The sequence below is a fragment of the Anopheles stephensi genome, chromosome 2, assembly GCF_013141755.1.
Source record: "Anopheles stephensi strain Indian chromosome 2, UCI_ANSTEP_V1.0, whole genome shotgun sequence".
NCBI classification, from domain to species: Eukaryota; Metazoa; Arthropoda; class Insecta; order Diptera; family Culicidae; genus Anopheles; species Anopheles stephensi.
This window is the reverse complement of record NC_050202.1, coordinates 89,834,926-89,968,809: the sequence shown is the minus strand read 5'-3', so window position 1 is coordinate 89,968,809 and position 133,884 is coordinate 89,834,926. Positions and strand designations below refer to the sequence as shown.

The 133,884-nt window shown below is 46.9% G+C and overlaps 18 protein-coding genes, 2 long non-coding RNA genes and 2 other non-coding genes across 57 annotated transcripts in view; 11 read left to right on the top strand and 11 right to left on the bottom strand.

Moving 5' to 3' along the window:
* Nucleotides 1-4,530: 4,530 nt before the first annotated feature.
* Nucleotides 4,531-12,309, bottom strand: LOC118505193 (cell death abnormality protein 1). Of its 2 annotated transcripts, none has more exons than XM_036040666.1 (7): nt 12,162-12,309; nt 6,852-7,262; nt 6,009-6,311; nt 5,712-5,951; nt 5,066-5,644; nt 4,838-4,984; nt 4,531-4,750 (listed from the first exon to the last, which is right to left on the bottom strand). In XM_036040666.1, the coding sequence occupies exons 1-7, from the start codon at nt 12,184-12,186 to the stop codon at nt 4,647-4,649; spliced, it is 1,809 nt and encodes a 602-aa protein (XP_035896559.1). In that variant the 5' UTR covers nt 12,187-12,309; the 3' UTR covers nt 4,531-4,646. The 2 variants fall into 2 exon arrangements, with proteins under 2 accessions (XP_035896559.1, XP_035896558.1); XM_036040665.1 differs by lacking the exon at nt 12,162-12,309 and adding an exon at nt 8,343-8,487.
* Nucleotides 12,310-16,324: 4,015 nt separating this feature from the next.
* Nucleotides 16,325-19,938, top strand: LOC118505252. Of its 3 annotated transcripts, none has more exons than XM_036040807.1 (3): nt 16,325-16,397; nt 17,400-17,868; nt 17,947-19,934. In XM_036040807.1, exons 2-3 carry the CDS (start codon nt 17,456-17,458, stop codon nt 18,116-18,118), a joined length of 585 nt encoding a protein of 194 aa, XP_035896700.1. In that variant the 5' UTR covers nt 16,325-16,397; nt 17,400-17,455; the 3' UTR covers nt 18,119-19,934. The 3 variants fall into 3 exon arrangements, with proteins under 3 accessions (XP_035896700.1, XP_035896698.1, XP_035896699.1); XM_036040805.1 differs by lacking the exon at nt 16,325-16,397 and adding an exon at nt 16,420-16,801 and having other exon boundaries at nt 17,947-19,938; XM_036040806.1 differs by lacking the exon at nt 16,325-16,397 and adding an exon at nt 16,800-17,216.
* A 399-nt stretch (nt 19,939-20,337) lies between these two features.
* LOC118505162 lies at nt 20,338-24,622 on the bottom strand. Of its 2 annotated transcripts, XM_036040558.1 has the most exons (7): nt 24,470-24,622; nt 24,093-24,389; nt 23,716-24,006; nt 23,364-23,642; nt 21,245-23,290; nt 20,946-21,142; nt 20,338-20,863 (listed from the first exon to the last, which is right to left on the bottom strand). In XM_036040558.1, exons 1-6 carry the CDS (start codon nt 24,474-24,476, stop codon nt 20,946-20,948), a joined length of 3,117 nt encoding a protein of 1,038 aa, XP_035896451.1. In that variant the 5' UTR covers nt 24,477-24,622; the 3' UTR covers nt 20,338-20,863. The 2 variants fall into 2 exon arrangements, with proteins under 2 accessions (XP_035896451.1, XP_035896452.1); XM_036040559.1 differs by having other exon boundaries at nt 20,338-21,142.
* Nucleotides 24,623-24,678: 56 nt separating this feature from the next.
* On the top strand, nt 24,679-30,690 carry LOC118505148. Its single transcript, XM_036040526.1, has 8 exons — nt 24,679-25,038; nt 25,115-25,657; nt 25,734-26,021; nt 26,110-26,490; nt 26,564-26,833; nt 27,037-27,207; nt 27,356-29,152; nt 29,311-30,690. The coding sequence occupies exons 1-8, from the start codon at nt 24,741-24,743 to the stop codon at nt 29,511-29,513; spliced, it is 3,951 nt and encodes a 1,316-aa protein (XP_035896419.1). The 5' UTR covers nt 24,679-24,740; the 3' UTR covers nt 29,514-30,690.
* Nucleotides 29,948-34,051, bottom strand: LOC118505238 (N(G),N(G)-dimethylarginine dimethylaminohydrolase 1). 10 transcript variants are annotated; one of them, XM_036040778.1, is made up of 7 exons: nt 33,806-34,009; nt 33,624-33,735; nt 33,134-33,353; nt 32,861-33,061; nt 32,104-32,166; nt 31,108-31,332; nt 29,948-31,015 (listed from the first exon to the last, which is right to left on the bottom strand). In XM_036040778.1, the coding sequence occupies exons 2-7, from the start codon at nt 33,662-33,664 to the stop codon at nt 30,890-30,892; spliced, it is 876 nt and encodes a 291-aa protein (XP_035896671.1). In that variant the 5' UTR covers nt 33,665-33,735; nt 33,806-34,009; the 3' UTR covers nt 29,948-30,889. The 10 variants fall into 10 exon arrangements, with proteins under 10 accessions (XP_035896671.1, XP_035896672.1, XP_035896673.1 ...); XM_036040779.1 differs by having other exon boundaries at nt 33,624-33,670; XM_036040780.1 differs by having other exon boundaries at nt 33,624-33,670; nt 33,961-33,978.
* A 260-nt stretch (nt 34,052-34,311) lies between these two features.
* LOC118505220 (RNA-binding protein cabeza) lies at nt 34,312-39,395 on the top strand. 7 transcript variants are annotated; one of them, XM_036040738.1, is made up of 7 exons: nt 34,315-34,493; nt 34,749-34,928; nt 35,208-35,313; nt 36,255-36,286; nt 37,673-37,782; nt 37,850-38,628; nt 38,695-39,395. In XM_036040738.1, exons 1-7 carry the CDS (start codon nt 34,484-34,486, stop codon nt 38,735-38,737), a joined length of 1,260 nt encoding a protein of 419 aa, XP_035896631.1. In that variant the 5' UTR covers nt 34,315-34,483; the 3' UTR covers nt 38,738-39,395. The 7 variants fall into 7 exon arrangements, with proteins under 7 accessions (XP_035896633.1, XP_035896635.1, XP_035896637.1 ...); XM_036040737.1 differs by having other exon boundaries at nt 34,316-34,493; nt 36,252-36,286; XM_036040739.1 differs by lacking the exon at nt 34,315-34,493 and adding an exon at nt 34,551-34,680 and having other exon boundaries at nt 36,252-36,286.
* Nucleotides 39,396-39,517: 122 nt separating this feature from the next.
* On the bottom strand, nt 39,518-43,468 carry LOC118505209 (transcription factor GAGA-like). Of its 2 annotated transcripts, none has more exons than XM_036040717.1 (5): nt 42,677-43,468; nt 42,422-42,595; nt 42,162-42,351; nt 41,951-42,097; nt 39,518-41,879 (listed from the first exon to the last, which is right to left on the bottom strand). In XM_036040717.1, exons 1-5 carry the CDS (start codon nt 42,893-42,895, stop codon nt 41,131-41,133), a joined length of 1,479 nt encoding a protein of 492 aa, XP_035896610.1. In that variant the 5' UTR covers nt 42,896-43,468; the 3' UTR covers nt 39,518-41,130. The 2 variants fall into 2 exon arrangements, with proteins under 2 accessions (XP_035896610.1, XP_035896609.1); XM_036040716.1 differs by having other exon boundaries at nt 39,518-41,882; nt 42,677-43,466.
* A 312-nt stretch (nt 43,469-43,780) lies between these two features.
* LOC118505212 (serine protease grass-like) lies at nt 43,781-47,314 on the top strand. Of its 3 annotated transcripts, XM_036040723.1 has the most exons (5): nt 43,811-44,299; nt 44,373-44,518; nt 45,108-45,633; nt 45,704-46,047; nt 46,122-47,314. In XM_036040723.1, the coding sequence occupies exons 3-5, from the start codon at nt 45,585-45,587 to the stop codon at nt 47,121-47,123; spliced, it is 1,395 nt and encodes a 464-aa protein (XP_035896616.1). In that variant the 5' UTR covers nt 43,811-44,299; nt 44,373-44,518; nt 45,108-45,584; the 3' UTR covers nt 47,124-47,314. The 3 variants fall into 3 exon arrangements, with proteins under 3 accessions (XP_035896617.1, XP_035896615.1, XP_035896616.1); XM_036040724.1 differs by having other exon boundaries at nt 43,781-44,299; nt 44,373-45,633; nt 45,707-46,047; XM_036040722.1 differs by having other exon boundaries at nt 43,781-44,299; nt 44,373-45,633.
* A 639-nt stretch (nt 47,315-47,953) lies between these two features.
* Nucleotides 47,954-51,124, top strand: LOC118505195 (lysosomal acid glucosylceramidase-like). Its single transcript, XM_036040667.1, has 3 exons — nt 47,954-48,420; nt 48,507-49,926; nt 50,003-51,124. The coding sequence occupies exons 1-3, from the start codon at nt 48,111-48,113 to the stop codon at nt 50,100-50,102; spliced, it is 1,830 nt and encodes a 609-aa protein (XP_035896560.1). The 5' UTR covers nt 47,954-48,110; the 3' UTR covers nt 50,103-51,124.
* LOC118505214 (myogenic-determination protein-like) lies at nt 50,296-65,908 on the bottom strand. 2 transcript variants are annotated; one of them, XM_036040729.1, is made up of 6 exons: nt 64,249-64,394; nt 63,887-64,081; nt 62,629-62,751; nt 62,467-62,547; nt 51,323-51,401; nt 50,296-50,998 (listed from the first exon to the last, which is right to left on the bottom strand). In XM_036040729.1, exons 1-6 carry the CDS (start codon nt 64,261-64,263, stop codon nt 50,535-50,537), a joined length of 957 nt encoding a protein of 318 aa, XP_035896622.1. In that variant the 5' UTR covers nt 64,264-64,394; the 3' UTR covers nt 50,296-50,534. The 2 variants fall into 2 exon arrangements, with proteins under 2 accessions (XP_035896622.1, XP_035896620.1); XM_036040727.1 differs by having other exon boundaries at nt 63,887-65,908.
* LOC118508603 lies at nt 65,687-65,852 on the bottom strand. Its single transcript, XR_004905820.1, has one exon. It is a non-coding gene; the product is annotated as a U1 spliceosomal RNA (small nuclear RNA).
* Nucleotides 65,909-66,773: 865 nt separating the features above from the next.
* Nucleotides 66,774-73,273, top strand: LOC118505243 (glutathione-specific gamma-glutamylcyclotransferase 1-like). Of its 3 annotated transcripts, none has more exons than XM_036040793.1 (4): nt 66,774-67,200; nt 68,478-69,538; nt 71,601-71,636; nt 72,494-73,273. In XM_036040793.1, the coding sequence occupies exons 2-4, from the start codon at nt 69,380-69,382 to the stop codon at nt 73,013-73,015; spliced, it is 717 nt and encodes a 238-aa protein (XP_035896686.1). In that variant the 5' UTR covers nt 66,774-67,200; nt 68,478-69,379; the 3' UTR covers nt 73,016-73,273. The 3 variants fall into 3 exon arrangements, with proteins under 3 accessions (XP_035896686.1, XP_035896687.1, XP_035896688.1); XM_036040794.1 differs by lacking the exon at nt 66,774-67,200 and adding an exon at nt 68,080-68,391 and having other exon boundaries at nt 72,494-73,253; XM_036040795.1 differs by lacking the exons at nt 66,774-67,200; nt 68,478-69,538 and adding an exon at nt 70,015-70,662 and having other exon boundaries at nt 72,494-73,253.
* On the top strand, nt 70,764-70,929 carry LOC118508602. Its single transcript, XR_004905819.1, has one exon. It is a non-coding gene; the product is annotated as a U1 spliceosomal RNA (small nuclear RNA).
* LOC118505223 (26S proteasome non-ATPase regulatory subunit 13-like) lies at nt 73,249-74,979 on the bottom strand. The gene is made up of 5 exons (XM_036040750.1): nt 74,762-74,979; nt 74,531-74,644; nt 74,175-74,459; nt 73,935-74,088; nt 73,249-73,853 (listed from the first exon to the last, which is right to left on the bottom strand). Exons 1-5 carry the CDS (start codon nt 74,863-74,865, stop codon nt 73,368-73,370), a joined length of 1,143 nt encoding a protein of 380 aa, XP_035896643.1. The 5' UTR covers nt 74,866-74,979; the 3' UTR covers nt 73,249-73,367.
* A 283-nt stretch (nt 74,980-75,262) lies between these two features.
* On the bottom strand, nt 75,263-76,869 carry LOC118505265. The gene is made up of 2 exons (XR_004905392.1): nt 76,034-76,869; nt 75,263-75,973 (listed from the first exon to the last, which is right to left on the bottom strand). It is a non-coding gene; the product is annotated as an uncharacterized LOC118505265 (long non-coding RNA).
* LOC118505264 lies at nt 75,332-75,710 on the top strand. The gene is made up of 2 exons (XR_004905391.1): nt 75,332-75,474; nt 75,581-75,710. It is a non-coding gene; the product is annotated as an uncharacterized LOC118505264 (long non-coding RNA).
* A 232-nt stretch (nt 76,870-77,101) lies between the features above and the next one.
* Nucleotides 77,102-84,904, bottom strand: LOC118505204 (lipase 3-like). 5 transcript variants are annotated; one of them, XM_036040686.1, is made up of 5 exons: nt 84,558-84,904; nt 83,291-83,881; nt 78,954-79,341; nt 78,670-78,869; nt 77,102-77,829 (listed from the first exon to the last, which is right to left on the bottom strand). In XM_036040686.1, exons 2-5 carry the CDS (start codon nt 83,750-83,752, stop codon nt 77,284-77,286), a joined length of 1,596 nt encoding a protein of 531 aa, XP_035896579.1. In that variant the 5' UTR covers nt 83,753-83,881; nt 84,558-84,904; the 3' UTR covers nt 77,102-77,283. The 5 variants fall into 5 exon arrangements, with proteins under 5 accessions (XP_035896579.1, XP_035896580.1, XP_035896581.1 ...); XM_036040687.1 differs by having other exon boundaries at nt 83,291-83,855; XM_036040688.1 differs by having other exon boundaries at nt 84,822-84,895.
* Nucleotides 84,905-85,156: 252 nt separating this feature from the next.
* LOC118505181 (NADH-ubiquinone oxidoreductase 75 kDa subunit, mitochondrial-like) lies at nt 85,157-88,903 on the top strand. 3 transcript variants are annotated; one of them, XR_004905389.1, is made up of 6 exons: nt 85,165-85,316; nt 85,483-85,651; nt 85,741-86,928; nt 87,000-87,182; nt 87,254-87,983; nt 88,298-88,571. XR_004905389.1 is itself a non-coding variant. In XM_036040635.1 (5 exons), the coding sequence occupies exons 2-5, from the start codon at nt 85,487-85,489 to the stop codon at nt 87,896-87,898; spliced, it is 2,181 nt and encodes a 726-aa protein (XP_035896528.1). In that variant the 5' UTR covers nt 85,157-85,316; nt 85,483-85,486; the 3' UTR covers nt 87,899-88,903. The 3 variants fall into 3 exon arrangements, 2 of the variants coding, with proteins under 2 accessions (XP_035896528.1, XP_035896529.1); XM_036040635.1 differs by having other exon boundaries at nt 85,157-85,316; nt 87,254-88,903; XM_036040636.1 differs by having other exon boundaries at nt 85,170-85,407; nt 87,254-88,903.
* Nucleotides 88,821-90,360, bottom strand: LOC118505254 (histone deacetylase complex subunit SAP30 homolog). The gene is made up of 3 exons (XM_036040810.1): nt 89,871-90,360; nt 89,556-89,771; nt 88,821-89,472 (listed from the first exon to the last, which is right to left on the bottom strand). Exons 1-3 carry the CDS (start codon nt 90,048-90,050, stop codon nt 89,344-89,346), a joined length of 525 nt encoding a protein of 174 aa, XP_035896703.1. The 5' UTR covers nt 90,051-90,360; the 3' UTR covers nt 88,821-89,343.
* A 50-nt stretch (nt 90,361-90,410) lies between these two features.
* LOC118505228 (uncharacterized protein C7orf26 homolog) lies at nt 90,411-91,812 on the top strand. Its single transcript, XM_036040756.1, has 2 exons — nt 90,411-90,628; nt 90,694-91,812. The coding sequence occupies exons 1-2, from the start codon at nt 90,553-90,555 to the stop codon at nt 91,728-91,730; spliced, it is 1,113 nt and encodes a 370-aa protein (XP_035896649.1). The 5' UTR covers nt 90,411-90,552; the 3' UTR covers nt 91,731-91,812.
* Nucleotides 91,745-92,735, bottom strand: LOC118505240 (ribosomal RNA-processing protein 7 homolog A). Its single transcript, XM_036040790.1, has 2 exons — nt 92,614-92,735; nt 91,745-92,551 (listed from the first exon to the last, which is right to left on the bottom strand). Exons 1-2 carry the CDS (start codon nt 92,636-92,638, stop codon nt 91,806-91,808), a joined length of 771 nt encoding a protein of 256 aa, XP_035896683.1. The 5' UTR covers nt 92,639-92,735; the 3' UTR covers nt 91,745-91,805.
* Nucleotides 92,736-127,670: 34,935 nt separating this feature from the next.
* The window catches only part of LOC118505235, a 184,599-nt gene continuing 178,385 nt past the window's right edge, over nt 127,671-133,884 (top strand). Inside the window, exons 1-2 of one of the 5 annotated variants that reach the window (XM_036040773.1) lie at nt 127,671-127,841; nt 129,096-129,634. The gene's annotated coding sequence lies outside the window, so the exon portion shown is untranslated. Of the gene's footprint in view, nt 127,889-129,095; nt 129,635-133,884 lie in introns of all 5 variants that reach the window. The other 4 variants (XM_036040771.1, XM_036040770.1, XM_036040769.1 and 1 more) reach the window with 4 other exon arrangements.

The following is a 133,884-nucleotide window of genomic DNA, read 5'->3' as shown; positions in this document are numbered from 1 at the left end:
AATTTACCGAGCTATAGCAGGTGATGTATATCCGAATTTTAAATGATCAAAACTTTAATCCTTTGTAGGATCACTGTTCTGGGAATTGCATACTTTTAGGCGCAAATCAAAAATTTTAGCGTTACGTTTAGTTGAAATGTGTTCAAGCTGGATTATATTAAAGGCGCAATTTTTGGTGGTGTTTGAGGAAAAAGAAAACAAAACGATGATAAAACAATGTTTATGTTGGTTGCTATGAACATAGCCAAAAAAAGGGCTCGGCGGGAAAACGAAGCCCTAGAACATTTTTGGCCACCGATCAACAGTAAACTGCAACAATCGATGAACCGAAACCCATTCCGTACGGCCATAAAATCGTCAATCGTGGTAAAGAAACATTGACACGGAAACGGTACGGAAAATCGCCACGTGCTTTGCCCCGAGTATCGGCAGTTGGGATGCACCGGGAATCAAACAAATAGCGTAGCACCTAGCGCCAAACTTTGCGCCACAGTATAAATATCAACAAAATCGACAAAACAGCACACCCCTTCCATACGGATTGTTATGGAACTGTTGAAATAGTCCGGGAGGGTGATAGCAATACCAAATAAACGTAGCATTCCGCCCATCATGTCGTCGTAGATTGACAGCAGTTATAACTTATACGGAACTGGTGTGACTGGTTCCGAGAGCCGCAAATCGATTGTTTATAGAACCATCCAACTCTGATCGTGCCACTGCTTGACCTTCGCTGTGTAAGAAAGCTGTACAAACGAAGATACAGCGTTGCTGACTGCATGTTAACCATAAGCCGCAAGAGCGCACCCCGAGTCATCATCGTGCAATTACTGCACCATTTTTCTAACCCACCAAACATTCTAAGTAACCCGACCACCTTTTACTCGCCCACTTTGTTGTGCCTTTGTTTACATTCCTTTCGGGTGCCGTTTTATCTAATTACACCATTTATCATAACGTGGTGGCACGCTGGTGATGGTGTTCTTAAAACAAATTCACATTCTTTCTTTGGGCTGTCTCGCGGCAAACCAGTACACCAAATAATAGTAAGCCAGAATGAAAATTCACCAGATAACGCACGTATCTGCAGCACACTTACCTTCGCCCGGGTGGTTTTAATTGCCTTCGTTGACCGTGATTGGTGGACTGCTCACACGGAATCAAACACGCCAGGACATGGAAAGCATCGGTGGAAGGCGAGAGAGAGAGAGAGAGAGAGAGAAGGAGAGCGAGCACAAAAGAGCAAGAGCGATGGAAAGGTCACGCTACATTCAAATTAAAATGGCTTCTTCTAACGATACTGCCGGACAAACTGGTGATAATGATTACCGGTGAAGGCGAACTGCGGCACGAAGAGGCGAACTGCACGGTTAATGGAGACGCCTGGTTACCCACGGCTGCAGCACCTAATGCCACAATCAACAGTGTTGACGTTAAGATGCTCCTATCGTGATGCTAGAAATGCAACGAAGACAGTGTCCTTTCCCCGGGTAACATTTTCCATGTGTTAAGAGCAAATTTAAAACCGAAATTCCATCCACAAGGCAACATTGGGCAAACAATACCTGTTGGTGCAATGATTGGTGTCGTCAATATTTAATGCTTCTTTGCTACTTTCTACCGATCCTTCTCGCGAGTCTGTAGCATTTTGCTTGACATTCAATCAATTCCATTCGGTATCTGCATTGATTGGATTTCTGTTCTTGCTTTGCACACGCCACACGATAAATTATTAATCATTAATCCGACTGAACGATCCCCAGACCTGCATCGGTGGATGGATCAACTCGCTCCCAGGTCATACGAATCCTTTGTTCAACAAGCGACAACCTTGCCCTTTCGCGCCATGACATTTTGCGGAAAGCGATCGCCGTAAACCAGCTCGTAACTGTCTTTTTTAATTACATTCCACCCGTTCGCTTTCCCCGTTTTTCTTTTCGTCGAAAACTTATCTCGTCCTGTCGTCGAGGATTAACAAATTGCACTTTCACCGACTCCATCGTAGTTGACCTAATTTCGCTTCCTAAAGTCCTACCTTTAGTCGTGATACCACCTTGTTTGTGGCTGACCGTGCAAATGCTTCCGTGATTTCCGACCCCGTTTGACCTATTTTTCCCCCGTCCGATGCGATTGCGCGATCAGAAACGCAAAATTGTGCCATTCGTGCAATAAGTATAATGCTTGCAAATTGTGCTTCCTCCACACGGGGCACAAGGCTAACCAGTGCTAGAAAAGAATAACAATTACGCCTTTGCATCGCATGGCTTAAAAGGCCTCATAAATGCAACCATTTTTTAATCCCTTTCTGATAAAAGCGTTTGTTGTTGTCCTGACTAAAAGCATTATAAATCACATTACACGCGCTCAACCAGATTCCACGGTGATTGATTTTTAGCTCCAGCCCAAGTGAACCAGAATGAAATCCTCACCAGCCCTTGTTGCTGCCTTGTAGCGCAACTGCCTCTAATGACATCATAAGCACTATATGATTGCCTTCGCTAACGGTCCGAAGCCCCACAGGTCACGCACCGCTGAACGCGGAACCGAAATAAAGGTTGTCCCGAAAATCGCCTATCTACCTCATGGGGCGTGAGAAAAAACAAACGGCCCAAGGGTCGTAAGGGGAAATTCGTTCCGCGTTCCTTCACCTTGAACAGGCGGAAGTTGCTGGCGGAACTACCGACGCATTCCCCCGTACGTTCTTAATAACGTTAGCCTCCGCTACTGTTAGCCACCGAGCACACATTAGTCTAGCGTGGCCACGAAAACGGTGACGTCAAACGGGGCACACTCATACCGGAAGTGTCTTGCTGTTGCGTTGCGTTTTGGCGGTGATACCCGACGACCAACAAGGCAGCAGGGGACGCTCGTCCCAGTGTTGCTGTGGCACTTGAAACCATGGGCCGCTAATGGGTAAGGAAAGCTAAAAAGCTACAAGAAAATAAAATATGAACGTACAAATGAGGTACGCTGGTGATATCTTGATGGGAAGTTAGCGTAATTTACAAATGCAAGCTTCGGTTATTTTGAGAGCTTGTCCTAGTTTTTTGTTGCTTTCGGTTAACTATGGAAAGGGTTTACGAGCTATTTCCTTCGACAGTTTATCTTTATTGTGACTGTTGACATTTGAATTTTATGATGTACCACTTGAAGGCTGCAGAATGGTGTGTTGAGCTTTTGAAAGCTTGTGTTCGGCGAAAAGCTCACAGGAAGCTATAAAAGAGAGCCAACGGAGGAGCTACAAACCAATTTTATAGCATGTGTGGTTTCTTGTAATAACTTTGGTTTAAAATAGAGAGGATTGTGGGACTAGAACGTGTGATGATCGCTCATTCCAATAAAAAGTACAGAAAAATCGAATGAAAATTATATTTTTCAAAAATATCAAACTGCAGCACGAACTATGCACACAGTACAGTAGAATTAGTAGCTAAGGGCAAGGCGATTCCTGACCATTTCCTGATATTCCTTTTTTTCTTCATTAACGCTTCTAATTATTCATAGTATATATCCTTTTTAACGAATATTACAAACTATTTAGCAAGGAAAATATAGACATTTTAAGTCATGTATTTCATTCGGCGAACCTTTCGTCCTAACAGCCCACCCAATATTATGATGTATTTGGTCTGGATTTGGTTTGGTGTATTTTGACTTTGATCAAAACAGTCGTCGACAAATCCAAAATTGCTACACATAATTGAGCATTTGTTCTTTCTATGAGTTTTGTACCTGTATGACAAAGATTGAGGTGGTGAGGCACAGAGATGACTCTTCAATTCAGTGTTGTGTGACCGCCAAAAAAATTAGAGCTTGTATACTGGATTTTATTTTATAAAGGCATCGTTCGTGTCTGAGTCGAAAGCTTCCACGTGACAATAACACAATGATCTGACGCCGCTTGAGAAAAACCTCTTAGTGACAGAGGTCAACGAGGTGATGTTAAAGACTTAAGATTTTCCTCAGCAGTATAAAATAAATTTGTTTTCGCCAAACATCTATCGGGTCCTTGTCCTTAATCGAGTCCTTGTCCTCAGGACCCTAATGTTATGATTCCAAAGCTCGTCCATGACGCTTTCTTTCAATGCATTCATCAAACATCAAACTTACACGATCCACTCAAAAAACAACGGCAACAGTCCGCTACAGAGGCCGCACATATTGCTTTATTATCAGTTTAGTTATGTACTATGTTGCATGCCGCCTACATGCCATGCCTTCATCATCCGGTCCGGTTTGCCGCCTATGGAACGCTTTCCTTCGTTTCATCGCAACCGCGCGTATGTGACAAAGGGTTTAACGATTTTTACTGAAGCGTTTATAGTAATAAAAAAACACACACACGTGCTAGTCGGTAACTCGGATCTTCGCTTTGTCGCACGCGCATCGTATTGCAGTGGTGTGCAGTTTTGGTGTATGTGGTATTGCTCGTTACTTCGGATTGAATGTCAAATGTGTGGTTGCTTTTCGAGTAAATCATAATCCCCAATCACCCCACTCCAAGCAGATAAGAAAGTATGCACGGGACAGTCAAGTAAACAAATGATTCTAACAACTTTAATCTCCAATTTTTGTTGGTGCTTTATCGAATGTCGTCGGTTGCACCCTCTCTGTCTGTCAAAGCTCGTGTTTGTTGTCCGCCCCGGTTAACCGTAGTACGCATCCCGTAAAGCAGAACCCGTAATCAGCACGGCAGCACTGGTAAGCATGAGTGTTATCACCTTCAGGGCACTGGGGCGATCGGAAGAATCTGTAAGAAGAAGGACCGTTCGTCAGCAATTGTGTCGCACATTTTCGCCCAAGCAATGCGAGCAAGCAATTTGGAAATCGATCCTACTTTTGCCACTAGGTCTAACGCACTTCTGCCGCTCCACGTCCGGGGAGTAGTCAAACTTACACTGACAAGCCGAATTGCGACATTCGACATTGTCCTGTTCGTCGTCCACGAAGCACTCGCTCGTTTTGGAGCAGCGCGAATCGAGGGCTGCAAATACACAAAGCAGTGAGTCCATTAGAGCGTCCCTATGTCTGTGTGAAGGTCGCTTTCCTCGTTAACCTCCCATACCTATCTTCACGTTGCATTTGCCATCTTTGAAGTGATGCTCGTTTTCGTTGCACTGACATTTGCCCTCAATGCATTGGCCCAACTCGCCCAACAACGGTTGACACTGCTCGTCCACGCTACACTCCTCGCCGTACTCTTCCGCCTCCTTCAGACACCGGTTGTTCGATGGCTGGTAAAAGTGGCCCTTCCTGCAGTTGCACTGCTTCGGTTCGCTTGGATCAACACTCTCGCCCTCGGACTCGTTGGTCGATTCGCAGACGGCCTCCTCGAAAGCACAGTCCGTCGCCGTCTCACACTCGGCACCCTTTGCCGCCTTACAGCGCTCGTCGATGAAGTAGTAGTTGGTCTTGCAGACACACGTCTTCTCATTCGAGCAGCGGGTGTTTGCTAGCGTACAATCCGTGTCCTGCTCGCAGTAACTTTCGTGGCCCTCCTTTTCGATGCAGAGCTCCGTCGCTTCGTCGTACCGGGCGTACGGATAGCAGGTGCATCGTTTCGGCGACACCGTCGGACAGTACGCCGCACCGTACGGTGAACACTGGCTCTGCTGCGTACAGGATGTGTTGATGCCCAGGGCGGCTGAAAGCGAATTTCAATGATCGTTTCATCTTTCTGAAGGACGACAAAGAATAGCTGCTCAACTTACCCTTTAGGCACGTGCGCATGTTGTTGTCGTAGAACTGATCGTTCCGGCAGGTGCAACGATTGTTGCGGAACTCCGTCGCACCTTCGCAGTACTGCTTGTCGTGTACGGATTCGCCAAGCTCGGCCATACACCGACCCTCCTTGTTGTAATACCCATCCTGGCAGTGGCACTGCCCCATCCGGCACACCGAGTAAGGCACTTCCGGACATTCGACGCCCTCGTCGACGCATGGATCGCCAACTGCAAGTGAATACCTTTAGCACAATTGCTGCTGGATGTCCCCTACGAGATACATACATTTGCGACATTTTTCGCAATCCTTTGCCGACCGTTTGGTGTTGATCTGTACCCGCTTTCCGCTGCCCGCCGTGTCCGTATTCGTTTCGGCATCGCGTGTCTTCGGTGTGTCCGGCTCGTTTGCGGTCCCTTTCGCCGGTGACCCTTGCGCGTTGGCCGGCTCTGGCTCCACAGCTTCCACCGACGTTTGTATGGAGACATCGCGGAAGGATTTGGTTTGTGCTGCCGCATCGGTGCAGTGCAGGTTCACGCACCGCAAGTTCTCTCCGTCACAGTCTTGATGCACGATACATTCTTCACCATCTGCAAGCATAATTGTTTAGTTGATTGAACTCCTAAATAGGTCTCCAGAATCTAGGACCCCCGATGTATGCAATTTATTGATTTGAAGTGCCGCTTACATGGTAATAACGGTTTAAAAAACAGTAATTGCATAATTTTAGGCGTTTAACGGATTTTTTCTTTTGTTCAAACCCTAGTTCTGTTTCAAATTCTTTTATCGGTAAAGAAGTATCAAGCTTTTCCCTCTATTGCACTGCACTTTTCAACTAGACGCTCGACAATCACTGGACCGATTTGACCGAGTTCCATGGCTTTCCACGGCAATTGATTTCCAATTAAACCCCTAACCTACTTGCAGCTACAATTTTCTCCGTAAACGGCACACAAACCGTGTCCCCCCTTTAGAATTCCAATAAATCGATGAGCATGTCGCTGTTATTTTGTCGCTCGATCGAAATTGGATCTGAGCGTTTGAATGGTGGGTTTGGTGGTCAACAAAATGATTCTGTGTCTAAAGCCGGCCGCAACCAATCAACCCCCGGGAAAGGCAATCAAACTTACTTGTCACACGCCGCCGGCAGACGTTGCTGCTGCGCCGATAGAACCCGTCGGCACACTCGCACGAGCCCCGATGACACACGACCGCCTCTCGGTTGTGGCTGAAGAAGCAATCGATATCGTCGCTGCACGGTTGGCCAAGATCCACCAGCTTCCGGCAGCGGCCGCGTACGTACGTGTAGTCGCTGTCACAGGTGCAAACGCCGGCCTCGCACTTGGCACCGGTGAGCATATGAGAGCACTGGACCGCCTCCTGACACGCTACGCCATACGCGGACTCGGGCAGGCAGCGCGTGACATCGGTCGAGAAGACATAACCGGCCGGGCACTGGCAGTACCCAAATATCGAGCAGTGTGCGTTCTCTGCCTTACAGTCACTGTTGTCCTCGCATGGCCATATGATGCTACGTGAGCCTGTGAGGTGGAGAGAGGGAGAGAGAGAGGAAGAGAAGGGAAACAAGTTTACAAACATGGTCGGTCAATGTCTAGCGCTACCAAACGATATGAAGCAATGTGTCGTAGCAGAAATAGGCGGATGATCACCATCGGAACACCCTTGTCGCTGGGCAAACGAATCTCCATCGATGCCATGGTACTAGACTAGCTGTCCAGTCCAGGTTGCGGTTCCTCGCATTGAAACAATCATGCTAAACATTTCACAATTTCTAAAGAACCTTGTTAACCTTTGCTTCGTTGCGGGACCCACTATGCCTGCAATATTTCCTACAAGAACTCACAATACACACACACACACACGAGCGCGCGCGCTCCGGTGGACAATCGCGCTCCGTTTGTGGAGAGTAGGGGAAGATTTCAAGGCTACCAAGAACGACGTTACTTTTTATGAGCTCTCGTCACGAAAGCATAACACCACACCGGTAACCCCCGAATGTATGCTATAGACATTTTTCTGCCGCCCTTTAAGCGCCTAACCTATCACATTAGCGCAAAGTGATGTTACGCTGGTCCTACCTTCGGGCGCCTCGCCATAGCTTCTTTCGGGCTTTTTATTCTCGCGCTTCCGTTCTTAAAAAGTTCTTCAAAGGATGTAATATAATTCTGCTCTCGAAGTAAGGTCACAATTGCAATTTGGCGCAGCACCGTAAACCAAAACCAAAAGGAAGGAAAATGATGGAAAATTGTTTCGCAAATTGCGCTATCCGCTCACGGTAACTAGCTGTGTCATTAAATCACCCATTCATACGACCGAACCAGTGTGCTGCAACGACCCATTCACGAGCTCAATCGAAACACAAGTCACAAGTCAATGGTTCATCGATGGTCATTTGCGCATATGGTGCACTGATAAGATATCCGTTTGGTCCGGTCGGAACAATTCGTAATCACTAGATAGACACTCGAGAGAGCTTATCACGGCCACTGTTTATGGAGTCGTTTTGAGGAATCTCCATCCTGTAGGAGGATACTACCGGTATTAAAGTGCTCGTTTCTGCGTTGACCACCGCTTCCGAATTCATCTTATGTCACCATTACCTTGCACTGTTAGCAAAACCAGTAACGCCACTCCTAAGCGCGTCATTTTCGATCACAACTTTTTGCTACGACTTGGGAAAAATCGCTCGAGAAAGAACCATTCCCGCTCAACGGCTAATCGTACACTGATCGCATCTGATTGTTCCAGCCATGACAACATCTAAGCTACCCCAAATTCCACTTATCAGTCATCCACGGCCAGCAGTAACACCTGCTCTTCGCCATAATCTTCGCACATTGTTCCCGATCACCTTATCACAGTGTTATCTGTGGTGCATTAATCACTTTTACCAATCGCTTGTTAGGTGTTCGTTATTGCGGACGCAGCCCTTACACACACACACACACACACTGAATGATGCTGCCTACCGACTCAACCACTGATACGCACGCTCCCAAACACTTACGCACGGTAACATCTTCGTAGCTTTGCTCCTGGAAGCAGATCACCAACGGATGGGCGACACACCGGTGCCAGCAGATCAGCAAAACCACCGTCACGGACTTTCGCCACATCGTGCCGATCGTGGTGCAGCGCACGAATGCACCTTCACAATTCCGGCGAATTCCCAATTATTACTAAGCACCAGATCGGGACTCGCCAGTGGGGTCCGTAGTGTCCGTTCGCTTGGTTCGATGTGCGGTCATGTTGGAGACGCTACTCACCCAAGAAACCACCTGGACCAACGGTCCAAGGCTGAATCGTCGTGGGTTTTTCCCGCAAACTCGTCAAATGGCTCGTTTGACAAGGCCGCCGCCGCCTTCGCCACGCCACAAAGGGAGATGGTTGGTACCGCCATGATCGGTGGCTCGTTTTGATGTCGGTAATAATTATTCCAAGCAGTGCCAGGGCCCTTTGGGAACGTTGGGGAGCAGAAAGAGGGCGAAAAAAAAGCAGTGCCGCAACAAACGACCGAACTGTGGACGAAAATTGTGGAAATGCTAGAGCAATAAAATTCCAATTGACCTCAGCCATCTGCTTTGCTTGCTTGCAGACTGTATCGGGTGCATGGCCATTTTGCGAAAAAGAAAACCCGCAAACCACAGGGTCACACACAGTGCGATATCCAACGGTTTGTGGTTGGACGGTGTGGCATACCTTCAGGTGTTCAAGGGTTTGTTTTGAAGTTAGCGGACAAAGAAAAAACAACCGAGCTTTCTAATAGGGCGCAAACAAAACACATCAATTTCCGCGCTCTAGTGTACGTGTGTGTATGTGTGTGTGTGTGTGTGTGTGTGTGTGTGTATGTACCGTGTGGTTCCGATTCTCGATGCATTCAGGACGTGACCCGGCGCCTGTACTGCCAGTCGCTGGACATGCGAACGTTGCAAACAATAATTTACCATCAAGAATCTCATAAATCTTTTGTAAAATCGCATCCATCTAACAGGGGCACGTGAACGGCACCGTTCGGTCAGTGGGTCGGCCGGTAGCGCGCGATGGTGCCCTAAATACTGACCACATACACACACTCGCGTAAGAAGGAGCTTGGAACTTGAGCAAGGGCTTTAGAACGACAACTCGCGATACAATTAGGCTTGCAAACGTGATTCTGCTATTTTCGCTGTATGGTTTTAAGTTTGCTACATGCTTCTTTTATGCGTTCGTAATTTATTTATTAAATTTAAATGTACTTAACATTTGAACGATTTTCCTTGGCTCGTTATCGTATCACCTCCGGTTGCGCTATCGATTGATCTGCAATCTGCACTACTGACAGACACCAGCCCACTAATGCACAAATGTGGTGCATACAGCGCTGGACGCGTTCCTAGCCCAACATTAGTCGCAGTTATGTTACGCCATGTAATTACCATCAAGGAAAATCGGCCAGGACCGGGTCCGTCCGACACGGTCCCGGGCCAGAGCAGGATCGATACACCACCAGGTACGGTGACGATGGTTTTTCGCTCTCCCTTCACGATAAACCCACACACGGACAGACAGATAATTGAAGAGTAGTGCTGATTGACGGGGCTAAATTATTCACCAACTACCGTCTGTGCGGAACGGTCGGGTCGGGTGGAAAACGCGGGTGACACGGTCCAACAACTCGCGGTGGCAACTCGTTGATTATTGCTAAAACTCTTTTCCCTAACGTGAGCCACTGGGGACATATGTGAGGAGCTCGGGAGGAAAGGGGTGAAACGAATACCGCCAAACAACCCAGACCATTATGGCGTGTGCAAAGGCCAAAATACTAAGCACGCGAAGGAACTCTCTTTCAATGTTGCGCTTTCAAGAGCCGTTACCTGAATGTCCATTCACCACTATCAATGACGTCAGCAGTTTGACCAGAGTCTATCGATCGAGCTGGTCAAAATCGCGGCCCACCAACCACCTCTCAAGCGGTTCCTCTTCCCTCCATCATGCTCGAGAGTGCACCACTTTCATGAGCTTTTATGGTTTGGTTTTTTGCTCTCGGAGGCTCACTTTTTTATTATTACTTCCACTCAACATCACCAGCGAACGGTGGCGTCATATACGGACCGCATGGTCGCACCGTTCCGAATCGTGACGTCGGTAGAACATCTACACGAACACGATGCCCCGGTGACAAGTTGACAAGACTGTCGAAAAAATGTAATGTAATTATTCCGCACAACCAAACTCGTTATTATTCCATTTGTCGACTTTGCCCGTCAAGCGTGTCCCGACCATTTTCCGGCTTCCCGGTATTCGGTCGTCCTGCTGTATCTCGCTCCTTCGCTTGGCACAGCGGTTCGGTTCTCCATCTCAATCCTTTCGAATCGATTGCGTCCATCAGCAACATTGGAAGAACAAGCAGCAGCAGCAGGAGCAGCAACAAAAAAGGAAACATTCACTCGGTTCGTCCATTACCGATCCGATGCAAACAAAACCGCCGCCACCCCGCAGGCTTGCTGCTCGTGCTCTTACTCGAGCACAAATTATGCGAAGTACCCATCCATTTAATCTCTAAACCCATTTGGATGAGCAAGATAACTATAAAGGACCGTAAATCGCCCTTTTCACCTCCTTTCATCCTCCATCCTCGAGTACGATCATTAATGGTGTCCTTTTGTGTGGCTAAAATAAACTTTTCGCAGTGGCATGCTGCTCACCGCTGGCTGGCAAGATGCTTATCATCCCGTCCCGTTCTTCGAGGTACTTGACGGATCGAATTTGAATGGGATCGACAGTTCGACTCGTACCGTACCACACACACACCACGCTCCAATGTAGCAAGAAATCATAACGCACTCGAGCACGACACAAATCCCTACCCCCGCACAACGGAAAGGCGGTTCATCAGCGATTCTGGAGCGAAAAAAAGCTATATCAAACATGATTGCTGAGCTACCAAAACAAACAGAATTTCCTCTTGATGTCACTAAATCGATTCGAACGGCTCGAAAATTGCTGTCGAATGAGCTCAACGAATTTGATATACTTTTATGTGAGCGCCTAGTCCCTGATCAAGTTAAAATCACGTATGAATGCCGAATTGTGTATTTTAAAAATACACTGGCAAACAACTGGGTCCCTCTCGGAGTTATGTTCACGTATCACGCCTGGGTGACTATTCTCGTGTGACATTGAAATCGAAATATTACTAAAAATGGAAACCGTCCGCATCGGTATCATTACATTCGTTCTAATTATAAACCACTCCATAAATACACTTCCCGGTGCGGTTCTTCTATTGTTCGTCTGCCCGATACGTATCGCCGCGTTTGATGATGATTTCGATCGTCAGTTGCATGTATGCAAAGCGAAAGCCATGTTCGCCTCTTCTACTAAAGCTCGTGCCGGTGTTGGTTAGTTACAGTGAGGTGCCGTCTGGCAACGCTGCTTACCAGCATGGGCAGGTCCTAGCACCATTTAAACCGTTGCACCACGCCGCTTCATTACTCTTACGGGCGCTAATGACACGATCAGTTGCAGCAATTTAGGCGCAATTTTCACAACACACTTCCCGCACAAGCACGTGATGAGCACGGTTGGAAGAGAATTTCGTTCGTTCATTCACTATTTTTAACCTTTTCCCCTTATCACTTCACTCGGTTCGTGTTGGTCACTTTAGCAGCTGCGTGTTTAATTAGTTAATTAATACCCGTAAGCGGCAGGGACCTAACACTGCTTCCTGTCTTCCTGTTTCCTGACCAAATGTTCGCACTTTTTTCACTGCGATCGATAACTTTCGGTTTGCCGTTTTGTAATGGTGCTGTCCTGGTTTGGCCTGGTTAATTAGTTCCGCAGAACAAGAATTGCGCCAAAACGAAACGTTCTTTCTATGCAAACACACGCGTTTCATTCATTACTAGCGAGCCAGGCGGTTGGCAAAATGCTTCTAATATATTCCTGCATAATCAGAATGATAACTTCACCACTCCCGTTCAACGCAGCGCGTTTAATTATGCTGCAGAATACGCCTTTAGGGTAAATATCTGCACGACATAGCACACCGAATCCAGCCAGCCACTCGAAATGATTATCTTAGTAAGAATTTTCGAGCTTTAACACTAACGGCTCGGCTCTCTCCGCTCCTTCGCTCCTTGCAATGCGTACCGGGCAGGTACCAGTTAAACTGTTCCGTATCCTTGTCCACGGTCAATCACGCGGGAACCCCCTTGTCCCCTGCACCGACCAGTACAACCCTGTTGCTGGTAACCTTTCGAAAGCGATCGATTATGATTACAAATGCGTCGACCCGAACACTGACCAAATCGCGTACCAAACCAACCAACCAACCACCAACTAACCGAATGACCGACGGTGACGGTGCGAAGGCCAAACAAGGCCGTACCGTAATTTCGATAGCAGGCGTGGAGCGAAAAGAAAAACCCGGTCACAGGGCACAGGGCACAAACACGCCGCGACAAAGCGCAAACCGAACCGATCTGGTGAACAGCAGCTTAGGACAAAGTCGACATACCGCGCGATACAGTTCTCGGGCACACACACACACGTACGCACGTACACACACGCAGACACTCGACCAAAGCACATTTCCACACAACCACCTGCCGGCGATACGCGAACACACACACGACAAAAAAAACAGCCCGATACCAGCGTGTGCACGTGCTAGCTGTTTGGGGTTCGGTTTCATTTGTTTCCTACTTTGGGTCTCCTACCTCCCTGCTATCTCTGCCCTATCCCTTCACCACCAACCGGTTCGCTTATTTAGCCTATTATTGTTTTAATTTCCATTTCAACCATGGCTCGCGGCCATCGTATTCCTGTAGTAATAAACCTGCAAAACACTACCCTTTCCTTCTTGACACGGTGGAGTAGCGTGTGGGGAAAAGCCTGTGGAAATGGAGCTTTCTCTCTCTCTCCCTCTCTATCACTCTACTCCCCCTTAGACCTACCGCCAAGAAGCGGGAAAACGTTAGCATAAAAAAGCAAGGCAAACCTTTACGGTTGCTTTGGTTCATTTGCGACATAAACGAGAGTGGTCAAGTTTTTTGGAATGGTAGTTTTGTTGGGCTTTTTTTCATTTTTACACCTGCACACTCTTCGCAATTAATACCCATAATGAGCGGTGGTTTGAGCTGGCTGCCTGGTGTCTGGTGTGGGAACAGTATGTGTAATAGCGTCGTAAACCGGAGCATGGCTAAACAACTGAAAGATTAGTTTTTTTCTTCCCCTCCAGAAGGACATATGTGATTGGTTGCGAATGGTCGCTTTTGCAATTTGCAACCAAAATTAGAGTTTTTCTTTTCACATAGTTAAAGATTTTTGTAGGAAAGCTTTTTGTAAAGCTGGATTTGAAAATGATCACAAACGAACAAACCACCAGGCGCCTCCATCGAACGAAAAGCTCGATACAGTTTCAATAAATCCTTCCAAAACAATAGGTAATAAAAAGAACATTTCTTGCTCGAAACAATACAGCTTCACAATAAAACACTTTTTGTATACACAAACATACCGCTCACTTATCTGCACACTACAACAGATTGGCTTCGAATAGATAAACGCTTTGTTAACGCTCTAATTATTGCACCGTGCCGCAGAAGCGCCCAAGAACACACACGTGGGTTGTGATTGTGAAATAATGCTTAAAACTACGTTGACACCACTAGCTGAAATCGTAATTTAAATCAAACGGTTTACTGTCACACGTCCAGACTCGCTCGCTCTCTCTGCTCCAAAGCACGCACGCAACTGTATCGAACAGCGTTTGGTTTATTGCATCGCGCGTTGTTGAACTGCGTGAATGCTGTCCCGTTACTGACGAGTGCCATAGGACGGTGGTAATATATTTTCCCCGTCAGACCCACAGATCATCGCTTCGGAGTGGTTACAACTTTCGTTTTCCTTTACTAGGCTCTCTCTCTCTCGCTCTCGCTCTCTCTTGCTCTCTTTTGTCCGTTGGAAAATGCTTTACAGAGCGACCAAATACCACTTGGCGTATTTGCTTACCCTCTTTTGCATTGTTGCACTCTCCTTCTCTTGCTATCGCTCTTTCTCTCTCTTTTGTTCTCGCTTTCTTTGGAAATTTTATCTTCATGTGATTTATTTTCCTCCCTCTGTATTGTTCTTTAAAATTATACATCAGTTGATTATTGTCTGGTTGAGTTCTGTTTCAAATATTCTTTTAGAAAAAGAAACAGGGAAAATTGTCTCAAAAAATAACATTCTCATAGTAACTCATAACAGTTCGACAAGGCACGGCCTCCATTGTACGGCTGTTACAAATTTTAAATATTTAACCCGACTGCATTGTTTACTTGTTAATTGTCCTTTTTATTAGAACGATACGGAACTCATTTACGCACAAATCAACCAATTCATCTTCATCATAAAAAAACGAAAGCGAATCGGCTCTCCATTATCCGTGACATTCCGTCCCCTTGGTAGTCTGACTCGACCGACCAGTGAAAGGGGAAGTGATTGAATGAAATGATGATGACATTCGTAAATTATGTACAGTGATCAGCTAAAAGTATGATGTTGTTCACTGATACATGCTTATTAAGGCACACGACTGTTTACATAGAGCGGTAACAATCTGAAGGACTTTATCTGATTGAACAGCACAAGCAGCCGGTAAAGCGACACGGCGGTTCGCGCGCACGTAACGCAACCTTCCCCCCTTACAGGCTGCGGCCCTGACGGGAATAAAAGGGATTGAATTAGCTGGCAGGCGAAACAAAACAAAACTTTATTAATCATTGAATTTCCAATTTAGATATTGCGTTAACATTTCATTCGTAATCTAATTTCACCTGATCGATAGTCTATAAATAGGTGTGTCCATAGTTTTGTAGGCCATCGATAGCGCACTGTCCCGGAGGGGGTTGTGTACGGGATGCATTTTAAATTAAACGGGCATGCTTAGCTTACGCGAAACTTTTCCACAGCTACACGGTGAATAATGCACATTCCCCCTCAAACGAAAAGTTTCTGTGTTCCACCTCGATCAGGACGAAACAAGAATAGTAAATCAATTGTTTAACTTCCATCAGCTGCAAGCTCTTGGTCTCGACGATCCAGAAATGGCATGTTCTTGGCTGCTGCTCTAGCTTTAGCAGATAGCTGAAGACAGTTATAATAAAAGTTTTTTTTTAACACAACTGAACAATTCGATCGTTTTTACTGTAACTGACGTAACTGTGCTCATTTCAACATTGCTGAGCATTTATTTTAACTTTATTTACTTGTTTTTCTAGGAAAACCGTTATTGGTAGCCGCAGGATAAAACAAAATCTACTATTGTAAAAATTCTTTATTCATATGCATGCAGCATATCAATTAATTTAAATTACTGAACTAATCTACCAATCGTAGATCTTGGAAAAACTTCCATTTTTTACAGATTTGCTCGCTGCATAAATTACATTTCTCAATAGCTTCCCTTTGCTTCGGATACTCCAAACGGTCGCTATTCAAAATCTTCCGACAAAACAACAACTCCATTCGAGCACAAACAAAAAAGTTGACTTTGTCCCACTGCTCGACAAGCTGCTCGAATCGGTATGTCAGGTCCAGGTTGTTTAGGGCAGCCAGAATCGGCTGGTCATTGTAGAATAAATATATAGAAATAAGCTTATATTTTGCCCTTTCTACAGCGGATTATTCGTGTAAGAGTGTAAAAATCCTCAATTTTTGCATATTATTTAATAAAAGCATCAATTTTCCGCTTGCTATCGCTCCGCGACCCAACCAAAAAGTCTGGTCACCCTAAACGCTTGGCCCAATCGTGTACGTTCGCCATTCACAAGGGGAAAAAATAACAAAGCAATCCAGCCAGCCAGATCACAAAAAGAACGAACTGTAAACGCTCTCGGCAAAGGTGTACCAAATTTTCACAAGTGAACTCTATTTTCTGGCAGTTGTTGAAATTCTAGTGCAAAATTATTGCTGCTATACAAATTGTGCGTCACTTTTGCGTTCGGACCAACCTTTCTGGCTGCCTGAAATTCGAAGTAAAACAAAATTGCGACGTTGTGTGAGCTGTGCATTTGTAAAGCGTTTTCTCCTTGAGGTAATGAACTGCAAAAGATGGAGGTGCTACCGGGTTGTACGTTACCTTCGCTGGTCCGACAGAATAGTGCCATACATTTAGCTAAAACCGACGTACCATCGCTTGTTTTTCCTAGTTAAAAAGAGTTTTCATGTAGGGCTGCTTTGCAATTGTTTCTGTGTTCGTTTGGTTGGCGGACGAAAAGAAGACACTTTTTTTCCACAGAGAGCATCGTCCTTCAGGCAAAGTGTAGTTAAGGCTGCTTCAATTCACCTTGAGACTAGTGTAAAAGCTGCAAAGTAAAGCCGTTGGAAGCGATAGTGACACGCAAACGAGTGGAATACAAAATATCAAGTGCTTCGTTGCTCCTTGCCAGAAGGGGAATTGTGGTTGTTTTTTTACACAACACAAGCCCATTCCACACTAGCGCACACAGGTTTAGCCAATTGTTTATAATTAGCCCTACGCAAACAAACAACAAATATATCAGCAAGTTTACAAACAACCTTAGAAAGATGCACTCAGAACGCCAGCCCTTTCTCTCTTTCTCTCTCTCTTTCTCTCAAATCCCTGATTACATAGTGTTACATAAAATATTGTTTTTTGCTTTTGGTTGCAGTGGCCACATACGCACACACCATTCATTGCCTATCCATCTCGAAAGCGACGGAGCAAATGAAAATGAAGATGCCCGACAACAACATCGGTGGAAGTAGCTCAAACACCTATACGCACATCACGATAACCGCTGGTGCACTGTTTAATCGGGGCGGAGGAGGAGGAGGTGGAGGAGACGCGGATACAACGGTGCGACACACGGCCGGGGGAGTCCAGTATCCGAACGATCCTTACGATTCTGATGCGGACAGTTTGAGTACACCACCGAACGAGGAAAACACTGGCCCTGCGGACGATTTCGCCGAGTACATGTGGATGGAGAACGAGGACGAGTTTGATATGCAAGAACTGCAGCGACTAGAGGAGGAAGAGCTGATGGACCAGTGCATCGAGGCGATGATGATGGACGAGATGGCATCGGCCGACATAAGGGCCTCGGCCGCACTGGTCGGAAATGTGCCGAGGGAAAGGTAAGTGTTTGGCCACCGACCGCGCCACCAATTCCGTACGATTTACCATCTCGCTTTCCCTTGCTGCGCCCTTCCCAGCGGGCTGGTGAACATTTTGTCCAGCTTACAGCTCGACAAGGAGCAGCAACAGCAGCAGCTGATCCGCCAGCCCAAGGATCTGAACGTTGAGAAATCGACGCTAAACCCACTGGCCGCCGAATTTGTGCCATCGTTCGTGCAGCGAACTCTCGTCGCACCGACGTCTTACTGAGCAAACAGCGTTTCGGATGTAAAACATCGAAAAGGTATGCAAATACTCAAAGCGAGCAGGAAAAAAAAGTGGAAACGGGGCGATTTACTATTTTTCATTATAATTGCCTTAAATTCTTTGTACGGGGCGAACGCGCGTATCTGGAGGGGGGTGTGCGTGTAAAGTAATGCGATCATATAGAGCTAATAGCGTTTAAATAGTCCTCTTCTGCCGTAGCTGCAATGGAAACTGGTGATACAATTTACGCATACTTTTCAATGAAAAGTAACAACGCGATTCAGGCACACGATGTCGCTGTGGCTGGTGGGCTAGGACATTGCTGTCTTGCTGCTGCCTTTGTACTTACGAAGGACGATCTCTATTTTGTGTTTAGTTGAGATATGGTGGTACGAAGCACCACACGCACGCACTACGCACGCATATACACGGAACGATTTTTAACACACTCGCTAGCATCACATACAATCGCGCGAATGGGTGATGGGAGCCCATGTCGAGTAGCAAGCAAGAAGATTTACAACAAGCTCTTCCATTTGTGGCAACGAATTTCAATTACTTATTATTTACCTAGCTTTACTTACCCGTTCTCGCGGCGTTGGTGTAGCCTTTTTAATGCTCTACCCATGCCCGAGATAGCAACCCAATGGTGCAATGCGATACATTACAACGCCCTTTTCCCTATACATCATCATTCACGTACGCGCGAAGCAAGTGTCCAACGGTTGAGCTATTCGCGCTTCGGATAGTGCAAGTTCCTTTCTGTATGATTCAACCATTTTTTAAGTTTTTCGTTTCACGCTTTTCTTAATTTTTTTTTTTTAAACTTCCTTTTACTTTCGCGCTCACGTTTCCCTCAAAAACACACAAAAAAAGGCGATAAGCAAATTTTCTCCGTTCCCCTTTGTGGTGACCGTGTATCATCTTTTATTAGTATCGTTGTTAGTGATTAGCCGTAAGAAGGAGGCCAGCGGTTTCAGTCCACGTTACTGAAAAACAAACCGCAACTCACACACAAAAAAAGTATAAAAAGTCAACAAGAAAAGTCTGCTGTATGTATGTTAGTATTGTAATTGTTCGTGGCAAAAAAAGAAGCAAACATCAAACCCCCTGTGAAGAGCGGTGCAAAGAGGCGTAATTAGCGGTAAAGCGATCGAATTTGCCACACAGGAAATAGTAGAGAACCTTTCTTTCGTTACATGAAAGGATGATGTTTCAACTGTGATACACGATTATCGTTGATTCATATGTCCAGCCGTCGGGATTAAGTAAAAGCATTAGTTGTGTAATTTTTCTTCCCACCCGTTCGGCGGCGGTTCGGGGTGATCCTCTCTTACTTTGCCAGCTTTATATTGTCCTAATTTTAACAAAACTGCAACAATCCGCTTGCATTTACCAATCTCGCCGGTCACTGATATGATGGATCCGTTGTCCATACACACACACACACACTCTCGGTCTCGTTGATGGACAGAGTGGTAAGGTGAGGTACAAAAGCAAAGCTCCCATTATTTTTTTGCATTATTTTAATGGTCGGGGGAAGAAACCACCCGTCCGGCGTAGTCTGATTTTTAAGCCTGAATACGCAACAATAAGAAAGCAACATGACACACGACAATTAGGTTCTAGTGCTGCAACAGCAAAACGAAAAAAAAATAATATAAATTAAGCGCAAACAATTGATTTAGAGCGAATCGAGCGAGTTTTAAGTGTAACGGAATCCTAATTGTGTGATAGTTTAGAAACAAATAATGGTCAAAACCGTTCAGGTGCAAAAAACACGAAATAAAATAGAAGACTGCATTAGAGTCGTCAAAAATGAATAGAACGTGATGGTTTTATTGCTGTATTTAAATGTTTCATGCTCCTACTGGCATACAAAAAGAAAAGCAAAAACATACTCCACTTTATTAGTTTACCGATGCTGCTTGGGAACATAAATGACCCTGCTCTAATAGATCTATGCCCTTATAAGCTTACATACTCCGTCTACTGCTAAAGATACAGCCGCTGCATGATAAGTCGATTCTCTCTCCCCGGGGGGCGCGCGTTCTTCGCTCCATAAGTCCTCGATTGTTCCAGTTGAATCCGGCCATTGAGTGAGGCGAAGTGTATTTGGTAGTGTTGCTTTAAAACACTTGCACTAATTTTCACTTCCGTTTCCGTATACTTACCAAACGATTCGTCACGTCGTCGTTGCTTCAAGTCGGCGCAAATCATGATTTGGTTGGTAAATTAGTAACTCATTTCAACCATTTGGGAGTGATATTTTGATAATCCTTACAAATAATGTTTTCATGTTTTTCTATGCTACATTGCTTAACCATAACATCACTTCAGCCAGTTCGCTACACTTTCGTGAGTGTTTCACTTGGGCTTACAAAACTTCTTTTGATTAATTGAGCTTGGTTTAACAAGCTCAAACAATCGAATGTCATCTCACTTTTGTGCTGCGTGCTGTGGCTCTTACACCGGCGCAACAAGCACTTCTGTATGATATAGTTGTTAAACAATTCTCATGTTTCGTCCATCATCACCCCGTCTCGGTATTTTAACTTCATACCGTTTAGAGTAATTTTTTGTTCCTAACGAAATAAAAAGAAAACAGTTTTGTTCTTAACTCTTAAGGGTACCTATTCTATAGCTAGCTGCTGTACAAGTGGGGCGCACAGGGTAGTGTGAACCTTTTCCCTTTTTCCTATTCTGTTGATTTATTCTAAACTCTTATTGCTATCCTCCGTTGAATGGCTGTGTCGGTGAACGAGTCAACAGGAGAAAGAGTTTTAAATCCGTTCCGCTTTGCTGCTACCTTTTTTTGTTACATACTTACCTAAGCGTTAAATGCATGATGCTGCGCTTTACAGCGATTTCCGTTGTGCAGGTAGGTTATCTTGAGAGCGGCCTGCGCCGAATGTTTGTCGTCAAACTCGATCAGGCACACCTCACTGCCGGGCTGGCCAGTCGTCTTCATGTACAGTATTTTGCCACAGGACTTGAACGTCTCGTAGATGGCGAGTTCCGAGTACGCTGTGACGCAAAGATAAGGTTTAAAGTAGCAGTACATACAAATTAATATAGTTTCCTGACGATTTGAGTCGCGGGATAAGCTTGTGTGTGTGTGTCACTTACGACCATTGCTAACAACGCTAACGCCACAATCCGAACTGGGTGTGTAGGTGGTCCCAAGGATACTGACGCGTATCAGCCGTCCCTTCAGTATCGTCAAGTTCTGTTCCAATGCGGTATACGCTTGGTACATCGTGTCGTACATAACGATCATGGAGTGCGAATGCGGATAATTGGACCTTGCGTGCGAGACTAGTTTCACCTTGCCATGCTGACTAAACAGTAGCTCAATTTGTGCCTTGCTAACGTCCTCCGGAAGGTTATCTACGTGTACCATTGGTTTCTCTAAACCATTAACCTGTTTCTTGGCGCGTCGTTTTTTAGCCGATTCGATCATCTGCTTCTGGATTGAGCCGTTTAGCGAAGCACCGCTAGAAGGAATCCACATACCATTCTCATCATCCACTGGGGACGGCGATCGCGAACGAAACGATAACGGTGGCGGTGATGGTGCCGGCGGTATGAAATCGTCGTCATCCATAACATCGCTATCGTTCGATGTAGCGGCCGGGTCCGTTGGTGCAACCGTCTCCTTGGTGGTGTCGCGCGGCAGCACTCCAACGGTATTCAGTGGTTGTTTTCCAACGGATTCCTTCACTGCTGAACTGTTGCTGGCCGGTGGTGGAAGCGTTCCCGGTTCACTTGTGCTACGATAGTAATCCTCAATGATGGCTAGCATCTGCAGCTGCTCCGGGTACGTGAAGAGCGTGAACGTGTTCAATTGCTGAAAGCCCTTCGGTTCGTTTATAAGATAACGGATTTTCTCCTCCCCGGTCATGGACAGAAACAGTGGATAGCTCATGCACTGATTGACGATGTCACGGACCAAGTTAAACTGATCCATCATTGGCAGTGTGGTGAAGTTTTTACATTTAATCATTTGCGCTTCCACGGTTTGCATGAGGCCTCGCATTCGCGGGCTTACCTCCTGACTGCCTACGCTAATTGATCCCACGGGCGTTGGCACTGCTGCCGGCCGTACCATCCTGACCGATCCAATCGCCATGGGCACATTGGACGGCACCGGAGCCACCGGTATCCAGCTACCGAGACTCGGACCCATCGGTCTTGCCACCATTGGTACGGGTGGGAAGCTTTGGGCCACCACTCCGTACCATTGACTACTGGAAGCTGGTGGTAGTACGGGAGCCGGCACCATACTAGGGTTAGCGATAGGATACTGTACCATGCCCACTGCTGGCACTGCACCCTGCTGTGCCTGGTTCGAACCCCGCAGAGAAGTCACAACGACGGGGAACCGACCAACGCACATCACTTTCATCGCTTTTGCCTGCCATTTCTCCTTGGTCATGCACACGATTGCTTCCACTAGCTTGGGACGAAACACGTACCTCACATCGCCTATCATGCAGAACCTATCGTACACATCTTCATCAGCAATTTCCTCCGTCAGACTGCTAACCCTAACACACAACCCCGGATCATGTTCAATGCGCTGGTCGGCCATCAAAATCAAAAGCCGCCTCGAGCACATGAACGAATGATTTAGCTTGCAAACGCGCTTCGCTTCCAGCTTCGTATCGAAGCTCAGGTATGCGACACCGATCGGGGACGTGTTGTGCTCCTTCTGTTCCCGCATATTGATTACGGTGCCATATTTTGCAAAATATTCTCTAAACTCTACCAAACCCTGGTTCGGTGCATAATTCCACACCTGCACCTCGTTTCGGTAGTAGAGTGGATTTGGATTAAAGTACTGCGGATGGAAAGCAGTGGGCAGTAGTGACATGTTCTTACGGTCCTCTATGTCGGCAATGTGCAGTAACACTGATTCCTTGCGGGACCTTTTCGGAGGCACGCGTGCCTCTAGGTAGCGAGGCGCATACGTGGGCGAAATGTACTGGTTTGCGGTGTACATTCGAATCACCACCTCTTCGCCAGCGATATGCCGCGTGTCTAAAACACTCTTGGCCGCCGGTGCCGTGTCCATGCGGACGATTGTATTGTAATTAGTGGAATCTATGCGCTGAATATACTCTACCCGTCCATGCTCGGAACATGCTTCAAATATCTCGTCGTTGGTTAAATCTAAAATGAACCAATAAATACGGGTATCAGGACCCGGAAAGCTTTTATCCCCCCACCCCATCGCTATACTCACACACACTCGTGCGCCTAATGATAACGGTTTTGTCCGAATCGTTCGATGTGTATCCCAACATTCGGTTGTAAACCTCCATTCCAAAGCCCTGAAAATTAAGTGGCTCGTGTAGGAATGCTGCCCGAGCCATCTTCGGGTACCGGTAGGTCACGTAGGCAATGTTGGACATTACGCAGGTGGCCGACTTTTGCATTATCCAGTCCTCAATCTTCCCGAACTTGCTCAAAAACCCGATCAAATCATCCTCCTCGGTGTCCCTGGGGATGTTGGTCACAAGCACTGTAAATGAAAATGAGCCAAACGGGCGTTGGTAGATTGGCGCCTTTCACCCATTCCACACACACACACATACAGGTAGTTTCATTTTCAGCTGCCGGATCGTACACCAGATCTAGCTTGTCGCACTTTTCCTTGATTTGTGTGTAGGCTACTGGCTTTTTTTGTTCCAGAAACATGCTGATCTTTCGCTTCACCTCCACGATGTATGGTTCGATGCCTTTGAGCGACTTCTTCAGCTCCAGCGCACGCTTGATAGCGGCATTGTCCGTAAAGGATATGTACGCATAGTTATGCGAAGGCTTCTGAACGCATTCAATCGTACCGACGCTATGGAAATGGTTGTACAGATCTTCCTCGGTGATTTCTGCAGTGCAAATGCCAATGACGAATGTAGTGTAAATAAGCGGACGGTGGACGGAGCAGTCACCGAAGTTGGGGAACAGAACTTACGCTCGTTAAGATATCGAACCACAACGGACTGTAGTGGCGTGAAGAACCTTTCCGCTTGCGTACTAACGACAAATAGCCGCTTTTGCTGAAACGTTGACTTGTTCAACTCTTCAAGCTGCTTCTCGTCCAGCTCTTGGGCGAACTTGATGTAAGCAATCTTCGTTGGACAGTAGGTGCATTTGTGCAATCGATACTCGAAATTGCTTATCTTTCCATAATCGTTCAGAAAGGATCGCAGATCTTCTACGGTGGCGTTTTTCGGCACGTTTCCGACATAGTATTCGTGTGGTTTATTTTCTGCAAACATTGCACAGCACATAGCATAGTTAGAGTACAATTGTATGGGCTCATCATGCATATGTTTGTATCGTACTTACCATCCATGCTTAATGCAACAATAAAACTAAATGCAAAAGAACGTAAGCAGCAAATTCACGATTATCTTGGATTCGCTTTCAGTACTGCGAAAGCAACACGGGCGCTATTAACATTCGTTGCTGTGTTTTGTTGTGCGGCTTTTACCATTTACTTGACAACCAGCCAGAAAAGCATTCATTTGACGTTTGACGTTTGACAGCTAGCCAGATTGTCATTTCCGTAGAAAATAGCAGCAGGCCACAAGTCGCAAAGGTAGCTCCTGCCGTCGTGATGAATCCGAACGAAGTGGTTTATATTTCTAATATTCCCAAGCAAACCTCGTTAGCGGAGTTGCACAGTTTGCTGAAATCGTCCGGGAATGTGGTCGGTTCCACGTTCATGCGCGAAAATCGCAATGATTGCCGGACGAAAATTGCGTTTGTTTTGTTCGAGAACGAAGCGCAAGCCGCGGAAGCTTGCGGCCTGGATCAGACGCTCTTCCAGTCGCATCGATTGAGCGTGATGCTGTCGAACGATGATCGAAAGTTTTTGGCCGGCTATACCATAGTAATACATAACACATCATCCGGTAAGTGATGGGTAGTTGTTACGATTGTCTTCTAGATGCGTTGTCGCTCACCACTGTGCAACACTTCTGCTCACAGATACGAGCGAGGAGGATCTGTTCGAAGCGTGCTGTAGATACGGGAATGTCGAGACGGTACAGATTCCCACCAATCACTATGCGTTCGTTAGCTTTTCGGAACGATCCGCAGCCCACGCAGCGCATCGGAAGCTGAACAATTCGATGCTAAACCAGCACCAGGTGTCGGTGAAAGTTCTCGACGAGGATGTGCGAGTGCGGCTGGAAGATTTGGATAGTTACAAAACGCCTCGCGTTTACAATGAGCTGCTGCGCGCGAAGCAGCAGTACTTTGATAACCAGGAACCGATGCGACACGACCCGCAGCAGAACCTGATGGACGATCGGGACGATGATTTCCAGGACCACCACCAACAACAACACCAGTACAACGACAATCTGGACGATGATTCTATGGGCCAGTATAATCGAAACGAGAACTGCGATGATTTTTCGCCAGCGCCGGGCTTGCAGGACTACGAGGAGGACTACAGTCCATTGCTCGTCTATCGTCGCGATGTACGATTTGGAAAGCTACGCTTCCAAACGGAAAACAATACGGCAGGTAGGTGGACGGACTGGACGGGGTACGCAACGAGGCCAAGTACGTTCCATGTTATAACACTCTTCTTCTCCCTCAGTCAAGGTGGAGAATATTCCGCGCGAAGTTTACGACGAAGATGTGGTCATTTACTTTCAAAAGTTCGGCCCCATCTTAAGCATCGAGCGAGGCATCTGTCTGAACGCGCTGTTTTCGAAAATTTACACGATAACCTACCAGAACGAGGAATCGCAGCAACGCGCACTGAATTGCTTTTGCCGACAGGTGGTACTGTCCGATATAACCTGCACCATATTCACTATGATTCCCGGAGAGGCACTTCATCCGGTAAAGAATCAATCTGTGCTGATTAACTTTGTACCAAACTGTAAGATATCGCACCAATTGCTTGGGGATTCGTGTGCTTTGGTTGTCTTATTTATTCCTCTCTTCTTTTTCTCTTTGCGCCCCTTCAGATGTAATGTACGACGAAATCGTACAAGCATTTTCCGACATTGGAAATGTGTTGTACGTCGAGAAAAAAGTTCGCAACAATGGTCCGACGATCGTACACTTTACGCACCCGATCAACATGAACGACGCTTGCCAAATCGATAGCATTACGGATATTAACGTTACCATCGTACCAGTGAGTCAGAAAGATTTCATGATTTTCACTACCAACATGCCTGTGTACTTTCGAGCCGCCAAGGGCAGGATGAACGGCACACCGAAGGGTAATTACTTGCAGGAAATAGAAGCCAAAGAGGAGCAGGAAAAGAAGGATAACATCATTTTCAAAACGGGGTTCGACCCGCACTATTGCAATCCCAACCCGAAGAAGTACAATTTTGAAGGTATCCCATTCCCCATAGCCGAACGAACGGGAGTGTAAAATGTGCGACGCTTACAATAAGTTTACATTTTCAGTGGTGGTTTACAACTGTCCCAAAGCTGCGAAGCTATCAACGCTAAAAGGTTACTTCAACCGCGCCGGTGCCGTACGGGCGCTGCGCAAGGAGCCGAGCAAATTTGATTCGAACACGTGGAAGGTGTTTGTCAGCTTTGCCAACTATCTAGAGGCTTACCGAGCCGTGCGGTTAAAGGGTAAGTTCAATGGAGATTTCATCTTCAAACATATCGCCGCGGAAAGCCCCAGATTGGATTGCATGGAAGCGATAATGGTGACGGTGGTACCAGGTATGTTGAAATTGATAAACATCTTTTACTTTTCAAGAATGATTTTACAAACAACACCTATATATTTTAATAGTAAATGATATTTGCATAATAACGCGGGAAGCGCAAAAAACCGTGGTTGGCGTCGCATTGGTCGCAAACGTTAAAAAACGTTTGAATAACACTTATTAACCATACAAATTGTTTCTAATGCATCTGTTCAGAGGAAAACCTTTCGGTGGCACAAGTTGTACGCGAGTTTGTGAAATGTGGAGTTTTATATTTTGCCGAAAAAACATCGACAAACGAGTTCGTCCTCATCTATCGAGACGTAAAGGGGGCACAACGAGCCTGTGAGATGCATGCCATTGAACGTCATCCGATTGAGGTGTTCTGTAAGTTGACAAACTAAGGCAATCAAAGGAAACAAAAATATTTCTTGCTGCCTGCTGGAAGATGCAGTGCCTTTCGATTGTTGAAAGTTTATCTCCCCACATGAGTACTCATGATATCGAGCGTTTGCTACGTGCCGCACAATTACAGGGCTGAAGGATGTATTGAAACAGAAAGGGAAACAGAAAATATTCAGATTTAATTTGAGTTCTGGCGCGAACACGGGCGCTGATGACGATACGAAGGATTATCGGGGACGAGTGCTGCTATCGGACATGTTTGGGCAGAAGGAACCAAAGGACATGGACAGCAAAGCAGTGCTGCCGATTCCTCCACCGAAAGCCCCGAAGCCCCCGGGCGTACCGAGGACGGAACCTTTGACGGTGGAAATCATCAACAAGCCTTGTGACACACCCAAGCCATCGACAAGCAGCGTCCCTCCACCGGTGGACATAAAGGAAGAGGATCTTCGGAATGTAATTGTCGAAAAGCGCAGCATCAAATCGGAATGCCTGGATCAGCTGAACAGTCTGGAAGAGATGGAACGTTACATCAAGCAGAAAGAGCAGGACATTCAACGTCGGCTACAGCAGCTGGAAAAGGACGAGGCAAACGTTACGGCCTTGCTGCCATCCACCAGCACGAAGCGGGCCAAATCTTCGGAAGAGAAAGCTAAGGAACCGACCAGCGCCAGGACCGAGCCGCCTAGTGGTAGCAGAGCTAATGCAAGCAGCAGCCGGCGCACGTCATCGCCTACCCTACCCCTAATCGAACCGAGCTCCTCGTCCTCCAGCCACCAACGGATCAGCAACCACACAACGACCGTAGGAGTCAGCATTCCCACGTACTCGTCGTCAGACAGCTTGAGGCTCTCGGATCAGATGCGGTCCGTTTCGCCTTCGGATCGTTTAGCACACGAGCGGTACATGCAAATTCGTGTGGAAAAAATTGCCATCACGCAGGAGCTAGACTCGTTGCGACAACGGTTCGATTACCGCAAGGGATCTCGCGTGGACGCATTACGGGATCTGCTTGCCGGACTGAATCGAGAGCAGCGTGAAATCCAGATACAGCTAGAAGCGAAGAGACGCTTCCGTATGCCAGATGATGCAAACTACGCCGGCAGTTCGTTTGATCCTTCGCCATCGCCACCAGCGAAACGCCACAACAGACGATCCTCATCGCGCTCGTCCCGATCGATAGGGCGGCGATCTCAATCTCGTTCGCCGTACCGCCGCAATGCACGGTTTTCTCGATCACGCTCAAGATCACGGACTTCCGGAAGGTTGCCACGCTCACGATCACGGACCTCTGGAAGATTGGTACGCTCCCGATCAAGGAACTCGGGAAGATTGGTACGCTCTCGATCAAGAAACTCGGGAAGATTGGTACGCTCTCGATCAAGGAACTCGGGAAGGTTGGCACGTTCCCGATCAAGGAACTCGGGAAGGTTGGCCCGTTCTCGCTCACGACGCACAAGGTCGCGAACTCAATCACCACCGTCACGATTTTCGCGCAAATCCCGTTCCCCATCTCCGCCATCATACGAGCATCAAAAGCGACGCCGATCGAGGACTCCATCGAAGGAAGTGAGATCACCGCCGGTCGCAAGGCAAGCCTATCAGTTGGAACGGGTAATGTACAACATTGGACGCTACAACCATAAGCACGTCAAGCACAGCGTGTACGTGGGCAACGTTAGCAGCCAGGTGAGCCAACGGGAAATCGAAGAAATATTTGCCCGCTTCGGCCGGCTGGCGGATGTGGACTTTGACCGGTTCAAATGGTACGGCGAGGTATACTTCGATTACACCAATCGGGAGCATGCGTTTAAAGCGCTGGAAATGAACAACGTTAAAATAGCGGGCCGCCGGCTGCGGGTGGCGTTCAATTCGGATAAACCATCGATCAGAGAGGGATACTCGCTTTACCTCTCGCTGAGACAACGTAAGTATCATCCTAATCAAGGTAGCATTTACTCAATCGCGCCCCGTGCGCCGTGTTGCGAGATTTGCAGACGGTTGTGGATGTGTGTGGATGCAGAAACAATATATGTACTCCTCCCCTTCTTCTGCGGTCCTCTGTGCCGTCTTCTTCTCTTGCAGCGACCGACGAGCAAACCATTTATCGCACGTACGAATCGTACGGTGAAATTGATTTCATTTGGTACCCGGAGAACCAACTGATCGGTACCATCTCCTTCCGGCGGACGGAAGATGCGAACGATGCACTAGCGGTGTACAAGCTAATCGATGGAACGCCGATCAAATCAAGACCTTTCAAAGATAGGGTGAACAACGTTGCTTGAACGAACGAGCACGCACGATCGGTGAAGGTACCGAGCGTTACTTAACTTGCCGCCGAGCTAAACTTGAGTGCGTGAAATCTACAACAGGCTGGTTCACAATACCGTACATTGAAGTACACCACTAAAGTTGTACTAAAGTTGTCGCGTAACAGCATTTAACACTCAAACTTTGGTGAAACAACACAGCGCAAACCAACGGAAGCCACATAAAGGGCAGACAATTTAATTAAAAGCGCCAAATGAAGTTTGAACAATTGCTTAAATATGAATTTAAATATTGATCATTCTTCTTGTGGAGGAAAGATTACGTGAGTGTTTTAGTGTAGCCGTAAAATGAAGACGAAGTACGTTTGGTTATTGCTTTTCCCAAGCAACGTGGTTTTGTTTTTCGAAGAGTTTCTTTCCGACACCAGAAAACAAGCAACACCGTGACGTGGTTATGGAGAAGCTACAATCATCTTTTATTCATTTGCCAAAAGTTTTTAGTTGGTGTAACGTAACGTATAGGCTATATTGCTAGAGAAGAATTACACTGTTGCGTTACAGATTTCGTGTGAGTATACACACTCCAAAGTTATGCAGAACTAGGTAGTATCGTTGTAAATATTGTTGTTTCTTTTTTTCTTCTCTCCTTTGCTTATATTTGTTGGGGTACCGCGAAAATACAGTTTGAATTTTTCACAATTCAACCTTTCTCAAGAGAGGAGCATACACAAGCGATAAAAATATCAATTATAGCAGCGTAGAGTAAAAGGTGTTCAGTTTTCACGTTTCATTTAAATAGAGATTACTTTCGATAGGGTTAATATCAGTGGAACAAATGTATTTTTCTGCTTACAGACCATTTAAAAAAAAAACAAGCTAGAAAAAAGAAGAAATACTTTAATGATTTGAACTCTGTAATGCCCATTGTTCAGGTGACTAGTATCGACAGACGGTTTGGTGAAGGAAAACAGATCTGTTCAAGTAAATGTGCGCGTTAGTTCAGTATGATGCTACGCAAATGTCGTCAAAAAATGGAAATTGAGGCTTTTGGAGTTGTGAAACGAAAACAATCCGGTGGCGGTGCAAATTCCCTTGTCACTTGAAACATAAAATTAATACTTTTATAAGTTGGTGCAGTACGCACTACTTAGAAGAAAAAGTTATATAGAAAATAAATAATTAGAGCTACAAATTTGGAGGAAACCCAACCCCACCACTTCCCACACTGATAAAAACGGTTTGTCGTTGGTCATGGGAATAGCTGCGGAAAAGAGGCTTTTTTGTTGTACTACAACACACAGGACAAACTAAGTTAGATAACAAACAAGGAAACGTGTAATGTGCTGCTGCATCCCTTAACTGGATTCTGTCGATGTGTTCTCGATGCTCACTCACAGGCTTTTGATGTGCTTGGAACGTTTGACCAGAATGGAACAGGCGGTAAGACCGTTGGAAAACTTGCCCAGCTCGGACATGTACAGCATCTGGCGCGGATTGTCGAGCTTCTGCGATAAAATCTGGGAAAAAATGCAGTCCGCACAACATGCGCACGTGTGTCATTAGGGTGAGCTCATTGCCATGCTAGGAACAAGGGCACGCGGCCAGTTACCTGCGTTGAGATTGGAATTTCATCGACGGATCGTGTAACGAGCGTACCGTTGATGTACAGCACGTTCGCTGCGGTCTCTTCCTGCAGTGTCAGCGTGTGGTACGTGAAGGTAGCTTCGCGCTCGATTCGCTTCAAGATCTCTTGCGATTCCTTGCTGCGGCTAACACAGAGAACGTCCGGTCCACCCATGGAAACGTAATACTTGAGATGATGATGCTCTGATACCTGGGCGGGAGATGAGATTGAAGGGCATTGTTTTAGCGTCTGGCACACGCGACCACACCACCGGGGGCACAGCTTAGCGCGAGACAAGCAAATATGGAATCATCTTTAAACAGCAGACCACAGGAAGCGACGGTGCTCAATATGCTTCTAATTTGAAAGAAATAAATACGCTCTAGCTAAGCATACTGGTTACTGGCTGACTATGGTTTCACAATGCCAATAGATTACCAGCATGCAACAACCACGGAACATGACAATCCAAACATGCTACATTACGAACAAACAAACACACTAACAAATCATGCATAGTCATGTAATCAATTCAAATATATGAAACACGCGTGTCATAGCACTATGATAGGCAAAAGACAAAGAACGAAATATTTAAACAAAATGTTCGGTGCAGAATTTACGAATTGTACAGCGTTCAAGTGTACGGAACGCTTATTCCGGATACGTCGGTAAGCTCTCACGACCGGTTCCAAGCTAACCGGCCAGCTACTAAGCGACTAAAGCGAACAAGTTACACCGAAACTATCGATTATTGAGGTAAAGCAAATAAATCTATGGTGCGTTTAAACGTACTAACAGTACAACATTGCGTACATGTACAAAGCAAATGGTATGGCTGTATAGCGCTGCTTTCAAATAAATATTCGTAACAAAGTTTGAACAAATAAAAAAATGGCTTTTTTGTTTGGCTTTGGTGTTGTTACAAAACACACGAGTTAGCATAGTGCGCACGCGTGTGTGTGTGAATATCTTATCAACCTGAATCACTCCACTGACTAAATCCAACGTTATAGGATTCACCACATCGTCTACGTCTTCTACCTATGATACAGCGCGCGCGCGTGTGGTGTGCACACGGTGCATTCGATTCCGTCGATTGCATCAACAACCACGACGGATATCAGGTTGGGAAGCAAGGAAGGAAAGTGTTAAAATGTAAGGGTATCAGAAGAATGGGCGGATGTGGAAGTTGGCAAAGAGAGAAAAAGAGAAAGAAAGAAGTGAGACAGTGAGAGAAGGAAAGTATAGTAAAAGGTGAGTAAAGGTAAGAAATTTACAAAAGCGTTCTCCACACCACACCACACCACCATCATCTCATGACCATGATCGCTTACATATGGACATTCATTTTTGTAGCTTCTGTAGTGTAGAACATTCAATGTGACTAGATCTAATCCTAAACCGACTGGTTACGTGTTTAGACAATCAGATGAAATTGTTCTAATGGCACTTTCGAGCGTATGCAGTTTTAGTAGCTATCTACACAATGACAAAAATGAAGACGGAAGCACTGGTGCCAACAACGGCGATGGTACTGACATATTTACACTAATGATTACACGATCATTGGACATATTTGGCTTAGCTAGTAGTAAGAGTAGTAGGAGTAGTAGTAGCTCGGTTACGAATTAGACGAAAAACACAAGGGTGAGTTTCAGAAACACATACAGCACCGATCATGGAAAATCGGAATCATCCCCTACAACCGTGCGTGCGGGAGTGCTGCGAACAGTACCTTTATCGGAACGCAGGGATATTCGGGAAAGGCGGCCGCCACCGCACGAGCACCCGCTTCATTGGTCCACTTACTGAGACCAACGAAAAACTCGCGCCCGGTAAAGAGCACGTCGCCGCCATCCAGTCTAGCGTTGGGATCGGCTATTTCGGCTAAGGGAAGATCCAGTTCCTTCTTCAGCACAGCCCGCACGGCTTCGACCTGCAATGATGGTGTGGGGTAGGCAAGTGAGTGTCATTTGCTGTTAAGTTGCTGGCAGCGAGGTATACTAACTTCCTGCACCCGATGCGGATCACCGGGTCGGCAAATTAACGCTATTCCATTACATACTACGGCGCAGTCTTCAACGAACGGACATTCAGGTAAATTTTCATCCGGTGGCAGTTCTATCACATCCAGTCCTAGATCGCGCAGCATTTTCACATAACTTTCATGCTGCAGTTTGGCCTCTTCCAGATCGATTTCTCCGCGCGTTCTTAAAGATAATGGAATTCTGTTGAGCAAGCAAGAAGCGTTAGTCGTTAGTCAATGTAGCCTTACATGTGAGAAGTGCTTGAGTTAATTTAATGTAAACAATTTCATTTATTTTTACTCAACACAGTCAGGTGGAACGTGGACGGTGGATGGGCGTTGTACCATCGTTCATTTTCGATCCATTCGCCCCACCAGTTGGCCTTAATTATTGTGCCGTACGGCTTTGGCCAAAAGGTCAAGCATGGAGCTTTTGGACCTGCTTTAGTTTTGTCCAAGCTCCAATACATACCTGGCAGTGATTGCGTGCGTATAGCGGAAGGGTGACGCCATGCCTAACTAAATGTGTGCTCACGTTGACCAAATTAGTATGGGGGACACCGGACAAAATGATACAGAGTTAGCTAGCGAAAGGGGTTCTACTATGAGCACATTTAATAACACAAAACGACACTTTACGCTGCACAATCTTACGGGAAGCGTGTGGTTTTGGAAGGGACAGAAGACACACCAAACGACGAAATACACATTCAAACGACAAACATCGACATCGGACGCACCCTACGCTATGCACCAAATCCAATCGATTAGCTAGATTGCCCGTGTGTCCAAGGAGCTGGAAATTGTACCTATCCTAAATTGCCTCGCCAAAAAGTTGTTAATTTGTTGACAGCAGAACGCAGCAGTGTTTATGCTGCAATTGACAATGTAAACATACAGGGTGTGTCACCGAACGCGCGTCAGCATGTGGTGTAGCATGAATCTGTGGTGTTGGGCATTTGATGAATGAAAAACTTGCGCCTTTGCTGGTATTTTAGCTTCAAATGAAAAAGTGAAAATTTTAGGCTTCAATGTTTCCTTTCCGCCTGAATTTCCTGAATGTATAGGCTGAAAAGGTTCTGTTTTCGAAAACCGCTCAATTCATTACACCACACTGTCAGCTGTCAAATTTCCGCTACAGAGCGCGCGAGCGTCAGTGTGTGCGTGTGTGTGGTGTGTTGGTGAGTTCAATAGACATCATCACGGTCTTGATCGGTGAAAAATTAAAGCGCTCAAATAAAAAAGCCAACCCGAGAAGATAACAACAACGCGGTGCGGGTTTTCGGTGTGAAAGACGGTGCACTTGGCTGAGCTTCGGAAACAAATAGAGCAATGGCTGACCGTAAGTACAAAACACGGCAAACAGTAGGTTGCAACGGCGCGGATGCTCTGTTACAATTCGAGAAACTGCTCTCCATCGTCCCGTGCGGCGAGGAAGAGATGGCGTCGTCCATCTTGAAAATCGAAGCAGCCACTTCCTCCCGAATGGTGTATCGTTTTTTCGTACTTTGGCCCGTAGCGTGTTGCTTGTATGGAATTTAGCTTTGCTTGCCGTGCGCAGAATTGACCACTCTTATTCTTTCACCCGTTGCGACAGAATACGGTGGATACGCCAGTAAGGATTTTGGCGGTGCCGCTCCGTATAGCGTGCCACCACCATCGATTAATCAGAGCTACAGTCAGCCTCCCCCGATGAGCAAGTTTGGTGGTGGGGGTGCCGGCAGCTACGGACAGCCGAGTTCCGGTTCTGTCGGCGGTGGATACGGTGGCCAAAGTGGTAAGTCCCGCTTCGTTTTCTGTGGGCGGTGCGTGACGCGAAAACGTGGGACGGTAGGGTACCAGATAGTCAGTGAGCAAGGGTGATGGAAGTTGGGCGGTTCAAGGACACAGCAGCGTGTTGACGTTTGTTGATGTTGAAACAGCTAGGAGACGGGAAGTGGAGACTCGGTAGTAACAAGTGAGGCAATTATCATAGAGGGGGGTGTAGGCAAAAATTTCGACAAACGGACGAAATTCTCAAGATAATGTGTTCTATATTTATCTCTTCACATTACAGATTACAATGGTGGCGGAAACCGCAGTGATGGAGGAGGCTACGGTGGTGGCAATCGTGGCGGAAACAGCTACGACAGAAGAGGTGGTAACCAAGCCGGCGGATACAGGTGAGCATCGACAGTAGAGTCTGTAGGATTGTAAACGAGCTCTGTCCCAAAACTATATCCCTTCGTGTACCTCCACGTAAGATCCTCTCTCCCTTTTTACCTGACTCGCGTTATCAACTGAACAACAACTGTACAAAAGGCAAACCGTTTCCGTCCCTTGTTCAATGCCAGCGTCCATGACATGTATGTAATGGAAATTGTTGTAGAACGAACGGTCGCTTGATTTAATATCCAACGTCTTCATTTGCTGTACATTAGCGATGTCTTGTTTTTAAGTGGTTTATTACGACGTATGGATCAATGTCATTTATGGTATTTAAATTTACGAATTTCTCGACTCCGTACCGCCGCAGCACTCTTCAGTGCTCTCCTGGCTGGGCAACCCGGTAAACTTGCTATCGTTCATTTATTAACTATCTCAGCATATTGTTTTCTATTTGATCTGCCAGCTGGCGTAAGTTGATCTTACGGCTTCCACAAGCCCTATGCATTCCAATCTCAATTTTGTACAGAACATTTGGACAACAGTAGCTCTTTTTTATCATTTGCTGATACGTCTGAACACAATTGTTTTTAACACGTCTACGTTTTCGCCTAAACCGAAAACATCCATAACTTTAGTATAAACATCGTTTTGCTACATAGTCTTTTCCCCTGTTTTGCGGTACAAAAAATTCCATTGCCATTATTTTGCTGTTCGGTTGCTTCAAATCGAACCAGCATCATTTGTTTCTGAACTGATGAACCCATTTAAAAATGTGTGCAACCTATTTCTACATCTACTTCTACCTCAACCATTACTTCTCTACTACCACTACCACTACTACTACTACTACTACTACTACTGGTACTACTTCTACTCTACTGTGTATGTGCGTGTCCGTGCGATCCAACAACAAATATGTAACGAAAATGGTGTTTGGTTTCATGTGTTATAGCAGTGGCGGCGGCAACAAGGGTGGTTATAACAAAGGTAAACACCGAGCGACTGTTCGGTGAAAATATTATTTTTTCACTGTTCTATTATTTTATTTAGTAAATACTTCTTCAGCTGCTACTAGTTGTATCCGTAAACCGTGTATGAAAGAGTACAAGCCAAGCGTTAGCAGGAAAATGAGAACAAAACAGAACAAAAGTAGCGTCAAATGGGATAGGGATGCCTTGTGTGATGTGATCTTCCTAGCTACAATCTAGTTTATTCTGCAAATCCTTATTTTTTCTCCTTTTTCCGGTTTAACGAGACCTCGTCTGATCGGCGAGAGGGATTCCGAGTTACGTTTTCTTTGTTCCAAAATTTCATCTTTCACTATGTGCAGCGTAAGAATCGTTTTATTTACTCTTGACATGAAGCCTCCTTTACGAGTAGTCATCGTGCACACCTAGCGCACACATTGAATGAACTTTCAATTATATCTGCTATTTATTGTTTCTCTCTTCGATAAGAAATTTCGTTGTTTTATGAAAACATTGCATGTGAACGTCATTATCGTTTGTAGACATAAAAATTGAAATCAAACAGCACCTTCCAAAGCAGAGCCATAGTGCAGACGAGAAAACAAAGCCTTGTACTCGCTATCTTCTTTCCACAATATCGATCAATTTATTTATCTTACTTAATAGTTCGTAAAAGTATCCCAACGCTCTGGTGTAAACGATTGGTAGACACGTGAATAAGTTGATTAACTTTCTTCAAATTGAACAGCTTCAATGCTTATCTGTATCACTCTATTATCAAGCGTATAAAATGTTAAACGGTCTGGCACGGAGAAGACACGATCGTGTTAGCAAAGTGTATTACGAGTCAATGCATCATACAAATGAATAGTTTTTCATCGATCTATCATCAGCTGCCGAGTAAAGGAGGACATTTGCTAAATCATTTTCACGAATGCAATACAACAATTCCTCTGCGTGTGGTATGGTGGTTTATGTCGCCGACAAATATGTACCTTGCAATATTGAGCTGTTCGTTTTTTTTCCCCCATAAGACGGAGAAGAAAAGGTCTCTATACCGATTCGGAACCAGCACAAGCTGGCCATATACCACGAGCTTGAAAGATCGCCATTAAAGGGTCATATTAAGAAAGCGCAAAGAAGCACAAACCCCGTGTAAAGAGGCGTACTATTTTAATTTTAATTTATCATACGTATTCGATACTACCTACCGTTTACTAGTGCCGTAGCGGTTACGACGATCGCTCATGCCTGTTTCCATCTTTTCTTCTCTATTTTTCTTACGACCACACAATCACACACACACAAACACACACACACAACACTCACGACCGAATCGGAATACTTTCCGACCGTGCTTTCGCCCCATTGACGCCTCCCGAACGAATGTTCGATATTTGGCTAGGCGAGGGTGAAATGATCACCCAGGAGGATACAATCTTTATTCAGGGCATGACTCCGGAAACGACGGAAGAGGAGATTGCCGAACGGTTCGGATCGATCGGTGTTATTAAGGTATGTACGGTGCCGAGAGCTAACGGACTGTTGCAACTGCACCTATTACACCATGGTTTCGTTACAGCGTGACAAGCGCACGCAGAAGCCCAAAATCTGGATGTACAAGGATAAGGAGACGGGCAACATGAAGGGTGAGGCTACCGTCACGTACGACGACGCTAGCGCCGCACAGTCCGCCATCGGGTGGTTCGACAACAAGGAGTTTAACGGGGCGGTGGTGAAGGTGACGCTCGCTCAGCGCTTCAGCAACTGGCAGAACAAGGGTGGCAACCGTGGTGGCTTCAACAAGGGAGGTGCCGGTGGCGGTGGCGGTGGTGGATATGGTGGTGGTGGTGGCGGCCGTATGGGTGGCGGTGATCGCGGCGGATCGGTTGGAGGTGGTGGTGGCGATCGTGGCGGCTACAACCGTGGCGGCGACCGAGACGACAGTCGGTCGCGGCCCCCGCCGGGCGGTGCAATGGGTGGTGGCGCACGCGGTGGATACGGCGGTGGTGGGGGTGGAGGTGGCGGAAGCGGCGGACAGGATCGCGAGGGTGACTGGAACTGTGGCGAGTGTAACAACAAAAACTTTGCCTGGCGCAACGAATGCAACCGCTGCAAGGCGCCGAAAGGGGATGGGGCGGGCAGTGGATCGGATAGTGGCAGCAGAGGCGGGTACGGTGGTGGCAATCGCAATGGAGGAGGAGCGGGCGGTGGCGGCGGCGGCGGCGGCCGGGACCGTGGCTCGTTTGGTGGGGGTCGAGGTGGTGGTGCTGGCGGGCAGGATCGTGGTTACGGTGGTGCGAATCGTGGGGGACGCGACAACGGAGGTGGAGGCTACGGTGGTGGCGCAATGCGGGGAAAGTAAGTGAGAGCCGGCGGAAGTGTGTAACTCATATACTCTGACACGATCTCCCTTCTACTTTGCAGTGATAGAAACAACCGGAACGACCAACGACAACGCCCTTACTAGGGCTGCATACACGGTGCCAACATCATCGCACGACACGACCTACACCGCATCGAACACATGCTCCACCGGGATTATTTTGTCGACAATTCAACTACACAATATACTCACGCAACTCACGTGTGTGTGTGTGTCTGAACAACACGTTTGCTTCGGATGTACCTCATTCAAAGCCCTGGCAATATTGATTGGGCGTGTTGCAAGCCTATCACCACCAGCCCCGTGTCACAAATTTCAAGCGCCAACCAAGTATTGGGCTGCCTCTGGTTTAGCTTCTAGTCCGGTTAAATGATCCGGGTTTTCGACGCTCGAGCGATCGGTTTTCTTTGGCAGTTCGGTTGGAGGAAGGATTCGATCGATGTAGAGACGAATTGTAAATGTATTATAAGTGCACGCGGTTTACGTAGGGCAGCATTCATTCTGCGGGGATGGACGGTCGCAGTGAGTGGACCAGCCTCAGAAGATTAGCAATAACGACACAGATAACATCATTTAGCGAAGGGAGGAGATTTAGTCTAAAGTAACAATGCATTAAACAAAGCAAAAACAAACAAACAAACTATCCACCGTCCTCCAGAGACAGACACAGCTGGTCGCAAGGGAGAGATTTACCACGTAACACAACTAGAATGAATAAACGATAAGGAAACACAAATACCAATTGATGTTTGTTAATTGGATTGGAGTTAACCTGGAAAAGAGGGCCGAGCAGAGGTCCTGCCATGAGTACGACACCGGACAACCTAGCCGCCGGCAGCCGCCCGAAACGAAACAATTACACTCTTTATCTTCACCTTGCTTTATTTATACGCCCAATCAACGCCATCGTTACCGAATAATGTTGCTGCTTATATATCAAATACTCTCTATATGTATGTATGTACAATAATCAGGCTAAAATGGGGGGGGGGGGGGGTGAGTAGTACGCCGGTATGTAACATAAATTACGACGGAAGCAACCGATTGTACAAGATTGTTGGTTGTTGCTGAAGCTGCAAGGACCTTCCTATCCCACGCTCGACGTCCCGACGTCGATCGCAAACCAAATCGGAAAACTAAAATCTAAAGCATTTGCCTAAGGTATGCGTTTACAGCTTTTTGTACGTATATTATTGTGTTTGCTGCAGCGCTTATATCGAACCTACTACGTTTACACACTATATGGGACAGATTGTTTTCCGGTACCCTTCCGGGGGCTTATTCTCCTATTTGGCTCTGCAACCTCCCCACCTTCGATTTCGAGTGGCGCGCGCTCTGTTCACTTGCCCAACGAGAAGGGTTCGGTTGTGTGCGTGGTGCACATAGTACCGACTCTAGTAGATTGTTGGGGGCTTTTTCTTGTATAAGTTACGCATATCATTATCATTACACACATACGACAGTGTATAGCGTAGTAGCGCTGCACGTCGCGTCCACTCCACTGGATTCAGTTTCTCTTAATTTATCACTATTAGCCTAGACAGCACACCCGAAACAAAGCCCATAGAATATGTCCCAACACAGAACGACATGGAGCAAAGGAGAAAGAGACAAACAGACCCACTTTGTGTGTGTGTATAAGTGAACGCATGCTAAGTACATAGTACCTTTACAGTGTTTGGATGTACTGAAGGATAGGGTTGGCGTTGGGTTTGGGTGTGTGGTACTGGCTTCCTGGTTTTCTGTTTTAGTAACTTGTCCCATATGAGCTAATGATGTGTGTTAAGCTACAAGTTGGTTTTCCATTTAAACCTATGCACCACGAGCAGCAGCAGCGGAAGGTTTCGTGCAGAAGTTTTCCATTTTTGTTTCTTTGTACGTATATAAAATCATGTCACGTTGAAGCGATAAACTTAAAGTAAAACCGTTTAAAACTTTAAAATCAACGAACGAAATAACGAAGTCAGCCTCAGAATAAAACGAGGAAACATTCTCTCTCTCTCTCACTCTCTCTTCCGTTTCTTTGTGCAATTTTGCAACTCTCTCGGGGTCCGTCCACTTTGCTAGTCGGTTGGCGTCCTTTTTCCTTCCGTTGCGTACAGTTTTTACACATACTTTGGCCAATGCATCGTGAATGAATCGTTACGTTCCCGAGCCGGATGTAATGGTTGGTAGCAGTAGAGCTAGATTTTCTTATTATTGCACGTCCGTTAGAATATATCGGTCCAGGAGAGTTTGTTTCGACCTTGCTGCCAATTCTCGGATTGGTTTGGCAGGGGGTTGAGGTGGGGGTGGTGGTGATGAAAGGGAGAGTGACAGTGACCATTCGGCGGATTAGGTACACTCGTAGCAGCCGTCCGTCAGCCAATACTAGTAAAAACGCGGCAGAAACTTGTCTCTGCAGCCCTACAGTAGTAGTGGTGTGGTGGTGGTGGTAGTAGTAGTGTAGTGGCAACCGATCGTTAACGTCGGTACAATTACTTGATGAAGGGATTCACCAACTGTGAGGCATCGTGATGGTGGTAGGGATTCCACGTGTTTGCGGTTGGGGCGGGTGGTTGCTGCTGTTGAGGTTGCTGCTGTTGCTGTTGCTGCTGTTGCTGTTGCTGCTGCTGCTGCTGTTGGGCCTGTTGCTGTTGCGTCGGTTGGGGAGCTTGCTGCTGTGGAGGTGGTTGCTGTTGTTGTTGCTGCTGCTGCTGTAGCTGCGAGGTTGGAGGTTTCGTGTCGACCAGCTCACCGTCCCCGGTGCTGTTAGGATTGATCGAATGTATCGAAGAGTAGTGCCGCTTTAGGTAGAGCTCGGAGTTGAAGTGCTTCTGGCAGATGGGGCAGCAGACGGCCGTCGGATTGTGTATCAATCGCATGTGTTGCCGCAGGTTGGACACGTTCGAGTAGAGCCGCGAGCAAACGGGACAGCAGCGTGGCGTGAGACAGTTCGCTTTGTCATCGGTCGAACGGTTGCTGTTTCGACTGCTGCGTCCCTTGTTTTTGTCACCGTTGCCGCTGCTGCCCCCGCTGCCACCACCACCACTGCCGCCACCGCCGCCACTGTTGTACTTCATGCTTTGCTCCGAGTTGACGGAGATGTTGTCGAGCGATTTCTCCATCCAACTGCTGTCGTCCTCCGATTTGTACTCGTGCACATTATGGCTGTGGCCGCCGGAGCCACCGGGTTGATTAGTGCCCGCTCCGGAAACGGACGCGGCACCAGTTTGGGTGAATCCGGCTACTGGAAACCGTGATGGAAAATAGATCGTCAGAGTTGTAAGGTGGGCAAATGTGTTGCTCAACACATACCGTTATTGATCGCTCCGAGATGGCTCATGGTGGTGCGAGGATTGTTTTTATCGGCATACGTTTCCATACTGCAGTACGTTGGCGACTGGTGCGTGCCTGCCTCACTGTCCAAATATTCCACCATTTCCACTTTCGGCTCTACGTCCACTGCGAAATAAGTGAGTATAAACGTTCCTATCCGTTTGCTATTTCCGATCGAAAGTACACTTACCATTCCCGTCCTGACCGCCACCGGACGCCATCGTTCCGTCTGCCGTCGTTTTGACGCGTTTTATGTTCAGTACGGAGGATGATTGCAGTTCCTCAATGCCGGCCCGTTTTCGACAGAACTCGTCCAGCATCTGGTCATTTTTCTCGTCGCGACGGAGCACATCCTGATGGGTCGGTATGATCACTTCACCCTACGGCCGAAAGAAGCGGTTCCGGTATAGATCAATTGCAACAAAACACCAATCGAACGCTTTTACTTACATTGTTTTCTTTGCTCAGTCCACGGATCTGTAGTCCTTCGGCGGTTTTGATAAACTCCTTTAGATTCTCGTTGGTGATGTGCACCTCGCCGAGGTACATGTACTGCAGAATGGCTTTCAGTACGTCGTACTTAACATCGTTCATGAAAAACACCGGATGCGGGGAAGGATTTTTCTGAAAGCAAAATTTCGAGTTAAACACTCCGCTGCTAGAGAAGACTCATGCTACACGCTGCGTGTGCTGGCACGCTACTACCTTTAGCAGCTCCTTAAAGTACGGGCTGCATGCAAACAGCACCAGCTTGTGCGCCGTAAGCATTCGGCCCTCGCAGGCAAACGTGATGTCTACCAGATCGTCATCTTCACGCAACTTTTCAAACTGGGTGCTGACGTTCTTCTGGAAGTTGTTCCACTTCAGGTAGAACAGCTCATCGCAGTTGACGAACGACTTTTCCACCAGTCCCGTCGACGACATTGTGCTGGGTGGCGCACGGTCCAATGTTGATTTGTTGTTATTACCTTCGCCTACGTTTGTTTCTTATGTTGCTGATAAATAAACACTGGGCCGTCAGTGGGCCGTACCCGCGCACCACCTTGCGATTTGCGCCCGTGGGCACAACAGGGAGTCCCCCCTTTTACAATGTCCGCCTGCTGTTGTGATATGAAACAAAATGGTGAGGACCAGAGCGCAGCTCACAAACAGTTTCCGTCCGCGATGGTACAAGCTAGTGAATGTTCAAATGCTGTTGTTGCTGCTTCTGGCTTCTGGCCCGTGGTAATGTTGTTCCTCGGGGGGTGAGCGTTGCCGTTTTTTCATTACAACATTAGCGCGTACTGCAAGCGCAATGCAAATGCAGGGCGGTTGCTTTTCGTCGAGGAATTTTCGCACTTTTCACACCGTACACTGACCATCGATTTTCAGCCTAAAGACACCTCCGAACTGGTACGCCCGCGATGCCAGAAACAGCATTTCTTCGACGAATTAAACCATTAAAAGTAATTAGTCTCTTTTTTCGTATGTATTTTTGTAAAATTGACAATTAACTGTCATTAGCAGTGCGGTCGATGCTGGCCCGTACATTAAGAGTGCGTCTGATGCCGTTTCGAGCAGCTATCCAGCCGCCCGTGTGGCATATTGTGGAAAGCAGTTTTGGGTACAAAATTATTGGAATCGTTCGCTTGGATTGGTTCAGTTACGCCAAATGGCTACAAATTTAAGGAAATTATAATTTTTGCTAAAATAAAGCGTATTCATTTCAGAAACAATAATTGAATTACCAGATTCGATACCAAATTGGCACCTACCGCAGCTCGAATACTGTCGAGCAGATGCGCGCAGTTCGTGTCGAGCAGATCCGATTCCAACTGACAGTTGTTGCAGGGGGAAAACAAAAATTATTTACCGGGAAAAATGTCCGTTCCCAACGTGCCAATTTGCCGAATTTGCCTTTCGAACGATGAGCTGCAGGTGTCCCTGTTTAGTGAGTACGCACAACGGAGGCTTTTGCTAACCAAGATTCGCGTCTGTTTGCCAATAACAATTACGCACTCAGACACGCTGCCCGTGACCATCTGCAGCCAGTGTATTATTCGGCTAGAACAGTTCTACGAATACTACTGCAAATCGGAAACGTCGCAGCGTATTTTAACGAATGGAACCGGCAATTTGGGTGAGCTGCAGCCTGCCCGCAAGACAGGACATTCGGAAGGCGGCTATCACCACAATCCTACACTGCCCAGTGCACCCGAAACACGCGCAATGTCCGCTAGTGTCGGGTCCGAGTCAGTCGAGGAGCATGGTTCAATAACGATCGGTAACCAGCTGGATCCCATCCTTACGCAATCTCCGCCGATTCCACGACCGGCCGTAACGAATGAGGTAGGTACCGGGATGGCGAACAGTAAGTACGGTGCGATGTCCCATTTTACAAACAATTTTCGACGATCGACAGATGCAAACCCGCGCGTTGGCTTCGCCGGCCCCAACGTTGAGCTTTTTAATTCACGGATCGAAGGACAGAGGCAAGCGAAAGCTCTCGGAACGCAAGATGAAGAAAGCTTTGACGCAAAGCGAGTACACTAAGTTTTAGCGTACCAGGTAAAAGGGGTTGTATAAGTTATGTAAAACATTTTTCGAAACTATTAAGATAAATATCGGCCATCGATTGTTCGAAAGGATTGCGAAAACCGTTATTTTTAAGACGGAATACATAATTTTACGCGCCATCCCATTCAAAGGAAGAGGTCCGTTTATATTTGTCCATTCTTACTTAAATTTTTATTCTTTACGGGATTGTCCTTTTAAATTAGTCTTAAAACCTGTCAGCAGTCAGCAAGTAGTTATTATTTGTTGGCCAAACGATTACATCCGACTTTGTCGGTCGGTTTAATTCATATTCGCATTCATCGGCTAGAAGTCAGCGCGTGATCATGATCAAGTTTTCTGGAATGTTATGATGCGTAGCGGAAGTGGGTTTTACCAAAAAGTGTCCTATGTAACGGGCTTACTGGAGTACTTATCAGGAACAACACCCGTTCAGCAAACTCTTTACGGTCGAGTTCCATTTATTGGTCTGCCAAGTCTCCGGCAAGTCTTATCCGTTGTGCAATTTTTTTTCGGTTACTGCGAAACTCATTACTGTAGGAGCCTTTCGCGCTCTCTCTCTCTCTCTCTCTCTCGGTCGCAGCTTCGTGCCGGAGTTTGATAGGACTTGTTGGTACTTCTGATCAACATATTCAGCTACAGCATAAGTTTTTGACCGATTTTAAGCAGCTGTGTGACTAAGAACGGCAAGGCTTATCGAAGGAATCCTTTTTTTTGCGGTCGCTGCCGAGTCTGCATAACTGTCCCCCGGCTAGGAATCCCACTCGTAGAACTACTCCCACCCAAACACCCGAACCAGATGCATGTTGTTTCATGTCACAACCACCCTCTCGCAAGACGGCCTCTCCAAAAAAAAAAAAAAATTGCCTTGTATGTAGTAATTAGCGAATCTCATCGATGTGCGTGTGATCGTCGCCGCAATCGTCACAAGAAAATCCCCGACTCCATCCGCGAGTGCGCGAGTTCGCCATCGGGACAATCCCAGAACTTTACAGCACGACGCTTCAGTCGATCTTAAACTTTGCTTCCGTGCGGTCGAGTGCAAACAAAACGGAGCAAAATGGTTTCGTTTTATCTGTTCCCACTGATCGTTACAGTGATCGTGATTGGTAAGTTGTGCGATTTTTTTTCTTGTTGTGACCAACACTCCCGACTACAATCCGGTTCGTTTCGGTGCAGCAGGAAGCTTCGGGGCGGATGCGGTACAACTCGGATGCAACCATCCGGACGATCGATGCCTCCCGATACGACACTGTCCGCAGGTGTACAAGCGCATTCAAATGGGGGAACTGTCGCGCAACACCACCTTCAAGAAGGAGGTGCTGCGCAAGATCTGCCAACCCGCAGTACAGCGGGACAAGAAGACGCACATTTGCTGCCCGAAGCGTCAGATCGAATGCCGTCTGAATGGGAAACCGGGTGCGTGTTTACTGCTCGACCAATGTCCAACATTACAGTCGACCACCGAACAACATCTCATGCTTGCCGTCGCAGACAACCTCTGCTACGTGCACGAGAACAAGGTAAAAGCTTTCGGGCGACGTTTCTTCCCGACGTTTTTTTTTTTTCGTAATGCGTGATGTTGTTCCGTTCACAGAATTACTTCTGCTGCACGGATCCGCTCTGTGCTGAGCACAAAAATCTGTGTGACCAGCAGGCACCGGAAGTGCCGCCATCCGCCTTTCCGAGCTGTACAGACAGTAACGGTGTCGCCGGTTCACTAGTGGCGGCAAGAGTTTGCAGCGGACAGGCACAAACTCCCGCAAAAAAGACTACGGCCGGCACACGAGTGTGCTGTCTGCCACCGGAAGCTGGACGCATAATCTCGCACCCGAATGCGGCGAAACTGGCAAGCTTACCGTGCGGTATGAACGTGTACAACGACAGAATCCAAAACGGTGAACTCGCGGAGCCCGGGGAATTCCCGTGGATGGTAAATCTGGTGTACACGACGAAATCGTTCTGCAGCGGTACGCTGATTCATCCTTTGTACGTACTCACCGCCCGCCACTGCATCCATGCGGGATTGCAGAGCGTTCGGTTGGGGATGCACGATCTGCTGGAAAAGCCCGCCTCATGCTACAAAGCAGCGAATGGTAGCGACATTTGCCCCGGCCAGAACATACAGGAGATTGGTATCGAGAGTAAAATTCGCAGCTTTACACACGACGTTGGACTGCTGAGATTGTATCAACCGGCAGAGCTGGTGCGAAAAGTTGTCTGGCCGATCTGTCTCCCGGTTTACCTGACCCTTCAGATGTACATGCCCCCGACGGTCACCATCAGTGGGTGGGGAATGACGGAGCTGAACGTACGGTCGACCGTGCTGCTGCAAGCGCAAACGCCGGTGCTGATGAACCAGAAAGGATGCAGCAAGGACTACATGATCTGTGCGGGCGGCGTGGGTCACAAGAACCACTGTGCTGGCGATTCTGGCGGACCGCACCAAGCGCTCGGGTTGTACGGTGGAGAAATTCGGTACGTTCAGTATGGCATCATTTCAGACGGACCGAAATACTGTGACAAACCGGAACGACCCAGCCGGGGTGTACTGGTGAGCTACGTCATGGAATGGCTGCTGGACAAAATGGATATCTAAACCATCTTAAATCGCAAGACTATTCGCTTCCCAGAAAACCGGTGGCCAGTTTTTGTAGCCATTGGGTAAAAATGCTTATAGTTTTAGGAACATATTGCCATAAACTTAAGACACGCTGCGTGAATGTGGAGTGAAGTATTGAACACCTAATCGTGGGAATAATAAACTGTTTGCTGTTCGATGCTATTTAGCATGATGTGTCTGCGCTGAACGCTTGCCTGCTCCGTCCGAATGCTCTTGGCGGCATAAGTAGATTAATACGTTGCTTCCTTCTACACCGCACGGGCTGTTATTTTAACATGTTCCGGACAAAGATGTCACCGTACCACCACCCCTGGTCGAATCCTGCCCGCGGATGGCATTACATTGCGTCCGTGTGCGACAGGCCGTGTCACGCGTCCGTGACAACTGCACGCGTTAATATGTTTTGATAGGCTACATCGGAAAAGTGTACGCAGGCACAAGAAAACCCGCGCGATGCATCGCGCACGGTTGTATCTGTCTGGCGTAGGCGAACGACAGCAAAGGCATGTTTTCCGCTTCTGTAGCCAGTATAAACCCAACAAACCGGCTTTCCTGTTGCACGATAAGCAGCGGTATTGGGAGTGGAAGCTAGCGCTGGGTAATTCTAGGGCTACTTCCGGCCGTATGCGGGCACACACACATACAGAATCACATCGTCAACAGCTTGTGAGACTTTGGGGTTTATTTTGCACAGCAAAGCTTACAGCTGATCTCATCAGAAATGGGACACGTTGAAATGAAGCGGATGAGTGTGGTTAAGCTCTATACTGGCCAGTCAGCCTGGGTAAGTCCATACACATCCCGAGATTATTCTTGGATAGCTTGGATGACCCATCATAGGGCCGCACAGATCGGCTACATTTCAAGACGTCCCATTTCGGTTGCGCTCAGCTGTACGGCTCAGCGTTTGGAAGAAGGAAGAATCTTTACATTCTTTTCTCACGATTCTCCACTCTGTCGGGTATGTTGCATCTACACACACAGTCAACTGATTGCGTCGCATGCGTTAATGAATGCGAGCGATTGTGTTCCGATCGGGAGTGGCGCGCGCGTTATCGTGGAACTCACCCCCACCCCATCGTGAAGGGGGATGGGACCAGAGAAAGTGATTTGCTCCGATTGCGATTCCACCCGGTGGGCTCGCCATGCGCGGTCAGTGTTGAGTTGAACATGCACAGTGCGACAATGCGATACCGCCGGTGGCCGCTGACGATCGAGTGCTTGCTGGTTTGTAGTGCCTTCCTGCTGCTGGAACCGTTCCGGACAACAGTTGGTAAGTGCGCGTATAGATAGATTGGTGCTGCTTGCTTGTTCGCTCCAACACATTGTGTAACGGCTGCCTTCCATCTGTAATCGTAGTCAGTGCGGGAGGCCTGCCATGCGCGTTGCGTCAGTATGCGAGCGGCTCGGTGTGCGTGTGCAATGTGACGTACTGCGACACGCTGGAATTTACCGAACCGGCCGAGCTCGGTAACTTTGTGCTCGTGTCCAGCAGCAGCGCTGGGTTACGCTTTGCCCAGACCGAGGGCAACTTCACCCGTCAAAGCACCAAACAGCACCGGCTCCGGGCGGATGACATTACGATCACTCTCGATCCACTGAAACGCTTCCAGACGGTGGAAGGGTTCGGTGGTGCCTTTACCGGTGCGGTTTCGCACAATCTGAACCGCCTCGATGGTGCGCTGCGCGAAAGTCTCTACAAAGCGTACTACTCCAGGACGCAGGGCATCGGGTATCGGTTTATGCGCGTGCCGATCGGTGGCTGCGACTTCGATCTGGAACCGTGGGCATACAACGAGCTGCCGATCAACGATGCGTACCTGTCGAACTTTACGCTGCTGGATGAGCGAGATTTGCTGAAGGTGGCACAGATCAAGCGGCTGATGGAAGTGACGGGCAACGATGATGTTCGGCTGATCGGGGCGGCCTGGAGTCCACCGCCATGGATGAAGTCGAACAACGGGTGGACCGGCGCGAGTCGACTCAAGCCAGAGTACTACCAAACCTGGGCCGACTATCACGTGCGCTATCTGGAGCTGATGCGCGCGGCCGGGCTAAACTTTTGGGCCATTTCCACCGGCAACGAACCGCTGAACGGTGTGATCGGCTTTCTTTTCATCCACTTCATGAGCCTGGGCTGGACGGCACCGGATCAGGGCCGGTGGGTAGGACAGCACCTTGGGCCGGCGTTGAAAAACTCGCCCGTCCGCGATGTGAAGCTGTTCGGGTGCGATGACCAGCGGTACACCTTCCCGTGGTGGTTTGGGCTGATGGATCAGGGACACCCGAACGCCACGAGCTATCTGGACGGATTGGCCGTACATTGGTACTGGGACGGTGTAGCACCGGCGGCACTGCTCGATCAAACCGCGGCACGCTATCCGGACAAGCTGATCTTCAACACGGAGGCATCGCTCGGCGATAAGCCGCTGCAGCAACATCGTCCCATCCTGGGGTCGTGGGAACGGGCCGAGTCGTACATACTGTACGTGATGCAAGACCTGCAGCACAGTGTGCACGGCTGGATCGATTGGAACCTGCTGCTTGACGAGCGCGGTGGCCCGAACTATGCGAACAACTTCGTCGAGAGTGCCGTCATTGTGAACGCGACGTCACAGGAGGAGGCGTACAAGCAGCCGATATTCTACGGGCTGGGACACTTTTCACGGTTCATACTGCCCGGCTCGGTACGGTTGGAGGTGCGCTCGTCGAGCAGCGACGTCGCAGTCGTGGCGTTCGAGCGCCCGGACAAGAGAACCGTCCTGGTGTTTTACAACAAGTAAGTGACTCTCGGTGCCGAAATGTGATAGAAGACGAGCGCATAAAGCCGAGCTTCCTTCGTTCCTTTGTTTTAGAGCCAACTGGAAATCGACCGTCCGGATAGAGGACAAACGGTACGGCGGTGTGCGAGTTAGGCTGCCGGCAAAATCGGTGCATACGTTGCTTTATCTGTGAGACTGAATGTGAACGTGAACCAGCAGTGAAGACTAACGCAGCAAACGATCGCCTCGCAACATTTCGTAGATCGTAGAGTAAAGAATAAACCCCCACCCCAGCGAACGGGCGCACGTTCTCACATACCTGGTGCATTGTAAAGTCATCATCATCTCGGCACTGGGGCCAACGGTATCCAATGGTAACGCGCGCGTTCTGCATTTGAAAGGTTATGATTTATTCGTCGCCTAATTTAGTGCGCTTTCGCGGCTCTCGGTACGCTAGGCTAGGATACTTAAGGATTGTTACACTAATAATACCTCTTTTCATACACGGCACACGAACGCCAGCACCCCATTGTTGCGGGTCTGTGTGGGTCTGTGCGCCTTCACTTAAGCAAGTATGTACAACTAATTAAAGACTTTTGCATTTTCGCTGTGCCGGAGCGACGAGCTAAGGGAGTGCAACGGATGTCGTCGGTGGTGCCACGGTTCGGTTGCTTCCCATGGTCCCGTGCGGATGATGCGCTCCGGCCAGCACCACCGGTGACATGGGCGAGGAGGATGCGGAAGAAATCGACGATGACGAGGATGAGGTGGACGAAGAGGAGGAGGACGAAGAGGACGATGAGGATGCTGGAGAGGGCGAACAGAACGACCCGTACAGCAGCGAATGGTGTTGATGCTGGTGCTGGTGTTGCTGGTGCTGTATCTGAGATCCATCGCTGCCGGAAGATGTGCCACCGTTCAGATGTGTGGTGGGAACGTTCGCTGGTGGCGTGTGCGCGGACAGGGAGGCTGTTTGTGGCAGCAGCTGCTGGGATGGCTGCGGGGCGTTGCTGATACTCTGCACAATCAGGTTCAGACAGTCCAGGCTAGAACCGGCCACAGATGCGGAGGTGGATGTTTGATTGTACCCTGGGGATGAAGAAGAAAACAACGCGAGAGTGTTTACGGGTGTCCTTGGTGCATATTACCCACACAGGGTAAAGGATATGGGGAAAAAAGAGCAGCCCTGGCGTAAATATAGAATCTCGCCCCGTTTGCAGCCTCCTGCCTGAGCTCGGTCAAGTGATGATAAATCAACGTACGGTTGAATGCATAATTTTCTAATTTGCCGACATGGTTGGCGGCTTCGCGCTCTAACCCGGCACCACCATTTCCTTTCCCCCATCGGGACCGAGCGGCAATAGTGTGGCGTACGATGGGCTGTGCTGTTCCCGCGCTCCGCAATAATCCTACCTGTCAAGGGTGAGTACCGGTCGTTGTCCTTTCCCAGTTGTCCTAAGCGTTCGCGCAGGTAACTGTTGGAGCAGCAGTTCTGTAAATGGACAAACGAAAGGAAAGTCTGTAATGTTGCTCCACCGACGTGCGCAGCATTGCCACAACCGTGGCCCGTGTTTCATCCGGCCCGCGCTAAATGAGCTTGTAGACATGACGATAATTTGTCCGCTCACCGTACCGTCAGCGAGGCACGGTACCGATTCACCGATTCGTGCCAGTAGGCACCCCCGGTCCACTGTCAATCCATTATTCGGAATTTGATTCACGGATCCCCGTCCAGGGTTTCATCAACCGCGCGCGCGGTGTGACTGTTGCGTGGCTTCCGTAAATATGTGTGAACCCGAAAATAGATTCCACGTAACGGTCGCGCACTCGGCGTTCGTGGGGACCACGCACGTACAAACTGACATTTGTGATGCCTAATTTAGTGTAAGTTATTCTGGCGATAGCTTTTTATGCGTCGCCTTCCAAAAGAAATCCCTCCGGGTGCGGGTTCGGCTGGTTGCTCGGCTCAGCAAACACAATCGCACCCCACACACACACACACACACCACCTTAGCCGAAGCGTTTACGACAAGCGATTCTATAACGTCAATTAAAAAAGATGACATTCGGCAATAAAATAAAATGAAGTCGTCGGCCATATCTTTTAACCGCCCGCCCGGGCCAGAAGAGGGGAGCGCCAGAGTGTTTCGTACCCCGGGACGATCACGATCACTCGACGTAGTGTCGTAGTGGATGGGTGACACAAAAGGTATGTATTACGCTGTCCGTCTCGGAGACCTGGTGAAAAAGGGACCGAAACCGGGACGGCTGGGGGGAAGAATCTTATGTTTTTGGGTGTGTGCCATTTAACTCTACAGAAAACATCAAACGATACTTGCCTGGGGTCGGTCGATACCGATGTGCCGAGGGCGAGCGATCGAGCAGGAGCGGAGTAATGGCGCGAGGAGACGAAAGATTGAGCTATGGCGATACGCGACAATTTACAAACTATACCCCATCCGGGAGGGCGAGAACGCGCGCGCACAATCTATTTTTGATTCGCGTCCGCCTGTCCGCGAGGCCATCCCGTCGGCGATCGGTATCAACAATAATGCTGATCGCGGATGAAAACGGGTGTGCGTGTGTGACAGGCTCAAGGGCCCTTACAATCCTTACGCACGCAGCGATCGACCAATTGATAGGGCGCGGACCTGAACAATTCGGGTCGCCCGATAAGAAACAATTATCCCAAGCGTCCCAACAGACTCCGCTGGCGGGTTAATTGCACACTTTAAGGATTCCGAAAGATCCCATTCTATGCGCGCATAACCCGGTGGCATTTACGATGCAATTAGTCGGCAGAGCATCGAACGGCCGAGGTCTGCCGCGGGTGAGTGAGTGCGAAAATTGTCTGCATAAAATAAACGATTTATGGGCGGGAATCGTCCGTCGTTTAGAAGGGGAGCGCGTGCGAGGCACCAGGAACCAGGAAGCGATACGATGGTGACGGTCAATTCTGGTGACGGATCCTCGGAGGGGTTGATGGTTCTGCGAAATGAGGTGTTGATTGCCGTGATAACGCCGTCGAGTGGCGGATTCTCAAGTCTCAAGAGGATTGCGCCCCATTTAACATGAATCTATACAGGGGCAATGCCCATCGGCAAAGCCTGTATCTAATATTAGTCTGGCCGTTGATAAGACTCTCAAGTTCCTGGCTCACCAACGCTTGTACCACCGTCGTCGTGGGATGTAGCGAGATGGGTTATACCCAAATTTACAAACGTATCCTTGTTTATGTTGATGTACGAGTAGCAATTGTGTGCTACACGAAACGCATCCGTTTGGGAATTGGGCTCTCAACAACAGCAACAAAAAAAAAGGCCCGTTCTTCCTCCAAAGCACTCACGTCCGGTCTCTGTCGCGTTATCGTAATGTGAACCAACAACTCATCCGTTCGAATGCTACTTTCAAGGGCGCACCAACCCGGGTGCGTAACTTATTCTCCGGTGGGCAACATCGCGCTGCCTTTCGCCCCCTTTTTGACGAATCGATACCCGCGGATGACACAGTTTACAACCGTCACGCCGAAAACTGCGGCGGCAATGTAGGCAGTCTGTGTGAACGCGTCGGAAAACCGATACGGTTCGATGGCGTCACGTCGCGCAAGTTTTTCGGTCGCTCGGAAGATCGGTCCTGCTGCCCGACGCCAGATGGGCGAAGCGTGCGCAAACGCCGGAGAGGAACGGGGCGTAAGAAGCGCCCGAAACAGAAGTGTCGACTATAATACGGACCACTTAGCGTAAGATTTAGGATGGCATTTAGAGTCACATATTACAAAATCATGTATCCGTTAGACAGTCAGCTATTTGTATGCTACGGGTGCCGGGCCCGATCGCACTGCACCCCCTGTACACACTTTTGCTGCCCGCCCTGTCTTCCACCCAGGCTCGCTCGAGAGCCGAGCCGACATTTCTCCAACAATTCTTCGAACCCGGAGCGTCGTCAGGTTGGGCAGAGGCGCGCACAACGCCTCTCAAGGTGACAACTATCAATCGAACGAGCGCGAAGCAGTTAACCGTGTCCGTGTCGTGGGTAAGTGGTTGTTGCCTCCAGCAGTTTCCAGGGCGCGACCCTCGGCAACGGGCCCGATGTTTCAAGTACCAACAGCATCGGTCGGTGTACGGCGAACATCAGCGCCGAGCCGGAGGACAATTTGAGGGATGCTACCGTGTTAGTAGAAGCACGATCGAATGTCAACCTCTCAGCGGACGACTTACGCCGTTGATCGCGATCGTACACAACGAGGTATCATTTTTCATACTCTTTTTTCTTCATGAGACCCCGGGGATTTCCTATCATGACGGCGTGGCGGAATTCATAAACTTTTACTCTCCGTGACAGATTCAAAACATTCCGCCAGACCGGGCCGCGGGATTAGGGACGCGGGTAGACGTGCGTGCCACCACCACACTCTTTCACGGCGTAATCCAGGAGGAAATATTAAAAAATAATTTATCGAGAAATTATGGCCACGGACGGACGGATCAGGAGGGGGATCCAACGACACGAATGTCAAACGAGTGCGGGGCATTAGGAGGCATTGGGTTGGGTTGCAGCAATCGAGCGGGCGAGAGCGACTTTTAAAAATAAGCAGTCTTAACGTCTTAATACTTTATTTACTCGAGATTGAGCCGCGCTTGGATGCCGGTGCGTGCCAGTATTGAAAAAAGTCATCCTCGAAACGAGCGCTCCACGTTACAAATGGCCGTGTAGGAAAAAAAGCAACACGATTCCTTTTGTTTTTCTTGCCTCACAGCGCAGCCGAATAGAAACAAATGGAGAGACAAGCGCAAGCAAGCATCTATTTGTTGGTTCTAGTCGGCCACTGTCACGTGGCCGCGGAGCCCGGGGGGGGACTTTGTTTTTGTCACTAACAAACTTTTCCAGAATTCAAAAAAAACTTATGATGGCCACGAAGATGATGATGCTTCGGGTCTGCCAAGATGTGGCCGGGAAGGTGAAGGTGTGAAGTGAAATTTATTACGCTAAAAATTATTTGCCCCGTACCCCGTGTGTGTGTGTTTTGCCGAAGCTGACAGATCGGTCGTAAAGTAGCGTCCACTGCGACCTCCCCTCTACCAACGTTGGCCGGGGGAAAGGATGCCGATCGCATATAAAACACCATCAACCGCCTCGGACGCACCGACGCTCCTCCCCGATGGGGCATTAGATTAGAGAGGCCAGACTGTTGTACGATTGTTGCCCATAAACTTGCTCTCCGCCAGTGCGGTAGACAGGCTGGTGGATTAACAACAATGACTCACTGAAAGATATGATCCCCGGTTACCGTGCCGCTCGGTCCCCGTCGTCGTCGTCAGCCTCTCGTAAAATCTTTCCAAACTCGCTTGCGCAAAGCGACACCCCAAGCTATATATCCTGTATGATATATGTCCAAGGCAGACGACAGATCTACCTCCCCCCCCCCCCCACCCATGCTCCCTTTCGTCTCACCACTCGAAGCTGCAAGCCCAGGTATGTGACGAAAGATCAAAGAACATGCGTTGCCCAAATGAATGATTAATCTCGCTTAATTAGATCATAATTTGTTAATCATGCTCTTTGCTCTCCCGGTGATACGATCGTCCGCTTTGAGTGGACCGCGAAAAGTGCGTACAAAAAAAACACAAAGTTTGCTCGACTGCCAGGTTGCTTCCGTTGTTTTATGACAAGAGCTCTTAAAAGCTGACCACAAGTCGACCACTGCGAGCTGCCAAATGTTATGCATTTGCGGTCGTCAATCGTCGGACCGTCGGATACGCGGTCCATAAATCCATGCCCAATAAAGTCTGGCGGGAAGTCACCCGGCTGATGAGGTACGGAACATTTCTTCAGGTAGGCAAATCGAGCAAATCGAGCAGAACGGAGACGACAATTTTCTCCTGTAAAAATATCTGGCGTACAGTCCAAAATTGAATTTAAGTTAGTTGCTTTTTTACTTATCAGTGATACTTTTGAGGGGAGTTTCACTTGATCGCTTCTTGTGGAAGAGATGATCATGTTCTAGTTGATCATGTATCAAAAGCATCCTTCCTTCCTAGGCACTACAACCTCTAAAGGTCTCGTGGTCTGCCATTTCTGGCTTTCTGTGACTTGATTTTACCCGAAGCTGGATAGTCAGCCCCAGTACGGATAGGATAGTACGGGGTATCGGTCTGGATGGGATTTGACCACCGATCCTGCCGTGTGAACCAACTATCCAATCACTGGCCCTTAAAGGTCTCGTATGAATACCTCGAACGTACTTCATAATAGACATACAACCCTAATACTTATGGCGAGACGATCAAGGATCTTAGGAGAGGTCTTACAACGACCAGTAGTAAACTGACCTGTATTCTGCAATTGCGATGTTTCAGAATTCCTTAAATAGCAGAAGGATTTTCTAGAAATAGGTAGGTAGCTCATCGAAACCCAAGTCCTCAAGAGCTCCGACCAACAAAAAAAAAAGTCCCACCACGGACCTGAATGCCGCGTTGTTTTGGAATGCTATAATGAAATCATTAACATTGCATGCTACCGCAATTAGCCGATGGCGATGGTCATACCACTCGGGTACATACCACAGTTCTTGTCTTGATTAAGGAATCGACCAGCGGTGGGTCGGTTCCTAACATTCCGAGCTACACCGAACTGCGTCATCTAAACGTGGCGTTCGATACATTCGTCCAGAAAGCGGGGAAAAGGTAATTGCCATCGGTAAACATCTTAATTTAAATTCCAACTATTCGAGGGCGCTTCGCTAACTTTGGTGTTTGGGTGTGGTGTGGGTGTGTTTGACCATCGTTGCCATGTTTTACACTGCCGCCATCTCTATTCAGTGCCCCATCGGTCCTGTGCAGTTTGCAAACGCAACTTATCGCATCACGCACCGTACGATGTGAGGGGTTGTCCAGGCTGTGGCGGGCGTGTTTCTATCGCGTCACCGAGCTGTCAGATAAGAGGCACCAAGATGCCGCCGCTTCCTTGGCCGCGTTTTGCATGAGCGGGTGCGTGCGTGCGTTTGCACCCTTTGATATCGGTCCCGAGTGGCACGGGAGCTAATTAATTGCACTTAGTGTAGGGCTAATTCACTAATTAATCAAAGCCACGCAAAGCAACCGAAGCATCGGAACTGACGGGCCCGCGAGCCGTGCTGGGATTTCCTTTCCTTTTTGCTTTTTTTGTTTGTTAAGAGTCGAATCGTTCATTCAGTAAAGAAGGGAGAATCTCAAGCGACGGCGCAAACGACGATCGCTCTCCTCCGCAAAGGGATTCAACTCAACCTTAATGAACTTTAACACCTTACACTTCTTATCCACCCGAGCAACGGCGGCACCAAGAAGAAGCTGCTTTCGGTAACGTGGTGCGCACAATTAGCACATACTCATTAGCTGCGGGCAGAACCGTGCCGGCGGTGGAGTTTTAATTAATCCCAGCTGAGTCAAGCGGCTTACCAGCAGTCATCGGGGGCTGAACGGTCGCCCGAAAGTGCCGGTCGCTGCTTCCGATGCCCCGGCACAGCGAACGTGTGATTAGATGAGAAATTACTATCATTCCGTGGGCTAAAAATAGGCAAAAGCCATAGTAATGGCAAAGGATTAAGGTGTTGGTGATCAGCAGCACAATTGTGTTGGCACACGGCAATAACCACAACCGAACCCCCTGCCCGGCCATAACTGTGAAGGGTGCATAATTTTAAAGGATAAAAAAACACTCACCCGAAACACGCTCATCGGATAAGAAATGTACTTCCCATTTATTTTGCACTCGCCGGACAAACAAAGCCTCGCCACTTAGTAATCGGTATTAAATGATCACTCGCAGCACTTCCACGCGACGAATGGACTTGAATTAACGCTCAAGACGCTAACCGACTAAGAGCGAGCGAGGGCTTGAGTTAGATTAATTTACCTCATCATGGAAAAGCCAAACAACCGATTTAGAATACCGAAACGTCCACCTCGTGACCCGCCGATAGAATTGTTCCAACAAAATGAAAGATGACAGTAACCGTGGCGGACGATCGCCGAATCTTTGGCGATTTGTTTCCCGTCAGTTCCTTTGCAGCCAAGCACCTTGAGGCAGCTTTGAGGGTGCTGTGGCACGCGGAACACGGAAGCGAGACAGCGGGCAGACATAGAGTGGATAATGAATGAACGAGCATAGCTGGGAATGTCAGCCGAAAAACATGCAATTCAAAGGAACGGTTTTTCTCACAATCTCAGCCTCCTTTGATGCTTTTGAGGCCGAGGACGCGCATATGCTTCGGTAGCTGGGAGCCGTGCCCGTCGTGACAGTTGTAACAAACGCTTGACCACTTTTCATCCGATGGGCCTACAAGCAAGCGGACCGCCAAACACCCGCGGGACACAACATGGCTGACCTTGGGAGGAATTTGTCAACATGCCGGGATCCATCCGCCGGGCGATCGACAGTCACCGATCGAGCGAGCGAGCGAGCGGAACTTAGGAAACCCGGCACGGCACGCAAAAGAATGCGCAGATTCACATTCCACCGGTGACAAGGGCGGTCGGCAAGAATTACGATTCGTTCGTCGATTTGGTTTTGGTGTGAACGCCGCGGATCCATGCGGATGATATGCGGCCGGCCGGATGTGGATGAAAGCAGAAAGTGGAACGTACTGGTGTGGCTGGTGTACGCATTACCGAGGTGTCGGTGAACGTTAAGTGAGCAGTAAAGCACTAATAGGACCGGTCAGTGTCAAAACGATCATGTACAGCGTTACATGATCGTTTGTGAAGTGCAGGCATGCAGGGGAATGTGAGCTGTTTTGTGTAATTAACGCCTTAAAGGTGGATGTGGGTGCAACCATTAACATCGAACGGAATCATACAGTTGGTGCACAACCAAAGCTGATAACCGGTTCAGTGGAAAGAACTTGTTTCATTCTTCCACGCAGAATGGTTGGGCAAAGGGCCGAGTTTAACAGTGGCCGGGTGGGAAAATGCTATCGAAGGGGTCTCGACGTGCAAGCTTCTAGCCATTCCTTGTTCCATTCTCAAACACCGAGAGTACTTGCCTAACAAGAGACGAAAAGGCCTCTGCAAACAAGTGGCTTAATCGCCCAAAAGGCTTGGCCTACCAAAAGAGAAGTCGAAGAACCGTCGGCGGCCAAGGAACCTCACCTTTCAAGAACTCTTGTCATCTAAGTGGCCTCATCTTCGAAGAAACCAAAGAAGTTGAAAAGTGTCGTGGTAAGTTTCTTGTTGGTTACGGGTTACTCGGAAGGTTCCAAGAGCCAGCATCAGGGTCTTTCGCACCATAGACCTCCTCTCGTGTAACCTCTGTATCTTTATCAAACCGATCTGTGGCTTCTTCATAGCAATGACGGATTTTCTCTGAGTCTTGGACTCTGTCCAAAATTGAACAAAGCCTCTTAGCCTCATCTTCGAGAAGAATAACCTTACAAGATGTGTTAGCTCCACGTGATGTGATGTGGCTAATGTCATGAGAAGGATACCGGACAATTCTGTCGGTCAAGTCTTTTTAGTCCATTCTCGTGGACAAAGGAGGCCCAAGTTGAGATAGAGTGATGCCGTCGATACAGTGGTGGGTCAAGATATTTGGAGGCCCCGAGTGGAATGGCAGTCTGAGGCCCTTCTAACTGTGATGTGAGAGGGACACACCTTGATTTACCTCACCGATAAGGTCCCGAGCGGACGCTCCTTCCGCTCCTATGTTGATCCGCATCCTGTGAGCATCTCTATATTCTTTAAGCAAAGGGAACGACTGCTGCTCGAATTTACAATGGTCTGAATACACTCTTCCTGTTGCTCTTCCAAAAACAAACAATTCTTAAACACAGATTACAATATGTTTAACATCGACTTTGGCTTCCACAAACATGTTGCATTTTACATTCACCACGAAGCCATAGCTTGTAGCTTGTGTAAGCAGAAACACCTTGTTGCGCCGTTGGCATTCGGCATGCCGGCGACACGGAAAAACGAAGAAGAAGAAACAAGGAAAGATGATCGTACCAAAACCTCCGCTCGAACGATCTGGAAAGGGCGGATTTCCTTTTAACGTGTTCGGGGAAATCGGCGACTAACGACGCCGTATGTTAGATTACGCGCGAGCACACCGTATTTCATACCGCAAAACATGCCTGCCGTTCGTTCGGGGGTCACAAAAAGAAATAAAAAAGCAAGATCGCCGAGAAGCCGAGGGGGGGGGGGGGTGAGATTAAGAGAGTTTTTCCACACTCACACACGCACAAAATCTCCCTTTCATCCTCGATGTGACAATTTTCATCATCCCGTAACTTTACGACCGTACGACGATGGCGAAGATGGTCGTCGAAGATTAAACGAACGATAAAAAGAAGCGCACGGAACGATCGCGATGCAAACAGATGCGCGCAGAACTCCACCGGCATCGCGGCATCACCATCCACCAAGCGCGCGCGCGCGTGTGCCGTTTCGCAGACTCAGGTCGCGTAACGTACGGCGGGCACGCGGCTGCTGCTGGAAGCATCCGCCCGCGGGCACAGTGAAGACAAATTTATCGAAACATGCAATTAAATCTCATTAAAAACGATGTACTGGCTGAAAAGATGAGGCGACCGCTGCGTCATTTCACCAAACCCAGCTCTCAGTCGAGGACTTCTTTTTTTTTTTTGTTCACCTTTCTGCTGACAACGGGTGAACATGTTCCAAATTTAAACCCAACCCCCGTGTGCATGTCTGGTGGAGTGAGCTGTACCCGTTGTCACTCGCGTGCGATCATCCCTGGGCACGGCATGATCCTTTCGGCCACCCAGCACACGGATTGCGGCGTTGCAGGCGCAAATCGAAGGAGCAGCTTAAACGGCGTTCTCGATCATCGACATCGGCGGCCGTGGTTGCGATGGATTGCTTCTTAATTGTGATCGATCGTTTCCTTCGGCGAGCGCGCACTATCAATGCGGATCGCCCGAGAAGCGAACCCAGAATGAAGTTATCGAGCCGTGTAACGATCCGACGAGAAAGTAGTGAGTGTGCGTGTGTGTGTGTTCCACGTCGAGACAGGCTGTCAAGCCCGGTACAAGACGGGCCCCCGGATGAGCGTGCCCCGGCGCATAGCAGCAGACGAAGACGACGATCCATGTCACGGATCGTGACTGCGACGTCGTGTGCGGTTTGTTTGCTCAAGTCCTCCCCCTCTAACCAGACATGGGTCTTCGATAGGCTCCCGCAAGATAGCCGCCGAGAGCGGAGTAGGTACGGGACGGAACGCAGTGACAGTGACACAGTGTAGCAATGGAATCGAACCCGGTAGCTAGCTCCAACGGGGATCGCTGCATGCCAGTGCCCGGTTGTTTCGGAAGGTTGCTGAGGAGGTGATCGCCGCACTGTCACGTTCGTGCGTTTCCTGACGCGGCCCGATAATAATAACGTCTTCTTCAGCGGTAGGGTCGCGAAGCTAATTGTACTGCCTACTGGGGCTGACATTTGTCGTGACAGTTTGACATATTATGACTAGCGAGAAAATAAATGAATGGACATTTTTCATCACACAATCTCGAGCTCCGGTGGTGTTGGGCTGGACCGCACCATTTGCTTGTACCGAGGATCGGTCGCCAATTCTAATCCCAATAACGCACACAGATAGGGGAGGCTCATGGAGAAAGATAGTGGCAAAAATTGTTCCCCGATCGTATTAAAATTCCTTCCACACACTGCCCCTCCCTCCTGGGATGGAGCTGCCCAGGTCGGTGCAGCTGTCCCGAGTTCTCGCGGTGATCACCCTCATTTGGGCGGTGAAGATGGAACTAATTATGTTTTCAACGCCGGATCTTCGCACCCGTAACTGACAGTGTCATGAACTGCGGGTTGCACCAAAGGTGATCATCCACCACAACGCCCTGCCACTGTGCCTCACCATACGCTCTTAGTACGTTAGATGGCGATGTTGTTTTGCAAATCGCGGGCAAAGAATTTCACACATCCCACACAAACACGCACACTACCGGATGGATCCCGTCTGCCATCTCGCGAAAAGAAACATTAATCTTCCAGCCACCACAACTGCAATGGCGAACATGGCGTACGGAATGGGTTCCTATTTGGGAATCGCTGGGACCTCACAGTGGGACGACAATCGCGACTACCGCTCGCGACACAAAGTGAACGCATTTGAAACACAAACGCAGCTCGCCACCCAGCAACGATTAATGAAATCGGTGGTCCTCCGTTCGGCAGTGTCATAAATCTTTTGCCGGTTCACTTGTCACCGAATGCCGTTGCTTTTGGTTGGGAAGGAAAAGAAAGGAAGTCCCCACGGTCGTTGGAAGTAGCTTCGAAGCTGCAACGATGATCGTGGTCGCGAATCTCGCCACACCCAGATGGCACCGATCGGTATGTTTATCAACAAACAATTAAATCACGATAAATTTCCGAAACATGGACGATTGAACGTGGGGGGGGTTATGGGTGTCTGGAAATGGCGCAACAAGTGCCTTGCCCGAAACCGAACAAGGTGCCAGCTGATGGAAATGAGCAGCACCCCGGAGCTGCGAAGTGATACGCGACAAACGGCTTTACGGGCGTTAATTAGTTCGTGGCGGCCGGTCTTACCATGTAGTCCTGGGGCGTTGAAAGAGCTGCATTGGTGCCGTTCGGGAGGATGTCCGAGCTTTGGTGCAGTGGTGGTGTCTCCTGGATGGTGGGGAGAGAGAAGAAAATGCGGAATCGGTTAGTGAGGGAATGATGGGCCTTTTAACCGTTGATGCTGCTTACATCGAGAAGCGCCTGAAGACTGTCGATGTACTCGATGGCGTTCCGTAGGATTTCCACCTTCGGGAGCCTTTGGTTTGGGTTCGTGCTGGTTCGCCGCTTCAACACTTCGAATGCTTCGTTGACCTGAGCGTGTGGAAGTTTGTGCATTAGGAAGATTAATCGTGACAAAGACCGGGGTAAAAAGTTGAGTTCTGATAAACGAACTTTAAGCAAGTATTCTAAATCTAACTCATTCTTATAAGTTAAGCCGCAGTGAAAAAGTCACTTGACCTTGTGATACGCTGTGAGGTGTTATATACCGGATCTTATCAGAACAATCGCTCATTCTGCGTTTGGAAATTTTAAAAGCATTCACTTGATCTCTAAGTTTTGAAAAGTCTAGAGCAAAAGCAATATAACAATTCGTTACTTCATCATGCTCTCCTTTATTTCGAATGATATGTAGCCTTCTCTGCTAGACGATTATATTCAACCATGCATTCAGGAATATACCTAATAAACTGTTTGTTGCTTTTAACAGCTGTTTAGAAATAGCTGTGACCACGAAAACATTTTTAAAAAACGAGAAGCCCTAAATACCGGCTACAATAATAGGCACGTGGCTACTTCACCCTTAGAGAATCTTGGCCTATCATTTCTGACCAGCTTGACTTGATCTATCTTATCCCGCGTACGGCATAGAACGCTATTTGTTCTTTTTTTTTGTAATCAACAACCTCCTAGGTCATGTCTGCCATTTCTAGCTTATTGCACTTAATGATACCACGTATACTCACTACGAGGGGAACGGTTCGGATGGGACTAGAACGTTTACGTTTTAAATCCAGATGAATAGTTGATGCACTCGATTTCTAAAGTTTTCTTACACTCGTAGATACATGTGAAATTGATTGGAGTCGTGAGCAATTTCTATATCGTTATTTACAAATTCACAGAAGAATAGATCCAAATTGCTGCAGAGTGATCGTTACACTATGTCAAAAGTTACTTGTTTTCCTTCTCCTTCGACTCTAAAACACTTCAGTTGTGGTATAATTGTGTGGAAATCTTCTTTGGCAGTACAACCTCACCAGTTCTTTGTTTGTTGTTTCTAGCGTTCCTGGGACTGATCTTTAGGAGCTGATTCCTACAAAAACTCAAACTACACCGCAGCAAACATTTACAAAAAACATTCCATATTTGAAACGGTTGCAAAACACATGCAGTCGGTGTGTAAAACATGGCTTTGTGGAAGCCACACTGACAGCATGACACTAACCTTCCGCAACCGACGCCGCTCGCGAAGGGTGGCCGCTTTCCGGCGATCAACCGCAACGCTCTTCTTCTTGCACGCCTTGCAGGCCCACGTTAGGCACGGCCGGTTCGGACTGGCCATGCAGCCGGCAGCCGGTGCCAGGACATGCTCCTCCGAGCTGAGACTGTTGTCATCGTAGTCGGTCAGCTGCAGCTGTTTCTGTCGGATGTGAAGTTGCTGGATGTTGAGTTTCAGCTTTTGCTCTGCACTAAGATCATGTAAGTAACCACCACCACCACCACCACCACTACCCCCATTATTAATATTACAACCACCACCACCCGCTACCATCCCACCCTGCAGGGAGTGAACACTTTTTTGCACACCGTGTATCGCACCATTCACAGCACAGTGGCCACCATTCGCTTTGCCGCCGTGCATCACCGACGCCATCGCTGTACCGGCACCGGTAGGCATGAGTTCGCCGAAGGAACGATGGTCCACTTCGTACCCTTGCTTGAAGCCTGCCAGCTCGCTCTTAACCGCCGACTTCCGGCCAACCGTACGGTTAAACTTTGTCATCACACTGGTTTTAACCACCAAACGGAAGATTCTTCCTGCGCGAACCTTTCACTAACCACCACGCATTGCGGCGACCTGTCGGCAGGTTGAATTCTTGGAAATTGGTAAGGAGCGCGAACTCCGACTAAAGTGCACACACTCACACACACACACACTCGATCACGTACGCAACCCAGATGGGGGAGGGCCCGATACCTTCGCCGCGGAAAAGCACGATCGTACTGATCACCGTTCGCGTCGGAAAAGCGTGACAGTCGCAGGCGCTACCCCGAGTGCGTCGAGCTGCGTGTGCGCACACGGAACACGCGTGCGAACGAGACGTCAAGCGGGCGAGTGCTCCGGAAAAGTGAGCAAGGTAGTGCAAGATTTTCACGGCATGCCAGGATGATCATGATGCCCCGGCTGGGCCGTGTGTCGGACATTGAGCTAAAACGGGACAACTAGAGGTTTGCCGTTTTCTATCTCGGAAAATTCATACATTGCCCGTAATGTTGTCCTTACATCGATCCTTCGAACTCTCACACAGACCCATGGTTGCCGTGGTAACCGCTGTTACACATCAGGCAGCTGCTGCCACCATTCAGTAGCAAGAGATCAGGAGTCGTTTTACATGTTTTCTTGGTCGTTCGCCTTTTACTTTCCTCATTTCATTCGATGTTTATGGTGGATTCGAGAAGAGAGAAAAAAAAACACTCAAGAGGAATTTGTTTGTTTTGCCTAGAACTGTCATTGATGATGTTCGGTTCAATGAAAACTATCTCACTCCCATCGGATGTGTGAGCACGTTGACTTGGTTTGACTGTGCGCTGAGCATAAACGGAACAAAGAACATGAACCGACTGTTGGCTCCTCCCATCGGAAAATGCGAAAGCGTCGAGTTTTCCCATTCTGTTGGCAGCGTTGCGTTGAATGCGCTCGTGAAAAGCTTTACCCGTTGCTGGTACCAGTCTAGTCTTGTAGATTAAGCTACTTGCAGGCCATGTGTGTGTGCGTGCGGCGGTATGATACTTCGCTCTGAACGTACACGCGATAAGAACGCTGGATTCGATACTTCGCTGTTGGCGTACTGGAACTTTCCATCAAGGCTTTTCTGGTCCTATAATCTGTATAGGTGTCATTCATGAACTACAGTCTACGTTTTATTCGAATATTCGTACATGACACTTCAATGAATTCTTCACCACGTATACAAAATATTCACACACTTATTAAGTTCTTTTAAGGGTTTTTATTGAAATGAAATCGGGATGTGCGCGGACGCACTTCCCGGCTACCAAAAATTGCGCACACGAGTTATCCACATGAGGGATAATCGCAGGGGTCAACCCAGCCCAAGAGTGCAATGGCCAGGCCTCGCCCTGGGGGAACCGCCTTCGTGATCACGGTAACCCCTGTGCCAGGTAAGTATGCTTTCTTCCCGTCACAACCAACCACCCCATTCGCGACACGCGTGCTCCGCTAGCGATGCTTTACTGTTACGCTCGCATCTTTTTCCCATCCATTTATGCTCGCGTACGCACGCATGCCTGTTCTATCCGATTCTTCTATGCTCTGAGCATGTGTGAAAGAGAACCAAACAATCGTCTCTACCGGCTAGTGCTGAAAGAGTGAAAGAGACACAATACACCGGGTACGGGCCAACAAAGCAGGCCAAGAAAACATACAACAGAATGCTGTGCTGAAGCGCTATGAATGTCTTCCATGTTAGACAATCAATGCGTGTATGTTAGTTTTGGCCGACCGGCTCGATTCCCATTCACTGCAAACAATTGAATACCTCGTTCGTGGTATGACGCAGGTGAGGAAAGCAATGACGTTATTGCATCAGCCGGTTCAGGGGAAAACGCATTGGGCGTCGGATGTCCGCACCCTCCCTTTCATTTCGCGTCGTATGCTTTGACGTACAGGTAAAGCGCGGGTTGCACACCGAAGCATGTTGTCAAAATAAGTGGAACATTTGTATCGTTTCTACGGACTCTCAGTTTGGTGGTAATAAATGAATGCAATATGGTTTTTTTCAGCAGCATAGGCGACAAAAATCTGCAATTGGAAGACAACATTAACTTGCCAATGTTCATATCAATCGCTAGTGGTGCTAAGAGAACCTTGTAATCTGTCAACATTTATAGGGCTCTGTGTTTGAAAGTAAAATTATAATTTTACATGTGAAGTAAATAATCAACCCTAAACAGTGCTTCAATTTCACACCTACATAGAGCTCAAGCTTATTACTAAATAATCGAGTAAAAAACTAACAACCCGATAGGATCAACAGAACCTCCGTTTGTGCAAACCGCGCTTAACCTTAACGGCAACGCGAGCGCGTGTGCGTCGGGTGCCCTCAGTGTGGGGGGAGGCAAAATAGAAAACAGCATACACCGCGACCGACCAGATCGTTCGCTCCACTGTGCATTACGCGAGGAAAAGCTACGCTGTGTCGCTGACCGCCGCAAGAAAAACTTTCCACCCAAAATCTCTGTTCTCGGTGCCCTTGCAATCGGTGTCCCCAATTGTGCTACTAACTGTGCTGCAAAATCGTGTAAAGTGCCGCGACTAACAGTGAACATTTACGTGAAATTCCCTTTCTTTGCATACGTTTGTTTCCAAATCAGTTCGATCATGTCTCCGTACGGTTGCGTTTGTTGTGGTGGTTTTTCGTGTTAAACAAACGGGGGTGGCAAACAGTTTTTCTTGCGGCAATGGCACCAACGATGCAGATGCGTGGCGTACGCTCTTCTCGACAGCAGTGGCACAGTGTAAGTAGAAAGGGACGGGAGGGAGACCTTTTTTCCTCTGACCCTACATACAGGGGACAAGGCAGGCACAAGGATACGTAAGTTATGTGTTACCACGAAGCGACACCCTTTAGAAAAAAGCCCCGCTAAACCAATCGACCCTTTCGAACTCCGAATGCTTCTTTGTAGTTGGAAGTCAAGTTCAAGGTCACGAGTAGTTCTATTTTTTTGTGCACACCGCTGTGTTGTTGCATCAATTAGTAACTGCAAAGCAAAACATTGAACCAGACGCGGAAAAATGCAATATTAGCGAAGGTCGTCCACGTCGCCAGTGAAGCAGAGTGAACGCGACCGCGTATGAAATGAACTGCCTGCCTGCCTGCCCGACTACTTCGAATGGCGGATTTGTTTTTGTTTCTTTTGTACTGCTATATGCGTCATTCATAGAAAGTTCATTCGGCCGGACTCGTGGGGGAAGCACGCGCGTGTTTCGCATTTAACGGGGTTTGTTTGAATTTTGCAACTGTTTATCAATGGTCAGCTGTATGCCCGGTGTAAGGCGCGCCGTGGTGCTACAAACGGGAAAAAGGGAATTAGACTTCCGATAAGCAGCTACTACGATGAAAGGCTTGCGCGGATACCTACCTACTTGGATGAGTTGAACTTGACAGTTGAATTCGAAATCTCGTGCCAATTTTTTTGCTTTTTTTAAACCTTCACACACCGATAAACCGATCTCACAGATCTCGGCGATTCGTTTGCTTAGCTGTGTGGATCGCGCATTTTGTTTTTTTTTTTTCCCAATCTCTGTGTCCGTGCGAGGATCATCATCGGTGTGGCTTCCTGGCGGTGTGGTGTGATGATGGTTGCTTCTTTTTTTAATTTGGCGACGGGTATTTAGTCGCGAATCGTGCGCGCACACACAGCGAACCCGCGCACAGAATTCATTGGACCGTGGTTTGTGGAGTGGGGAGTAGATTTGTTCGTGCCGTGTGCACGGGCACGCGCACACTCTTCGGCTGTGCGCTGGTGTCCGTGTGCGACCGCAGCGCGCACACCAGCGCACAGACACGGAGGCACGCATACTAGCCCATGACAAAGTGTGTGAAGCGCGTAAGCCGTGATATGATGATGGTCGCTTTGTCTACGGAACTGTGCTCCCGTTTTTCTGTAAACCAGAGCTCCTCCCTATGCTGCTGATGCTGTGTGTTGGTGTGTGCTGATTTAACTTACCGTGCTTTTTTTTTCTTTTTCTGATCTTCCTTCCCACTCTCTCTCACGCCGCGCTTGCCAAGCAGAATATGAAGCCTTCCGCTAGCAGACCGGACAACCGACCAGCAATATCCATCAGCTTCCGAAGAACGTGCGCGTCAGTAGTGGCATCAGAGCGAGCAGTGGCGGCCGCAGCCGTACTAGCGCACGGAACGCGACATCCGGTCGCGCTGGAACCGACCCACAAACTGCGACATTACCTACCTCATCCGGATCGGCGCGATCGACGGCAACAGTTTCCGTTTCGTTTAGCCAAGTTAAAACTCTAGCCGGTCCTGATTATCCTGGCGTCGTAGCGTTGCGCATCCAATGCGACAACAGTGTCTGTACGGAAGGAGTGCTCAAGTGTGTGACGATCTCGTGTTGCGACAAGATTTTTTTTTATCACAAAAAGGCGATTGCAGTATGCGTAACTAGAAAGTGACATTTTCCGCTTGGAACAACACAACCCTCACCTTACTTCCCTGCTAGTGCCCCCAAAGGACATCTATTGTTTTGTTGGTTTATCTGTCCGATTAGTAGTTGTGTAAATGGTTTAGCGTAAAAGTGTGCGCGTGTTTGTCGCAAAAAAAGAAGAAAAAATTCGCAACATCGGAAGCTAGCATCTAGTACGTTTAGTGTAACCACGGTTACGAAAGTCAGCCTGATCACGCGCGCATTGTGTGTGTGCAGCTAGTCACCTCTGTCTGAGATTACACACACGCTTGGTATACAAAACGAAAAAAAAGGAAAAATTGTGTCGCAAAATTGCGCTTTCTTCAACCGTTTGCTGCTTCAACCTGTGTCCCCGCCACCCGGCAGGCCAGCCACAATCCATCACTCACACACAACACCCCCTTTCTGGCGGGGTCGATCGTGTTTACAAAACAAAAGAAGGATCAGCTTGGCGTGACATCGGTCGGGGAAATCGCCGCACAGGATTCGCACGATGGAAGCACAAACGACGCCCTCGGTGTGGGTCTTTGGGTACGGTTCCCTGTGCTGGTATCCGGGCTTCGAGTACGCCGAATGCATTACCGGATACATCCGTGGGTACGTGCGCCGGTTCTGGCAGGGCAATGTGACGCACCGTGGGACGATAGAGAAGGTAAGCATCGCCAAACCGGCCGGCATATAATCCATCCTACATCCTCCTGGTGCTGTGTCCGCATTCTTATGACAGCGCGTCGTTAGACCTAGCCCTTGACACGCAACTCGCGTATGCTATGTTTTTTTTTTTATATTCTGAAACTCCTCCACTTAATCGTTTTTGTGCGTCTCCGCGACACTACTTTGTCGCGGGCATGGGTTGTCTGCGATCTATTTTTATCAGCCTCTGTCACGAAGCGAAAATTGGCGAACCAAAACAGTGCCGCGCGGCCATCGATTTATGCACAGTGGTGTGGGTGTATTGGTAAACTGTACTATCACTAGTTGCACGCGCGCCTGTCGTTATAAAAAAGGGATTATTCCACGAGTAGCGGGTTAGCAGATGGAGCACCTTGAAGAGGGAGGGGGCGGCTGGGGAGGATCATTTAGGGGCCAACGGGATGGAAGTGTTTTGTAAACATTGGCACACACGAGGAAATGAAAAGGAAGGTGTACACATTTGGCACGTCAGACCAACCAATAAAAACACACACACACACACACACACACACACATACACAAACATACACAGATATTGATGTGGTGTTGAATGTTTAATGCACTGACTTCACTTCACTGGCAGACAGTGCCCGGATATCTACAACGCAGTCAAAGAACGCTATAATAGGGCAGACAAGAACATAAATAATACCAGACACCTCTACCCGGTGTGTTTGTGTGTATCTATCGGGTAGCGGACGTGTGCTTGGCGGTTGACTACTTGTTTGCAGCTCTGTTTTGTTGTTTTGTAGTAGCAGCAGAGTTTAGCACGTGCGATAAATACGTCGATACGGGTTGTTTGGTGGAATGCTAACCATTACCTAATAGAATTGCTTCCACCCAGTGCGAATGTGTGTGCCCGTGTCGTGACATAATCATCTCTAAACGCACAGCAATCAAACAAAGTGTGGTGTGGCTCGGACGTATTGTGTGTGTCAGGTTATCAATAAGTTTGCCAATGTTGTTAATTAGCCGACGATAAGCGCTTGGCTGCGGGTTGGTGTGCGCCGTGGAAGTTTGTTTTGTTTTATGTGCTGCATGACAGCTGGCAGCATGACAGCGAGGGTTGCATGCTGGCGGCAGGTAGAAAGCATAGCTATCCTTATGCTGTCGCTGGCTGTTAAGCATCGCTAGCGGAGCACGCGTGTCGCGAATGGGGTGGTTGGTTGTGACGGGGAGAAAGCATACTTACCTGGCACAGGGGTTACCGTGATCACGAAGGCGGTTCCCCCAGGGCGAGGCCTGGCCATTGCACTCTTGGGCTGGGTTGACCCCTGCGATTATCCCTCATGTGGATAACTCGTGTGCGCAATTTTTGGTAGCCGGGAAGTGCGTCCGCGCACATCCCGATTTCATCTGAGAATACAATTAACATTTCTATAAAAACATTAAAGAAGTGCATTGCTTATCGGGACTGCCATAATCTCATTCATATCAAAAGTGTTACGCATTATCGCCAGCTGGACGTGGACACGGTGGGGATGGTAATCGATATTCTTCCGAGTCGTGGGACATCTGAAAAGCAGTGTGTGTTTCCTGTGTAACCTGAAGTCAAGTCACTTTTAACGTCCCTATCAAATTTAAAGGTCAACTTTTTGGTAAAACTTAGTCTGTCAAATGTATGTGATTCATAGTCACTACTCGGGAATCGAACTCGAGGTCGGTCATATGCTGCTGAGTTTACGTTTTACCTAGTTTCTGGAATGTGCTACCTCGTGGGGTGCTCAATTTTTAATTTATAATAAATAACAAAGAAGCGGATGGTATGTGCGCAACGTTATGGTATATTGGCACACAGTGACCCCTCCTCCCCCTCCTGGTGAGTCCTGATGAGTCACCGAGTGCCGATCGTATAACTTCAATTACTCACCGCATCGAACGGAAGATGCGAATATTTGCACGCATGCGAGCTAGCAAATCCGTACGCAGTCGGTGAATCTAATGCACGGTGTTTCCGGTTTGTTTTTCTTTTCTTTTTTCTTCACGATGCCGCACGCCGCCGTTCCTTCGCCCCTCCGTAGCCGGGTCGCGTGGCCACCTTAATCGAGGACAAAGAGGTAAGTAGTAACGAGATGCGATGATGGGGATGGGTGTTTGTAGCATTCAGCGGTGGTGCAGGTGATGCACCAGATTCCAAGCAGTTCTGTAGCAGCAGTTCTCCACGAAGGCGTTAGAGTTAGAGAGACGTTAAATGTGAACGCGATCGAATTACGGTTGTAATGCGAAACGCGTGCGTGTTAGGAATAGCCGTCTCAAGTAGTCCAGAGACACGATAAGAACTGTGCAGTTGATTGGGAAGCAATTGGTCGCAAGGTTGTTCTTAGTAACGAGTGTCAAGAAAGAGTGAAGGGAGACGAAACGGAAGGGAAGGAAAAAATTGGAGAGCGGTTCTTTCTGAGTAAGCCCCATTGTGTAAGAACAGTAGGGGAGAGAAGGTGGAGGAAGAGCGGACCCTCCCCCACCAACTTCCGATACGATGGTTTCCCTCAACATATCTTTGATTATGTCTGGTCCAAGATGGATTTATTTAGAACCTCAACCTAAGCACCGGTTAAAGGGCGCTTCTGATTGAAAATTCAGAGACGGAATCACGTCCTGACAATTTCTTGCCGTAGACCCGGGGACTTTTCCCATGGCGTGCTCCACATGTCGGTTTCAACGACGGAGCATCGAAGGAGTTATCGGGGTAACTCGTATGGAACCACGAGAGTTGAGCTAGGAAGAACCACGCGGCATCTCCGAGTGCGGAAGCCGAACTGCGCTGCTATATACTGACGGTCGAATGTTTTTGTTCTAGCGATGCGTAACGCGGAGCCTTACAACAGTGCGCGCACGAGCTAAAAATAGACCAACGTAGCGCAACGTGTTGCCCGAGTTTTGAGTTTGTCGTTTTGCTCCCGCTTTCCTCTTTCAGGGTATTACCTGGGGCTGTGCATTTAGGGTGACCGGAAGCCACGCATTGGACTATCTGCGGCAGCGCGAGTGCACCCTCGGCGGGTACGTGACGGAGTACATCAAGTTCTATCCGCGGCTCGCCAGCGAACAGTCCGGCATCAGCGGGGAAGCATTTCCGGCGCTCGTGTACATCGCTACGCCCAAGAACGAGCACTGGATTGGCGAGGAACCGTTGCTGGTGACGGCACGCCAGATCGTCGAATGCCGTGGCCCGAGCGGCCATAACGTCGAGTACCTGGTGCGGTTGGCCATGTTCATGCGCGACGAGCTGCCGGGCGCGTGCGACGAGCATTTGTTCGAGCTCGAGGGCTTGGTCCGGCGGTTCGTGGCGGAAGCGAACGTGAACCTCGAGCTGCTGCTGGTCGGAAGCGTCACACCTCACCGGATACGGCGCGATACGCACGAGGAAGTGCGGCGCCACGTTACCTTCGAGTTTGCGTCCCGTGTGCCCGATACGAAGCTGCGCTGTTTGCACATTTAGGGCGTCCCGAGGACCGGTGGGGTCCACTAAAACCAACCCGAACGATACCCTAAGAACGCCATTTAACATTTCGCTTTACATGATTGTTTTCGCTCGTTTCAACTCTCCTTGTGCACAAGGAGGAGACAAAAAAAAAAAGGAGAGAGACACACACATACATATGCCATAGCTCTTAAGACCACCTGCGGAACGCTGCTGCTACACAGTTGACGATAAATTGTTTTACGGTATAATGAAATATAGAGTCTTATTCATTTATTTAAGTGTAAACTTCAGCATGAACAAAAGAAGATGTGTATGTGTGTGTGTGTGTGCGTGCTTGGTTTGCCACGCTTCTGCCACAACACTGCACTCAGTTGGTGAGGATTTCGCTCGCCCGGCTTTCGATCAGCTGCTCCATGGACGTGATCGAGGACATCCAGGTGTCGAGGGTGGATGCCATGCCGGCCACCTGCTTACGGTCGAGCACGCGCGGCTGCACCCAGGTCATGTTCACCACACCGGCCACCTCGTCTATCGCACCCTTCACCAGGCCCTGGGCCAGCGCCTTCATGATCAAAATTTCCACCTCCTTGATCGGCAGCTTAGCCTCCTTCGCGATCTCGTCGAACGTGATGGTTCGCTTGTTGGCCGGCCGCTTGAACGTCATTTCCATCAGGCAGAGGAGCGATATTTTCTGTCGCAGCTTCACCTCCTGCGCGGCCAGATCGGCAATCGAGCTCCATTTTGGTTTCATCTGTTCGAACTTCACGATGTCGCCCGAGTTGAACGCGCGCAGCAGCTCCACCAGCCATTCGTTGTCTGTGCCGTTTAGCGATTCCAGAATCGGATGCGCCAGCTGCAAAGCAAAAGGAAGAATTAAAGAAAAGTGACGGAGAGAAAGCAAATCCTTTGGCGCCCGCGACCGCGCCTTGCCTACCAGTTCACCGATGTTGTAGATACCTTCGCCGAGCAGTGCGGCCAACCCTAGGCAGAAGGCTTGCTGAGCCCACTGATCCCTCGGGTAGGTATCGATCGAGCATCCCAGGAACTGAAGACCACATCGATAATAATCACTGTGCTGACCCACCAAGCTGTGCGGCAAGATACAATTTGGGTAAATTCTCATCTCTCAACCATTCGACAACACGCACACACGCGCGCACACACACACACATACCGGTAGTAGTTGGCTGCTAGCATGTAGTATTTGCCGTGCACCGGTGTTACATTGCCCGCCTCTTCGAGAATGTCCTTCAGATCTTCGATGATTTTCTTCGTCTCGTCCAGCTGGTTCAGGTGCTCGAGATGGATCTGTCCCTGCAGCACTTTGCACATCCAGACCGCTTGGTCGCAGATTTTCACCTTGTCCTTTAGCTTCTCGAGAAACGCGATGGCTTCCTTCTTATCCGTTAGGTACGAAATGACGACGGTAAGTATTTCTACCAAACCGTACGGATTGATTCTGTGAAGGGTACAGAGCGAAAACAATGGTCAAGTCGTTGTGCCGTGCTAGTTGTCCTACGCTCACGTTACTTTGTTTCGAAGGAGGCGATGAAATTGTGGTACAGGGCAAGCAGCGCTTCCTCATTTTGTAGCGTATGATGCTTCACGAAGCTGTACAACTGTATGGTCAACTCGTTCCAAAGCCTGGTGGAGGAAAAAGAAGGTTTGAATGGCAAATGCTTCGATGGAAAACAGGGCTTGACTAAGAAGGGAAGTTGTTTTGCTTCTTTCGCTCTCTACGCGGGTGGCGGTGATGCTTACTTCTCATTGTACAACTCTTCCAGTACCGTCCATTCGGCCGCTAGCTCTTTATCGGTGGTTTTCTTCTGTTCTGCCAGGTAGGTTGCAACGTTAGCGTTGGACATTTTCTAATTATGCCGTGAGGAACAAACTTTTTCAACAACAAAAATCGTTTCACCGAGTGCTACCTTGCGTGGATCTGTGTTTTTTTGGTGTCATGCGAATTGACAGTTCGGAATGATTTGCAACAACTTCGTGACCAAGGTGTATATATTTAGAAGGTGAATTTTTGTCGATTTGGCAGGTAGACATTTTGGATTTTGGCCGGTCGAGAAACTTCAAAGTTTGTTTACTTAATCATATGGTTTGGGACTACCAAAATAAACAAACATAAAGCATCGTTTTTCGGTTCAGTAAACCAAGTTTCTACATTTATCATCGTCGTTGCACATAGCACTGAAGATAAACAGTTCCTTTACCAGCTCTAAAAAGAAATTTGCGTGACGTTGTTTTCTTCATACAGCTACCAAAGGCCTATCGGACGTATCGAATTACGGCATACCACTCGATAAAATTACACTGGTAGATTAAGTGAAGCTGTTCGATTCTCGTGCTAAGTACCATAAATTACAAGGAATAGGATAGAATTGTGCCGCATCCACCTCGAAACCCTTATCTTTCGTACCCGTCAGGCGTATAATGCTTCACTGGATAGCATTAGCAATTATGCGTAGGTAAGTATTTTATGCATTCGTTGTCCAGTAGATTGTATGGATGCTTCCTCTATTCTTCATTCATCTGTGGTTTCAACGAACGACTAATTCGATTCTCTGCCATCAGATTGTTCGGAAAGTTTCACTATGATTTGAAAGCACCAGCACCACCAGTGCGTGGACCGTAAAGTATCAGTATCATGATGTGCTGCCTCCACTGGATCCAGGTAAGGACTCCATCGATCATCGGTGTAAGAACGTTTATATTGAATGATACTGTAAACTGTTTACGGGGCATTCAATATTTAAGGCAAGAGGGAAAATTTGTAATTTTTATTCGTGAACAACACAACCCAACGTGTGCAGGTGCCAACCGTTTACAATAAGTCTATTTTAAAGCTGTATTTGCTGTTCATTATTTTTATTTAACGATTCAATGAAACGGAACAACTTTACTCCAAATCTTCCTCCTGTTGATTACTCATTGCAGTATGCAATGCAGTTTTAATTGTTGGAATAGCTGAAACAAATATAATGAATTAGTCACACAAAGATTAAGATGCAATTCAAAACAACTCACCATTAGGAAGAAGAAGTCTTCGAGACACTTTAGCACCAACCAAATTATTAATTGGCATTAGATAATCATTTTCTAGGAAATGTGTTGAACATATCACGTCATTTATTGAAGGTTCCCAATTTTCCTCCCGGTTACAAAATTGAACCCAAGATTTACGAAGGGGTTCAGATTTTGGGAAAATGTGGAAGGAAATCTCCACCGAATGTTTTTTTGCATCGCATCGTTTATTGCGACACAGTGAAACAGCACAGGGAGCAGGCATGTTTAAAAGTTTTAGAAAAGTTCTTATGAAATTCGTTATGGTAATGAAAGAAACAAAATTTAACTAATGCTACTTGAAAACAAACAACAAAATATCAAACTAATACCTATACTAACGTAACTATCTTACCATAGAGCTAACTAACTAACCTAACTAAACACTATTTTATAAGAAAATTATCGTAAATGAAACTTAACTAACGATTTCAAAGAACTGTAGATGTGGATCTTAATTTAGAATCTACACATCTATCCAAGTTATAGTCAAAATCACTTAATACAAACTATAATTTTTATTAAATGATTATAAAAAATAACTATAACAAAAAATTAACCTTCAAAAAACACACTTCCTTATGATATCACTTCAAAGCCACCAAAAACACGCAATCCACAACCGAGCAAACCGAAAGTACAAGAAGCTATGAGGGTAAATATTTGTAAACAATACCTCCACCAATACCTTCTACCATTCCACAACCATTTCTTCTCCACCTCACCACGGAACAAAAACGTCAAGTCGCGAAATGTCAAATTGCTCTATATAATTCTACCTCCTAAATCTATATACCTTGTTCGTGACCCGGTATTGCGGCTATGATAGTAGGTTGACGGCTTCAGTCCAGGCATTTGGCAGATGTAGCACGGGATTGATGCTGCTGAAGTATTCAACTCTAGGGTTTGCACAACTTGACGGCTGGAACAGTGCAATAATTCAAGGTAACTATACTATTATGGCGCAACGACCACTGTTTGAATGGACCGTTATTTATTTTTCTTTTCGAAGAAAACAATGGAATAACTCTCTTCCAGCTAGGGATGCCCATTGCTTTTATTTATACATACAACACAAAACGCATACAAGTCTTAACAGTAAAGATTTTCAACATGAAAATGCAGTCATAGGTTTTTGCTCGCTTGAATTTCCGTTAAGAATCCGAACTTTCCCGCCGGTTCAATTAGCAAGATATGGCTTGGCTGACAGGCTTCTACTTGTATCGTTGCATCAGCATGAGCAGCTGCTTGTAGACGACTTCCGGCGCATCGTTACCCCACAGGAAGTCTACGTGGTTGAAGTTGTCGTTCGGTATCTTGAACATGCCGATCGACGTGCGGTGCAGCTGGTTGAACAGATTGGCCACATCCAACGGGCCGGCCAGCCAATCGTTGTTAGCGTAAAACAGCGCAATCGGAGTCGATATGTTTTCCAAATTGTAGCCTGGAGGCGTAGCCCGCCCGTACCGGCGCTGATTTTCACTTTCACCGTAGTCGAACAGCTGAAAGTTGCCCTCGTTGTGAATTTCCTGCGCATAGTGTACGACGGTCTTGGTCGAGGTGCCGGCCGGCGTGTGCCCAAAGATGACCGGCATAAGCGTGGCATTGTACTGCTCCTTGTCGAAGCCGCACAGGACGAACACGGTGTTTTCGCAGATGTACTTCTCCGCTTCGGTCAGCTCGCAACCATATTTCGCTAAATAGCGAATGATTTTGTTCTGTGGCATAAACTCATTGCCGCCGAAGAATTTTAGGATCATCTGTGAGGAGCGAGAAAAGGTGCACATTAGCAGGGCTTTAGTGAAGTTTGTTTTACACACGACTAAGCTTAACTCTCAAAGCCACTAAACTGAATAAATGTACAATGTTCACAACGCTCCCTAGTCCCATGTGAGGCGAGACGGTTGATTAAAATGAGTGAAAGCAGGTAGAGGGTCTCTATTTCCAGTGATGAAACTATATACACAATATTACAGACCAAGCAACGTCTTACGCTGCTCGTGCTTAATCACACCAAAGAGATATAGATATAGCAAGAAGCCATGCCCCAGAAAAAGGACATTCCCAGTGCGGAAAGATAATCCATAGAACGCAGGGCAACAGGCGCCAGAAAGTAGGACAATGACCAGATCTGGACATCCGTTACACCAACCAACCATCCCCGGAGGACAGGCAGAGAAAGCACCGGGACCACCAAGACACCGCGGGAGAGGGGAGGGGAGAGGATTCGTATAATGGATGGTTCGCGTACACGGTGTCCATGTGCGCCTGCGAACACGAGAACTCACCAGCAATCGTAACGAGAGTCGTTTGAGAATGTCATTCGCGAGACCATCTACCCAATTGGGAACACGAAGGTTATCGAAATAGTTTAGCGGTATCTACTGATACGACAACCGAGGGTGGTGTTACACGGTACGGTCGGCGGTCGCGAACAAATGGTTATGGTACGAGGTATGACACAAAATGAAATTAAACAAGAGAGAGAGAGAAAAAAAAACGAACGAACGCATTGTGAAATTTAGTGGCATTGGGCATTTGGTCCGCAAAGATTTGCCACATCGCGCGATTGCTGTCCACCATGCTCCCGGTCTTCTTACCTCGATATCATGCGAAAATGGAGCCAGCAGACGGATGGGACTCTTGACGTGTCCCATAAAGGCTACCGGGGCCAGCGCAAACACAGCCTCCAACCGTTCGTTGTACTCCGGGCGACTGGCTAGCAGGGCGAAGATCATCGTCGTACCCATCGAATGTCCAACGTACAGCAGATTGCGCGTCGTATCGTTGCGTTCCTGGGCTGTGTGTGTGCGTGTGTGTGAAGAGGAAAAGATCGGACAATCATACGACCCTAGCATTATGCCGGTTGCTTCAACGCTCTTACCCCGCATGTTGTACAGATAGTCAATCTCGGCCGGTATATCGTACATGGCCATTTCGTGCCAGCTAAAGTCCCAGAACGCGGTCTCGTCACTGCTGAAGCTGACGTGCTTGCGGGAGTAGGTGTTGCCGCGTGCGTTGCCCAACCATACGTCATAACCGGCGTCGGCCAGTATGAAGGCTAGCGCCTTTTCCGGCCCGCTCAGCAACCAGTCCGCCGAGCTCGACAGCAGACCGTGCTGCAGGAATACGGGCTGGCCCGCACCTTTGCCACCTTGCGCCGGGCATCCGATGCGACCGCACGGCAATCGATGCAACGTCAGCAGATAACCGTCCGCCGTTTTGAGCGTGTGTGATTCGGCCTGGTACCCGTGACGGACCGCTATTTCCGGCTGGAAGGAGCAGAGCAAAAGCAGAACAGCAACATTAACGTCACAAGGACACGGATTGGGTGGTTTTACGGGCCGCATGGCTGTGATTAATGTGTCTGGTGTGTGACCCGTATTGTGGTTGTGTGAGAAATTCATGAAGTGGCGATGATTCGTAGTTATGATCATTATGAGTCGTTTTAGAAACCCTTAAAACTTGGGAAAATTATTTATTTAAGTCAGGGGCTAGAGTTGTTGAAAAATATTGATTATTACGAATAATTTGGTTGAGAAACTGTGTTCTCAGCAATTCTATCGGCCATACTTATGGTTCCAATTATCATTCAAAAATAGGGATGAATAACCTCAACTTCAATTTAAAAGACATCGTGGAACACTTCCTGGAAAGATGCTTGATTCAACTGTTGTTATGGCTTAATCTAGACCGTCTATTCCTAGCGATAGATAATCGGTCAAAAGGAGAGACTGATGGCGTTGATTAAAAACGAGACTCTACCATTGCAATGCAACAGTTTTCAGGAAGGAAGGATAAGCCATCGACTGGCTTTGGCTAGGCTTTGATGTACTATCAGTCTCTTGCACCATGGTCCTGAGGAGCGGTCCAACGCACGCCGTGCCTGCCGGAAGTTGTTGCCTTTTGGTCGGTAGTGAGCCACCACATTGGGAGAAGAAAGATTACTTCTGACTCTTCCTTGGCAGCTTCCGCCACTGGAGCTACCTTCTCTGGTAGCTGGGAGGAACTACTGTACGTCAAGGTTTCAAAAGTGTTGAAATCATGCTATTGTTTATACGACATTCTTCTTAAAAGTAGGATACCTGCAGAAATTAAACCCAATAAGCTGTTTATTTGAGCTATATATAATTTATCGTTCTATCGACCGGTAATAAATTACCTGCACATCCCCATCGTTTGAGCTAGCTCACCGAGTAATAATACCCATTTTAAAGTTCGCAAATAAAGGCACTATGATTCCACGCGACCTCCGAAAATTATAGACCTCAATGGAAAATGTTCCGTTTGTCCTTGACTGTTAGTAGCTGGAAGCGCTCCACCGCGCCACACCAACCCAGAAAGGATGAAAATGGTGCATGCAAACGGTCAATTACTTTGCCTCTAAGACCCGACCCAACATGACGTGTTCGTGCACGCCATTCTTCTCCGAAAGCAAGGAGACATAAAAAATGCGTCCTTCCATTAGCCGCGATGATGATTCGCTGGGTGCCGGAAAGAACCGTCTTGGTTCTTTGTAAATGTTGAATGGAGCTTCGCTTCGCTTTGTATCAAATACGTCGCAGGATGTGCTCCGTCTTCCCGTTGAGACTTATTATCACGGCGTGTGAGAAGGATGAATTTATGCATATTGTTACTTGGCCAAGCCTTTCTTCTTTTCCACGCTCGTGTACAATAGTGATGGAGTGTCCTTCGAAGCGTTCGAAACTGTATCAGGATAAGTCGTACCATTCCTTGCGGAGGACAAGTCTCAAAGTCTCCTTTTACGCAGAAAAGGAATATCAGAATTGAGTGAGTCGCCTGTTTTTGGAAAACAAACTCCCGTTCTGGTACAACCCTTCTTCTACCGATGAGGTCGAACTGGCACAGCAAAGAACCGTAATTTATCGGTCCAATTTCCGGCCCATGATGATTGGCCTTGTTTCAGTCGGGCCAAGCCCACCAACCCGTCACCCATCACTGTTGGCTTTTCCAAAGCACGCAAATACAAAATTTGTGGTGGAAGTGACGACTGTCTACGGAACGAGCCCTTGTAGCCTCGTTGGTGGCGAGTTAGCAGCAAACAGAAAACATGTTTCGTTATCCTTACTAAGGACTGCCAACCAACACCAACACATAAATCGATTCATCTGATTAAAAGCAAATTTTAAAACGTTCGTACAACACAAAGAGCGTTCGTTTGTTGGATATACTTTGCCTAACGCAAGCGTGCTGCTATCATCAGCATTATCGTGCATCGGAAGGATATTTTTTAAACCGAAACGACAGGAAAATGGAACGTCCCATGCTTCACACGGACATCCTTTGAATGGACGGGACGACCTATAATGTGCCGCTGGTGTATTGTGCTTCCATTGTGACCAATTTCCTCCGCCGCTTCCTCTATTTACCCCAGTGCTACTTCCTTTGCCAACGTTCGGGAGAATGCAGTCAGCTTTTCCCGAGACACGGACAGCACCAATGCTAGGTGGTAGTTTCAGTTTTATGGTAACTCAAACAAATCCATCCACCTACGAAGTTCGTTCGTGTGGTTGGAATGGTTCATTTCCGGTTGAAATACCCAAGTTCAGAGGACCAAGCTGTGGCTGGTGCAACCGTTTGTTGTTGGCTAGTTTTCTATGCTCCCAGCGGCGGTGTGAGCGGAATAGCGCTGACTCTTTTCGAACCGCCATTGTGGACAGGAGTTTTATGGGTCGACAGCAAGGAGGGCGCGCCTTTCCGATCGTGGCAATTATGTCTGGCCGGTCGGCAATATTTGTTAGCAATGATGTCCATTCGGTTTTTGTGTTCCAAACCTTAGCTCACCTCATCGGTATGAACCTGTCGTCAACATTGGACACGAACGTGCTACACGATACATTATTCAAACGTTCGAAATAAGGTTACGAAACAGTTGGCGTAGTGTTTTGGATACGTTATCCTGCCGCGGGACTGGCTATCACCGTTCACAATCGCAGCTGTTAATACGATATGCATCTGTCACCTTCGCCGGGTGTTGGGCCGTAAGTCGTGATTTAGTTTTCATGAGAAACTTCCGTAAGAATCCGATTTTCATCGATCATTTATCTGATTGACCGTTTTAGGCAAACCTCGCGCTAGTGATTAAAGTTGCGCTTCAATGCTGCTCCTCTGCCATCGTGTAATGTCCGCTGATTTTGCTTCATTCACGGGAAGGTGTGTGATGATTATTAGAGCAATTAAATTAGCCTCACCGCTGTACGAGAACATTCGAGGCAGCGAGCCGTATCCGAGCCCGAGTACCGGTGCACAGGCCTGGCACACGAGCAGCAGCTTACACACCCAAGGCCAAATTGGATTAAGATTTGCGGATACCCGCCGTCCCCGGATTACGCGATCGTTTTATGTAGCGTACATAAGGCTGGTGTTTGGGTGTGGAGTGCCTTACTTTTGCTTCCGTTAATCTAATTTTTTCGAAGCTAAGTGAATCACATGCAAATGATTAACAAAGACAACAACAACGGTGATTCATTCCCGGACAGGAATAGAGCTCTCTTAGCAAAGGGGATGCGAAGCTGTTACAGTGAAACTATAAACAAGCGATAAGTTCTACAAGGATGATAAGTTGTGAGTGCAATCTAGTATTAAAAAAAACTGTTTTTGTTTTCTTACGATGACGATGTACATTTAAATGCATGACGATGGATTAACTTGAAATGGTGGTAAAGGTTGAAGTCTTTTTGTCGTATCGGATTATTTTGTACGTAAATGGTGGGAAGGGAGTATAATAAAGCCAACTTCTCATAACGAATATCCATTTGCACAAGAAGGTGTTGTGAGCGTGCCTTCGAGCCTCGTTATGTTATCGCGTAGTACGTACGTAGTACTTAGTACGAGAGTTAGCGACTCGTATGAGACAAATGCTATTTGTCATGTTCAGACCAGCGGTGAAATACTGTGGCTTGGAATGTCGCAACTCAAATGACTTCGTCGTCTACAAAGTTTTCTCTCGAACGACGGACTTCGTAGTCGAAAGGGACTAATCCATCAAGGGAGCATGTAGGAGTCTAATCGTCTAAAAAATCTTGTTCTCGTGTTGCCCACAGGGAAATCCAATCTATCGTGGGTCATTTAGGATAGACAATTGAAAAGTAATAAAATTGAGGATGCGTCTTCGGGTTTTCGTTGAAATTGTATGGAAAGAAAGGTTCCGCCTATCGACTGAACGGAAATGTTCGGCGTGTCTTTCTCGTGCATACTTACCGTACTAAGATCGGTGTCCGGATTGTACGGTGGTGTGGCCTCTTTCGGACGCAGCCAAACAAACGGATTCCAAAACGGAAGCGGTGCTCGCGTACCGTGTGTTGCCGCCGTCGTGGAGGACGTCGCGCCAGCGGAAAACGTGGTCGTGCTTGGCGGTGTTGTTGGTTGCTGGACCGGCTCAATACCCCCGACCGGTATGAGTACGGGCGAAAGTGAATCTGACGATGGTGCCGGTGGTAGCGGTGGTGGAGGTTCCGTGCCACGACCTTGCCTCTGATCGTACGCGTCTTCGAGGAAGTTTTGTGCCGTGGCGGCCGTTGTCATGAGCTGTGAGATGAAGTTGTCAAACAGTCCACCACCACCACCACCATCGGCGCTAGCATGCCGGTGTGTGAGAAGCAGGAAGGTAAGCAGCAACGTGCCCGGTGACGTGCGGATGAATTTCCCACCGGCTGACACCATCGCGGTTGGAAAAGTGTTTCACACCGAATTGTTAGAATACCGACGAAAAGTTGCACGGTCCCACGGGTCTCTTTCTCTTCTAGCTCGTGCTTCCGGATTGTTGCTAGGAAACGGTGTAAATCGTTTGATCTCGAGATTGCAAAAAAAAAGCACAGATAAACCACACGGTAAAGCAGTAAAAGCGTGTCTTCACTGGTCCGCAGCCGGTGGGCGGTGACTCACCACCGCTGGTGGCTGCTGTCTCGCCGATGGATACCAGAAGCTTTTGTTGGCAATCGCGAAAAGTGTGTCAGTGAGTCGCGAGACGGTACGGATCGGTTTTGTTTCAACTTTTCACTGCGGCAGACGCAACTCTTTCACGCGCGATAACACTTGGTTTGTTGTCCGGCGCGTACTAAACCGCTCCGTCCATTGGTTATGCTTATTTATTCGATTTGACTCGCCACACAGAACAAACAAATCTTTATCGGTTTACTCTACGGTTCTTATCGATCAACTTACGGTACAAAGTTCTGACCATACGTCTGCTTGGTGCCTACACCACACACGACTGGACGGCGATGATCGGTTGCTATGATTCAATCACTCCGTCACATAAATGTACGATTATGTGGCCCCGATGGAGGAAGTCGCTTGCGTTGCTCTCCGCGTGCTACACAGAGCGCAATCAAACGAACGAGCCGGGACCCATGCAGACGCTGCTGCACCACGACCAAGTGCGTGTATGCAATGGAACCGTATGGAAACTTTCTTTTCACATTTTTTCCCCTTTATTTCGGTGTCGATTTGGCGGACGATTCCTCACCTACATTACACGGCGCGTTTTGATTTGGCTTTTTCAGCGGGTGAATCTTCCCGAGTGCAACGCATCGCCCACATTCAAACGATGCACTTTTTCGGCGCGCAATTCAGCTGGTCTGGTCTCGGTCGTATCGCGTTAACCGTAACAAACAGAACAAAAGCACTTGTTTGATGAATATCAGAAAAAGGAAAGCGCTGTACTAGAACCGAAGATAGTTTGCGTCGGGTTAAGCTAGAAAGTAAATGACCCGCGAATGAAAAGTTCTACCCAATTTCTTTATTATTCCGTATGTTTTGCTCCGCGCGCACTGCACACATCCTACTCGTACGAACACCTACAGCCTTTTGCTTGTGTTGCTGTTTTGGGCGATGCGTTTGGTGAGCCCGCCCAAGGTTGCTAGAGAAAGCTGTACGGCGGAAGAGGTTTTAATACAATAATTATCGTTCCATTTTGTTAATTGTTTGTCGTTAACCTTGTGCATGCAGGTTCTTTTTAAAACATTTCTTTTGTAACATCGCTTAACAATCTTTTTTTTTAATGCAATATAATTGGAAATACGAGACCGCCACCTCTGCTTGCGTCTTTTGGCAGCAGCCCCTGACAGCCGCCTGTCATTCGTTTGTTTTCCAAAGTGAAAACGTCAAGGATCTGGACATTTTGTTCTGCGATCGAAATCCTTGAAAACGAAAAATACAATTTTTGCCGTACCCGCATCGATCTTTGTCGTGTGCTAAACCGCCGCATTGCTAGCAGATAGCCCCCGTAAGTGCAAGCATCATCGCTTTCACCTCATTCACGCATCGCGCTAGTGCCCGTCTGTTTACGCCATCTCGCGAAAATTCATGTGAATTATGTAATTTTTCATCGCTTTCGGCCTAGCTTCGAGCGGCGGGTGTCATTCCCGTATCTAAACGTTTCGCTATTCCAGAACAATGCTGCGAGTGCCAGTCAGTCGGGCCCTTACCTTCGGGGCCCGGTTTCCGGTGCAGACGATAGTGCGCACGTCCGCCACCACACCGGCCAAGGCGCCGGAAAAGATTGAGGTGTTCGTGGACGATCAGCCTGTGATGGTGGATCCGGGCACTACCGTGCTTCAGGTAAAGGCTGATAATGCACTGCGGTTCGTAGGCAACCATCTCGGCGGTTATTTTGTAATTGTTTTTTTTTTTCTTTTTGTTTACACTAGGCTGCGGCTCAAGTCGGAGTGGAGATTCCTCGCTTCTGCTATCACGAGCGTCTGGCAGTCGCCGGCAACTGTCGCATGTGTTTGGTGGAGGTGGAGAAATCACCCAAACCAGTCGCCGCCTGTGCTATGCCGGTGATGAAGGGCTGGCGCATTAAGACCAACTCCGAAATGACCCGCAAAGCGCGTGAGGGTGTGATGGAGTTTCTGCTGATGAACCATCCGCTCGACTGTCCGATCTGCGACCAGGGTGGCGAGTGTGATCTGCAGGATCAAGCAATGGCTTTCGGTTCGGATCGATCGCGCTTTACCGATATCCACCATACCGGCAAGCGAGCGGTCGAGGACAAGGACATTGGTCCGCTGATTAAAACCATCATGACCCGGTGCATCCACTGTACGCGTTGCATCCGCTTCGCATCGGAGGTGGCCGGTGTCGACGATCTCGGTACGACCGGGCGCGGTAACGACATGCAGATCGGTACGTACGTGGAAAAGTTTTTCCTCTCCGAGCTGTCGGGTAACGTGATCGATCTGTGCCCGGTTGGTGCACTGACCAACAAACCGTACAGCTTCGTCGCTCGTCCGTGGGAAATTCGTAAGATCGAATCGATCGACGTGTTGGATGCGGTCGGTAGCAATATTGTGGTGAGCACGCGTACCGGCGAGGTGTTGCGTATATTGCCGCGTGAAAACGACGAGATCAACGAGGAGTGGTTGTCGGACAAGTCGCGTTTCGCGTGCGACGGTTTGAAGCGCCAGCGGCTGATTGCACCGATGCTGCGCAATCCGAGCGGCGAGCTGGAACCGGTCGAGTGGGAATCGGCACTCATTACGATCGCGCAAGCGTTGCGCGGAGCTCCGAAGGGAAAGGTGGCGGCCGTTGCCGGTGGGCTGGTGGATGCGGAATCGCTCGTTGCGTTGAAGGACCTGCTGAACCGGTTGGGATCGGAAACGCTCTGCACGGAGCAAAAGTTCCCCACCGACGGATCGGGCACGGACTTCCGTTCAAGCTATCTGCTCAACTCATCGATTGCCGCTTGCGAGGAGGCGGATCTTGTACTGCTTGTCGGTACGAACCCGCGCTACGAAGCACCGCTGCTGAACACCCGCCTGAGAAAGGGATACATTCACAATGAACAAAACATTGCAATGATTGGGCCGAAGGTCAACCTTTCCTACGACTACGAGGTTAGCATTGCGACGTTTCTTAATGGCGGCATTAATGTTTTGAACAATCTTTATTCTAATCTTGTTATTAGCATCTGGGCAGCGATACCTCGCTGATTCGCGACATCGCAAATGGGCACCATCCGTTCGCGAAGAAGCTGAAGGAAGCTAAGAAGCCGTTGATTATCGTCGGTGCAAATCAGCTGGCCCGCAAGGATGGTTCATCCTTCCTTACCGCTCTCCACGTATTCGCCAACTCGTTGACCCCGGCAGACGTAAGTGACTATGGCACGGTGCATGTTTTAATCCGATAGCTTTACTATAAATGGGTACGTTTAAACTGCAGAAAAACTGGAAGGTATGGAACGTGCTGCAGACGAACGCCGCCCAAACGGCTGCTCTGGACGTTGGCTACACGCCCGGTGTCGATGCTGCCGTTGAACTGCAGCCGAAGGTCCTGTTCCTGCTGGGCGCTGACGCCGGCGTAGTTGATAAGGAAAAGCTACCGAAGGATTGCTTCATCGTGTACCAGGGACATCACGGTGACGCTGGAGCACAGATGGCACACGCCATTCTGCCCGGTGCCGCGTACACCGAGAAGCAGGGCACGTACGTCAACACGGAAGGACGAGCCCAGCAAACGCTCGTCGCCGTTACGCCTCCCGGCTTGGCCCGTGAAGACTGGAAAATCTTGCGCGCCTTGTCCGAGGTAGCCGGAGTTCCGCTGCCGTACGATAACCTGGACGATCTGCGCTCCCGCCTGGAGGATATTGCGCCGCATCTCGTGCGCTACGGCCGGCTGGAGGCGTCCAACTTCTTCGCCATCGCGGACGCATTGCTAAAGAACGCATCGGTGCACTTCGACAGTGGCAAGGTGGATGTGGTGCAGAAGAAGTTGGCCGACTTCTTCATGACCGATCCGATTACGCGCGCTTCGCCCACTATGGCCAAGTGTGTGACGGCAGCGAAGAAGCAGTTGCAAGCGAATTAAAGTAAAACGTTGCAAGCAAGTAAAATTGAGACGAAGTCTGCGTTTCCTTCTGTACACGACCAGTTCGCGTGATCATCAGCAAGCGGTGAGTGGCAAGAGAAATTGTGAGTCCCGGTCGGCGGAGGTCGCTGGTTTGGCAAACTTTTCTGTAAATTATCGTTTCTTATTTTGGTGCAAGAAAAAGTTTCAGTCCGGAGCGGAGAGTTAAGCGATCTTTCATTATTCTTCCCGGAGCATAGTCGGGCTATTTGTTTTGTTAAATTCTGGTTGCCTTTTCAAAGGGCTCGAAATAGACAAAGTATTAAATCTGGAGTTGTTTGTATTTGCTAGCGTCTGATGGGAAGATTATCGTTCCCACGATTGCACATTTGTTCACTAAAGCGTGTAATTTATTTGCAGATACTTTTTGCAGAGATTACCGTAAGGAATCGAATACCGATTCCTGGCTGCTGGCCAAACCATACTAGACTCGATCGCATTAAGGAATGATATGGTCTGAGCAGGAAAGAACCATGGGGTGTGTCGTGAAACATAAATTTGAAAACTATTTCTTGTAATCAAAATAAAATTTGTCCTCCATTTAGAGATATACTAAATGATTCTCTTGGTTTGGACTTACTCACACATACTTCTAACTTGTGAAATAAATTGTGCTTATGACAGTGATACGATAGCTCAGATTTCTCTGAATTTGGTGCTAGAAATAATGACAGAGAAATACATTTGCTGGTAAAATTTTTTCCCTCTCAAATATTCTGTGTTGATAGCATTCGAAGGACATCTTTACATGCATCACGGAACCCATAAATTCTCTCGCCACTAATATCGTTACTCAAGGGAGCACCTTAATACCCCATAGTGTTAGTGAAATTAGGCGCAAAAAACGAAGCAGAACTTAAAGAAATGTAAAAAAAAACATGAATTCCAACAAGCAGTGTTTTATTGTACCATAATAACGATATGATTGAAGCTGCTCTTGTAATAAAACTGAATCATTCTACCACAGTTGAACAATGTCATCGATCGCTGAACGTCGCCGATCCTTCAACGCGATGTATTCCGTGGATGTATCGTGCTAATCAATAATCTAAATTGTTGAATTACATTTTATTGGTTTTATCCCGCACGCAGGAAACTTTCACAATACGCCTTTCGTTAAACCGAAAAGGGTCAAGTTTCGCACGGTGTAACACTGGACAGGAAAGTTACAAATTCGCCGAACATTATGGTATCGATACGGTAAAAGCATTAGAAAACAAAAAAAAAAGTGTGTAGAGTAAAAACGGCACATTATGACAAATGTCGATTCGGTTGGTTCGTAAACGATCAGCTGGCTGCCTCTGTTCGGTTTGCAAAGCACGAGCTCGAAGGCTCGACACTTTGGCGATACCGTAGCTGTATGAGCGGACCGTGGGACCGATGGAGCCGGACGGAGGTCATTACTTTCAGGTGGCTTCCGCGCTCGCATTATTCTTATGATCCAGCTTGTTCGAGTTCGACTTTACCATGTAGATGAAGTAGGTGAGAATTTCTTTCTCCTTAATCGGGATCGTCTTGAAGTGTTTCATGATTGTCTGCGTGCGAAATGAGAAAGGACGTAGGGGGCGGTTAGAAAACGTGTTGGTGTTGGTTTGGCGAATGATGCGCATAAAGTTACCTCCGATAGTTGCGCTTTGTTGCTGCTTGGTCGTGTGGACACTTTGTAGAACCGTTTGTACCGGCGGAGCGTATTCACCTGCAGCTGGTAGAGATCGACCTCCGGCAGATCGGTATCCGTCTCGTTGCTGTCGTCCTCCGAATCCCGGCGGCGTCTTTTCGTCCGGGCGCACTGTATCCGCGCTTTGTGAAAGTCACAGATGTAGATATGCCGTGCCTGTGGGTTAAGGTGCAATAATGTTCCACGCATACGTTACTGAATGACCTTGGGTGATCGGTGCGGTAACACGCACTAGGTGGTGGGGGATAACCTTACATGGCTGTCGATGCTCAGCTTCAGCCGCCGTTGCGTGACCGTCTTTTGAATCCGCTTGCTGTAGGAAGCATTGCCCGCCTGCTTGCGGCATCGTTCACCGTCGTCTAGCAAACAGCAGATTTGATCCGCTGGCCCTCGGGAATCCTCTTCGCCCGTACTAAATCCATTGTTGTTCATCATTGCACTGCAATTCACAATGCGTAACTGGGACGCACGCACGCACAGCCTGTTCTAATTGTCTTCTCAATTAAAGGTTGCTTTTCCCTTTCTGCGAACCCCTTTCTTCCTTACGCACTACGCTTCAATTAACACTAACTCACGCTTCGATACAAACAACATTTAAATGCTCGCTCTATATTACTTAGCAAATGTGATTGAAGTGCAGAAATTCACCGCAAACCTGTTCACATCACGTCGCGTCACCTAAATTTGGTTCGGTTTGTTGTATGTTTGTGTTTGATGTGAAAATGCGGAAACGGGAGAGATTGTGAGAATGAAAGAGAGATGGTATGTTTGACAGTTCGGAAGCGGCAAGCTTTGACAGTTGTTGACAGTGCGCTGTTTACGTTTCTCTACGGAACAACAAAAAACATTCAACGCCGCGTAAATCTCCGTATTTTATTTGTTAATTGATATTTTTATATTTTTTCTGCTGTAAAGCAGCGATTTAAAGGCTTGCAGAATGACCAACCAAGAGCGTAATATGTTGCGCAAGTCGGAGTTTCCTGATATGGCTCGCGATGCTCTCCCCATTATAGGTGAGCTCAAGGAGGTGTGTAAATTGATGGAGAAAATTTCATCTCCTTTTCGATTTTATTTGCAGAAAATCTCATCATCAACCGGAACAAACACGATATGGCCATGGACTTGATAGCGGAATTTGTGTTCCGCGAGCGCCGCGACGAGCCACGTGGTGCTCAATTTTCGAAACAAACACCCCAACCGCGTCTAACGTCGATCGAAGAGTTCCAGCTGGTGCTGGTGTTGTGTGAATTCTTTTCCCGTCCAGGTCCGGACGCCACTCGGAATGCCGTATTTCTGTCGCTTTTCGGAGGATCGAACGCACGAACGAGCGTTCTGAATAAGCTCATCAGTACGGCCGTGTCGGGCTCGATTGCACCGCTTTTGTGCGCTGCAGGGACGTGGATGCAGCAGCTAGGTTGCACTTCACCGGCTAGCCTTGAGTTGGCGCAGTGTATCGTGCGGGATTTTGTAATTTTCTCTAAAAACTCCTCCGAACAGCTGAAATCATTGCCATTGGTAGCACCACGCTTTGCCGCCAATCTTATGACCGCAGTGACCGATCTCTATCTGAACGGAACGGCCAAATCGCAACTTAACCCGCCACCCGATCTTTTACTCGATGTCATTACGGACTGGGTGTCGGAGAATCCTTCCCTATGTCTCGCTTCCCAGCAACAGCTGGCACTGCCGACCGGAGCCATCGCGATGCCGGTGATAACGCCGCTCGCCGGTCTCATCCGGTGGTGTGTGCTTTCGCTATTGGTTACGGACAACCAGGAGCTGTACAGCAAGCTGCATCTAGCCGTGCTGCAAAGCTTGCTGGAAGCGACACCGCCCGTAACGATACCACCAACGCTACAACCGATCAACGCTCAGCATCTAATGCTTATAGTGAACACGATTCAGGCCGAAATGGAGTGTCTAACGCAGCGAGGCCAATCGTTGGAGGAAGAAAATCTGCAGAGCTGCTTGGAACGGTTTGCCCAGGCGGTGCAGGTTGGGCTCACATCGCGCTGTGTCTTTGGCAACATCACACAGCTCATGTTCCGGCTAGAAGCACTGCCCGGTAAGAACAAACTGCTGCAAATCGTCATCAATGCAAATAAAATTAGTTAAGGGAAAACAAATTGTATCGACTGAACGGAAGGAAAAAAAAGATGAATTTATTCTACACACAGCACCGCTGCCAATTCAATAAGGTTTGAACCGTTTCGCTTTCTTAATCTGATCCATTTTCTTCAAATCCCGATCGTACTTTTTCCGCAAGCTGATGATGTCGTTCTTCTTCGATTCGCGTATCTGGAAGGTGTAGAAGTTCTTCAGCTCTTTCGTCGTCCGGTCATCGTCGAGTTTCTTTTCCAGCTTCTTCACGACCTGTTGCTTCTGGGAAAAGACGCCGGCATTTTTCTTCGACACCGTCACCCAACCATCCTCATCGGCCGCATTGTTGCTCTCCATCGCCTTTTGCTCTTCCACCTTCTTATCGTACGTTTCCATGTATTGGTCGATTTCTTGCTGCAGTGCGGCCGGGTCTGGAATGCGTTCGTTGTACGCCTTGGTCCACTTGTCCATACCCGTGAGCAGTGGCTTTTCCTCGGAATGAAGGGGATTTATTTTTTTCGTCCGAAGAATCCTTTTCAGCGAGTCTGGCTTAGCGAACACCACATACGCTACTTTGAAGCAAAATCGATTTTTGGCCATGATTTCGATCGGTGCGGACTCTTGATTGGAAGGTTTTTCCTGTAGTACCACACGTTCTATTTCTCCTGCGGTTGAGAATGCATGCCGCAGAGCTTCTTCAGTTGCGTACGGCGGTACGTTGAGCACGTACAGTGTGCGACCGGTGGGTTTCTGTTTACACGTTGCTTTGGAAGCATTTTCCTTCACGAATAGCTGATGACCGTGGGAGTCCGATTCCTCGTACTTAAGCTGAATCACTGGAGGAGATAAAGGTGATAATTGAATTATGGTACGTACATGGTTTAACACGAGATTTTACCTTTAAAATCGGTCGCTACGGACATGGTGGAAGGTTTTATTTAGAATTTAAAGAGAACGCCAGTGCGGTATTGCCATGTGCGTTTGGCTGATGTAAACAAATCGGTCTTGTAAACTGTCAATCTGAACATCAACTGTGGTAATTTTTAGAACACTAGACTGTGGTAGCAGTGGAACAGTGGATTTTGAATGCAGTTTTTGACCGTTACTTTAGTACATTTGGAAAAATAAAACTAATGGCTTTTATTATGAGAATATCGCGTAGTTTGAAAAAGGCACTTAAGAATAGTGGCAAACTTAAATTGTGTGATATCCTGATGGCTTTATTCGTACACTTATAGTGTAATGATCGCTTCTCTTCTCTTTTTTTTATCTCTAATATTTTCGTATGGTGTGATCTACCAGATCAAATCTACTGGGTATATTGTTGTTATTATTTTCTTGTTTGGCAGTACATTCTCAGGTGTTCTGGTGACCTTGATTTTATTTTCCCCAGTTGGATAGTCTTAGTTTAAACACATTGTTTTGTTGTTAGGGTCCTTGCAACATGACATCGCTAGTCCAGGTATGATTCGATTAACAACCTTCGCCGTGCAGAATCAAAAACCAAAGCACGTCATCAAACTGTAGCTGCCCTGTGCAATTTTTTGAAACGAAAATTATGAAAAGTTTTGTGATTTTTGGTAATAAGATATCCTGTAAATTAATGTTCGTCACACTTGAGCGCCAGAGCATCGGTATTTTGTAGCAGGTTTTTTTATGAGTTTTTGCATGCCCCAAACTCTCATCCCGCGTGGTGGGTGGCGGGGGGAGGTTTGGTTTTTGTTGTTGTCTATTTCATCATGTTTACTACACCGCTTGTCTGTTCGCGCGATATTTCATCTCGTGTTTCTACCCTTTTGTGCACAATTATACACTTGATCGTCCTCTGGAAAGCACCCCAAACTTTTTCGCAGGGTAAAGTTTTTCGCTCACCACGGTAGGGGCGGACAAACTTCGCCATCACCGGTAAAACCCTTGGCCGAACCGAACGAGGAAGTTCGTAGGGCTGTGCGATGCCGCACAAACCCGTGCACCTAGGATGGTTCCTGGGAAGCGAGCTAGAATGAAATGAAAATCTAGAATCATTGCTCTAGTTCTCATCACCTCTTCCGGGGCTTGTTACGCGGTGCGAGATCAAGTTCTTGCAGCTTTCGCTACCGGTTCTTTCTTGTGCCGGGAAGCAGGATTTTTTTGGTTGTTGTCGGTTGCTGTTACTTGGTTGCTTGCCGTGTCCATTTCGTATCCTTCTGCCAGTGGTTCGTTGTACAGTTTTATCGTGCCGCTTGCCGAAAGCAATCATGCAGGCAATTTCGCGTTCCGCTATTAAAGTAATTTCGAAAAGTATTAAACTACTGTAAACAAGTTAGCTGCCCGTGATGATGATGCAAGTGCGCATGTTGCCGAAGGAATAGTATCGCACATGTGTATAAATATTCAATTAAACGACTCGGCAAGCGTACGTGCACGTTACTCCAGAGGCAAAGGAGGAGAGCGCTGCAAGTAACTAAGTTTGTTGTGTGTGTTTCGCAGTTTTTTTTTGTTTGGAAGTGGTCCGTACGCCGGGATACGGGGTGCGGTTTTGATTCACTGGGTACGGCTCCCAGGATTAAATTGCACATTTCAATCCGATTGCATTCACCAGTTGGCAGCGCCATTCAATTTAGCCGAATCCACACATCCATGGGAGTGGAATCGGAAATATTTCACGGCGGAAAGTCGCACCCGAGAGTCGTCGAACCACTGTCGCATACGTTTTGGTCAAATGTCACCAAACGGGCAGAGTTCGATGACAGCTCCATGCACATGAGTCCACTGGAGCAAAAGGCGAAGAATGTCTCCAGCTCTCTGGCAGCAGCTAGGTACGGGGCTCGCCGGGAGCAAACTTAAGACAATCCCCGGCACGGTGCATCGGTCCGGAAACCCGTATGAGCGTTTGGGTTCGACAGTGTCGAAAGTAAAACATGTTGATTTATGAACACGATTCAAAGATTTATATTCCGGAGGCGATGGCGAGCAGCGTCCTTTTCGGTGGTGTCACGCTCAACCAGTCAGCGAGAGTGTGCAGCGATGGTGGATGGTGGAGTGGCAACTCGTGGCCCCACCACGGGCAAGATATATTTTACTACGCTCTTGAGGAATGTCCAACTTCGAAACTTTGCTTGTCAGATGAAATCTTAATCTTTGGTTGAATTTTGGGAAAATTGTTTTTCGGGGGCAAGATTTTATGAACCGTATCAATTGAATATGATTATGGTTTTAAGTTGCGTTTTACGGTTGCCTTCATTCCGGTGGTCGGAAGCTCGAATTGTGTGTTGAACTATTGCGTGTTTTAATTTACGATCATTAAGTTTGCGATGAATGTGGAATTGCTATTTAATATATCTCTGAAACCATGGCATATTGTGAAAAGTACTAGGCGCCTCCATCACAGTCCTTTTGATCAGAACAATATTTTTAAAACAGTACGCAAATCCATCGTTTGTTCGATTTAATTTGCCCAACCGATCGCAATATGATCCAATTCCATCCATACCAGCCAATGGACGCCCCTTTTTCTTCTTTTGTATTCATAATTTACTGTTTTGCATCGTGTGCATAAAACAGTGAAACGAAACAAAATAGAAACCCTTCAGGGGAAAATTCATAACCCTTCTCTTCTGCTGTAAAACAACGGTCGAAAACAAAACAAAAATGCCGATACAAACGATACAGCCGTTGGATCATAAATTACGAACGGTGAAAAATGATGTTTTTCTCAACCGAACCGAGGTGCGGTTGCACCAGTAAACAGTTCTTGCAGCTCGAACCGTCATTATGAAAATTGAAACACAATAACAACACCAAAACGTGTGTGTATCGGGAACGTCCCGACCCAAGCGGTACACGAGCACAAGTTAAAAAACTGCATCCACTACCATCCTCCAAAGTTGTTTTCCTTATTGAACACTATTAAAGGACAAGAGAGAGAGAGAAAGAGAGAGAGGAGCACAAAGAAATATGGAAAAGAACGACACAAGATGGTTGCCAAACCTAGAAAAGAACTCACACGCACACACAGGGGAAGCAAAACACCGAATCAGATCGAAAGATATAAATTCGAAAACAAAAAATTAATATACACTCACAAATGCGGCCGAATGGTGCCAACAAACGGGGCGATTGATTTTCCTGGCTTTCGTGGTCATTTGGAGTAGAGTTGCTTTCTAGGTGTTTGTTTTTGCTTTGGCAAGCGCTGCAAGCCTCAATATAGAGTCCACAAGCGGACACTTGCCTTCCGATTATCCTTATTGCTTCCTTCCGATATCGGTTCCATCGGTTCCCTTACCCTTTTGTTTCATGTTTTGCTACTATTTCTTGCACAGTTCCAGCCTCAGAAGGTTCGCATTGTCAGCTCGTAAGAAATCGAAAATAATGGGAGGATACTATGGGGATGGTACGGCGCTTAAGACGCATGATGTGAGTGGCACCAGTATTGTCTTTTGCGATTGGTATCGAATTTGTGTATTTGTTTCGTGTTTGTTGAAGTTTTTTTCTTGCTCTGTCCTTTTGTTGAAAAGAAATAAAGTCTATTTGCCCTTGTTTACTTAGTGTGTTTTAAGTACTCAGTGCTGCTTAAACCGGCTAGTCTGTTTCTGGAAATTTCGTTATGATTTTCTCTTAGGTTTTTGTTCGAACCCAAAACCCCTTTTGTTCGAAGGATGATGTTGTTTTATGAACCATTCCGATTCTGTTTTATTTAATCCATAACCTCGTTTCGGGAGCCGAATTGTTCTGGTAAAATGATAAAAATTAAGCACATCGACGAATAAAAAGAACAACAAAAGGCGTATTAGTGTATGGCGTCTGGCACCGAGAGATGCCAAGAAAAGAGTTGCGATTTTGATAAAGGGTGCATCTTACTTCTTTCCCTTGTTTTTTAAGAGCCATCGTCTCATCTCTATCGGGGTGTTTTTGTTAGAGATCTGGCGCGTAGTGATTGGGGGCGCTATCGAAATTAGTTTCTCCCCATCGTGCTTCGCCACACTCCCGTGGTGTATTGTTTTCTTTTATTTCCATTCATGTGTTTTTTTTGGGGTTTTCTTCTTCTTCCAACAACCAACTTTATAAGTGGAACTGCAAACAGATACCGATGACAGTTACATAAAGTGCCGCGCCCGGGAACGCAAAGGTCCGTGCCGTCCGGAGGCGAAGCGATAAAAAATGGACGCAAGCGGTGCTTCTTCTGCTTGCGCCATCCACCCACCCCGGCGATGTCCCGATGGGTCGAAGCCACCGACGAAATTAATGCTGTCCGATGGGTCGGCAGGGCGTTCGTTCGTTGCGCCAGAAGGGGAAAGTCCATTTCGCATTCATAAAGCGACGAGTTTATTGTCCTGAACGATAAGTCGTCCGGTATAATCCTTTCGGTTGTTTCCCCGTGGGTGGAGCGTGGGAGCGAGGAACCGAAGGACTGGATCCGAAAACTGTCAGCTGATAGAAACGAGGGAAACCCGTGTTTGTGTGAGTGTGCGTGTGAGGACGAACCGGATGGTTGGTGTGTGGTTCTTTTTAAATGAGTCATGAACTGTGCCTTTCTTGCTAGAGATAGTGTCCACCGGGAAGGCGCTGAAGTTGACCAAGAGTGGAAAACAAAAGCAAAGGTTAACGGGTCCTATATTTATTGTATAGAGGGCGGTAGCGCGTATGTCCCATCTGTGAGGGAGTTGCTGAAAAGTGGGGTTTCTTCCAGGAGTGGGGATTTAATAATCCGGTCGAGAGGATAATTTCGGATGTGACGGTGACGGTAAAATGCGCTTGATTGGGGTAAAATTATCATCTATTTTAAGGTGTATCGCGTTACTGAGCTGGTGCTGCGTGCTGGAATCGATGGTAATTGGTTGTGGTTTAATGAAATACAGAGTCTAGGGGAGACGGAATGGAGTTCAGGTTTTTGGATAGCGGTTTTTTTCTGGATCGATTATCAACTTAATTGTAGGAGTGCTAGGGATCCTGAAAAAGTCAAATTTAAAAATTTTAAACTCAAATTGTATTAGGCATTGAGAACATCGACAGCTTCGATGCATTGGTCATTTTTTTATGAAGTATATAGAGTTAAGTTGACAATTTTGAGCTACCTTGGTCTACTACTACCTTTGTTCGACCGTAACCACATATAGAATCATAAATAGAATTATTCAGAGGAACTGTATCCAGACTCTTACAAGACTGTAGGACTGGAGGACTACCACACGGATCGAGTCTTCTGTAGACAAACTCTTACAGTCCAGAAGACTCGATCCGAGTGGTAGTCCTCCAGGAGCACGAATTCTTCCAGGAGTCTTCGTCAAGTTAAGCTGGTTGACGATGCAGATATCTTGACGGTGCCCAATGCTGGAAAAATACGATGGATGTGACACATCCTGGAAGAGGAACCATGGCGGTCCTTAGCAGCGATCCTTTTGGTGTAAAGGAACACAGCAAGATCGTTGGATAGATCTAGTGAAGTCGTCGAACCTGAACTTATAGATGTGAGGCTTCATTGGGCTGATGATGCCGATAAAATGACACCGGACAACCATACTCTTAAATATTTTTCAATATCTCTATTAGCAATGGATATTATTGCAAATGGGCTATTTTGCTGAATTGATTATTAAAATTAGCAAGAAAAAAATCATTTCATTTTATTATTTTATTATATTGCGCCTGGCAGCAGGCAATTTCTATAATCGCTAACACTAGTATAACGAATTGTGTAGCTTGCGGGAGACACATTGTAAGTAGTGATTCATGTTTAAACCGCTGGAAGGTTTGATAAAAATAATTGACTTATAGTTCGATTGTGCTTGCTTTGGGGGGAATTTCATTTATGGTAAATATGTTTTCGGTAAAAAAAATCCATGTTCCTTTTATTTCACTTCTTAGAAATCTTAACATAAAATGGATTACCACGTTTCCAGAAGCTGATATGATTCGAATCCTTTGGTTTATTTTGATTTCAACTTGATAAAATTAAAGGATAACATTTTCCCTGAACATAAATTGAAAAGCAATAGTCAGTATTTACAACTATTAATTAATCCAACCGAAGCATCCTCGTATGCATCTGCCTTATCTTGCATACGAATCTGATGTCCTCTGATGATCCTTCGAACGTATCTCTTTCTTAAGGAGGTTTCCATCGGGCTGACTTTTTACCGTCCACTTCCCAAACCCTAGCGGGGCAACGTTGGTTAGCGTTCCGAGCAATATTTCTTCAATTAAAACAGAGCCGCAAGGCACGAGCAGAGTGAAATATTTTATCGATATCGGTCCGAATTTTTTTTCCATTGCCTGTCTCTTTCTATCTCTCTCTCTCTTTCCATTTCACACTCGGCGGATTAGTTCTTACACAATTTTCTTACGACGCTGCAACGGCCGGTCGTAAAGGGTTGGTTCGGGCGGATGGGTGTTCGGAACGCAAGCTGGCTGGCTGGCTGACTGTTTTTCCCTGACCATGATTATGATGGGATGCATTCTTGGACCGTACATTCCTCGAAGTAATCACTCTTCCCGCTCGTTCGTTGATTTGCCTTTTCTGGCTTTGGCCTGGCAGAGTTCAGGTTGCCATTTGCCAACCGTGATAATAGGAAAAGTTATTTTTAATATAGTATTAGTTAATATCTGGGACGAATCGATAGTCCACTGTGCTGTGTTGGGGAAGATCTTATCCTTTCAGGAATTGAATCGATTTCTTATTTTTAATTTCTAGTACACATTTCTTAAGAAAGCTTTTGCCGCATAGTTTGCTCACATCGGAGGGATGGAAGGATATTAATAATTCGGTAGCTTGGCAGCTTGCAAGCAATCAGTGCGCTCTTTTTGCTTTTGGTTCGATTGTGACCTTTGAGTAGTAATAGCGGATAAGAGGATAAGGAGCAAAAACTGAAAAAAACCCTCACACACCTCCATGATGATGTGCTCTCGATAAAGAAAGAGCTCAGTAAACTATAAATACGTTATCGATCGTAAAGCACCAACACAACACTGGCTGGTGGTGGTGTTTGATGGAAATTTTCCCCATCCTGGACCAAAACGGAAAATGCCTGCACATGCCTGCATATTGGGCCAGTGCATCGGCCCGGCCCTCGAAACGACGCGGTTCAGCGGGTTCGTAGGAAAGTTTTGTGGCCCGGCCAACCTCGGAACACGGCAACTTCCATCCCTGCATTGGAAACTATGTGGTGTTTCGTTACTTTTTAATCTTACGAAAATGGTTCTAACTTCTTACATTTACATCATCTCATCGTCGTTGTCGTCGTCGTTGTTGTTCGCTTGATCACGCCATCGAGGTACTTCGAATCGCTTCCGAGTAACGAGAAGGCAACCAAGGGAAAAGGGGGAAAAAACGCGCATCCATTTTAAGTAGTTTTCCTCCTGCCATCCCAAAAACGCCGTGGCGCGATTGCAAGCAATTCGATCCGATCTGAAATCAAGCTTCCCGCGTGCTTTCGGAACCACGAGATGCGTTTTTTTCTGCTTCTGTTTTTTCCAATCGCTCCAAAATTACGTCGGTTCGCGAAAGTTCCGTGTACATGCAGGATTGCAAACATGCAATTCTGGTGCTTCCGACCGTGTAAACACACTCCCGAACCTCATCGACGAACGGGCGAACCTGTTAAAAGCAAATTAACGTTAAAATTTAAGTGCTTTAAATTACATTCCCCAGACCCGTTCGAACGCGAATAATTAGAGGGTGGAGAAAATAACTTTGAAAACATTTGGCCAATTTTGGGACCTATGGGAGAGGGGTAGCACGGGAGCGGAAAAGCTCACAAAAGTGTGTTTGTGTGTGTGCGCGGCAATGATGTTGGTTGATTAGCTGATTGGTTGAATATTTTATTGGCAGCAGACAACAGGCGCGCAACTGCTAATGCCGGCTGTGCTTCGACCTCGACCATGTTACAATGATGCGCTCGAAACATAATGCGGCCGATGGGTTCGAGGAATCACATTAACAGATATGGAAGAGTATAATATTGCAAAAAAAAACGAATCCAAAACAACCCAGTCCCAACAGCGCTAATGTTCTTCCGGTATGCGGAACGTACACAGTGCTTCCTTGTAATCACGCCAAGGAAGGGATTAGGATCAGCTCGATTTATCCGCAGCAAAATCGTCTGTTTTCGGTATTGACTTAATTTCGGTTTCCCGGTACAAAACAAATACAGCGTACATCGTATTTTGTTCGAGTGTCCCGCCCTTGTTTATGTATCGTTTGCCGTGGAATGGGAATGGCCCTTACTCTCTCTACCAGGAAACCGGGAGGAATTTAGTCGCTTTAGGTCAATTTAGAACATTTTCTCCACCCAACCGGGCGTCACATTGCCAGCGCTTATCGTGCTTGTAGTCGTTTGGATTGTGGATGCTAAAGAATGAATATCATTACTTACCGGGGATAGTCTTCTTATCGTTTTATTAGATCGACCGCTCCGACCGAACTGAATCGTTTCCTCGTTTTGGTTTTTCTCCGGTTCCGGAAAGGGGTTTTCCATTTTGTAGCTGGACCAGCGTGACAGATTGCGATGGTATAAATATTTGGTTTAGCCAACCCTCCCCACCCCTTTTCCCCCCTACGACCGATTTTCTGTTCGGATTTTCCTTATCAAACGGAAAGGTTATTTTCTTGCGCTGATTGATAATATAAAAGATATAGTTTTTGTCACTTTGAGTTTGCGTTGGTAGAACATGTGGCTGAAAATGAAGGTGCGGTAATGGTTCTTACAATTAATAATGTAATTCATCCAATCTTTGTTTAAATATGTATTTCGATGCTTTAGCTAGAACACCAATCCTCAAGATTAATTTAATATCGGTGATACGGTGTCGCCTGCATCTACTAGGTTTAGCCAGCCATTTATTGTCCCAAAATTACTTATGTGGGGAAGGTATGGCCAAAGTGATGATCTGAGCGATACTCTCTCTCATGACCGAACTTCACAAATTCGTTTAGAAGCTGAGGAGGAAAATTTGGGAAACACGATCGAAATTGCTGTACAAAAATCCTTCTCGAATCCACTCTGAACGAACTTCTGACGGTGCTTGCGAAAGGGATCTTGCTGATGTTGATCGCAATGAAGCCATTATTCACAATTCTTCTCACCAATCAAATGTTTTATTCTATTCTCCATCTAAGGTCCTTCTTTCAACAATTAATAAATTAACATGTACTCCATGCAAGCTGTAATTACCACCCATGTGGCCAACACTTGTCGATGACATTGAACTGATTGCATCCTACCTGTCTCACTCCATACAACTTCCCAACCAAACTGTCTCTCCCATTCCACCATTTCACCGGTTATTAAGTTTTTAAATTAATACAAACCATAAATATCCACCTTCCATCAGCAACAGCTTAAGCAGTAATACATAAATCAGCGGGAAGCCAAACCCGGCGCCCACCCGTTCGCCCAGGTACAGGTGCACGCGGGTCCTCTTCACGCCACTTCACAAGAAAGACGATATCGCATCTTCTCCGGTGGGCGCTTATCTGCGAGACGGGCAACAATAAACTGTTGGGCCGGAAGATGTAAGTGAAAATAAAAGTGTTTAGGATATATTTAATATAGCCTCCCGTGCCGTGGCGGACGACGCGGGAACGCTTCGCCCATGTGAGACGGCGACGTTGCCTATGCCTCAATTTACACTTCCCGGGCAGGCAGTAACATAATCGTACGGTGTGCGCCACCGTGACGGCAGCTCCAAACGGGTGGAGAGATTGAATTGCCCTGGGATAAACATCCGTCCGTCCGTCTAGTGGATGGGCGTGTGGGCGGAAACGGCACGGAAACGCTTCTTAGCGCCATGTTTGCAATAAATTTTGTAAAATAAGATAGGTGTGTAATATTAAGGAGCAATCATAAATTAAAGCAATACCCCCAGCGTACCAGAGGCTGGTGTGTGTTGTGCGAGCGCGCAGGTGAGTGGATGAGTAATTAGCTTCACGAGGATGCTTCTGGTGGTGAAGTGGGATAAATGCTGCTCGGAAGCAGATAGTGTGTTGTGGAACGTTTGCTTCGGTTGGTCGGTGTACGATTAAGCTGTGATGAGTGAACGAGGTACGTCGATCGTTAAATGTAGTGAAAAAGCAAAATGTCACGCAAGATGGGACGTTAGCGTAGCGCGAGATACGGGAAGTTAATCGCACAGCTGGTGCTTGGAGCGGTTTTTGCGTTAGGAAGGGTGTGCGTGAGTGTGGTGTATGTGTGTGTGATACGTGTGAATCCATCTAATTACGGCACACGTTTCCGATCGATTAATCGTGCAGCAGATGACAAAATAAAGCAAGCCATAGATCTACCAGTAATGTGTGATTTTCATAACAGAACTGAGGGAGAAAAACAATGTGTCATTAATTATTGAAATTTATGAAGTAAAGGCAAACATGTTTCAGACTGCTTTGAAAGCCCAAAATAATAAATCGGATTGATATGGTGTAGTTTCATTACAGAAAAAAATCATCAAACTTCATTATAGAAAATGAAAATGTTATGTTATGTTATGATATGACCCATATTTATAGATCTTCAATCTACAGACTTAACTAGGTGGAAGAGAACTCACATTTTAAGATCAATCCATTTAGGTCTTTAAATAAATTAGGCAAATTTCTATGTACGTTCTCAACAGAAATTTTCCTGGACCTTGAGTTGATGAGATCACTGTCTATAAGCAATAGGCAAATAGACTATTTGATCCAACTCTCACTCCCCACTCGGATCAAAATAGATATCAATCCATCTTCTTCTTCTTCCTCGGCACTACAACCACGAGAGGTCTCGGCCTGCCATTTCTGGCTTTTTGTGACTTAATTTTACCCGTAGCAAAGTAATCATCCTTACGTACGGGGAGGCGGTCTGGATGGGATTTGAACCCCGGCCCTGTCGCGTGAAGACTAGCGCCGCTGTCGCCTCGGCCACCGAACCGCTTCTCAATGCATCAGTCCCTCAATGCATCAGTCCGACCCCTCAAAGCATCAGTCATCACAAAAAAATCTTCAAAAATCTGGCCATAATTATGGGAAATATAGGTAGAGACTGTTCAATATTACGTCATTAATATTCAACTACACCAATCACCAATCACCCGTCAGCTCAAACTCAACACGCAAAGCTGATTTAAGCATCACAATGTGTAAAGCTCTATCGAGGCACTTTTGTGCCACATACGCTGGGCCCATGGTGCTTAAGATAAACCAATCAAAAATTATGCCATCCAACTGAATGACACCACTAACGGGCAGCATTCCGTTCGGCGCACTCCAGCCCCAAACATCAAACATCCAGGTGCCGAAAAGCACCGGATCCGGAAAATTCTAATTAAACCACAAACTGTCTCACTAGCTCGTGCCACCGGCAACCCGATCGATTATGGCCTCCCGTCCTGTTCGTGGGACACGCGCAACAGGATGATGTTTGGTGGTGGTGGTGCATGTTGTTGTATACCGATGACACCTTCCAACCGGTGGATTGTTGTTCTTTTTTGGGTCCGCGCCACCGCGAGATTCTTTCGGCCAGGACAGGCAAACCACATGTCACACCGCAAGCTTTATCAGCAATCAACATTACATCGGCTACAAATAAGCTTCACAGATGGGGGTCTATGCTGCTCCCAGCAGGATGGTGTGTGCGGGTGTTATTTGTTGTCCTGTTGCGCCATCCCATTTACGGCCCCGATACCCGTGATTGCGTGTCCGAGCGAGGGTGAGATGACGAAAAAACATATCTGAATGTAAAATCAACCAGCTCTAGCAAAAGGCCGGAAGGCTCATCAGCAGCAACAGTGGCATAATATTGGCATCACGAACCATAAACCCTTTTTCGGGGGAATCGGGGTGACGACGAACGGTCGTTGCCCGAATGCAGACAACGGACACACTGTGGCGGGTAATCCCTCAAACAAATGATCCATCACCCCGGACCCGGTTGATAAAACAATGAATATGGTGGAGGGTGGAACGTAAAGGCGGTAGTAGCCACAATAATGGTGAAAGCAGCACCGAAGAGCAGTGATTGGCGTTGGCGTTAACAAAAACCAGACAAAAAAAAAAATCGGTTGGCGAGAGAAAGCTACTGCTAAAACTGGGCCACAAACGGGTAACCCGCTAAATTCGGAACGAAGGATGGGGCTGTAAAGCAAACACTTGAACAAACGCACCAGAACCAGAGCAGAGCAAACAAGAGCGAACGAAATAATAAAGTAAAAATTACGCAGTCTAACAAAACTACCAAAAACAAACACAACCGAAGCGAACATAAAACATGGATAAAAAATCGTTTTCGAACGGTTAAAGTAAACAAAAGCGGCCGGAGTACTGGGTGCTAACGTATAAACTCATTGGCGGTAAACCGTCAGGCGACCACGTGCTCACTCTCCCATATTCGGGATATTCTTCCGTTTAGCCGTTCTGATAGGCCTTGAGAGCTTGCAAGAGCACACACACACACACACACACACACATACCCACACACACATACCCACACAGACATATATATTTGTTCAACAGGCAGTGAAGAACACGGATCGTGATGATGGTTTTTTATCGACAGCAACAAAAAAAAGATCGACCAAATAAAAACAACACCACACACTAAAACAACAAAACCGGTGAAAAATCGCACCCGTCAGCCGGGACAATTCCGGATGGACAAAAATGCCACAACACGTTAACCGCAATCATACCATTAGAGAAATAAAATTTATGTTTTCAAAACTCAGCTCTCCTCTTCCCCGCCGTTCTGCCTCCTGTCCTGCTCGTGCTCGGATTGATAATCCAATGGTACGCCAAAGGACAGTAATCTCGGGCCTCTCGACGGCTCTACCGGGGGAAGTGAATGAACTGGAAACTCACACACGTGTTGGACAACCGGACCGAGGTGGTTCGAAATGAAAATCGATTCCGAAAAGTGGACAAATGACACCCTGACACCGGGGAGGGAAGCTATATTTGGCGATGAAGGTTAGCCATTTATCCGACCCCCGCCCCACCATCAGCTGCAAGCAGCAGCAACAAGGACGGGCAAAAAAAAAGCAGAAACCATTACCAAAAATGTCCTGTCAAATGGAATGTGGACGTTATGCCCACTAAACGCCAACGGATGTGGGCCAGTTTCATGCAAAACGGTATGACTGGCGCACGGAACGGGCGTATGTGGTATTGTGGTGCGTTTCGGTCAATCGGAGATTCAATTATCTGGGATATGGTTTTTCTGGGTTTCTGGGAGAAAGAAAACCATTCGCCTATGGTTTTCCATTTTGACATACACACACACACACGCGTACAATCGGTCGTAGGGAAAAGGGTAAAGGCAGTGTGACGAAATGGACCGCTCGGGCTGAAAAGGGATGCATTTAATGCATCATTCTGTCTCACCGAATGTGACAATGCTCATTGGTCTGGCTGTTATATTTCAGATTGTTTGAAACAAGGTTCACAACGCCTGAAAGTATACTACATGCCTATCAACATTATATTACTTCGCGTGGAGCAAGCTAAGGTTTGTGCATCTCTTGGATGCGTGATTTTGTATTGCATACTTTTAGGCTCACATTCTCCCAGGACATTGTATCGGTTGCTTCAATTTCCATTTTAATTTTGTAGTACATTAAAAATATAGATTTTAATTAAATTTTTTTCCCGTGAATGATTTTTCGCTTCAAATAGTTAAACAACAGTTTAGTTCGCAGTGTATTTTTTTTTTGCTAGCCATTCAAAGCCATCTGCAGTGATTATTTTTCCTTGCCAAATCCTAACCGATACGACTGTAGGAATTCCAGTTCCCCGGTTTTTTTTCGCTCACTGAGGTTTGGCTAAAGGTGAAATCTCTGTTTAAAAAACAGATTTAACGCGAGATAGAAATTAGGAAAAAACAATCTGCTGTAAAATGGAAATCGATGTTGTTGAAATGTTCGAGTTCGGGTTTTTGTTTCGTTTGTCGAATTTCGCATAGGCAGTGGGCGCGCGCTTAGTGGAATGGAAAGAACGGTTCAACATTTATTTTAAAACATAAGCCTCCATCGATGCCTACGGTGCCGAATGTGTCGGTGACCGTACACCGTGGTGGTGGTGATGTAGGTAGGTTCGGTTTGGTCGGATTAGACGTGCAAGGGTTCCCTTTTGGGTTTGAAGCTCTCCACGCGGTTGTATGCGCCCGATCCGGCGGGGAGAGTACGTTTTCATGCAAATGGAGTGCATTTCCATTGCTGGTTGCTGGTGGCGATGAATGTATTCAATAAATGTTGTTCCGAGCCATCGAATGAATGTATCGATTTGTTTGGCGGTGCACAATCTGGTGGTGCATTCATGAATTTGAAATTTTTCATTGCTGCGGGCAGCACGTGTGCGTAGTAGGAGAGGGGGGGGGGGGGGAGAAGAATGGGAGAGGGATTGGACAGAGAGGGAACAGGAGCACGTGTTAAGTGTACTCTAATGTTTTGGTGGGGTAGTGCCATCGTCATTGTGAGGTTTCGCTGCACTTTGATCAGTTTAAAGGGCAAACCATTTTACTGATTTACATGGTTTGGTGGATTTGATTTGTCTACCGTAACGAGCACGGTGCAATTGCTTAGGAAAGCAGTAGCTAGAGGGTTTGCGCTGTGATTAGATCGGAATAATAAATGACGGCGGAAGTAATTGACCGTGGCTAATAGTTGCATCCTTCCGACAGATGATGGCGCTTGACCGAGGTTACTGGACGTGTGACGGTAGCGCAGTTTGAGTTGCACCGTGTGCATCTCTATATGATGATCATTCAACCAGACAGAGCAATCAATTATTAATGGAGAACAAACGTTAGCAGTTGAGTGTTTTGTGACAAAACGCCTGAAGGAAGTAAAGTTTACAGCGAAAATTGTATAGAATGGAGTGTTCATTAGAACTTTGATTTTTATTCAAACATATTGAGTATTTTTTCCATTGCATTTGAAGCTTGAACACCGTTGAATACGACAGCATAGCTAGGGTAAAAATGTATGAGGCATTGCGCATTTTCGGAATCCCGGAAGCTTTCCAGGCTAGATGGAATGATGTATGAGCAGCATCACATGGAAGATGACGGATAAGAATTAGATGATGCTCTCCTACATAGGAGGAGCTTACCAGACGATCAATTAAACATGTGCAAATATCCTAGGATGGAGACTCAACAGGAGAGATAAAAAATGTTGGTCTTCCTTCTTCTTCTTCTTCTTTGGCACTACAACCTCGAGAAGTCTCGACCTGCCATTCCTCTTAGGAATCAAAAATTCCTCCTAGCCGCGTTCTCAAACTGGACGCAAGGACTACAGAGCGTTAGAGCTAAACTAAGCTAAGACGAGCTTTATGAGCTTTACGATGATGATGATGCCACAAGGCTCGACATGTCATGTGAATGGCACCGGACGAACCAGCCTTCGAAGTTTTTATAGGACGTCCAGATAAACATGGAGTAATTCAGATGAATCAATTAAGTTGATATGTCCCCCAGAAAGACCGGGATATTGAATTGTCGTGGACCGCGCTAAATCCGAAAGGTAGCCAAATCCTGCTGATTGCATATTTTTGGGCAAAATTATCAAGTAATTGATTATTTAGCAATGGAGCCACACAAAACCCTATAAGTTATCAATTTCATAACAGTTTGCCTAAAATCCTTCCCATGTCTATGATTTTGCGATGCAAATTACAAATTTGCTGGCAAATTCATTCTCGTGGAAAAAGTTTTAAACGAACAAGAGCTCATATAGTATGCTTTGTACTGCGAGAGCATAATATTTTTTTCACTGTACTTCGCTGGCAGATTTGACACTCGGCAGTTTTTTGCACAGCTTTAATCCTGCTGGAAGCAAGACACCACAGGGAAAATGTCTAATTAAATTGTAAAATCAAGCGTATTGCAACATAGACAAGACGAGACGAGATTTTCAATTCCCTCTCGCGATACTGTTTTGTGTAGTTGGCATCACCTCTCTTTTATTCTGTTTGATCTGTTCTGTTGATTCTGTTTACTGTGAGGGACAGTTTCGAATAAATTTCCCATAAGTAGGAAAAGGATTTTCCGTCTTGAAGCACTGTGTGATTCGTTAGGAAGAGTTCAGTAAGAACGGAACCGAGGGACCAGGAGGCGTATTTACCCTTCTACACACACACACACTCACAGGAAGGAAACGTGTGGAGGAGATTTGGACTAGTTATCTCGCTGTCCGCCGAAAGCATGTGTGATGGATGAAGCATCACGTGAGGCGTGGATGTGTGCGGAACCCGCAGGCCACAGTTGCAAGTGACCAACTTGAGCGTCAGCTGGAAGGCAGCAGCAGTCCGCTGAGCGATCCGGCATCACGTTTTTGGGCCGGAAGCTTGCAGCAGTTTGCCTGCCACGCTTGTGTGCACGTAATGTATGCACAAAAACAAACACAGAAAAGGCACACGGGTACAGGTGTGGATGGAGAGCGTTTCAAAAAGCACAAATTCGCCTGTCACTCACCGGGCAGGTTGACAGGAAGTGTGGATGAGAGCGCCAGTTGTCTCGGATGGTTCGGGAATTAAATGGAACTGGCGTAGAACTATTTGTATTTAATTAACAATGTCTAAGGGAACGCAGGGGGAAGAATGATATGGTCAGCATGTCACCTGGGAAGGTGTGCACATAATCTGTGTATGTGTGTGTGTGTGTGTGCCCATCGGGGGTTCCTGTTTTTTTGGTCGTGAAGTTTTGTGTGGATTCTAGCGTGTGCATTCACCAGCACTCAGGTGAATATGAAGCACAAATTTTCGTATCAAATACCTCCACTATTAACCCTTGCTCCCTTGGCGGCTGTGGTGGAAAGCTTTCGGAGCACTTTTTTTCCTCCCCAGAGCCGGATTTTCCCAACGAAAGGAGGAAGTTGTCCGTTGATCTCAGCAGACCGATCTCCTTGCTGCCCGAATCCACCCCAAAAAGCGAGTGTCCGGGTCGTTGTTGTTGTTGCCCGAGTTGAAGCTGAGTGTGTGTGTTTTAGGAGAGCTTGCAAACAGTTGGTAAAATTGTACAATATTCGCCCGGGGGTTGAGGGTGCTGTAACATTTGCCCCATTTTCCCCAGGCAGGTTGAAGCGGAAGGATAATTGATGCGGACATATTTGGCTTTTTTTGTTGGTATAGAATTAAATGTGTTGCAGCGTTGCAGCAGCTCACTCTCTCTCTCTCTCGCACAAGGGAAAGCGGGCAGGTAATGGCAGGAACGCTAATACCAGATTGCTGGACTTTGTGGAGGTCCTCGTTGGTGTTTGATTGTAAATGTCTCATTTCCAGGAGGAAACGGGAGATTGTCCAGAAAGTTTCGCGCTTTGATGCGAGTTGATGTCAAATGAATTCACATTTATTTTGCATTAGCTGGTGTTCGTGTGTGTTCTCGCTACGGAAGCGTAGTCATTCTCAAGAAAAATTGGAACCGGATGTAGTGCGGCGCTGTTGACCCTTGGTTGCCTGGAGATCATAATCCGAGTGTACGGTCACTGGGAGTGTATGATTGTTTGGGTTACATTGAAATTAAAACAATTAAAATTGGAAGTGTAGAAACAATGTTTTGTCGAGTGGGTAAAACTATTTTGAGACCGTGTAGTGATTAAAACTAGATATTATCCTGTTCGTAGTACCGAGGCTAGTTGGATTAGTTGTTGTGGAACGGGACAACACAATTATGATTTAATTGGCCCTGTTTGTGTTCTTAAACTTTGAGGTACCCTTTCGGGGAAATTTTAATTATGCTAATCGTGGAATTATTTCCCTGTGGCTTAAGGAACAAATCCGCTCCAATGAAAAACAACTCACCCGGATGATGCAGGATTGTTTATCGGCTCGAGATCGTTAAGTTGTGTCGATTTATTTATGTTCTCCATTTTCCTCAAAAGAAGCTATCGCACACACACACACCCATATCCACAAAGCATTGCCAGGAGGACACATTGCGCGATTGGAAATTCAATAAAGTGCACCGTTGGGTTGTGGTATGCATTTTGCGGACAGAAATCGAAGGCGGTATCGGCCGGATACAAATGCTGCTGGGGTTGCTGCTGCTGCTACTGACACCTGGGCGGGCTTCGTTATTTCTTGTGTCCGGTAAGGTTAGGTTCGGGTTTGGTGGGCTTGATCCTGAACCTCGCCCACCATTACCACGGATACTGTTCGTACGAATGTTTGCCAGACATTTTTCACACCGCTTTTCTTCCGAGGAAAAGCCCGAAAAACGGAGATGGAAGGAGGTTTGGCAATCAATTTCCTATTCGCACACTCACACCAACCTACAGTACCCAGCTGTGACTCAATCGAGCGCAATTGAGACGTCGTTGGCACATTGATGCCTTTTGCAGGGCGATTCGGGCGGGATATTCCTTCCAGCGGCTTCTGAACTGCCGGACAGGCAGCGGTGCAAGAATTTCGTGCAAGTGCAGCAATGATGTACCGAGGTTGTGCTGTTGTTCGTTTCCGGGGTCTGGCGGGCAGGGCAAAAAACCATAAACAAGTGGCCGACTTACATCGCCATGGGATGTATGGATTCTGCACCAGGACGAAAAGGGTGGGTGTGTCCCCACGATTACGTTGCATGTCTGTTCTCACCGAGCGTGCCGTTCGTTTTTTTGTTTGCAAAGAAAAGCTCATGCCTCATAGTTCGACTACAGCGTTCGGCATACAACCGGTGGTGGGAATAAATAAGGAACATGCAAAAATCACGAAATAACTCGAAGGAAGGCCAACCAACCAAACAAAAAACAGCATGGAAAACTGAAGGGAAAACCCCCCGTGCAAACGTGCCGCAAAGGGAAAATGATGAAAACTAAGTTTTAGAAATATATTTATTTTATGCATGGAAAATAAATATGAACAAAAAAAAAAGCGCCCACAACCCACCACGGGTGGTCGCCAGCGTACGGCCTCCCATCGTTTAGCGTTTTCCTTTTTCCACGATTCGGGTTCGGGCGTTTCGTCCGGGTCGTCAATTTCTCTGGTGCAACGCGCCGGATGCATCTCCAACCGTTGGCCATGATCGTTTTTTTTTTACTCTTGCTCCTCCATTTTGTCCACCCCGTTGTGTTCGGTGGCGAGCGGGTTGAGTATTGTTGTGTTTGTTGTGCAGCAAGGTCCTGTTACTGTTTGTTGCTAGTATTTAGGCAGGGTAGCCATGCACACTGCACCCGACGGGACGTGCGAATAGAGTCTCGGGGTACGTTTTGGAACCGGCGCTTGCACTGGGAAGTGCAAAGGGAAAAGGCAGTGGAAAACTAGTGTTTGCAAATAGGAGTACGATTTTTGGTTGCGTTGAAATGAAAAAAGAGGGGAAAAAATGGGAAACCAGAAAGGGTTGTATATGCAGCTCGGAACGGGGAGAACGGGCTGACGCCATGCATCATGTTTATGCTCCGATATGCATACATAAAATGACACGTTTATTCTCCACTTTAGTCAGATTCATCGTGCTGACGCGTGGGGTCTCCATAGGTGTGCGACTGTGTGTGAGAGTGTGTGTGTGAGAGAGAGAGAGAGCACCTCAGTATTTGTTTATGGTCGTTGGACGTTCTGGATGGCTTATTGTCACAGCAGCAGAAGCGGTGTGAAGAAAATTCGTTTTCAGCTCGGCACACTGAGTGTGGTAGGTTGTCGGGATTTAAAATTAAGAATGGTTCTCGCCGATACTTGTCCCACCCTCCCGGTGCATCCGGATGTGTCGTTATGGGTTTATTTGTGTGCAACTCAGAAGGAAGCAATAGTCGTCCGGAAACAGCAATGAGACGTCTGTAGCCGTTTCGCCCTACGGAGGCTAGAATTATGCGCTCTCTCTTGGGAGGGAGCAAAGCAAGCGAAACGAAAAAAGAAAAACACCAACCATTTGGGGTGGATGGAAAATTTATTGGTGCAAGGTTGGTTGTGCGCGTAGATTCGTACCCGATTTTACCCGCGCAAGGTGGCGTGTGTATGGTGATGACACTTTTTTACACAGGCGTAGTGTATATGGTCTTTGTGCAGCAGCAGTTCACATACCCTTTTTCGGTACGGTGAACGTACTTGCCTTAATCCTTCGCACCTCACTAACCACCAGTCGGATTGCGATTTGCGAAAAGGGCGACGCAGTTACTGTTTCGGGCGGTTTTTTTTGCCAAAGTTAGTTTCGAGTTCGCGATGTGTTGTGCACCGTTCGAATCGTTCGGTGAGCATGGTTGTACATTAACCGCTTGGTTTGGATATTATTTATTGTAAATTTCTACAGGAATGTTGACAACTTTTTGTATATTACAGTTACTAGGTTAGCAACGATAATATTAGATGTATCGAAGCCTGAAATGTGAAAATATCATACGATTCAAAAACTCAAACTAAAATCTAACCATTTTTGTTGAGAATTTAAAATTTTCAGCTCTTTGCGCCCATTGATTAGGCAAACCGCAATACATAGAGATAAGTAGTATTAATGCAAAACAGAATGCAAAGTGCCCGAACAAGGTGAACTTATCCCCAAGACGAGTGTGTATTAACTATCCGAATAACACAACTGATAGCTTACGATCACTTGAAAGAAACTCACCTTAATTCAATTACTGTTTAGAAAGCAGTGTTTCATTCTCGGCTTGGAATGATCATCGAAAGCCATCGAAGAATTGAGAAAAAAGAAAATGTAATCTATGTTTTGAAATTATGTGTATATTGGTGGAGAGTTATTTATTTTAACTCCAAACTATAATCCATTTATTATTTGCCAGGTCTGTATATTCTGTCTGTCTGTCTGTTATTTGCCAGGTCTGTCTGTAATATTCATCCCGATTCTATGTTGAACAGCAACTATGTGATGCGTATAGCCTATTTGCCAGGCGCAATCTTATCCTTAGAACAAATATAAGGAATTTTCCGTCAAACATTTAAATAGTTTTGTTGTAAGATTTTCTCACAAAAGCGATCTGAAACGAAGAAAAGAAATGAAAGAAAAATTATTATTTTCGTTGAGTGAAAAATGAGATTTCACTTAAAATTACCGAAAAAAAAAACATGACTTTTGGGCTGGTCTTGGCCGTGTGCTTCATAACATGCGAAAGGTTGTTCCTATGGCTAGGTGTTTGCACCGCTTTCGACTATTGAATGGCACACGGTAATGAAGCGCGAACCGCGAGAAGAAAAGAAACGGACAACAATGGCAAACAGCACGGTAAGATCGTAATTGAATAATTTTCCCAGAATTTCCTTTCGCTAAGTTTTAATGATTCAGATGTAATTGGAGTTGTTATTTGTGGTGCTTGTTGATTATTTAATTTTAGACTCCAGAGAAAAAACACAGGAAACCAACACACAGTGAGGCAAAGAAAATATCGTGCTTGTTTTTCTTACAGTACTTTCCCATCGTTACTGTGTAGAGTCGAAAGCCCGTGCGGAAACAACAAAAGTCACAGCTGAAGCCGTACTGCAATTTTGTGTCGTTATTTTCACTTCTTCCGCATTGATGATTTTCAATGGATCACTTCGGGTTCCATTTGTGTCCCGATCGTTGGTTACGTCCCCATGTTTCTTGTGTGAGTATTTCTTGTATGAACTTTTTTTTTGCTGTTCCTGTTGATGTTGTTGTCGCTTTGTTCTTATCTATTTCCTTCGTTAAGTTTTGATGCACTCGCGGTGTAGTCTGTGGCGTTCCTAGTTTGGCGTTGTTTCCGTGTTGCGTGGGTTTTGCCGCCCGTTTTGTTGGTGGGCAAATCGAATGGAAAACCAATAAGCATGTACGAGTGCCCCTGTGTGAGGGTGGCGTGTGTGAACTCATGCATACAGCGATAGGAGCGGATGCTGTTTGTATGTGTAGGAATGATTTTTTTAAGGTGGCATACAGAAACAAGGACGCGAAATGGACTGACCGAATGGAGTGGCAAAAATTGGTTGCACAAACGATCGTGCTGGATGCAGTTCGGTATTGCGCGTCGAATCAATCGAATGGAAGTGATCGTTTACTTGCCCAGTTTATCATTTGATCTGTTGATGAACGAATTTGGTGCGTTTCATTTATCAAACGAATGATTAAAATATGTGTGTTCTACTTTCTTTACGAAGCTCCTTTGAATGTATTGTAGAAAGACTTTCAAAAACCAACATTGATTTTTGACTTTGACACTACAAGCTCAGGAGGTCTCGGTGGTCTAAGGTGATCCCTAGCAATTTTCTCTTGACTTATTCATGGCCTTGCAGGATATGCTTCTCATATATGAAACAACCTCAATTTCTAATAAAGTTTAATAATAGTTGATAACAAAACATTTAAAATGCGGTGATCAAGTTTCAAATTGGAATCCTGCAGGGTCCTCAACAAGCCTCCTAGTATTATTTGGCTTATAAACCCAACGTGCACTGGCATATCTGCTTCTGAAACCCCATTTAGTACAACATTCAATATTTTTTTCCCTATAAATTACATTTTTACTATAATTATATTTCCCTTTATGGCAGAATGCTCTGAGTAAAAAAATTGTTGCAAATTTAAATACATCTCCAAAGACAGCATATCGATTCTTCTTCGAAGACACTAGGTCTTCGAGAGATTAATCTGAACAGTTTCTGTAAGATTTATCTAGCCATATCCTGAAACATGTTTAAACTGCTGGCTACCCATTCCAACCAGTTAGGTAATGTACACTGCACCATCAAATTCTGGCTGCACTTGAGGCACCAGGCAAAAAGGTATCCCTACCCTACCAGAAACGAAGGTGCGCTTTGATTAGTTTCATCATTTCTTGAACGAAAGCTACCGGGTTCGTACACGACAAACCCAATATCTTGCCAGTGGATTAAGAAGCTTTGTGGTAGCAGCAGCGCTGAGCTAGGAGCAGTAGAAGCGTATGCGCCACAACTGCAGCATGGTTAAGAACACTTAAAAATATAAGCATTCTTAAAAAGTCGATTACTTGGAAACATCGATAAGTGATTGTAATTGAATCAGAGCATTACGGTGTACGGGTGCAGCCAACGTAGAACGTACCTAGAACCGGTCCCCGCTGCGGTGGCGGTGTGTAACAATAATCGGTTCTGATGGTGCCGGTGCCGGTGAGTAGTGGGGAAGTGTGTGGAGTGCTGCCGGATGAAGATTATAGCATTCCTAAGAGGCACCCATGGCAGGACGAGAACTGCGCCAGTGCAGCCAGCGCAAAACGCAAAGCGAGTGCCGTGCCGGATGCCGATACTCCTGTATCAACTTGAAGAAACTCAAGCAATACACACGCAAGTGCTACACTTGGATGCTTCTTCAGCAAATCGTTCCCATCGATAGAGTCGTACGTTCGACGACTCCGGATGGAACTGGTTCCTCCTGTTCAATCATTCTAAAAACGTGCAGGGCGTGCAGGAGCGCCCGCCCCGGTTGGGGGTAAAATTTTCGAAACCATAATTTTTCCTGTGACACTTCTGATCCGGATAACAATTTATGCAGCGACATCCCGGAAGATCGGTCCGATGTTTGCAGGTGCAGGCAGCGCATCGACAACAGCATCGGGATTGTGATGTGTACAATGTTGTGCTTTTAATATGTATTTTTATCTCTCCTCCGTCCTGTTGCACGTCCAGAGGCTGCGTCTAGGTTTCCTCACTGTCACTCGTAATGTGTGTCGTGTGCGCCTAGCACGGTGGGCGCTCGGCAATCAACTCAACGGCAACGGTCCCAGCGCAATGACGGCCACCGGTGCATCATTGGCGCGACGAGTGTGCTCATAAATCGATCGCGATGTCACGCGGTTCGAGTGGCGAGACGTAGCACGCACGTGGAGGGTCGACAACATACAAATGAATAAATTTGCAAATCAAACCTTCAACACTGACGTACACCTATAGAGAGAATGAGAGAGAGTGTGAGATGTATGTGGATGCACACATTCTGATCATATCATCACAAGAAGCACTGCCGCTAGGACCAACGAGTTAGAAGAAATGCATTCAACCATAGCAAAAGTGGCCTGTCCGGAGGTCGATTTTTCATCGAAAAGTCTCAAAAGCCAATAACAATGTCCGGTCCGGTTTGAGATTCGGGTGCACGCAACGGCACCAGCTGGCTCGATCGACTTCACACAATAATTCGTGTCATCGCCATTTGCATCGCATGCCCTGCTCGTGTCCAGCTCGCCGGTGCACCAAATGCAAGCTGCCGTGCTTTCGAAAGTGAAACATCCACGCCTGTCGTTTGTCGTTTGCTCAAATGGCGCACGCACGTGTTGATAATGTTTCGATACGCTCCCGGGTGTCTGGTGCGTGTCTTGGGCACTCAGGAGTTCTCCGTCCCTTTGAATGGTTTGCGCTATTCGTTATGAAGCGTAAAATAGAGGCTCACGGGTCCAACGCGCACGGACGCCACTGTCCAACCGTCATCATTACCCGGGCAGGGGTCGGTTCTACGTCACGATGCACCGATGGTTGAATGATATCGCAACTGGTCATTCCGGCTCGGCAGACAAAAGCCATTTTGAGCACACGTGACAAGGATGGCTGTTTGGCAAAAATGTTGCTGACAGTGGACGATATACACAAAACATATGAGTACACGCATTAAAATTCATACTTCCGATGGGTGAGTGGTATGAGGGGGTGAGTGGTATCAATATCGCGTGAAGTGCTTGTAATTAAAATTTTGATTGTTTAGTTGTTTTGTGATGCATTTCCGCGGTCATATGCTCTACGAAAATTAAGTGAATAATTTTCTTTGCAGTCAGAAAATGTATGGCTGGAACAATATTAATTTAGACCTTTTATGGTTTATGGTATGGTCGTATAAAAGCATACATTCGGGCGCATAGAATGAGATGTACTAAAAGAGGATCGTTTTAGCTTCTTAAAGATGAAGGACCTCCTTTTCAAGTTTGAAAATAAGTATATGATACCATATGATGTCTGTGTAAGAGCAGCTATCATGTGTATGAGTGTAGCTGCAGCTATTAAATCTCGTGATCCAAACACATCTCTCATCTCAAATTTCTTAACTTCACGCTGCCCCATTTGCTGTAAATCGATGAGAACTAACCGCAGTTACTCAGAGAAAAGAAGTAAAAAGAATGTAAAAATATAATTGTAACACTGCGGGTAAGGAACCCTTTCACTGGCAGTGGTTGTTTTGCGTTGATAAAAGCCTTTGCCTGTAATTTCTCAACAAACTCACCATCTCTTACACATATCTACAATTAGATTCCTCTTTATCTTCATTCGGAATGGTAATTTGCTGCGTACAGCTTGAAATGTGCAATTTACATGTACTCCCATATCCCATAACCACCACCGAAACGTAGCCCATCCAATCAAACGCATAATACATCATCTCCCCTTTCGGTATGTCTTGCATAATTGAGACACCGGGACATTCCGTGCGAAACATATCGCAACAGGGGATAATCAGATTCGCGGACGCGCGGTAAGTAAATCGCCCTCCAAGCGTGTGTGTGTGTGGGTTTGTGCGCTGGCACAAAGCAGATAGGGCACCTGGCAGTCACTGGTCCGGATGTAATCGATTGATCTTGCCCGGGCGATGGATGGTTGTCTTCTGCGTGATATACGCCTGCCGCCAGTACTGGCAGCAGTCGGCCGGGGTTGCTGGTTGTGTTTCGTGACTGGTGTGAAAATACGTTCCGCTTCGTGGAAATCGTTTTGCTACCGGTATGACTGTCACCTTCGGTAAGAAGCTGGCGTTTGTTCCCGTGCCGTGTGCATTCCCACGACGTGAGATATCGGTGCCACACGGAGCGTGGAGTGGGCCCGGAGATCCGGTATATTTATTTGGTGACAGTTGCCTGTCAGTTTATATCGCGTCTATTTAATATCCACCTATCCTTTCATCGCATTTTGGGCTTGTGTGATGGCGTGACCTGGGTCGGGGCGCCGAATTCACCCTTGTTCCGTGTCGTCATTCGCTCGGCAGTCGGTCGGAATTGAGAAGACAAATCAATCGCAGCTTGCAGTGACATGCCATGCCCGTCGAGTTGCACATTTGTGTGTGCTCTTCACGCTCATTCACGGGCGCCAGGCACAGCGAGCTCGATTAATCGAAATTTCCGCCAAGCTTGGTACGCATTCACTTCCCACTTTTGCTGGCCCTTTGCGTCTCGCGTTTTGACGGTTCCGGGAGTCCTCTTAGCGGTGGCACAGTTTGATCGTAGCTTCGGGGGCGCTTCGGTTGCAAACTGACCTAATTGTGATGCCGCTTCCGAACAGGAGACGGAGGAAGAACAGCGTTTGAAAGCGCTCAGATGCTGTGTTTGGAGTTTCGGTGCATTCAGCTCTTGTGTTGATGAATTGTGTACGTGTGGATGTGAAGACTTAGGAGCCGGCAGCGGCACAAAAGGATACGCCACCAACGTTTGATCAGACTTTGTGCGAATTACGGGAACACCATTATGGTGAAAATATCAATAGCATAAACACTCAGGTATTTGTTGGAGTTGGGCACGTTCGCATTTATGTAGAAGCTTGAAACGACTGAAGGAGATGTCGATAACCACTGATGTGCTAAATATTTTGATAGCATAGATAAATATTTTGAAATTACCGATTTATGCATCGATATATTGATGTTATTGGAGTGTTTTGATTTAAAATAGACCATTCGTTAAAGTCGATGCAATTAGAGATCTGCTTATATCTACTCAGTCCAGAAAAAGGCTTTGGAGAACTCAACCAGGTCCTGTAAACGTGTACTTAAATCTGCTAGTTTTACAATTGGATGCGTGCTGTCAGTGCTTTGATTGCTGTTAAGTGCTGTGAGTGCTACGTGATTATTGGACAGGAAGAATATTTACAGGAACAATATTTCAATAAAAGTTGTATTCAAATAGGTAGACATTTGACAATTTTGTTGTGCATTCATTGCATTCATACTGCTTTAAAACAATTATTGTACTAATGAAAAGCATCTGATTTCTTTTTCTACTTGCTCACAATAATATTCAATTGCAAACCTGCAGTTGCTTTTTCTCAACATGCAATTGGAAACGAACATTTAACAACAGTTCAACAATAAAATCTCCTATACCGGCGAGTCTGTGTGGTAAGAAAATATGAATAAAAAATGATCTCCCATCGATTACGTTCAATAATAAATACGTTTAATTATTTGCTTCACTAGCCGATTATAGCCACGTACGGTAGCAGAGAGCCGAATGATTCGGCCGGGTGGCGCACACTGCACTGAATATGTAATTGTGTATGGAATGAAGTGCATTCTTCTGGTATTCCGTTTACCGTAAGGCCGGCAAACATGGCCATCCCATATCTTGCATCTATTCATCACGAGCGAGAAATTCAATATATTCCAGGTTTGAGCATGGTTCATATTGATTGTGATCGATATTAAAAATTCGCGGAAAATATACACACGGATCCGCCGAATGCGACGAAATTGAAGGGTGAGATTAAGTTTACCATACCTGTTGATCGTTCGACCAATCCGGTAGAATATTGTTCAGTTTTTGCATTGTGCAATGGGAGGGAGTGTTTTTTTTTGTTGTTATTAATTTGCTTTCGAGCGAAATTAAAAATAGATAGCAAAAGAAATTAAATTGATTTACGATAAAGCACCTCCCCTTTTTTTGCCAGCTGCGGCACCCAGATTCGCGCTAGTTCTGAAGCGAATCATAATGAAACTTCATTATCTTCAATCGCTGGAAAGTTTTGCCAACAATTTGAAACACAAGAAATGCTGCATTTAATTGTCACTAAACGGCAATGATTAGGTGAGCTTAATTGTCGGTAGAGCCGGCTGAAGTTGTGCCGAACAGTATCAGTTCGCCCGAGTCGGCGACCACTGGGCCACGGCCCGGAACAGTGTTTTGGGCCAGCTATTGGTCTGATATTGAGTTGATTAATCAACGACCGAAACGGACCGTGAACCGCCGCTGATGCTGCTCGGGTGTTTGGTGGCGCCTTGTGGAAGGCGGCTAGTCGCGCGCGACATCAGGACCACCGAAATAATGCTCTGATACGGCGACATCGTTTGAAAAGTTCGAGCTCGATTTCCATTATGAGCCAGCATTAATCATAACCCGGCACCCGGGGCTTCGGTGGATTGTTTAGGGAGCAACTTTTTCCGGCCATCCGCCGCCCTACCCGGGCCATCCTGTCGGGTTCTGCCGCGCGACAGGAAATTAACGAGACAATAAGTAAGTGCACGTGCACGGTACCGCGCACGCGATCGGGGATCGGGTGAGAAAAAGGACTCGGTGATTTCGCACCGACGGTTCGATATGTTGCTTGCTTGGGAGCTTGGAAATTGTCTACCAGATTGTTGTGCGGAACCGGTGATGGAGTCAGCGAACGGAGCAACATCAGCTCTGCTGCTCAAGTTTCACAACAGCAACCCGAAGCAGCTGCATCAGGTGGATTTAAAAATGGGGTAGGAAACGGGAAACGGGGTCGGTTTGCTGCGGGGTGTGGGCAGGGGGACATTAAATTTGAAAAATGGCTTTTCCTAATGAATAATTAACAACTGGTGCTGTTGTTGGAAATTAATTGCTTTGAAATCAACAATTACTTTCAATTGTCGCTTCCGGTTTTGGGTTGCTTCCGGGATGGGATGGAAGTGCACGGGGTATCCACCTGATAGAGGGAGGCAAGGAGGAGGTGGATGTACTTTTAATCCGTTTTCTTTGTGAGGAGGATCCTTTATCTGCGATTAGTACAATCGCTGCCGTAAGTTGTGTTTCGCATCTGTCGTTTTAGGCAATAAGCTCCGAAAGAGGAAGAGTTCTATGTTGCTCTTGGCTCGTTTAAGAATCATAGTTTAATCTTAAAATCGCCATTAATTTTCTCACAAATTTACCTCTTATCTCCGAGAATTCGATGAGGCCATCTAAACCCGACAACAAATGCTGTCCATTTATGTGAGCTAAACGGATGCTGTCAGTGCTGTCACTATTTACTGCTAAAGCTGCAAAAAATCTTAAGAATTTCAACACGTTACCGTAAGTGGTCAAATAAGCAGTATTGATTCAATAAATCTACTTCAATGAGGCTGCTCTGTTTGTCCAGAAAATGATTGATTGATGTGAAATCATGCGAATAATCATGTTTTTAGGGATCAATTTAATCTGCTTTAAATGGTAATGCTATTCTGAGATTCTGAGAATTCTACTTCTAGAAGAAAATCCCTCGAATAAGTCAAACGTTACACTGTTACCTCCGGCTTCCTAATTTCCTCATCTTCAGGGGTAGATGATCAACAACAACCACAACAAAAAAATCCGGAAATACCTCAACCACACACATTTAATCATGCCTAAATGCTGGAGACCTTCGGTACCGACCAACCATGCTGGAGTGCATCTACTGATGCTCCGGTCCCTGGCCACTCACAGCTCGATGGAGTTGGGGGAGAGTGCTGCGGTATTTAAATCAAAGTTAGGAAGCATCGCAACCCCTACTAGCTGTTCGGTTTATGGTCGCTCCTGGTGCTAAATGTCACTTACTCCGGTAAGGAGAAACGTGGAGCTCGATGGGGTCAGCTGTGTACTCGGTCGGTGTGTGTGTGTGTGTGATTCTGGTCACTGACGGTGGTAGGTAGGTTCAGTTTTCAAAGCACCACAAAGGCTGTCGGAGGCGCCGACGGGCAACGCACGCGGTAAAGGTCGATGTGGTACGCCTTTTCCGTTCGTTGCTGTCTGCTTTTCGAAGTTGTAATCCAACCTAAAAACATATGCACTTTTACGTATTCTAATGACTTCAATAATTAAAGAAGTCCTTCATAGGGATAAGCTTTGCTGGCTCGGTTTTGTGCTCCATTGGGTGCCATCACACCAGTACCGGTTGCTCGGGTTGGTTTACGGAGACTGGAGGCTGCGTGGTATGATGGAGCGTCCTGCAACGCTCGGAGCAGTAGAAATTAGTTTCACTTTGCTGGCTTTGCTTGCTTACGAGTTGTGTGCCCTTGTGTGTGCGTGTGTGTGTGTGTGTCTTATAGCGAGCGTCGACAAGTGAGGGATGCATGTTGGATGCTGTCACAAACCCCACCAACAACGTTTCTCGAGGGCGATTGACCGTACGACTCCTCGCAGCCACCAAAGACACCAACGGGGCGGTTTTAATGCTTCAGCCCAGAACATGCTGCTCGTGTACTAGATATTATGCAATTTTTTTTCGTACTACATCCTCTCTCACCCACCCGCTGCACGCCTCAGATGGCGGGTGATCGGTTGCGGAAATGGAAAATATTAACACTCCACAGACATACGTATCCTTAATTTGTCTTCCTTTGAGAGCGTAATCGCTTGCCTCAAGGTCTGCTCCCTGCGAACCTCCCCCCCCCCCCCCGTTCGAAATTCTTCTTTTCTGCCAGGAAATGCAATACGGATTTGAACGTATCGGACCGTTTTGCATTCGCTCAGCTCAGGGGGAGCGATGCGTACCTTAGTCCGGAAGTCCGAAAGGCCCAAAGTTGAAGTAGGCCAATGGTAAGAGTTTTACTATACGCACCGGTCATTTAGTCGACGCTACACCATAAGAGCCCCCATTGAAGCCTTCCAATTGCTTAGAAATTTGTTGTTTTAATTCCTATACGTGGGAAGCACTGGGTGTTCCAGTTTCGGTTGGAAATGGCCCGGTGCTGGTCACACACGCAGAGACAGACCGACAGTATCTTCTGTTTGTGTGTTCGAAAACTCGGAGCTCGGAGTCTCTGTACTGAGGGCTCGGATTTCTGACTTTTCCGAAAGCAAAGCGGATAAGTGGGATTAGCATTAGTCCTCGCCGGTGAGGGAATTTAGGATTTAAAGTGATTCTTTTTTTTTGTCGGCCGCTGCTGCTGCTTCTGCAGCCCGTCTGCCATGCCGTGCGGTTCTGTGTCTGTGGTTTTTTGTCCCGTGAGTGCAGGACGAGGATGAATTATACGGCCGTTTGGTTTAAGCAGTAAGCTCTGGATATAATGATACGTGTACGGTTGATGGGGTATTGTGTTGCAGTTGCTGGTTTCTGTGTTATTTGTGAATTTGGGATGCTTAAACTCCCTCCGTTCCCTTGCTCTATCCTCTCTACCCCCCGCATCAGGAACCGAAGAAGTATGCCTAAGGCTGAGCGAGACTTGTTTGTTGGTTTGAAAGGTGGAATCGAGCAAGAAAAATAGGACCACCAGGCTGCCATGTAGCATGCATGCTCTTTGGACAAGTGGAAAAGGTAAATTCTCGTTTCGGGCAGAGCCTCTCGGGAGGAAATGAAATTATTTGGAAAAGGTTTTTTTTCAATTTGCATATAGTGAACATCCATTAGGATCAACTGTGGTGTGGTTGTGAGAGGTGCAGAAGTTTAGTTGCATATTTTGCAGACTACACAGCCGGGCGTATTTTATTTTCAATTTCCTTATGCAGTATTACGAATGCAAGCCATAGCTTAAGGGTAGGGAGCAGTATTTCTGACACATAAAGTCTGGACGCTTTAGTTGGCATTGTTTGTAATGTAGTTTAAAGCTGTTTTCGGATGTAGTTTAAGTAGACACGTAAGAAAGATATCTTTGAAATATGTTTGTTGCAGATCCATCACGTCATTGATTACTTCTACCGAAAGTCTTTGGTCTATATCGATAACTACGCTATAGCTGGACTGTATTTGGTGCCGCTCTGAATCGAAAGTAATTTATTGGGAAAATAATTTAGCAAAAAGGCATACACAAGCTTCCTGTACTGAGACAGTTCTTATATTTTCCCACATCAATTTATCACCAGCGAGCAAAAATTGCTGTTAACATTGTTTTACCCCTATTAATCGAGGTACAAAAAGGGCGGTGCAATAATGTTCCCCATCTCGGAAGCAATTTTTTGTGCTGTCTCTTACCAATGATTCAATATTTCACCCTCTCGCAAATTGCAACGCGCCGCCAGTGAGCACCTTAGCCAGCCACCGCCAACGCTGTCAGGAGACAGTGGCCGCTAGTCCGATATAATTTCATCACTTTTAATTTTTTCCCCGTCGGCCAGCTCTTTTTCCTGTTTTGCGGACCAAAGCAAACAAAACAAGTGAAGAAGAAGTGTTTCTTCGGTCACTAGTTTTTGTTACTGTCGCATGGAAATGGAAAACAAAAATAAAAAAGGCAGAAGGGAAGTACTACCTCACAGCAATTGGCACATCCTTCAATATTTCCCACGTAGCGTGATGGGGTGGAAAACACGAGCCTTCGCTAAGCCTTCATCCTCATCGGTCGGTCCCTGTTCCGTTGCACGCTGCCGTCGCCCACAGGCTTCCCCGAATCGGAAAACCCTTTGGAAGCTTTGCTTTTTGGACTCGTTGACTCATTCAATTCCGGCACGCTTGGCTCACTGGCTCGTTCGGCTCGCACCCACATAACCACGCAGCCGCCCCCCCCCCCCCCTTTGCTAGTGCCCCTTTTTCTAAGCCCACCGGAAACCCGCCGTCACGCAATTCGTTTTACGTTCGTTTTGAAAAACCACTCTGCGGAAAACCCATTAACTCACCACTTAACGCAAACTCTTTTTATGTGTCCCTTTTTTCGTCCCGGTGTTTTTTTTCGCTTTCTCTCTCCCTCTGTGTTTTTTTTTGTTTTGCTTCTTTGGAAAGTTTCAGGCGCTTCAGGTCCTCCTGCTCCTCCTCCTTCTCCGTTGTTCCGTCGGGTTTTGCGTGGAACGCTCTTTTGTCCTTTGGTAGCTGACTAACGGACTTTTTCTTCATGTCATAATTGGTTACTTCCTATCGGATGGGACGATCGAATAGGTCAAATGCGGTTTAGGATAGGCGTGGAATTGTGAAGAAGAGCAGACGAAAGGACGGGATGAAGTTGAGGTAGTTTTTGTACAGTTGGGTTTGTTGTTTTCTCTGTTCGTCGCTTCTTTTACGCTGGCCATTGTAACCGGGGTGGGTACAGGTCACTCACGTAAACAGCATGACAGATGCATACGATAGCGTAACGATGAAGATTGACTTCTGGTTGAACCGCTGAAACGTCATCTCATCGCTTGTTGTGACTTTGAAAGCTAACACCTGTAACACGTGAGTGTTTGCACGATTGGAGATGGCAAGTGATGGCGAGGCGATAGAGGTGTGCCGGTCTTCACACAGCAGGACGGGAGAATAATTCCAATTCAGACAGCCACCCCGTATGCAGGACTGGCTACCTGACTGGCAGAAATGGCAGGCCGAAACCTCTCGAGGTTATAGAGCCAAAGAAGAAGATGAATTGACCTCGATTTTCTCTATTGCTACTCTAAGCTAGTTTGAAGGAATGTAATATTAGTAGACATCTGTAAGCAATATTATAGACACTTTAAAAAAATACATCCGTTTACTTTCCAGGAATTAGACCTCTAAACCGTTTCCATGTGCAGCAGGTTCAGGTATCTTCTGTCACTGATCTCGACAACAACGACGACAATTACTTGCCCCTGCTCGGTTGCCATGACCTGCCTCTATTGAGTTGTTATTCTGTCTACAGTCAGCGCTACTTAACTGTCACTCTCAGCCCTGCTCACCAACTCTCGTTACTCACACTCTCAGTACGCGTACGGTGAGAAGATAATTCATTGCTCATTGCCGTTCGGCTGTGCTCTCGGGGTAAAAAGGTAAGGTTCATCCGATGATGATGCTGTGTGTTGCTAGTAAAAGCACCGTGTCAAAGGTTACGATAATGTACAGTGAGCAGTAACATGTTTTGGAACTACATTAAACACCAAAAAAAGAAGCATTTCATGTACGAAGCAGTCTCCCGGTGACGGTACACCTATTAATGTTTGTTGTTTTATTTCTACAAACTGACAAAAAAATTGCAAACAAATGCTACCGTGAAACAGGATATGCGACAATGTTTAATTATGCTATCGCTGCAGCATTGTTGTAGCATAGTGATCGGAAAGAAAAACGGATAGAAAAACAGTGCACACAAAGACAAAACATCCCGAACGGCAGCCTATCGTTCGATTGGGCTGAATGTTGTCGCTGAAGATTGTTGTTTTTGCCCCCGGACCGATGGCTGTGCGCATGGTCAACGGTTTGGTCGGTCGGCATTTGTTTATCTTCCTTTCTTCGATTCACTCGGGTAAGGTGGTGGTTTTGGCGTACAGTTTTTCATTTCCTGGACGGGATGGATGAACACATGGGTTCGGTTGCTTCAGTTTTGCGCGTCGGCAAGATACAAAAAGTAAAAACAAAAGAAGACTTGTCACAGAAAAGTTTGAGATGTGACGAGTGGACACGAACTGTGCTTGCTCATCTCACTTGATAGCGAGCAGTAGTAAATGTGCGGCTAGTACGCCTCTTTCACTTCCGTTTGTTTAGCACAGAATGCTTTCTGGTTATGTTACTTTGTATATTTGCTGTTGTATTGTAATGGGAATAAATTTACTTTAAACAATTAAGATTTGAGAACATTTAATATTACAACAGATTCTGTATATAATAGGTAAAGGTATGGGAATTTCAATAAATTTTGAAAAAAAAAAGATACTTGACGATAGAGAGATGAAGGAGGAGTTAGTTTTTGGCTAAAAAGTAGCTTCAAATGTTATATACAATTGTAAGTGTCTTCTTTTTGCAATAACAGATCTGCATCGAAATTAACTGATATTTAAATCGTCAAACATATCCTAGTTGGACGATTGCATACTTTTAGGCGTTTATCAACAAGATTCATGCTTTTTGAGCAAAGTAGTCAGCCTTACGCATGGGGAGGCGGTCTGGATGGGATTTGAACCCCTGTCCTGCCTTGTGAAGACCAGTGCCGATAGCGCCTCGGCCACCAAACCGCCCCCACTTAAGACAAGTACTTGAATTAAACGGAAGATAGGTACGAATTTTAATATGTTTCCTACAAACTCTTCTGTAAGTCTCCTAGTTCAAGCAAACATCACCCAGCATCCACCACTAGCACCAGCTTCTCACTAACGCACTCGTGAAGCTTATGCTACCATTCACTTTCCACGAGAGCACATCTCACACCGCTCTCGCAGCATCTCATCTCATCTCTCACGTACGCGCTCTCGCGTCAGCAGTTCAGCGCTCGGTTCCGTATCGCTTCGGCAAAAAGACGCGATACGAGTGAAAATTTGCCGAAAGTCCCGTTTTTTTTTTTTCGGCGCAAGGGAACAATCTCGGATGAACGCGGGCTCGGCACGGATGCTGGTACGGTCGCCAGTTTGGCAACATCCCGCGTCGGTGTAACAGCCCACTTGGTAGGAGTGTCGTTATCGGTCGTTATCGGTTTGACGTATCCCGTGGTCCATCGGGTACGGGTACGTTATATTGTTCGCACCGTGCGTGTGGTGTTCCATCTGTTACTGTGTGTATCGAGCGAATTGGATTAAAGGGGCAAGAATCGTTGGGCGAGCTTTAGAAATGGTCTTAAAACGGAGATGCAGGCTTGACTCATAATGTCCAGAGTCTTGTCGGTGATAGTTCTGTGTGGAAGACAAAATCCAGATTGATCACTTCCGGCTGGTTCGGGTCAAAATAGGGGCTTGAGCTTGAATGATTGGTTGGCGGAAGCTCGCCATCCTTCGCCCGGTAAAACCTGAGCCACCCGAAGAACGTATCGTGAAAATGCACTAGAAACATCGAACGGACCAGTGGAGGACCCGCAAATCGTTTGAGCGCTCGTTGCGTAATACAAATCCCAGGCCAGCGTAAAAAACTCACTCACCAAGAGTAAATTCAATCAGATTGGCCGGTGAGCTGTTAAAATTTGAAATCGATACCCACAATGGTTGGCGCTGCGTGCCTTGTTATCATTACCAGCATTCGTTTGCATTACGCTTTCGCCCGTTATCGCCCATGTCGGATCGTTACCGGGGCGGTCGGGGATGCTTCCATCCTCAAAAATAATAAACCATAAACGCCCGGCAATCGGAACCCGGCACAGCCATGCTACCAGACCAACGAACGAACGCCAGCCGTACATCTACAGCAATCGAACGATTTTGGGGGAAGAAAGCTGTGTGTGTGTGCCTCGGGCTGAAAAGAAGATAAAATAAAAATAATCACACCCAAACCTGCAGGCTGGTTTTTCGGAAGTTTTGGTTATGGCGGGTAAAGACGGAGGGTAGGGAGGGAGGGTAGGCAAGAGGTCTAGGGCACGGTCGTTAACGCACCGGCAGTTGGAAGGAATCTCGAGAAGCACAACGGAATTCTCGCCATTTCACGAGAACAAGATGGAACCGATCCGGAGCACCGGTGGGAGCGGTGTTGTTAATGTTAACGGGGAAAGCAAGGAAAGGATGAGGCAGGGTGGTTGAATGGGAATGACTTTTCTTTTATGTAAAGTGCGATTCTTTACGGTGGTGCGGCAGTTCAAAAGAATTTTCCTTTGCCGAGGCTTCCTGCTATTTTGGGGGTGCGCTTAGATTAAATGGAAGAATCGCTTAAGATCGAAGATCAGAATCGACTGGCATCAGATAGTATGAAAATTAAAAATGATGGAGAATGTTTATTGAAGTGTGAGCTTCAGGCTTTTATGATAGTGTATTGTAATAGTTTGCTTTAAATTACAGGTTATCGTTTGAGAAAGTAACAGTAAAACTGAGGAATAAGTTCGTCGAGTGCAACGCTAGCGATGTGAGTGCTGACGTTTAGTGACGTTCTCGGGTGAATGTTTCTGTGTGAGTGTGCGGTTCTTTTTACTAATCAAGAAAGCAAAAGGCAAGTGTCACTGTGGCACCGCGTTGACAGATCCGCGTGTGTAGTATTGTGTTGTTGTGCAGAGCTGGAGAAGCTTGTTTGCTCCTTGTGCTGAGCTCAGAAATGTCAATCTAGTGATACGCGGCTACTAGGGATAGCATTCACGTGAAGAGCTATTCTGGCCTGCTGTTCGGCCAAAGAAGCCGCTCCGTGAGTGTGCGTCGGTGTGTGGTCGTGTAAAGTGCGCGTCAGTGGGTGTTTGCTCAATTCTCAATCAGCATCGGCTTTAAAGCAAAAGTGAGGTGAATGCAAAGAAAAACACATCTCAACCCAAGAGGAGGCACGAGGCTTTAAAGTTCATAAATTCTGCGCCGTGAATGGGAGCTTTCTTCGCCGTCAACTGGAGAACTAGGTCAGCTATTTTTATCAACATTCTTGTTAACCTTCGGGAGAGTTTAAATGTACACACATACATTTTTTCTGTTTTGCTGGAGAGCCCTCCAGTACACTCGAACGTTCTAGTAGACGGAAAAGGCATGTCGGCGATTAAAAACCGGTTGTGACATCTCCGAAGGATTAATGCCCACAGGGGGGGTATCCCGGCTCGGAAAACGATTTTCGGCCCAGCCCTTCGGCGCAGGTTCTTATTATAGTTTGCTATTCAAAGCTACGGTCCCAAGACTTGCAGCTGATGGGACGGACGGTGGACGGTCCCTACGGGGGTACCTACTGTGGCCATTTTTGTACACCAGGGCAGAATTAGCATCACAAGCGGTAAAGGGACGATAGTACTGAACTTTGGATTGTACGACCTTTGTACGAGTCTTTGTGTAAAGAAGCAGGAGCAACTGAGGCAGCTGTTGCTTGTGGCACGCCCGGTCGTAAGCATCGCCTAGGACACCGGGTGCCCTGACACTGCACACCATTTCACTGCTCATTAAGCGCCCTGTCCTAGGAAGTGTTCCGTGTGCGGGTCTTTTGTTTCCCAAGCGTACCGCGGTCCAACGTGCACGTTCCCGGGTAGTGGTATCTCTGGTGAAGTCATAATCACTCCTTTTGTTACCGGCAGCCAGCTCAGCATGAACGTTTTCCCGGAACGGTGTCCTTTCGGCGGTGGGCTTTCTTGGGTCGGGAGGCGATACTTCTCACCACCTCAGGGTCCTCTACCGGGACCGAAGAAAGCCAGCCAGCCTCCCAACTTCCCCCGTTCCCCATCAAGAGGCTTTAAATGTGTCGGGTTTGCCAGTTTTGCTTACCTAATTAAACGCGGGTTCGCATCGAAGGGCGGTTACATCCGTGATCGGAAAAGCGTAACGCGGGGTCGTTGTTCTCGCCACCATCACCACCACAAACACCCCTGGACGGGATTAGATGATGGTCTGTAATTAGAGCTGGGCGTTTACACTCCACAGCGGCTGACGGTTTCGCTGAGCGTTCAGCGGACGTTGTCATCGGACGGACGGTAGCTGTCGATTGATAAGTAGCAAATGACTTTGCGGTTCGCTGGCTGCACCGTAACACCCGTGGCTGATCCGTTCCATTAGCGGCGCTTGATGATGGTGGATTAAACAGCAATTTGCTGTGTTTGTGGTTTACTTTTCCCCCTTTTTTGCAGGCGTTGGGAAACGGCTTGCGGTACGACGGAACTTTAGCATGCTGTCAGGCACACAAAACAATGCACAGCCACCACAACAAAAGTGGTGCTAAAAGATGAAGTTGTTTGTCTTGGGCGTGGGGGAATCTTCTTACCCGTTTCGGTGGGGACAGTTTTTGTTGCTGACCTTCAGCTAGGCGGTTTGATCTTTTGTTTTACATCGAAGGTAAAGAAAAGCAGGAAACTTTGTGCAGTCTCGTGTTCGGTAGGGAATTACAAACCTTCCGGGAATTGTAAAGTATTTTGAAGACGTTTTTGATGAGTGCGTCCGGAAGATTTGATTTATGGAAGCCGGAATGCTTAATATTTGATGCAAGGCGCATTTTCGTCTGTGTGTTTGGGCTGGTTGTTTTGATATTTTTAGGTGCTTCATTGTAAAGATATGATCGACGATATCTCTGAAAAAATTAGCTTTGTAGTTGTTGGAGTACATGACAAGCTGTTTTTTTAGTATGCATTTTTGACATTTGGCGAATAGGAGCTCTCACAGGTAAAACTTTGCTCAAGCTAAAGTTTTAGATCTTGTGTTCAAAGACTCCAAAAACTAAATTTGAGTACTACAATAGCGTACCTAAGGTATCGATTGATCTAGGATAGATAATGTTTCCGATGGGCTAAAGAAAGAATTTTGTCTAATCAACAGTTTTAATTGATTAAAAGACTATTTCCCCGAAATTAAATGAACTTTCAGCTGATTCTGGATATAATTTTATCCTTAAGCAATTTTTGAATTTTTGACAGATCTTTGCCATAAACTTGAGTCACTTTGTTGAGTGAAGGATTGCTTCACAAACGGTTAACAGCTCTAGCTTCGTAAAGGTTTTACAAATGCTTCTCAGTACATAACGCAAACTTCTTTCCCAACGGTTATGTTGGCGAAACGAATTAAAAATAATGAGCCACCTGCTAGTCCCAGCTGCTCGGTAGTACACGTGCACCAGTATAAGCTCCACTACCGTCCGGGTATCATGGTAATATTTAAATTTTAAACGTAGCCTACACCTGAAATCTAGCTGAAAGCGGATGAATAATTGTTTTACTTGCTTTGCTTCCACTTTGTTTTGTTGTGATACCCGCTGCCGGCAATCTTTCCAACCTAATTTATTTTACGGGAGCGTTGTACAAAAACTGCCCTACAACCGGGACCGGAGAAAAAAGGAAATTATAATCTACATTTTCCTTACGTACGACACCTTTACGTACGCCGGTGTTTGCTGCGAAAGTTGACCCACATCTTTTGCAGACTCCTAGACATTTTGATGAAACCGACCCCACGAAAAAAAAGCCTTACAGTCTCATAAACACAAACACACACATAAACAGTCTGTACCCTAAACAAACTCACTGGAATCACCTTTTTGCGGAGCCGAATGGTCGGGATTTATGTACCGGGAATGTTTGTAACGGCGAGATTTGTGCGGTTGTTGCGAAAACAAAAACCAAACACATACAAACAGAAAAAAATAGAATCCAATTCGTAAAAGTTACCACAACGCTCTTGAAAAAGTTCCTTCCCTTCCTTCACCCCACGCTTTCCTCAGCCTCGCGTCGTGTGTGTTTCAATTTCTATTTCGCAGAGCGAAGGCTTTCGACTGTAAAGAGCATTAGATTTGGCTTTAAACGTTTTTTCACGAAGCGAAAGTTTGGATGCGTGGGTCGGAAAAACCGTCCTTGACGAGGTTTGATTCGGGTCAAGGAGTTATTCGAGTGTGGTGGCATGTTTGTCCGTGTGTGTGTGAGTTTAACCATTAATCGGTGTTTAGGTTAGACCTAGGTCAGAGCATATTTCGCCTCGCTCACTTTAATGTTGGAATATTTTAAGTAAAACTTGTTCCATACGCTTTTCTTTGCACTATACAAGCGGAAAACTAGGGGAAATATCGTTGAGCGGGGCTAAAAGCAATTATGTGTTTCACCATAACCGTTTAGCGCAAGAGCGGGTTTCACTGAGGGCGGTATGGAGTGTAAACGATATTTTTTTATTGAGAGAAAGGCAATGGTAGCTTTAAAGTAAAATTTTATTAACTCATCATTAATTACACAATTAAACTTAATTCGCTTCCATTACAAACATCACACAGTGACACACACATACACACACACACCAATAACAAGAGGAAAAGTGGTAAAACGGGAGCACGACAGCAAGAGCTTAAAGCGTGAAAAGCTTGATTTATTGCCTACCGAGACTACCCCCCGAAGGGTCATTTTTCCGGCGCGTCACATTCAGCGAGCGAGTTCGTATCGGAGCGGCAGTTAAAAAAAAACGGCCCCACAGTTCGAAACGCTGTCGGCAGGGGATTATCTCAAGAAGGCGAATGTTAAACGAACACACTTGGCCGGTGTGTTGTGAAGGAAAGGAAGGAAAAAGAACGAACCGAGACTCTCTCGAGCTACCGCCATCCGAGGACATGTGAGACGTGTGCGGGAAAATGTAAAGGACACGCTTTCCGATTCCGACCTTCGAATGTGGCGAAGGAAAAGCACGGAGCAGTAAAGGGAAAAACAGCCACCAGTTTACCTTCGGCTTTTCCCCAGCCTGTCTGGTGCTGGGGTCGCTTCACTTTTCCACCAGTGCAGGAAAAGCAGGAAATGGAGGCTGTTTACGGTAAAACATAAACCCGTCGTCACCAGCGCCAGGCGGTGGAACGACGGGTAAGAGGAAAGAAGATCGCGATTCAAAAGCGTTTGAGAGTACGGGGTGAGAAAAAAAGGGAAAACCGCATTAAACTTCCAAACAGCCGAATCCGACCCGTGGCCAGGACCAAAACGGAAGGACCTTCGCTTAGGATACGCGGGTTGGAAATTGATATGTTTGTTTTAAATTGAATTTCAGATCCACTTTCTCGCCGGGCCAGTGGCCGTTTTTTGAGCTGGCGCTTTTAACCGACTCCGTAGCGGTGTTGGAAGTCGCGGCTGACTATAATAATAATAACAAGTTGGGAGAGAAAAGCAGAGCAAAAAAACAATAAAACATGGCTTCACTAATGGCGGCCTGGTGATGTGGC

What these genes read in the sequence shown, in the direction of transcription:
- LOC118505193 (XM_036040665.1), bottom strand. Translation starts at nt 8,388, where the DNA reads ATGACGCGCTTAGGAGTGGCGTTACTGGTTTTGCTAACAGTGCAAG. An exon ending in CTGCCGGCGGCGTGTGACAA is followed by an intron (nt 6,312 to 6,851) that starts GTAAGTTTGATT and finishes TTATGCTTGCAG; the next exon opens with ATGGTGAAGAATGTATCGTG. An exon ending in TTGCGAAAAATGTCGCAAAT is followed by an intron (nt 5,952 to 6,008) that starts GTATGTATCTCG and finishes ATTCACTTGCAG; the next exon opens with TTGGCGATCCATGCGTCGAC.
- LOC118505252 (XM_036040805.1), top strand. Translation starts at nt 17,456, where the DNA reads ATGAAAATGAAGATGCCCGACAACAACATCGGTGGAAGTAGCTCAAAC. An exon ending in GGAAATGTGCCGAGGGAAAG is followed by an intron (nt 17,869 to 17,946) that starts GTAAGTGTTTGG and finishes CGCCCTTCCCAG; the next exon opens with CGGGCTGGTGAACATTTTGT.
- LOC118505162 (XM_036040559.1), bottom strand. An exon ending in AGCTGAAAATGAAACTACCT is followed by an intron (nt 23,643 to 23,715) that starts GTATGTGTGTGT and finishes TTTCATTTACAG; the next exon opens with TGCTTGTGACCAACATCCCC. An exon ending in CATTAGGCGCACGAGTGTGT is followed by an intron (nt 23,291 to 23,363) that starts GTGAGTATAGCG and finishes GGTTCATTTTAG; the next exon opens with ATTTAACCAACGACGAGATA.
- LOC118505148 (XM_036040526.1), top strand. Translation starts at nt 24,741, where the DNA reads ATGAATCCGAACGAAGTGGTTTATATTTCTAATATTCCCAAGCAAACC. An exon ending in AATACATAACACATCATCCG is followed by an intron (nt 25,039 to 25,114) that starts GTAAGTGATGGG and finishes TTCTGCTCACAG; the next exon opens with ATACGAGCGAGGAGGATCTG. An exon ending in AATGGTGACGGTGGTACCAG is followed by an intron (nt 26,834 to 27,036) that starts GTATGTTGAAAT and finishes GCATCTGTTCAG; the next exon opens with AGGAAAACCTTTCGGTGGCA.
- LOC118505238 (XM_036040778.1), bottom strand. Translation starts at nt 33,664, where the DNA reads ATGGCGTCACCCTTCCGCTATACGCACGCAATCACTGCCAG. An exon ending in ACGCACGCAATCACTGCCAG is followed by an intron (nt 33,354 to 33,623) that starts GTATGTATTGGA and finishes CTTGCTCAACAG; the next exon opens with AATTCCATTATCTTTAAGAA. An exon ending in ATCCGCATCGGGTGCAGGAA is followed by an intron (nt 33,062 to 33,133) that starts GTTAGTATACCT and finishes CCATCATTGCAG; the next exon opens with GTCGAAGCCGTGCGGGCTGT.
- LOC118505220 (XM_036040737.1), top strand. An exon ending in CAAGGGTGGTTATAACAAAG is followed by an intron (nt 36,287 to 37,672) that starts GTAAACACCGAG and finishes ATATTTGGCTAG; the next exon opens with GCGAGGGTGAAATGATCACC. An exon ending in GATCGATCGGTGTTATTAAG is followed by an intron (nt 37,783 to 37,849) that starts GTATGTACGGTG and finishes GTTTCGTTACAG; the next exon opens with CGTGACAAGCGCACGCAGAA.
- LOC118505209 (XM_036040716.1), bottom strand. Translation starts at nt 42,895, where the DNA reads ATGTCGTCGACGGGACTGGTGGAAAAGTCGTTCGTCAACTGCGATGAG. An exon ending in GACTGAGCAAAGAAAACAAT is followed by an intron (nt 42,352 to 42,421) that starts GTAAGTAAAAGC and finishes TTTCGGCCGTAG; the next exon opens with GGTGAAGTGATCATACCGAC. An exon ending in TCTCGGAGCGATCAATAACG is followed by an intron (nt 41,883 to 41,950) that starts GTATGTGTTGAG and finishes CACGGTTTCCAG; the next exon opens with TAGCCGGATTCACCCAAACT.
- LOC118505212 (XM_036040722.1), top strand. Translation starts at nt 45,585, where the DNA reads ATGGTTTCGTTTTATCTGTTCCCACTGATCGTTACAGTGATCGTGATT. An exon ending in CGTTACAGTGATCGTGATTG is followed by an intron (nt 45,634 to 45,703) that starts GTAAGTTGTGCG and finishes GTTTCGGTGCAG; the next exon opens with CAGGAAGCTTCGGGGCGGAT. An exon ending in GCTACGTGCACGAGAACAAG is followed by an intron (nt 46,048 to 46,121) that starts GTAAAAGCTTTC and finishes TTCCGTTCACAG; the next exon opens with AATTACTTCTGCTGCACGGA.
- LOC118505195 (XM_036040667.1), top strand. Translation starts at nt 48,111, where the DNA reads ATGTTGCATCTACACACACAGTCAACTGATTGCGTCGCATGCGTTAAT. An exon ending in ACCGTTCCGGACAACAGTTG is followed by an intron (nt 48,421 to 48,506) that starts GTAAGTGCGCGT and finishes CTGTAATCGTAG; the next exon opens with TCAGTGCGGGAGGCCTGCCA. An exon ending in GTCCTGGTGTTTTACAACAA is followed by an intron (nt 49,927 to 50,002) that starts GTAAGTGACTCT and finishes CCTTTGTTTTAG; the next exon opens with AGCCAACTGGAAATCGACCG.
- LOC118505214 (XM_036040727.1), bottom strand. Translation starts at nt 64,444, where the DNA reads ATGACAAAGTTTAACCGTACGGTTGGCCGGAAGTCGGCGGTTAAGAGC. An exon ending in CAACGCCCCAGGACTACATG is followed by an intron (nt 51,402 to 62,466) that starts GTAAGACCGGCC and finishes GTCCATTTACAG; the next exon opens with AACTGCTGCTCCAACAGTTA. An exon ending in CCGGTACTCACCCTTGACAG is followed by an intron (nt 50,999 to 51,322) that starts GTAGGATTATTG and finishes CTTCATCCCCAG; the next exon opens with GGTACAATCAAACATCCACC.
- LOC118505243 (XM_036040793.1), top strand. Translation starts at nt 69,380, where the DNA reads ATGGAAGCACAAACGACGCCCTCGGTGTGGGTCTTTGGGTACGGTTCC. An exon ending in ACCGTGGGACGATAGAGAAG is followed by an intron (nt 69,539 to 71,600) that starts GTAAGCATCGCC and finishes GCCCCTCCGTAG; the next exon opens with CCGGGTCGCGTGGCCACCTT. An exon ending in CCTTAATCGAGGACAAAGAG is followed by an intron (nt 71,637 to 72,493) that starts GTAAGTAGTAAC and finishes TTCCTCTTTCAG; the next exon opens with GGTATTACCTGGGGCTGTGC.
- LOC118505223 (XM_036040750.1), bottom strand. Translation starts at nt 74,865, where the DNA reads ATGTCCAACGCTAACGTTGCAACCTACCTGGCAGAACAGAAGAAAACC. An exon ending in GAAGAGTTGTACAATGAGAA is followed by an intron (nt 74,645 to 74,761) that starts GTAAGCATCACC and finishes TTCCTCCACCAG; the next exon opens with GCTTTGGAACGAGTTGACCA. An exon ending in TCTACAACATCGGTGAACTG is followed by an intron (nt 73,854 to 73,934) that starts GTAGGCAAGGCG and finishes TTTGCTTTGCAG; the next exon opens with CTGGCGCATCCGATTCTGGA.
- LOC118505204 (XM_036040685.1), bottom strand. Translation starts at nt 83,752, where the DNA reads ATGGTGTCAGCCGGTGGGAAATTCATCCGCACGTCACCGGGCACGTTG. An exon ending in CGGACACCGATCTTAGTACG is followed by an intron (nt 79,342 to 83,290) that starts GTAAGTATGCAC and finishes TGCTCCTTCCAG; the next exon opens with CCGGAAATAGCGGTCCGTCA. An exon ending in CATTTTCGCATGATATCGAG is followed by an intron (nt 77,830 to 78,669) that starts GTAAGAAGACCG and finishes CGCTCCTCACAG; the next exon opens with ATGATCCTAAAATTCTTCGG.
- LOC118505181 (XM_036040635.1), top strand. Translation starts at nt 85,487, where the DNA reads ATGCTGCGAGTGCCAGTCAGTCGGGCCCTTACCTTCGGGGCCCGGTTT. An exon ending in CGGGCACTACCGTGCTTCAG is followed by an intron (nt 85,652 to 85,740) that starts GTAAAGGCTGAT and finishes TGTTTACACTAG; the next exon opens with GCTGCGGCTCAAGTCGGAGT. An exon ending in ACCTTTCCTACGACTACGAG is followed by an intron (nt 86,929 to 86,999) that starts GTTAGCATTGCG and finishes TCTTGTTATTAG; the next exon opens with CATCTGGGCAGCGATACCTC.
- LOC118505254 (XM_036040810.1), bottom strand. Translation starts at nt 90,050, where the DNA reads ATGATGAACAACAATGGATTTAGTACGGGCGAAGAGGATTCCCGAGGG. An exon ending in AGCTGAGCATCGACAGCCAT is followed by an intron (nt 89,772 to 89,870) that starts GTAAGGTTATCC and finishes CTTAACCCACAG; the next exon opens with GCACGGCATATCTACATCTG. An exon ending in ACAAAGCGCAACTATCGGAG is followed by an intron (nt 89,473 to 89,555) that starts GTAACTTTATGC and finishes TTTCGCACGCAG; the next exon opens with ACAATCATGAAACACTTCAA.
- LOC118505228 (XM_036040756.1), top strand. Translation starts at nt 90,553, where the DNA reads ATGACCAACCAAGAGCGTAATATGTTGCGCAAGTCGGAGTTTCCTGAT. An exon ending in CGATGCTCTCCCCATTATAG is followed by an intron (nt 90,629 to 90,693) that starts GTGAGCTCAAGG and finishes TTTTATTTGCAG; the next exon opens with AAAATCTCATCATCAACCGG.
- LOC118505240 (XM_036040790.1), bottom strand. Translation starts at nt 92,638, where the DNA reads ATGTCCGTAGCGACCGATTTTAAAG. An exon ending in CGTAGCGACCGATTTTAAAG is followed by an intron (nt 92,552 to 92,613) that starts GTAAAATCTCGT and finishes TATCTCCTCCAG; the next exon opens with TGATTCAGCTTAAGTACGAG.